The following is a 142,205-nucleotide window of genomic DNA, read 5'->3' on the forward strand; positions in this document are numbered from 1 at the left end:
TTTAATTTGATGAAAGAAAGGACTTTGATTCTTTGCATTCTTGATGGACTTGAATTTCTTTGAGAGAATTTCCAAGTACTTATTCTTGATCTTTAGTCTCTATATGTTGTCTTTCTTCTGCTTCTTCTTGTTCTTATTTGCTTGTATGCATGTTGTTTTTGTTGTTGTGTTTGATTCAGTGGCTTTGTTGTCTATTTATAAACATACCAAGTGCAATTTACCTCAAATGTCCTTTATCTAAAAGATATTTTAGAAAAATTGATATGAAAATTACTTAAAATACTTTTAACTTGAAGGATATTAAAGTAAGAATCATAAAATATATTTGAATTGGGTTTTTCATTTAATTTGATTCCAAACCCAAAAAATTTAATTTCTTTGGTTATAAAGATTTTTGGATCATGGGTCAGACTTGTTGAAATTTTAGTGTCTATAGCAGGTTTAAAGGGTTAAACAACAACATCTGACTATTATTTTATTTTATTTAATGCTTTTTATGTCCTTTAATTTTTTTAAAATACAAAATCATCCTTTTATTATTGATGATCCATTTCTTTTTATTTAAATTAAAACTAAAATAATGCAATTTTACATTTTGTTATCAACGATCTACTTTGGCTATATCGGCCCCACGCACCTATCACATTTTTTTCTTCTTTTTTAAAAGATATCTTATAAAAAAAATTTATCATGCACTTTATTATTATATAATTGAATGAAATAATCTATAAGATAAAAAATTTGTTAAATCGGATGACATACATGACTTACATCGTGAGTTTTCTTTGTTGACTTAAGTTTTCATTTAGTTTTTTTTAATAAGTTTTTTTTTAATTCATTATAGCTCTTACATTATTTATCATCTCACAAAACACTGTAGGTTAGAATGGTTAATGTTTCTTAAATTATATATTTCATCCTTAAACTCTTTTTGTTTTGCACAATTATGTTATATTAAGCCCAAATTAGCACCCTTTTTTTTAATAGAAAAGGATTAGATTGAAAGACAAAGGATCAAGGTGAAAATAATGGATAAAACAGGTGGCGACTTTGAATTTCATTTGAAAAGTTCATTTTAGTCCATATCGTTTTTAGTTATTAGGTAGTCTGTCCTTTAGTTGTTTGAAATTAAATTTTAGTATCCAACTTTATTTTTTTTATTTTTTAGTCTTCTCTTTGTGAGGGGGGGGGAGAGACTAAATTCTAATGCAGAGAGAGAAAACAATCGTTGTCGACTATTACGACCACCAAAATAGTTGATATCAATGTCAATAGGTTCTATTTGATGATGAGAGTTTCACCTATATTTTTTTTCCTTTAATTGCCTGATAATGCTAACTTGTTTATACGAAGAATTTCAAGATTTAAGTTGATTTCAGATTCTTTGAGCTTTTTTTTTTTTGGAGGGGGGGTTTCCAATCATGGATAAGTTTATCAAGATTTTTAGAGTGTTTTGGGTCAAAATGAGTTTTTTATCTGAAAAAACCGGACTTCTGATTTTTTGACAACCTTTGGTCGCGAATTGAATTCTAAAAAGTAGACGGCATATCATTCACCTATTTAAGAAATAAAAAAAATAAAGATAGACCCACTCACGCAGGCTAGGCTGAAAGGTCTACGCGTCTAGGTTATTTTTAATGTGTAGGCCTGTGAGGTCGGGCTCATTTTTTATTATTATTTATTTTTGCTTTGTTATATTTGGTTTTTTAAAATAATTAATAAAACAAGTCATTGAATCCAATTGTGTTCATTAGTCAGGTTATTAGTTTAATAGGTTAATCCAAAGCTTGGAGGCTATTGTTTTTTCATGAATTTAAATGAAAAATAATCTCTGGAACAATAAATTTATTGAATCTGATGATGTGCATGACTTTTATTGTGAATTTACTTGGTTGACTCTAGTTCACTTAACTTTTTTTAATTAAATATTTTTTTTAACCGATTTAGTCCTAAAATATTAAATTAATTTGAGATTGAGCTTTTTTTTTCATGTTTATTCCCGTGAGTTTCGCAAATCAACCTAAATTAATCCAAGTAGATTAAAAGTTTTTCCATATTAATATTAAATAAAAATATATTGAAATGAAATTCAATTCATTTCATGGTTAAAAACTATTTTATTTTTATAAATAAGCTAGTCATATACTGTGCAGCATATGCTGACATGAAGTATTATGGAAGGAATGCAAATTATTTCATCTGGGCTTATCATTTGATTGTAGAGAGATTGGACACACACTCATACTTTCTTTTAAAGGCAGAAAAAACAAAAACACAAGGAAGAAACTTTTTCTGGTGAGACTTCTTTTGGAAGCAAATTATTATGGAAGGAATCCAATAAGGCATTGTCTGTTCTGTGGTGTCACTGAGATTTAAAAAAAAACTGATTTTTTTTTAAATTAATATTTTTTTATATTTTTAAATTTTTTTATATACTAGTATCAATAATAAAAAATATGACTTTAATATATTTTCAAACAAAAAAACAATTATTATCATAATAACAAATACTATAAATTTCTAGATTTAGATACCATTGTTAACTTTTGCATTTTGTACCGGGTCTTATATATAATCACATTTCAAATATTAATTTTATAAAAGTTAAAATAACCTCTATTTTCATTAAAGAAGGCTTGTTTTTTTATTTATTTTTCCAAGTAAAAATTCATCTCATAACAGCTTTAACGAAATATTTGTATTTTTAATTTTTTTAATTCAACTAAAAATATTACCACAATCATAAAAACTAGAGAGTGTTTGAGATTGCAGTTAAATTATGTTTCTGAATTTTATTTTTTTAATATAAGTTTTTAATTTTTTTTATCGTATTATGTGTTGATGTAATTGTTTTTATTTTTAATTTCAAATCCATTATTTCAAAATATCTGATTGTTTCCCGGGGGTTGTGAACGCAGGGGCCTACATATACTGTAGATCTGTAGAGTTAATTACTAATCAATCCTTTGTCTATGGCAGCAAGATAGTAGTATTATTTTATGAGTAGAAAACGCGTAAAAGTAAACTTAATTCTTAATTTAGATATTATATCTTCTTGAAGGCGGCTGCTTGGAGAATTAGTTTTACTACCCGCTCCTGCAATTGGTGAGTTTAGGCAAGTTTTGATAGCTATTTTAATCGAAAGAGGTTACCCTGTAGATTTCTTTTACAATTTCCTTCTTTGCTCTTATGATTCGATGCGTGTAGTATAAGATTCCAATCATTTTTTTTTTTATTGAGTTTGATTTGTGGAGTGTTCGGAATTATAATTGGACCGTATTTTTATAAAATTTTAATTTTTTTATGTTATTGAATATTTTAATATATTAATGATATTAAAAATAAAAAATATTTTTAAAAATAATCTTTACCGCCCCTGCAAATATACATTAATTATTTAATTCTCCTTAAAAAAAAAAGTGACATATGAGCGAGAAATATTTTAAAATTACACATCAATTCACAAATAGCCACTCCTAACTTTAATATTTATATTAAATTTAAAAAGACAATAGACAAATTTCTCCTAAAGAAAAGTTCTATTTTCCATGGATGTAATTTATTTTTTATTAGTAATTATTATCTTACATCTTATGATAATATTTTAGGGATTCCCTTTACCAGTACAAGTTTTTATATATGAAAAAATCTACTGGGACAAGTAATCTTATTAATTAATTACCATACAATTAATGTATGATAATAAGGCAATCGGGCAGCATTTATTATTTATTTTGTAAGAAAAAAATCATTCTTAAGAGATTAATTACCGAATTAATAAACATTGCACTATATTTATTACAGCGTGTACTGGAAAGCACACACCAATAAATGGTTGGCAAGAAAATCCCATGATTTACGAAACAACCAAGAGCATAATTAAAGGTGTCCCACAAAAAAGGAACGTAATTAGGCAAAGAGGAAATTAATTTGATAGTAGGTCCATGCCTCTTTGGACCAAGAAAGCAGCACGCTAACCTAGACTAGGGCCCACCATGCCCCCAATTCTTTCGTAGCCAAGCCAACCCTCTCTAACCGCTTCGAATATCCGAATATAATTTGGATTTTTCAAAACGGTAGCGTATGGTGCGTGTCAGACTCCTTAACCCTTCAACCTTCCTATAGTGCTTCCGGCAGAAGTTGCTAATACCTCATGACATCCGTGTAGGTCCCACACTAGCCTCAACACACTCCTATTTATACCCTCCGATTTCGCCTAGGTTTTGTTTGAAAGACAGAGCAGCAAAAAACTCTCTCTCTCTCTCTTTCCCCCTTTTACTACCTAGAAGCCTCTTCGAACAACCAGCTCCCTTTTTCACTTTCACTCCGAAAAAACCAAGAGCATGGTGATGATTGACAATAAAGCAAAAGCAGAAACTCTCAAGTTTCTATGTAGTTACAGCGGGAAATTGCTTCCTCGTTCCAGTGACGGCGTTCTCCGTTACGTCGGTGGAATGACCAGAGTTCTTGCCGTCGATCGTTCTATATCCTATGCAGGTTTGTTATTTTTTTTTCACTAATCAACACTTAATTTTTAGGTTAATTTTGATTTGGCTCGATGCTGATTTTCTTTTGTGTACAGAGTTGATGGTGAAGCTAGGTGAATTCTGTGGATTTTCGGTGGAATTAAGGTGTCCTTTACCAAACGGAGACTTGGAGACATTGATTTCGGTAAAATCGGACGAGGAATTAACCAACTTGATTACCGAATACGATAGATCTTGTCCGGGTTCCAAGATTAGAGCTATATTGTTTCCTCCGAAATCGCTCAAGAAAATCTCTCCTCCGACCTCGAATGCTTCCAGCATCGAGTTTTCACCTACCAAATCAGTTTTTAATCATGACCGATCTGGCAGTTTTTCCCCTCCGATCGGATACAAAGGCCGTCGCTGCAGTCCAAGCCGTCCACAAGAACTCCTACGTCATAATCATCAGTGTTGCGGTTATTGGCATTAGTACTTGAAGATTATATTAAATTTCCTAAACGCTGGAGTTAGTCAATTAGTATATTTTTTATACAGAAAAGAACTATAGATGATGACGACGACGAGCAAGAAAAAAAAGAGTAAATTTGTGTGTGTTTGGAATTATATAAATATGAGAATCAAATCTTTTTTTTTTGCCTCCACCACCAAATACTTTAGTCGCCGGACAATATTTTATCCATGGCCTTTAAAAGAGAGGGAGGGGGTTCCGTTGTTTCGCCTGTGTGCCATTTTAGGCACCACCCGTCCGTCGGCCATTGAGGACTAATTCAATTTCTTGTTAAGTGGAGCTTTTGACACGTACAGGTTGAGTGGGTTTTGGTTTGGGACCAATTCTTTGTGCTTGGGAAAAAGAGAAGAAGGTGTAAGCTACTTTCAATTTACTGGTCAAAAATACGTGCTGTTCTAATTAATTTGTTCTTGTTTGTTTGAAGATTTGCAGGTCAAGAACAGATGGTGGGAATCAGAATGTTTGGTTGCGGAGCAGCTGAAAAATCCCAAATTGACACCTGCGGTTCTGTGATTTCTTCCGCGTACGAGACGGGTAAAAGAACGACTGGCTGGCTGGGTCATGGTTAAACTAAATAATTAAAATAAGAAACTCTCGGACTGCCCTTGCTTTAAAATAATTATTATATTCAACCAAAGACGAGTGAAGGAACCAGCTGGAAGGCGTGATGAGACGTGGGGTAAAGAGATTCTCTCAAACCAAAAAAACGGGAAACTTCTATTTAGTCCCTAACTAATACCCTTTCTCAATCAGCTCCCAAACTTATAGATTTCATCAATTAGGTCCCACCATCTTCTATACTTCTCAATATGGCCCTTTTGTCGATTTCCCCTAACATTTCCCACACAGAGCGCATATTTATGCAGAACATTATGTGGGAAAGTTGATGAGCGTGAACAAAGGGCTTTATTGATAATATTTTAAAAATATCATGACCAAATCCTCAAAATTTACAACATTAAGGTGTAATTGAGGATGGATGTATAATCTAGGGACTAAATCGAGGTTTCTAAGAATGTGATAAATTTGATGGGAAAGTTAATGAACATTATCACGTACCTAATTGAGAAATATTTAAAAACTCAGGGATGGAATTGTTAGAATCTACGATTTTGCACTTAATCGAGAATGAATATATAATTTAGAGACTAAACTAAGTTTTCTATAAAAATAAAATATGGCCTCCCTTTTAGCACCTCAAGGGCCATCCAACTTATGTGGCCATGTCAGCATATATGCTCAAGATAATAGTCGTGTGGGCCTGTGGTGGTGCGTAATCGGAAGCTCACTGTGCTACCTTTCTGCCCGCACAAATGATTACCTAATTTAATTAAACGAAAAGGGTTTCAATTATCTAATTGAGGGACCTTTTTTTTTTAATTTCAAGAACATTATTAAATTAGGTTTTCCCCCCTAATAAGTTGCAGGCTAAAAACTATATCCTATATAGATTCTCCTTTTTTTTAAGATGAAGAAAAATGAAAATAACAAGTGAAGTTTATTAATTATCACGATAATCATAAACTTCATTGAAAATTAGTTTATTATGGGGTTAACTATTTATACCATCTATGTAATAGAAGCAATTAATTAAACAAGTTCTTGTATCACTCTAAGTAATAATCAAATTCTTGTAAACTCTGAGAGATATAGTTTAATTGCTCAGGTTCCAGCTTTGCTCTCTAAATATTACCAGTTTAAGTCTCATAAATTTCAGAGCCAGTAAATTCTTACGTGATCGTTAACTTCAAAATCCATGAAATTAATCAAAATACATATAAGATAACCCAAACATTCATGCTAATAAAAAAATCAAATCTCTATGCTGAATTAATTTGCTTAATATGAGTCATTTGTTAATGATTTCGCTAAAAGATTGTTTTGATGATATTGGTTGAATGATTTCGCTAAAAAAAAAAAGATTTCGCTAAAAGCATTAAGTAAATTGTAAAAAACGAGGCATGTCTTTTGATTCCTATGACTTAGTTATTTTTTCTCAATATTTTATTACATAAATAACTATTAAGATTATAAAGAAATAAAGAAATGAAAAAAAATAAAAACTACAGGTTAAATATTATATAAATTGAAAAATTATTTATTTATTTCTAATTTTAATAAGTTCTTTCTATAATAATAAAAAAATATCTTCTTTTGTAAAAAAATATTTTTTATAATACAGTCAACGAGCATCATGATGAGCTCTCTCGAAAAACTACTTACCTGATTGCAATATTTTCCAGATTTGGTCGCCCTTACCTACTTTGTAAGTAATTTATTTTAAGTTTTGGTTTACAGTTATTTTTTTTTCATGAAAAAGTATCGATATTATTTTGATAGATGTTCCGAATTTTCAATTGATAGAAAAACTTTGGGTACCAGTTTATTATTTCTTTTGAAGATAATATTCTAATATATAAAATAACTTTTTATAAATTTAATTATATTTATTTTTTACATACCCATTATCTCATGGTGTATACTAGATGATTGATTCGTGCTACATTACGAGTCAGGTTAAATTTTTCTTGAACGTTAAAAAATATTAAATGTTGGTAATGTTTTTTTTTCAGCAAAAAATAAAATCGTATGAGGGTTTACTCAATATAACTTGGTTGGTTTTACTGGTCAAAAAATAATCTATATAACCCGTGAAAATAATATTTGACTAAACAAATTTTAAGATAATATGTTTTTTTAATATTAAAATAATAATGTATTGGATTGACCTTTGATAACCCTGGTTAACATGTCAAATTCATGACCTGGGTTATAAGACTATGATAAATTATGAATCAAAATAGATAACAAATCAACCCAATATTGAATGATGAAATTGAAAAAAATCAATTAAAAATAACTCGAGTTAACATGTCGAATTTGCAATCCGGGTAATAAGACCACGATAACCCAATTAAAAGCAAATTGAAGCAATTAAAAAGATAACATAAAAAACAACTTGAGTCAATCCACCAAACCCATGACCCGGGTCATCAAAACAAAATAACCTTATAAAAAAACAAAAAAAAACCTTAATTTAACCTGGGTCAACCTATCAAATTCACGACTTTGGTCTTGAGACTGAGATAACCTCATAAAGTGAAAATCAAAATAAATTACAAAGCTTGATTCTCAATAGCCCCTATTGGACTTAATGTTGAATGATAAAATTTGTAAAATCTTAATTAAAAAAATGACAAAAAATAAGCTAAGTCAACTCGAGTTAACTGTTAAGCACTATTCTCGGGTCATGAGACCAGAATAACCTAATGAAAAACAAACTGAAATAAATCATGAAATTTAATTCTCAATCAAACACAATATAACTGATAAAATTGAAAAAAAAGTCAATTAAAAAAAATAGATAAAAAATGGGTCAATTAGGTAACCCGCTAAACCTGTGACTCGAGTCATGAGACGAGGACAACCCAATAAAAAGCAAGTTCAATGTCTTATAACCTGTGACCCGGGTCATGAGACTGATATAACCTCTTAGAAAGAAAAAAAATAACCTGATTTAATTAAAGTTAAAATTTTAAAACTCGTGACCTTAATCGTGAGACAAAGACATTCTCATAAAAAGCAAATCAAAACATATTATGAAGCTCAATTCCCAACCGACTCAATTTTGAATAATAAAATTAAAAAAAATATCAATTAAATAAAAGACATAAAAAGAACCTGAGTCAACTCGGGTTAATCCGTTAAATACTATTTTTGAGTCATGAGACCAGAATAACCTAATGAAAAGTAAACAAAACAATTCATAAAGTTTAATTCTCAGTCAAATCAATATTAAAGAACAAAATTGAAAGAAAAAAATTGAGTTAACCGAGTTAATCCGTCAAACGTGGGATCTGTGTCATGAGAGTATGATAACTAAACAAAAAAAAAATCTTATATGGAAGGATTAAATTAAAAAAAATAATTGATTGAAAAAAAAATCAAAGAAGATAAAAATAGAGCAAAACAAAATACTAATCCAATGAATAATGATTTGTGAGGAGAGGTACAATAAAACCCTTTCCTCATTTAGTTTATAATTAATAACACTTAATTACTTAATCGAATAGACATTTACCCTACAATGTTGTCATTATTTAAAATTTAACCTTCAATTTCAAAATATTTTTCAAGAAATAAAAGCAAAAAACTCAAACAAATTGTTGTTGATGCATTTCAATGATTTGCCCATCCACTTTGCTGTTTTGACTATTTTTATCTTGCTGATGTTTTTTCAAAAATCAAAATTTAAAAATATATTTTTGATGAATTTGCATATGTTTTGTTATTCTCAATTATTTTTCTTATTTAGTTGACATTGATGTTTTTTTTTTAAAAATCAAAATATAAAAAAATGAGAAATTAAAATATGGAGCAAAATAGATAAGCGATTAATGTGCAAAACAATAACAATGAAAAATAAAAAAAAATCTACAATATATTCTTAGGATATACTTAGGATAAGAATATTCATATGTTAGACTTTAAATAAAAAAGTGAATATTGTTTAAAAATAGGGACAAAAAACCCTAACCTTATCTCTTCCTTGAAAAAAAAATAACTTCATCTCTTTTACCAAAAACTCTAGCCACAAAAAGAAAGATAAAGATAAAAGAGAGAAAACAAAGAAAGAGAGAGAGGAGAGTAAACTTAGTCACTTATTGAAAACCAATCCACAAAAAACAAAAACTAGCCTTATAACTTTCACTTCCTCTTTGACCATAAAACCCCTCAGCCATCATTAATGAACCAAAAAAATAAAATGGAGAGCGAGTGACAAAAAGAAGAAAGAGTGTTGAAAAATTTAGAGAAAAAAAAGAGAGAAAGAAAGTATAGAAGAACAAAGAGAGAGGAGAAACTATCTCTCTCATTTCTTTTCCCCGCCATCACCAAATGCCGACTAACCACCACCATTCTAACCACCACGAGCTCCTCCACACCATCCGTAGCAGCACATCCATCCATGAAAACCGCAAATGCAAGAAAAACATAAAGAGAAAGAAGAAAAACAAAACAATAATAAAGAAGAGAATGAGACAACATACATCCAAAACTTTAAACCATTGGATTTTCCCTACCAGCATGATGTGATCGACACCATCATTACCATTATAAAAAAAGAGATGTTTTGAAGTCTGCGGGATAGGCCACATGCCTCTTGCTACGAACTACATAGATATAAAGATCTAGAAACCCACAATAAAGTACATAAACAACACAAGAAAGCTGAAATTCAAGTTTGGATAAAAACCTTTACCCAAAAACCATATATCTAAAAAACAAAGGTATTGAAAAAAGAACTTTATAGCAAAATATGAACTTGAAGTATGAAAGACGCCATAAGGTCATCTATACCTTAATAAGTTAGTAGCTAATCTTTATTATCCCAAAAAAAAAAAAACGTTGTTTCACGCAAAACAAAAATTTATTCAAAACATTATGGATGTTGAATCTTTGCAGCTTAGAAAACTATATATTATCTTCTTAAATAACCTTAATAGACCCTTATTAGATTCCAAAAAAATAGATCCATGTTAATAATCAACTAATACAAGCCTAAGTTTTAAAACAATTCTAAAACATTGATTTTAGATCAAACAAACCCAAACCCAAACACAAGTCATAAACTGAATGTTAATATCCAAATAATGAAATAAAACAACAAAAAAGACTTACCCTATTAATCCTTTCCAATATGGCTCTCCCTTTTCTATATCATATCCTCCAAATTTCTTATTACCATGTTAATCCTTTCCATCTATTTTCCATGGCTTGAATTTAAAAAGCCTAATTTTCAATTGGTTGTGTCGTATTGGTGTTCTTTGACATTTTTAGATTTGAAAAATACATTATTAATAAATAAAATTTTATTTTCTCATTCACTTCCTCGCGTGTTTACACTCCTTGTGTATTTCTCTAAATTGGGCTTTTCTTTATGAAATTAAACACATGTTGCCTGTTTTAATTTTGTTTTTTTTAAAAAGAGTTAGATGACGTGTTGTCTGTATTGCCCAATTTCTGGCCACCGTGGTGGCTGGAAAAACAGGGCTGATGGTCTTTTCGACCCGAAAACTGAATTTTCAACCCATTTTGTTTACCAGAAACACCTAGAAAACATCATGGGAAACTTGAAAAATCCGTTTATGGCCTTAAAAAGCCTGAAAACACATCCCAAAACTCAAAATCAACTTGAAACCAAAAATCTTAGCAAGATCAAACATGTTTTTCCTGGTAATTTCAAAGTAAAAAACCCCATAATATGAGCTTTCCTCATAAAAAAAAACAATTTGACACCAATTTCAACTGTTTTGGTGGTTGTAATTAGTGCCAATATAAATTTTCTCTTTAGCATTGGATTTCGAGGACTTCCTCTTATCTCCCTACATCAGGGGCCAAAAAATAGAGAAAATAAATTTGAGACCAAAATTGATTTTTCCCTTTAATTTTGGAAACTAAAAGGATCTTATATCTATAATTTGTAAAATATAGGAACTACAATAAACATATTCCCTAAACTCTTAAAGCCACTCGTTCCCTACATGTTTTTTTTTAATTTTGATCCCATATCTTTCAATCTCACTCTCTTTTAACAAATTGACCTATAATTTGGTTCAATAAGGGGCAATTTTTTTTTAAAAAAAAGATGAAAAAAATAACAGTGTGAATAGTCTGTACATAATATCATGCGAGAAGATTCATTATTTATTTTGCACAATAAATCCCTTATGCTTTTTAGTTTTTTAGTTAATAATTAACTATAACTAAAAGGGATCAATGTTTTACTATAGAGTGAATTACTGTAAAATATGAGTGCTTTTCACTGTGGATTGCATTGTTTGGTACTACAGAGTTAATTACTATAGACTGTGAGTGATTTCACTTTGGATTGTACTGTTTGGTAAGGCATGGTGAGGCTGCATGCCCTGAAATGAAGAATAACACATTGTTTGGTGGGGCATGGTAAGGCTGCAGACTCAGGCGAGCGGGTTTGCAAATCTGCATGCCTGGGGTTTGCAGACCTGCGTGCTAGGTGCAGACCCACCCGCCGGAGTCTCTTCTGACATGCACCTCAATTCTGTAGCCCCTCTAGGAGTTAGAGGGTCGTGCGGTTGGGTTTGCAGACCCTTCAGAGAAGAAAAATGAAAAAAAAATATAATAACAATTATTATTGTTGTTATTGTTGTTATTGTTATTATCGTTAATAGTTAACAATTTTTTTTAAAAAAAGTAGTACTATAAAAACTTTAGTCACACAAGTTTAACATTATTATTAATATGAAAAATATTATTATTTGTGTTCAAAATATTTTTATCTTTATTATAGTTAAAAGTATTAATATCAAGAATATCATTATTCTCATATCATTATTCTCATATAAATATTATGATTTTTATTATAATTAATTATATTAATATTAAAAATACAGTTATTTTTATTATAAATATTATAATTTTGATGATAATTAATACTATTCATATAATAATTAATAAATTTGTAGAAAATATTATAAATATTAAAAAGAAAAAATAGATTTGATTTGTAGGGTAAAATTAAGAATTAATGTTACTATTATTGTTGTTGTTATCATCATTAGTAAATTTTAATTACTATAGATTGTAAGTATTTTTATTATGGATTGCACTGTTTGAAAATGTTGTAGACTAAGAGTAATTTTACTGTGTATTGTACTGTTTGGAAGTACTGTAAATTGTAAATGATTTCACTGTAGATTGCACTGTTTAAGTTTGCTCTTTGCTAAAAACTATAAATTTAATTTGAAGGGATTAAAAACTATAAGAACTTAGGTCAGATGAGTTTAATATTATTATAAATATTATTATATTTATTAATATTTTTAAATTTGAAATAAATATTATTACTATAAAAAAAACATAGAATTGATTTGAAAGGCAAACTCAATTATTATTATTATTATTATTATTAAGAAATCCCCTTTCAGACCCAAGAAACTTGGGGCTAGAAAGGGGCGCCTCATCCAAGTTGCTTAAGTGTGGCATGAGCAAAGACCTAAATTTCTTGGGTCTTGTAGCCCCGCCTGACCCAAGACTATATGTCTTGCGTAAAGACTCAATTCTCATAGGTCCTGTGTCAGGATCCAAGTCCTTTGGTTCAGTCGTCACGACTCAAATATCTTGGATCTTACAGCCCTACCTGACCCAAGGCTAATGGGTTCTGACGCCATGATCCAATTCTCTTGGGTCCTGCGTTAGGATCCAATTCTCTTGGGTCAGCCGTCTAATGGGTCCCAAACCCAAGAGAATTAGATCCTGAAGCCGGATTCGTAAGCTTGGGACCTGAAGCCGGATCCAAGCGAATTGGATCCCCTATCAAGACCCAATTCTCTTGGGTCAGCCGATGACCTAATTCTCTGGAGTTCTGGTATTAGGATCCAAGCTTAGACAGTGTTTGATACTGCGGTTAAAAATGCTTTTGAAAATTTTTGATTTTTTTATTTTAAATTAATATGTTTTTTTATGTTTTCAGATCATTTTGATGTGTTGATGTTAAAAATAATTTTTTTAAAATAAAAAAAATATTATTTTAATGTGTTTTGGAATGAAAAACACTTTGAAAAATAATCATTACCACACTCCCAAATACCTTGCACACTCCCAAATACCTTGCATCATGACCCGCATTGTTTAGATTTATGGTAAATTTTAATTTTTTTAGTTGATAGGTTTTATAATATGTTTTATAAAAATTAAAAGTAAATTAGCAGCGCAGCTTAGCCGACGTAACTAGCCCACGTAACTAGTAGATAACTATAACTCGCACAGTAGTACTAGTACGAAACGAGGAGTAATCGAAAAGGTTGAGGAAGCACCAAAGAACGACAAAGCTGAGATAACCGTTACGCAAAGGCTAAAGAATGGCTCGTCATCGTTATTGAATTCCAAACCAACCGCCTCTTAAATTTCTGCTTCCATTTCCTACATTTCCTCTTTCAATATTTTAACAGGTAAATCATCTCGTGTCATATATCTCCCATGTCCACGTTTCCCTCAGCCTCAGACCAAATGCCATCTTCACAATATTCCTCCTCTTTTTAATACTAATCTCGCAAAACCAGGACCGAAAATCTTTGCTTCCTTCTTTCAACATTTGGAAACTCAAATCTCTTCAAATCCCATTTCAGTTATCCACTCTCAAAGTAGGATTGGACTTTTAATTATAGCCAGCCAACCATGAGGTTATATGTTTATGTCTTGCAAGGCAAAGGCTTGGCTGTGAAGGACACTTACTTTATACTTCAAGTTGGTAAACACAAGTCCAAGACTAGAGTTTTCAGAAACAACTCAAATCCTGTAATGAATGAGGAGTTTGTTTTCAGAGTTAATGGTAATAATGATCAGCAAGAGTTGGTTGTCTCTGTCTTTAATCATGATGATGATGATGATGATTTTGGCAGCTTCTTTAATGGCTCTGGGGATTTAGTGGGTCGGGTTCAGATTCCTGTTTGGTCTGTTGCAGCAGAGCAGAATCAGACCTTGCCACCTACTTGGTTCTCGCTTGAAAAGCCCATGACTGACAAATTTATCAATATGGATTGTGGTTAGTGTCGCTACCTCCAGATTTTTATTAAAGTGTTCGTTATTGGAATATTTATTGAAATTGTGTTTGGTTTAAGCAAAAGATGAAAAATGCATTTGCTTGCTTGAGGATGAAATACTGAAATCTTGAGGACCCATTTTTCTTAGTGTTATAAAATAACAAGTGACGATGTGCTTGATGCTGATAAAGAAGAATTTGATTATTTGAGTGAGAATTCCTGCTTCAATTACCAACACATTGATTGTATTTTTTTTTCATTTTTTGGAGAATAATTTGTTGACCCTGGACCCTTCACATAGGATTTTAGGTTGTTTCATTCTGTTTTCTTATACATTGACAGAGACTGATTGTACATTATAACTAAATTCAATTATTGATTCTCCCTAGGATGATCTTCCTTCCCTCCAGTGATTGTTTAACTTCAGATTTACCAGGCAATCAATTCTGTGATAATTTTTGGGTGAACCTATTGTAACTTGTAAGTGTTGAAGGCTAGTTGATTTTCCTTGAATGGGCCATTTTGTAGAGTTTCATGTTTCGGCAACTATGATTCCTCTTTGATACTATATTGCCAGTTATGGAATTAACTACCATGCTTATGTGCGGATTTGATTTTCCATTGCTTATCCAAAAAATTCCCCATAGTTATGGATCAGCTGCTCAACATGATAGGCAATTTTTTCCTTGTATTTCTGTTTAGTCTGTTGAAATTCATTTAGTCTTGACAGTGGTGCATATGTAATTTTGGGTTAAGAATGCATGATTTGTCATGTTAGGTGCAATGGAGGCCTCAATTTTATATATGACAATTTACTTACGTGCACAGGGAAAATTCTTCTCAGTCTCTCCCTGAGCAGAAAATGCGACAAATCTTCTACTAACCACTTTGTTTATGCAAACTCAAATGTTAACGAGGACTATAAAGAATCTGAAGGTCCATGCATATCATCTCATGGCATGCATGGCTGTAAAGCTCCTCGTGTCAAGATAGCGGAAGGGAAGAAGTTAATGAAGACCATCGTGAGTCGTTTGGAGAGGGTTTTCAATAAGCATGAGGAAAATTCAAGAACTGATGATTCTTCAGAGTTAACTAGTGCTTCTTCTGATTGTGAGGATTGTGATCATTCATCAAATTGTAGTTTCGTAGAAGGATTGGAGATCATGAGTTCAAGAGATAATGAACAAGAAATGCCTGAAAACCTCCAGGGTGGTATTCTTCTTGATAAAATATATGTTGTCCCCTCGTGGGATCTCAATATGTTTCTTTTTGCACCCAATTCACTGTTTATGAAGGACCTAGAAGAGCTGCAGGGAACAACAGATGCTGAAGAGGGGCCTTGGAAAAGGAAATCAGCAAACATGTCTCATTTAACTCGAACTGTTTCCTATACAAAAGCTGCAACAAAGTTAGTTAAGTCCGTTAAAGCTACCGAGGAGCAAACATATATAAAAGCAGATGGAAAGGAATTTGCAGTATTAACAAATGTTAGCACTCCAGAAGTTCCATATGGAAATACATTCAACATTGAGTTGCTATACAAGATACTGCCTGGTCCAGAAATATCTTCAGGAGAAGCATCTTCCCACCTTTTAATATCATGGGGAATTAATTTCTGTAAAAGCACAATGATGAAAGGTATGATTGAAGGAGGAGCGAGGCAGGGACTGAAGGAGAGTTTTGATCAGTTTGCCAACTTGTTGGCTCAGAATTTCAAGACCATGGATTCTATGGATTCATCAAACAAGGACCATATGCTGGCAAAGTTGGAAGCAGCACACCAGTCAGAATGGCAATTGGCATCAGATTTCTTTTGGAATTTCACAGCTGTGTCCACCATTTTTATGATTTTATACGTAGTTGTTCATATTTTTTTCTGTGAGCCAAGCATAGTCCAAGGTTTGGAATTTAACGGTCTTGATTTACCAGACAGTTTTGGACAGCTCATAACTTGTGCAATTTTAGTCATTCAATTGGAACGAGTTTGTAACATGATGAAACACTTCATACAAGCTAGGCTTCAAAGAGGTAAATCTTATTCTACCTGCTTGTATCTTGTTTCAAACTTTTGCCTAAACCACCCTGAAATTGTTATCACTCGTGTAACTCCATCCTAGGATTCGTTTAATTTATTAACTATTTCATAGGCAGTGACCACGGTGTCAGAGCCCAAGGTGAAGGGTGGGTTCTTGCTGTGGCATTAATTGAAGGCACCAATTTACCATCCTTGGATTCGAGAGGGTTGTCAGATCCTTATGTAGTGTTGACCTGTAATGGTAAAACAAGAACAAGTTCTATACAGCTTCATACGAGTGATCCCCAGTGGAATGGTAAGGTGTTTTTCTTCTGAGGATTATTTGCGGATGTTTTTTTATAATTACATGTGCAAAACCATGTTTGAAGCTACATAATGCAGAAATACTAGAGTTTGATGCAATGGATGAACCACCCTCAGTTCTAGATGTGGAAGTTTTTTATTTTGATGGTCCATTTGACCAAGCCACCTCACTTGGTCATGCTGAGATAATGTTTTTGAAGCACACATCAACTGAACTAGCAGACATGTGGATTCCCCTTGAGGGAAAGCTCTCGCAGTCTTCTCAGTCAAAGCTACACTTGCGAATATTTATAGATAACGACAAAGGTGTTGAAACTGTAAAGGAGTACTTAACAAAGATGGAGAAGGAAGTCGGGAAGAAGGTAAACACCAAAGATATCTGTTAGAATTACTTTTAAAGGGAACTTTCTCATCATCCATGTGTAGTTAACTGCTTCACACTTGGATTAGAGAGTTTATTATGTCCCCTTGATAGCTCATATCTGAAGTTCATAAGATTCTTGAGTCAAAGAGAAAAAAAACACGGTATAGGATTCCATTAATGAATCTACATTCTTATTGCCTTTCATTTCTATTATAGAAATGTGATCTAAATTATATCTCACATTGTTGCAGTTGAACTTACCATCACCTCACAGGAATTCGACTTTCCAGAAATTGTTTGAGTTGCCACCAGAAGAATTTCTCATCAATGATTTTACATGCCAGCTGAAGAGGAAAATGCCTTTGCAGGTGCGAGTTACGGTTTCCATTTCTACTTCTTCACTCTTAAAAGCAATTGATTATTAGGCTTTTGTAATTTAATGAGTTCGTTTTGTTTAAATATAATAAACATATAAGTTGGTAGCATGATGTAAAACCACAGTAAGATCGGCAAAACTGCAGATGACCTCTTTACTAAAATCCTAAAACGTTGTTTATTTTATAAAATTTTCAAATCACACCTATAATGACCTAACCTTACTATTAATAATAGTAACATATTAGATAAAATTAAAATTTATGCAGAACGCATTGGATGATCTTGCATACTAGGCTTGTTAATTCATTTCCAAAATACCTATTTGCTCGATGCTGAGATGTCTCTTAAATGCAGGGAAGGCTTTTTCTGTCTGCAAGAATTCTTGGTTTTTATTCCAATTTGTTTGGACATAAAACAAAATTCTTCTTTCTCTGGGAGGATATCGAAGACATCCAAGTGCATCCTCCATCACTATCATCCGTGGGTAGTCCTTTTCTGGTCATAATTCTGCGAAGGGGAAGAGGTCTTCATGCAAGACGTTGGGCGAAATCACAAGATGAAGAAGGCAGGCTAAGATACCACTTCCAATCATTTATTTCATTCAACATTGCAAGCAGGTTTGGTGAGACGAATAATCTCTTGACTCGAAATGATACATTTATTTTGTTGGAGCTGATGTGATTCACCATGTTGTATCAATAGGACAATCATGGCCTTGTGGAAAACAAAAACAATGATCCCTGAGCATAAAACACAACTTGCTGAAGAACAGCCTCAAGATGAAGAAAAACGGTCCATCATGCTTGAAGACTATGGATGCTCTGTGAGTCCTGAAGAAGTAAAGATGCCCAAGATTTTCTCTGCTGAACTTCCTTTTAGTGTAAGAAAATAATTCCTGTCTCATTCACCTCTCCATTTCATTTGTAACTATTGAATCAAGTAGAAGAGCGTTTCATCAGAAATTTGTCTAATGAACTAGCATTAAGACCATAAAATAGATGAGGATTATGTGGCTTCTCTTATTATATTTGCTTGCAACTTATACTATAAGGTTGATACCTAGTGAGACTCGGATTAGGACTCTTTATGTAGAATATTTCTGATATGATGACTAAGAGTTGACATTCGAGCCTTGTAATGATAATTCTGCATACACCTTTCAGAATCGAGGTAAGATTCAGCATTTATGTTTAGCTACTTGTGATACTGGTGCTGAAAGCTGTGGTGATGTTGCCAGGTAGAATCACTGATGGAAATGTTTGACGGAGGAAAGATGGAGCACGAAATCATGGAAAAATCTGGACGTCTTAGCTATGCAACTACAGCATGGGAGTCAGTAAAGCCTGGAGTTTTTGAACGGCAAATCACGTACAGATTCAAACACCATATTTCAATCTTTGGAGGGGAAGTCACCTGCACACAACATAAATCTCCGCTTGAAAATGATAAAGGGTGGACTGTTAATGAGCTCACGGTGATGCATGATGTCCCATTTGCTGACTACTTCCATGTATGATGTCTCCTTATTATACAGACGTTTCCGGCTAACACGAGTCATTTATTGTTCTGGTTCTCTCCTTGATCTTGTTTTTCGTTCCCTTTCTGCAGGTCAATCTTCGGTACCAGATTGAGAAATCCTCCCTTGCTCATTGTGCATGTGAGTGTGGTGTTTATGTTGGGATCACCTGGTTGAAAAGCACCAAGTTCCAAAAAAGAATCACTCGAAACATAACTGATAAATTCACACAAATAATGAAGGAGGTATTTGAATTGATCAAGAGGGAGAAACTTTTTGCAAATCATGATCAACATCCCCTTCGACACGAAGATGCTACAATGCGTATTTGATACTCTCTTTAATACACACACACACACACGGCTATTTCTTTGTTGTTCTTAATGTCTTTCAACTAGCACCAAATTCAAGGTGGCAAAAGTTGGACCTTGGGTCATCAAACATGTTAGGGATATAAATAGGATTTAGGGCATATTCAATCCCTCTAGGGCTAAGGACATGTCTAATCCAAAACAAGTATTATTAATACGGTATCCTAGAGTATGATGCGTCTTTGTACTTCATTAATTAGTGTTTTACGTAAGGTTTTATATTAAATAATAATCATACTTTATTCGGACTATTTTTTTTCTTTAATCTCTCTCTCTCGAGAATATCACCTTTTGTTTTTCACTAGTACTATATTTATATAAGAGAAATAAATAAGACAAAGCTACAACATTTGCAAGTGAAAACATTGGTACTGATGTGATGATCAACTCTAATTATTCTATTGATATCATACTAAAAATATTTAAATAAAAACACGTGATATATGATACAACTCAATCATTTGATTAAAAACTCTAATTCCTCATCTAATTTGTCATAATAATCAACTTTAAACCTATTAGAAGTTGAACCATTTATATATATCTTATTATTATAATTTTTTCTACTCTCATCATATTATTCAGATATTCATTAATGAGAATATTTATTGTAACATTAAATCTTTTTTTCAAGATCTAAAGATAAAAATTTCAATGTACTAATATTTGTACCATGTTGAACACCTGCTTATATTTAACAACTATTAACAGTCAAATAAAAAACACAACTAATTCAAAACCTTAGAGTTACTAATTATTAAACACTTAAATGTGTTTTAAATCACTTGATGAATTGTTCATCTTATAATTACTGTCTAAACGAAGTTAATGAATTAGTATAATTATCAATCTTATAATTTAGTATAGTTAATGAATTGGTTTTTTTTGATAAAGTCATCCATGATGATAAAATATTGATAAATTCTCACTCGAAGGCAGTTCACCACCACCATCATTTCTGGGAATGCAATTGCTTCTTGTTCTAAGTAAAGCTCAAAATAACACGAGATAAATGAAAATTTATTCAACAATTTAAGTCTTTTATATTGAAGCCTCAACATAATCTTTGTTTTTAACCTTTCTCTTAAAGTTGAATAAATATATGCATAATAGTTATAAAAGATGAATAATTGAATGTTGAAAAAAATAATGGATAATTACTTAGAATGTCATCCCTTACCTTTTGAATGGATATATCTATCTATATTACATATGTACCTTTGCCTTATACGCTAAATATATAGGCGGATGCTCTATTAAGTTAAAGAATAAAGGAGACAAGATCATTTCAAGTTTGTAAATGGTTTTAATGATGTTCATTTCAAGCTGCTCTATGTGTTAGGTATGAAACTTATTAAAAAATATATTCGTAAAAAAGTGATTAATCTTCAAGAGTGCATCACAAGTCACTTTAGCAATAAATCCCGAAAAGTAATAGGAATAAAAGTTTGCATAAACACATGGTTGCCATTAATCTTCATCCCATACAATATGCTTTTCCTATATCCACTAATTTAGATATTTTTTTTTGCATAACCATTAGAAAATAAAAAATCACAAACTCTTTAGTCATTCATAGAGAATAAATTGCCTATTACTATTTAAGTGAATGTGATTTTGGGCTTTACAACAGAAAACTCATATTTAATCAACTTTATATTCTCATAATCACAATACAAAGATAAATCCAATATAGTTTTTATCTTATCCTTTGTTTTCACTTTCACTTCTCATGATCATGCTAAAAGTATTGTCAAACACATTTTTCTCGATATGTATGACATCCAGATTATGATAGATAATATTTATCTTCCAATAAGAAAGCTACAAAAAAATATTTTACTTTTAATTATGAGTCACATCAAAACCAGAGAACTTTTGTCTCCCTAAATGAAAATAAAAAAACAATATTTTCATACTTGGAAACTTCATTACACAATTAACCAAACACGTTAGAGACATCAAATATCAAAAACTTATGTAAAGTAAGATTTGGAACAAATAACTTACAAATACTAAAATGATAATAAAACATACCAATAGCAAATTCAACTATTTATTAAAAATAAATTACAATTAATCTATACAAACCAACTAATAATTCACAATAACAACTTAATAATCCATCATTTTTTAAATTCGAAAGTAACTCAATTCTCCTAATTTAGAAAAATATAATTCATAATCTAATAATTATCAAACATTTTATAAGTTGAAACATACTTAACCCTAATTGTTATTAATTCCACACAGACTTATTATATCTTTACATTAAATGCAGTTTGGGTTTTATTGATTCGCTCTAGCTTTGATTAGGGTAAGTTAGTAGAGATGGAAGGGTGTGTCTTTTGAAATTCATTAGTTTATCTTTCCTTGTTAGGTTTTAATGAAAGAAATCTTATGTACAATTCTATATTGTATTAGATTATGTAGTCATACAAACTTATTAAAAGTTATCTGATTTGATCTAAACTCTATATACAATCTGTTACCATTGATAAGAAAAAACAATCATCCAATCTTCATGTAAGACAAAAAAAAGTCATAGGTTTTTTCTCTTGTTTATTATCTTCTATGATTTTGTTATTCTTTTCTTGTTTTCTTTGTTCATCTTTTAAAATCTTAGGCTTTTGAGTATTATAAATATTTCTCCCATCCCTAATTACATCATCTATTGAGTCTCTAAATGACTTGATACATGATTTTTCCTCTTTCTCTCCATCATTTTTAATTTTATCATCCTCTTGTTACTTTTATTTTCCTCACTCATCTTCTAAAATACGAGGCTTATGTGTTTCAAATATATTTTTCTCATCTTTAATTTCATCATTCATTGAATCTTCAAGTGAATCAATACATGATGGTTACTCTTGACTCATATATGCATTTTGACTGCCATCATTATCATCAAATTCAACCTGCTTCTCTTCAACACTAGAATCTATAAAATTCAATAAAGCCTTCTTAGCGAACATAACTTTCTCCCTTAACCCTTTGGGCATATCAACTTGTTGTTTATAGGAATAATAAGTATAATAAAACCTACCCAAATCATCATATGCAAGCTTAAACCATGCACACTCTCCTTGAATAGAAAATGGATAATCAGTCACACATCAGGCAAATAATTTCCCACCCTCATCACTTGCTACCCATCCTATTATTGCCTTCCAACCTATACGAGATCGACCTTTCTCTCTAAAATTAATGTCATAATCATAATCATAATCATTAGTCATTGCTTTAACCAATCACTAAACTACGGAAGGGCTTCTAGTATTAAGAAGGGTAATATGTTTTCAACTTTCTTTTTTTAAATAGAAACTAAGCTTGCTCTAGTTATCTATGCTTTTCCTTATAAGTTAAATCTTTTTATTTTTTTATTACAATTATATAATAAAAATTGGATCCTTATCTTCTTTTTTATTATTAGCCTTCAGATTTAATCAGCCTAGCCCAATAAATTTATGAGTGTGGGGTATAAAATATATACAATGGTGACAATTAGAATAGAAAATTACTCATTAAAACTTTCCATTAAATAGAGCTCGAGTCTTATTGATTCGTTATAGCTTTAACCAAGAAAGGTAAGTAGAGACAAAAAAGTGTGTCCTTTGAAATTCTTCAGTTTATCTTTCCTAATGAAAAAAATCAATTTAAGTTGTTAAACTAAACTTGTGAACAATTCTCTATTATATTAGATTATGTAGTCATAAAAACTTATTAATAGTCATCTGATCTGATCTAAACTATTTATGCAACCTTCTATTCTTAAAAAAAAACATTTAATCTCTACATACGACAAGAAAAAAATTCATAATCTCCCCATGAAATAGTCAATATAAAAATTAAAAAATAAAAAAAATACCTTTTCATAAAGAAAAGGTTATTAGAAATGTCTTAAATCTTTGGTTAGTCGAGTCAATTCGTGATTTCACATGATCTACCCGAATCTATCCTAAAATGTTGGCATTTCAAGTTTTTTTTTTAAAATCAAATGACATTGTTTTGAAAAAAATGACTTAATCAAATCTCACTAAATTTGATTGGATTAATTGAGTTACGGATTAGCCTTTTAGATCACCTGGGTTTGACCCTCTAGGTCACTCGTGTTTGGACCTCCAAGTCAATTGAGTTTGACCTAGTCAACTCTAAACCTGGTTTGAAAACAAACTCGACATAAGTTAAAGCTTTAAGTCAATGAATTGCAAGATCAACCCATCAACTAAACTGGGTTTGTTAGCTATGTTATTTTTCATGGCTAACTAGCTAGCTAAAGTTTGGACCATATCTTAAAGACCTAACCTGAGTTATGGGTTGACACTTGACAGGGTTAACAAGTCAAGCTCAAACTTTATTGTTTTTTTGTAAAAAAAAAATTCTAGTCCAAAACAAAGTCTTTTTTAACATAATTTTCTTTTAAAAAATGAAACAATATTTTGAACAAAAATTTTAAAAAATATTTATTGAGTCTCATCTAAATTATGATAGTGTCACTTGGGTTGTGAGTTAACTCAATGGGTCATATGAGTTTACCTAGGTAAATTACATGGGCGGTCCAAAACAAAACTCAACCCGGTCTGGATCCTGGGTTGATAGGACTATGAGCTGAGTTGGGCTGGGTTTTAGAACAATGCCCCTCCCGCGGGCTGGTTTGAGAACAATGGTTTGGACAGCTAACGTTGACATGGCAGGACATTATTTGTCCGTGACAATTAAATTACAAGTATGTAATCATTCTAGCCTTGTGGACCCCATGCGTTCACGAATTATTTTGTTTTTTTTTTTAAAAAAAAAAACAGGAAAAGAAAAGGAAGAAACGGCAACACCCGTTTTAGGTTTTGGTAGCTTTTCACTGATAGACTGACAGAACATAAACCCTAAACCTCAAAAGCTCCCCATATTTCTTTCTTTCTTTCTTTTTAATTTTTTTATACAATAAACAAATTATAGTAATTAAGAAGAGAAAGAAAAATGCAGCACGATGAGGTCATATGGCAAGTTATCAGGCACAATCACTGCAGTTTTATGGCCAAGTAAAACCATTTTTTAAATTTTTTTAGCATATAGTAATGTTTTGAATTTGAATCTGTTTAAATTATAATTAATTGATTTTTTTTTGGTTTTTTCATGATGGGTTTGTTGTGTTTTTATTGTAGAATCACAACGGGGAATTTTTGTAGAAACCCATATAACATAACTGGGGTTTGTAATCGGAGCTCTTGCCCTCTTGCTAATAGTCGCTATGCAACTATCCGTGATCACGATGGTATGTTTTTACCTTATGTATTATTCTTTTTTCTTTTTTAATTTTCAATTCTCTCAAGTGAATTTTGTTTGTTGGGAGCAATGTAGAGAGGATGAGTGATTGTTGATAAATTTGTTTTCCGTTTTGTGTTGAAAATTAGAAATTTATACTGGGTTTTTCGGGGCATGTTGGAGTAAGCTATTACTGTTTCGGTTTCTGCTTCCCCGATGTTGGATTAGTAACTAATGGCTTGCTAATGAGGATTGAGTTGGTTCTTGTCAATTGCTTAGTTCCAATTCGGGATTGAATCCTGAGTTGGTTTTATGAACCACTTAAAATGGAGTCTTAGGTTCATGTGGAGGTGTTGATCTTATTTGTAACTAAGCATTGGTTGTTTAGATGTATTATTGGATCTGGCGATGTGATTTATGTAGATACCTATCTAATTTGAGGTCTTGTCTGTTACAATTTAATAATCTTGTCTTTTAGGTATATTTGTGAGAATTAGATGATGAATTTGCTTTTGAATTAAATGCTTGTGTGGTTCTGAACAGGTGTCTTTTATTTATATATGAAGACTATTGAGAGAGCTCATAAACCCAATGAGTTATGGGAAAGAGTAAAGTTGCCGAGAAACTATGAGAAGGCACTTGAAATCATAGACAAGCATTTGGTATTCCATTTCTATATGTATTCTGATGTTGGTTGTGTTTACTTATTTCTTGAACCAAAACTTGTTTTTAACGACTTTCTATTGCTGATCTGTAAATTCTTTGGAACTTGAAGATGTACTGGCCAAAGTTTCTTGTGCACAAAGCTAAACAGCGCCTGACAAAAATGACTCAGATGCGTATACGTATGAGGAAGCTGGCATTGAAAACAAGGTTTTGCAAGTGCCTTTCTTTTGTTCTTCTGTTCTAATATTAATTTATTTTGTGTGACTAGTTTCTTGGTTCTAGTAATTATTTACAGCGTTTACTGTAGGATATTTCATTATAATTGGTTGTCAAGTTTATTTATGAACTAAATTAGCAAATTTCTTTCCTTATTCTTCTTTTATTTTTGATACATTTGTCGAACTGATTCATTAAAATTGCCACGTAGCTTTTTGCAAGGCTTGACTGATTTGTATCAATCACATCACATTTAGTTTTTGGCCCACTTCTGTCAATAAAGCTCAACTTTGTTAGGCCTGGTTTCTAGTTTCTGTTATTATTTATTTGGCGGAATGAAATTGGTGATGCACATGTGGGTTTAATGTTGGATATCTAAAAGAGAAACAGTGTTCATAGTGAAAACCATATGATTGGATGTGGTTATTGTGTTTCATCTTCATTATAGATGTTTAACACACTGATGTGATCAAATTCCTAAATGCTGAGATGGAGACATTATGACACTTGCTTAAACAAGACGAGTGCCGACATGTTTCTAACCAAGGTTTTAACCTGATAATTTGTGGAATTTTTGGTGTTTCCTTGTAATTTTATGGTTATGTTACTGTTTGATGCCATTTTCATTCCCATTTTTCTTTCCGATTTACCCAAATATCAAATTCCAAAGCCCAGAGAGATCTTGTTTACCTCTACAGTTGATTTTGCATTAATTTTTGTTGCTAGGGAGAAGATAATGACTACACCCAGAAAAGAGATAAAGAGAGAATCTAGAAGGGAGAAAAAGGCTGAAACAGCTGCTGAACTGGATAAGGTTAAGATTCTGATATATTTGTCTCAACTATGTTGTGGATTTACATAGTTCTAACTGGTGCTTCTTTCAACAGAGTATTGAGAAAGAGTTGCTTGAAAGACTCAATGGAGGACTTTATGGTGACATACATAATATTCTACCAAACTATTTCAACAAAATTCTTGACGAAAATGAACTGCATGCTGTTAGCGATGATGATGATGTAGTGGTATGTTTTTCTGGTAATTTTAAGTAGTTAATGCTTTGTGATACAAGAAGGCATTTCTGTTTTGTATACTAAGGATTTTTGTGAATCAGCAGGAACCTGAAATAGAATATGTTCAAGGCTATGATGATCTTGAAGAAGAAGATGATATAGAAGATTTCGGTGGTTTTGCTATTGACGAGTCTCTCAAGAATAATGGTAAAGTCTTTTCTTTTTTGATAAAGAGAGTAGTGTGGTGTGGATTTTTCATGTCCCCTTTCCCAGTTACTGCACGCTCACTACCATGAGTGCGTGCGCACTGTTTCCTGTACTTGCTATATAAAATTCCATTTATATGGATTGTGTTTGAAGTTTCTTATGATTAAAAATTTTCACCTTAAAAGTGAATGCTGATTACATTGACAATCATTGGTAGAAGTGTGAAGGTTTGATATATCAATTAATTTTTTTGTTTTTGCTGAAAAACAAGATTCAGTTCACTTGAGCATGCGATGTTTTACTATACTGATTCTTGTGATCTCATTCTGTGAATATCAAACCTCAGATTTCAATAGGCTTATATATACATGAGGCAAAATGTTCAAATTTGAATTATATGTTTATGAAATTTATGCAGATGATGCACTTGAGGATGAAGAGGAGATGGACACAGTTGATCGTAAGAGGTTAAAGATTAGATCAGAGTCTGCTCGTCGAAAGGTGGAGGAAGATGAACCTAGAAAATCAAAAAAGAAAGCTAGGGTTCTGGTTGAGGTTAGTGATCAAAGATCTCCACTATTTTTTTAGATGTTTTTTTAAATGGGATGGAGAACATCAATTCAAAATTTATTTGATGTGTAAAATCTGAAATTTGTATTGGCATGTCATGTAAATCTCTTGTAGTCGAAACACAAATGAAACTTAAAGGTTGCATTAGGCAAATGTCTCTGGACACAAGAGATAAATACAGAAGGGACAAAAACATGTTTGGTTAGAGGGATGGAGACATAAAAATAACACCATCTCTGGAACAGTTTTGTAGTAAATCTCCTTTCCTTCAAAACAGGAAGGATAGGGGACATGTCCCTTCTATTCTAACTATTTTTGTTCTCTGTCTCGAGACAGTAGCCAAATGCTACCTTGAAATATCAATGACTTCCCTCCCTGATGTTTATAAGTTGCATTAGCTGTTGCTGAGCAGTTGCATCTCTGCTTTTGTGTAAACATTGCTCCCCAATTTTAAAGATTCATTTTAGCGCCAAAACACTAGTCGGATGGGTCCATCATGTTTTTCTAAACAAGACGAAGTATTGATTTGTGCACAGCTTTCTTAGTGGGGAAAACCCAATATATACCACTAAAAATTTTCTTGCATTAGAAACTATTGTGACTGAGCATTGACATACCATCACCTTCCAATTGTTTTCCTTCTTATATCTGCCGCAAAAGATAAAAATGTGCACTTATTACTGTTTTTGGTGCTTTCTATCAGGTTGAGAATGAAGATGCTTCTGAAAGGCAGAGGGAAACCTTTTGAGAGGGTTTTAAGACATCTGCGTGTAAAATTGTTGTTCTTTACATCAATTTTGTAATTTAGGTTTCATACTTGGGAAGTTAATTCTCTACTAAAAGTTAAATCTTTTGTTTTGTCTTGTTCTTTTTCCCCCCTCTACTTTCTCTATTTTCTCTGTTATGAAATAATAACTAAAAACTTTCTAAATTTATATATTACATGAGAAGAATTTTAAAGAGATTATTATCTGGTTGCCAGGGTTTAGGTAATAAATAAGGTGGCATTGTACTTTGTTGCAATGTTGTCACACACACACACACACACATATATATTATGGGTATTGAACATTGCAGTGCCCAGCCTAATGACTGGGATTGGATGTATCTTGTTTCTGTAGTATTATAAATAATCTCTTCATTGTAAGCATCTAATTCAGCAATTACCTCGGGAGTGTTTAAAATCATAATATAGATTATTTTTTAAAGTTATTTTTATTTAAAATTGAAAATATATTTTTTAACATATTAACTTATCATAACAATCTAAAAATATAAAAAAAAAAAACTTATTTTTTTTAAATCATGGTAGAACAACTAAAACAAACAGGTATTAATGATTATCAAGTCATAAGCAACAATTATTAAAGTTATCGTGTCATTTACTAGCACTTCATGGCACTACCATAATTATAGCTAATAACCTTGAATTTTACTAAAAACTTTTATCTAATAGTACTACATTTATTTATTTTAATAACTTTTTTTTAATTATTTTTATTTTATTATATAACAAAAATATATACATGTAAAATTAAGCATTAATTCAATACTAAGATGTTTTTTTAAGACCACGATAACTTTAGAAAAAATAAATTAAAATAAATTAGGAAAGTTAATTTTAGTTTTGTGTTTTTTCTAGAATAATTTTTATTTAATAATATAATAAAAAAAAATATTTAAAAAACTGAGCATTAATCCAATATTAATATGTTTTTTTTTAAATCACAATAATATCATGGAAAATAAATCAAAATAAATCTTGAAGTTTAATTTATAATAATTATGTTTTTTTATTTTAAAATATGATAGATTAATTTTTTTATTTAATAATATAATAAAAAATAAAAATTATAAACTATCAGTATATTTTCTCAAAACTACAATAACCTTGTATAAATAAAACTGAAATATAGGAAACATAAAATTAAGTGCATTATCGAAATGGTAACATTAAACTCAGCACAATCAATTATTCTTTTAAATGAATTTTTTATATATTTTTTATTTGATATATTTGAAGAAATAAACTAAGAAAGGAATAATTTTTTTAAATCAAATTTATTGGGTTTATATACAGACACACACACGATACCCTTTCACCGCTAGCTCAATTATTTTTTTGATCCAGGCGGACACCATGGTGCTGTCACTGATATTTTTTATATTTGTTTTAGAAGAAGAAATTTACAGTGCTTTACCACCCTCCAATAGTGCATTGACAAGTCAGTAATTACATCACCCGCATGTAATCTTATCAGATTCTGTACGATTATCGGATCCACGACGAAAATCCCCACCCCCCCCTTCCCTGTCACCTCTCTCGATTATTACAGATTCTAATCATCATCACAACAACTCTCTTACCAAGAGATCCAACAATGGACCCAGACCCGAAAACCCACCCGATTCTCTCTTACGTCATGGCCCGCCTTCCCTCTCTCGGACACAAATCCCCTGGCCCCTCCTTCGACATCGAGCAACCACCACAGCCATCACAACCACCACCACTGTCTCTATTTCCTCAATTATCCGACCCGGCCCTCCTATCTTCAATGAGACGGGCTGTTGGCGATGTTGCCCAAACCCGATCGGTGCTCCATACCCTAGGCCCCCGGCCCGACCATGAAACCGTGGACACAGCGAAACTCAAACTCAGTGAAATCGAGTCCAATTTATCGAAGCAATTGGAGGATCTTGTGCTTTCTCCGCGGCCATGTGAGATTGATAGGTTAGAGTGGAGGGCGCATTTGGCTGAGAAAGAGAAGAAGATTCGAGAAGAGGCGGAGAAAGAGATAGGGTTTTATAAAATGGTATTGCAATTGGATGAAATGCACAAGGATTATGAGAAGTTGTTGAAGGAAGCGGAGGATAAGTTGGTGAAAATTTATAGGATGGCGGAGCGAGGAGTGGAGGAAGATAAGGAGGTGGAAGGAGTGGAGGTGGAGGAGGAGGTGGAGGTGACTGAGGAGGTTGTGGGAGTGTTGAGAGAGGGGAGCTCGAAAGGGATCGAAAGAGTGGATTTGTCGAATCGGAGACTGAGGTTCTTACCTGAGGGATTTGGGAGGGTTGTGGGGTTGAAAGTGCTTAATCTTTCCAATAATCAACTTCAGGTTTCTTTTTATTTAGTGTTTAGAAATGTAATTAGGGTTTCTTGAAATCTTTTATGTGCTGTGAATTTATAAAATCTTTTGTGTGATCATATAGATTTAATGTACGAGCTGATAAGGTTAGAGTGGAGTTTTGACATAATTTTTACGGTATTAAGATGAATTAAGAGGTTTGAATTTGTTACCAATATTGAATAATCGGTACCGTAAAAGGAATTGTGCATATCAAATCTGTCATTAAAAGAAAGCGATGAATGTCAAAGAGCGCTCGAATCGGAATTTGCTAATTGAAAAATGTATCTTACTTGGGTACTAGCTATGCTTCTGATATGGGTTTGGTTTAGTTTAAAGCAGTGCTGGTGCATATTGTTGGTGTGTTTGTATTTTCAGCTGTAGATGAAAATGTTTATTTCAGTTAGATACATGGCATGTCATCTTTCAGAATCATATAGCTACTTGAAGTTACTGGCTGAGTATTCCTTCAATATTTTGCAATGGTTATTGTAGGATTTACCTTGCCTGAGGTGGAAAGGACGGGAAAATACTGTTTTACACACCATTTATAGGTTCCGTTAACGTGGTTAGTTCTTACTATGTGGCAGTTCTAATGTCCAAAGCTTTCCCAGTAATGATCATACTGGTGAGAGTTCACAGGTGTAGTTGTGGTGTAGTTTAGGGATAAAACAGCAATAAATCAGCAGAATTGACGCATAAAACAAGTAGAATAGAGGCTGGAACTCTATGTAGAACTTAATGCTTAGGAAAACCTCAAGTTTATTAGTTGAAAATAATTATACGGTAGCTGTAAATCTGGCCTTAAAATCTTTCCCACTTTATTGTTCATGAATCCTATAATGCTGAGCATGAGATATGCAAATCATTGAGAACCAACCTGACTTGTTAACTGCAATATGTAACTTCTCGTACTTGTTTTGCTTCGTGGATGGATATTTTTATTATGATAAATAAACATAGTGCTGTTTGTTTGCATTCGTGGTAGTAAAAAGTTTGTTCTTGGTGTAGCCCCAACTGAAATCTTGATGATTAATTTGTCCGTCCAATCCCATTTCATAAATGGTTATTACTTGTATTATTTTTTCCTAGTAACTGAGTAACATGTGTGAGTGAAACAGGTCATTCCTGATTCAATAACTGGGTTAGAAATTCTTGAGGAGCTCAATCTTGCTTCAAATCTCTTAGAAGCACTGCCAGATTCAATTGGATTACTGCAGAACTTGAAAATCCTGGATGTCTCTAGCAACAAGATAGAGGTCTTGCCTGACACCATTTGTCATTGCAGGTAATTCTAATTCATTACAAGTTTGTCCTTTGACCAGAAATCCTGTACAGTGGACTTTATTCATCAATGGTTCAGGTCGTTGCTGGAATTGGATGTGAGCTTCAATTGCCTGACATACTTGCCGACTAATATTGGACAAATGTCAAATCTTCAGAGGCTTTCGATCCAGCTGAACAAGATTTTTTCTCTTCCCACATCTATTGGTGAGATGAGATCTCTGCGCCACCTGGATGCTCATTTCAATGAGCTTCGTGGCCTTCCCCTTGCTATTGGGAAATTGACAAATCTTGAGATCCTCAATTTGAGCGGTAATTTCAGTGACCTGAAAGAACTCCCTGAAACTTTTGGTGATTTGACAAACCTCAAGGAACTTGATCTCAGCAACAACCAGATTTCTGCCTTGCCTGATTCATTTGGTCGGCTGGATAATTTGACCAAGCTCAACTTGGACCAAAATCCCCTTGTAATTCCACCGCCAGAAGTTATCAAGGAAGGGGTCGAGGCTGTGAAGATTTTTATGGCTAAGAGGTGGATTGACATACTGGTGGAGGAAGAAAGGAAGAGCATGCATGAAGTACAAGAACAAGCACAGACTGGATGGTTGACGCTCAGCACCTCATGGTTGAAAACTTATGCTGCTGGTGTTTCTGCTACTGTTTCAGGATTCTTAAGTCCGAGAGTTCCTAGAGATCCTTATCTTGATCAACAGCTATGACTTCCCAGTCTCTGATATTTCAAGATCCATTTCTTCTTGATAGCATGTACATTTGATATGATTGATGAGATGGATTTCTTCTGCTTGCAGTTTCTTTTGAAGCTGCAACGATGCCAACTAGAAAGAGCTGCAAGTTCAGCAAATTTTGCTCTTCGTCCAGACAGTCCTATTCTGGTTTTGCCAGACAATAAACAGGTAGATTCTTGGCTACTTTGTTATCAAAACATCTCCTGCATATCGAATTTCACAACAGTTCCTTCTGCTGCTATTAATGTTTGGAAGTTGCTCATAATATCTTAGAACGTTCTTGAAAATGCATATAAGCTTTAGTGGTAGTTCTAGTATTCTCCTGATAACTCTACTAGCGTGAAGAAATGCACAAATGACGGTCCTCCTGTATAAAGACGCGAAGTATTGTAGGCCATTAAGTGAACTTAATGGTTTGGATTTTTGTGTGATAGCATACACTTTAATGGTTTGGATTAGTCTGTGATGGCATACTTGATGGTTTGGATTACTTGCAGTTTTTGGGTGGACATTTCATCCATCAACACCACTTCACTAATGGAAGATAATGACACACTTGTCTCTCTTTTAACTCGCTTAGAACACATCATGAGCGATATCCACAGGAGTTTTGATGATAATTTGACTCTACCATTAATGTGTTAAATGCCAACACCACAAGCCAACTTCCTCTTCTTATCTTGCTACATCTAATTTCAAGTACTTGTGCTACCTCTGGTCCAGCAACTGTGCCATTAAAAAACAGCTCGGGCAGAGAGCAGGACTCCACCCTCATGCAGGTTTAAAACCCTCAAGGCCTAGATCATTCCTGTATAGATCAGTGAAAATAGAACAATAAAATTAAGTCCAGAAAATCAAACAATTAAGGTGTTGGTAAACAATACGATTGTGTAGATTATTTACTGGAATACTCTTGATAACGAAGGTGGTGTCAGCTGTATCTGGTCCGGAGGTCGTGTGAAAGAATTTATAAGTTTGTGAACGTTTGTATGAACAACATGCATGTTGTTTGCGTTATAACAAGGATAGGTGGGTAGAAGCAGGTTTACAACGCAGTTGAAGCATGGGTAGCAACCCACAATGAATTTTTTTTTTTTTACAATTTAGTTCTTAAACTTTATTTCTCTTTAATCACATCTTTTTATACCCAAATCAATGATCAATTTATCAAGAATTGTTAAGGAGGGATCGAAGTGTAAAACAAGGAAAAAGGAGGTACCTGTTTAAAAAATGGGGGAAAACTCACTTTTGTCCTTTTATGTTTTAAATCAAAACTTTTTGGTCTCATAATATTTCAAAATTTGAATTGTGTTATAGAATTTCATTATTCTTACTTATAAATTACTGGTTCGAGAGAGGAGAAAGAAAGTTGTCAGATTTTAATGAGAGAAAAAGTATTGATCGACATTGATTTAATCCATAAAAAATGTTGATATTGATATCAATAAGTTTTATTCGATAAGGGGAGCCTCGCCTAGATGTTTTTTTAGCTTTTTCATCGTTTAAAATGGTAGATCTGAGCTTGGAGATGTTTTTATTTTGTTTTTTTTTTGTTATTTGAGACCATAATTGAGACTTTTATTATGGCTATGATATGGGGTATAGTTATTAAACCCGGCCTGGAGGTTGACCAGGCCAAGGGGTTGGGTCCTGAGTTTCATGGGTCAACTTGGATCAACCCGGAAAAATTAAAAAAAAAATTAAAGTTTTAATATTTCATATGAAAAAATTCATGTAAATATAGGTTATACATATTGTAAACAATGAAGTTTAAAAGAATATTTTAAAAAGTTTTTTATTTTATATTAAAAAGATATTATGTTAAGCTTTTAAGTTGAAGTATTTAAACCAAAAAAGTTTTTTATCCCATATCGAAAAAACATAACTTCTTTCTTGGGAACATAGAGTATCTATACTAATAGGTTTCAAATTTTACATTGAAAAAACATAACTTTTTTTATGGGAACATAGAGTATATATACGGAAAGGCTTTAAATCTCACATTGAGAAGATATTATGTTATCCTTTTAAATTGAAGTATTTAAACCAAAAGGTTTTTTATCCCATATTGAAAAAACATGATTTTTTTTCAAGGGAACATAGAGTATACTAATGGGTTTCAAATCCCACATTGAAAAAACATAATTTTTTTCATGGAAATATAAAGTATATATACAAAAGGGCTTCAAATCTTACATTGAAAAGATACTATATTATCCTTTTAAGTTGAAATATTTAAACCAAAAGATTTTTATCCCACATTGAAAAAACATGATTTTTTTTCTTGAGAACATAGAGTATATATACTAAAGGGTTTCAAATCTCATATTGAAAAAACATGACTTTTTTCTTGGGAACATAGAGTATATATAGTTATATACTAATGGGTTTCAAATCCTACATTTGAAAAAAAAAAGGGTCTCGTCCGGGTTCGCTCGGGTCGCCTGAGTCATGGGTCGACCCGTCGGGTCGCTCGGGTTTGACCGGGCTGTTGCCCCAACCGGTCTTTTAGTAAACCTGGACCGGTCCAGCCACTGGGTCGACGAGGTCCCCGGTCGACCCGCCGGGCCAGGCTAGGATTAATAACACTAATATGGGGAAAAGCAAGTGACTTGTCGCCTAACTTTATTAAAAAAATTATTTTAGAACGAACAACATGTTATTCGCCTCATTTTGTTCCAAATAAAAAACAATTAAGAGCCTAGGTGTACAGGCTTAGCTTGTCAATTCTAGGCTCTAGCAGCAATTGTATTTTTTTTATTTATTAAAATGCAAAAACACCCCTAAATTAACTTAACATTAACCCAAAAAAAAAACATGTTTTGTTAATTTTGAATCTATAGATAATTAAGTGATTTAACTTTAATTAAAAAAAAATTAAAAATACATAAAAGCTTCTGGGATTAAGCCATAATAATGTGTTTGGTATTGTGGTAGCTTTTGTGGTTGTGGTTTTAAAAAAGTTGTTTTATAAAAAGTACTTTTGGTTGAGGTTAGTTTGATATTTATATATATTTGGTTAAAACTGTGATTGAAATTGAAGTTGAACAAAAAATAGTTTAATGTGTTTGGTTAAGAATGCTTTTCAAATTGAGGTTATAAAATAACTACAAAGATATATATTAATATTAATGGTTTTTAATTTAAATATTGTAGATTTAACTACTACTATTACATCATAAAATAAATAATACTTTATATAAAATATTTTTTTATTATTCCATTAAATTATCTACAATTTCATCACGTACAAAATCCATCTGACAAGGACTGTAGTTTTCATGATTTCCTGAGCATGCAACAACATCAAGTTAAATATCATCAGGAACAAAATTAATGGGACTGAGATCAAATTCTGCAAATGCTACGTCATTATACGATCCCCTTCTAATTTATGTAATGCCATTGAATAATGTTAAACACTAATTTTTCGAATAAAACCCAATTATCACTCTACACTTGACCTATTTATACAATTTTTTTTTCTTATCTTTTGTAATTTGTTTTTAAATTTTTTTCTTTACACTTTTTTTTTTAAATTATTGTACAAAGACTAACAAAATGATATTTCACTGTAACAATAATATTGTTCTATTATTTAGCTATGTTAAAAATTATCTTAAGATCTTACATGTTTTTAATAATGCATATGATTATATTATTATAAGTAAACATTGACTTTCTGATTTACAGTTATATTTTTTGCTCGATGTCAACAAAAAAAAAACATTAATAACACCTACACATTAAATCCTTTGCATTAGAAAAAAAAATTGTTCAATCTACAGCGAGACGAGTTGAATAGACGCGTTGGCACTTTTTTTTTCATTTACTGGCATATATAATTCTCAATGTATTAAAATAAATGCATACATAGACTTTTTTATATATATATAATTAGATTTTAAAAAAAATATTTGAATAGCTTGCATATTTATTTGTATTTTGCCAAAAACTTTATTTGTCCTATGACAAAATATGGGTCAAATAACTAATAAATAAACTACAATAGATGTTTCACTGTTGACTCATGCACAAAACACTATAGATTTAAACAGTATAATAATAATTTTACCCTTCTTAATAAAAATAATTGGACTGACTATTGAGGGTAATATGATTATTTCATAAGGTTCATTAATCATTATCAGATTGTTCAATGACAACATGATATTTTCATATTTTTACAATATAATAAAATGATAAAATTATCTTTAAAAGAAAATTTTATTTTATTGGTATCAAGAGGTTTTTTTGAATTTTTATTTTTTTAAAAAGCACACTAAAATAACTAAATTACTCTTAAAAACAAAATGTTTTTTTTGATATCCAATAACTTTTTTGTATTTTCACCATGTGTTTTTTAGTTATAATCAAGTTGATCAAAAGGCAATTTGATATTTTATAAAATATAAAATATTATTTAAATATTAAAACTATCTAGACCGTAAATTACATGCGCTAGCATGTGGGTTATGTCCACACTATTACGATGACACATGAGATATTTGGTCTTCCTTTTAAGCTAAAGCAAGGAAGCAGATGAATGGCAGTGCGACGACAATTACTTTTTTTCTTTTCTTTTCTTCCCTTTTTTTTCTTTCCCCGCCTTAAGATTCGAGCCAAGTTGGCCAAAATTGAACGATGTTATGTCATTTTGATTTTGTATCAGATTTGATTTTTATTTTTTTAATTGCTATTTATCTTGTATTGAATCCTATTTTTATTTATTTTTTGTTCCATTTCATCCTTTGATATTTAGTTTTATTTTCTTTTTATGTCAAATTTGATCCTTATTTTTTTATTATTTGTTTTTTTTCTTAATTGAATTTGTTTTTCAGTTCCATCATTCAATATTTAATTTTATTTTTTATGTCAAATTTGGTCTTAATTCTTTTGATTGCTATTTATTTTGCTCTGGATTTTTTTTTTATTGATTGTTTTTCAATTCCATCCCTTATTTTTTGGTTAATTGGAAGTTTGCCTTCATGGTTTTTCCAGGTTTGCCTTTTATGGAGTAATCATAGTCTTATAATCTGGATCATGAATTTGAAAGATTAGATTGAGTTGACTTTGAATTTTTTTTCCTTTACTAAAATTGATCTGTTTCAATTTCATCATTCAACATTATATGAGGTTATCTAGATCTAATATATTGAGTCGCAAGCTTTACAGGTTAGTCCAGATTGATTCAAGTCTTTTTTTTGTTGATTTTTTTTTAGTTTTGCCCTTCAACATTAGGTTGGTTTGAGAATTGAGCCTCATAATTATATTCAATTTTCTCTCCACGAGGTTATCTCGATCTCATGATCAAGTCACAAATTTGACAGGTTAACTTGAGTAGACTTAGATCTTTTTTTATTTTTTTTTTAAATTATCTTCAACATTTGGTTTGCTTGGAATTGAACATTAAATTTTTGTTCATGATTATCTCATTCTCATTTAATTTTTTTTCTGTTATCAAATAAGATTATGAAAATCTTTTAAAATATTTAAAAATTATATTTTCATAATATTCACAAGCAATCACTTTTTGCAATTAAGCATTATCAATTTTCTTGTTCTATTTACTTTATTTATTGTTAATATTTTTTTAATTATATTATTAAATTAATCAAACTTATTAAATCTAGTTGAACCAATGATTGAATTTCAGATTTTTTATACTTCTTTAAAAATGTTAGTATTATCTGAACATTAATTTTTTATTTTAGAAAAAAATTAACCTTACTGTTTAGCACAGACCACCTATGTAGTCGGAACACTGTGAGGATAGTATTTCCCTGTACAAAGTATCCAACAGCCAGTATTGCCCCCCAAATCAACAATCCGAACCGGAAACAACACCACCATAAATAAAGGAGCAAGGCTGGCACCACCAACCTCCCCATGTGCTCACATGCTTTCCAATTTCTTTCAACTTTCCCATCAATTGATCAAGAAAAAATAATTCTCCAAGAAACTGCCCCTTCTTCTTTCTTCTTGCTTCTCATTAAGGTTTTTTTCTTTTTTATGAGAGACATGTCCAAGCTGTCTAGAACATCTTCTTCTTCCAAAACAACAACGTTGTTGTTGTTGTTGTTGTTGTTCCTGTTAATGTTGGCTCTCTTGGTTTCCTTCTGTGCTGTGGTGTGCTACTTCTACGCTTGTACTGCTAACCCTAGCAGACTCAACTGGGCTGGTTTCTTTGGGTCGGCCTTCTTGGTTTCCGGGGTCTTATTATTATCAACATTGCTTGTTGTTGCTGCCCGTGCCACGGTGTTGACATGGATCACGGTGCTGGTGCTTCTAGCTTTTTCGGGAAAGCGACGCCGGGTGCTTGTTCAACAAGGGAGGAAAATCACTGCTGATGTTGTTATGTACTTGATTAGAGGGGCTGCTTAGACCCATTAACGAGAAGCAACTCAGGAGGTAAAGGGAAACTGCAGTATTTGAAAGAATATATTTCTCTGTGATTATCTTTCTCCTTTCTTGTTATGGCCTCTGGTGTTTTTGTAGTGCTCACTGTCTTTTTGTAGTGCTATTTTCAAACTGTATTTCGTCTCTCTCTCCTTTTCTTTTCTATATATATACTGAACAGCATTAAGGGTTCGTACATGTTTATTGCAGATCTTTTTAAAAGGGTTTGTCTCAACAATTGTTGATTCGATCTAGTAAACAAATTGATAAGAAATTTTCACTTCTTTAGCCTCCCTCGTTTCGCCATTTCTTTTACCATGATTGTGACAAAAACATACGTCAAAAAGAAATACGAAAGGCCAGTTAAGCTCCAACCCAACTAGAAGCAAACACCCAAGTCATTAATTAGATCTCGTCAATATCAATCTTCTAGTTGTTTTAACTATCTAGGAATCCCATACAGGAAAAAAAAAAACCGAGGCTGTTTTGTTCTTTTTTTTTTCAAAGAAAACATTAGTTAAAAGGTTCAATCTCGTAACTTATGATCTAAATCTGGTTCTAGATTGATTTCTGAATCTAATTTTAAATTATAATAATAATAACTTTTATTTGTATGTTGATCTAAATCAACTTGGGCGGTTAATCCTCTTGACTAGTAATCCACGCCTTATTCCTGATCGATTCTCAAGTTGAGTTTTAAAACTATGATAATAATCACTTTAATCCGTATGATGACCTAAATAAATCTGGGTTAATCCTCCCAACATGTGACTTGGGCTTCACCCCAAGTCAACCTTCGAGTCGAGAGTTAATTCCCGAGTTAGGTTATAAAACTATAATAATAACCATTTATATCTATACGTTCACCCTCTTGACCCTTTACTCGGGTCTTGTTCTAAGTTGACCTCCGAGTCGGGTTTTAATACCATGATAATAACCATTTTTATTTTTATATTGACCCGAAAAAACCCTTGTCGACCCTCTCAACCCGTGACATGGACCTTACCCCGGATTAACTCTTAAGTTGAGTTTTAAAACTATAATAATAATCATTTTTATTCTTACGTTAACTCGAGTCAATTCGGGTTTGCCTTCCCGACACGTGGCTCAAGTCTTGCTCCAAATCAATCTCTAAATTGAACTTTAAAAACTCGAGTTAATTCGGGTTTACCTTCTCGACACACGACTCAGGTCTTGTTCCATATCAATCTTTAAATTGGACTTTAAAACTATGGTTATAATCATTTTTATTGTTATATATCTTAATTAAACAATTTTAAAACTAAAAGTTCTTCAATAGAATACTTTAGAAATATAAAATAATAAATATTATGAGCTCTACTATATTTTTTATTTTAAAAATAGATAAATTCACTCTAAAATTATACCAAAATATAATTTATTTTTAAATTCTTATATTTTGAACCAAACATATTTATATATTTGTTATCTTTATCTTTTATATCATGAAACAATAATCATTTAATAGAATTTTAACAACAATCAAGTTCAACACTCTTACCTTTTTATTTGACAACAACAACAATTACTTTTAGTCCTAGGGTGATATGCTTGACCGGCTCATGGGTATGTTGTATTAAAGTTTGACTGAGGATTAGTTTCTATTAATTTGAGGATTAGTTTGTATTAATTTCGTGGCTGAGTATGCCAGGGTGGCTTATTTTTTTTAAATGAATTTAAAAAAATAATTTGAATGATTGATAAAAATAAATATAATTTAATTTTAAAAAAATTAAAAAGATATTTTATTTAATATTAGAACGATGACATATTAAATTAATAAAGACTTCAAAACTTAACTCATTAAATTTAAAACTTAAATTATGAACTTCACTAAATTACTTTGTTTTCTTAAATTATTATTTCATAATAATATTATAATAAAAATAGATGTAAAAATTAATCATGAATTAAATGCTAGTATTTTTTTTTAGATTATAATATTTTTATAGAAAAATTGAAATGAGTTGTCACGATGAATTTAAAATTAATAAAATATTATGGAATAAAACTGAAAGAAATAAATTTTGGAATATAACATATAAGAATAAAAAAATGAATAAATTTAGAAGGTAGATTTTTTTTTCTTAAAAAAAAAGATGCGATGATAATCAATTCAGCTGTTTTAGTAGAGAGAAGAATTAATAGCGTACCTAATTAAGCGATAACTTCCATGTCTCCACTTATCCCCAATTGCACACATTACCACTGAAGTCTTAGCTTATCCACCAAGGACTTATACCAACTAAACAACCAATAAAATAAACCCACGTATGAATTCACAAATTCATACAGTAGTCTCAGTCGTATTAAATCACATCCAATTCAGTTCCTTAATCCCATAGGTTTTCTATTTCAATAAAAAAATAAAATAAAAATAGAACTTATCCAAGAAGCCAAAACAAAGAGTATAAATACATATAGATATATAGAGAGAGAGAGACATGAGGAAATCAAAGCAAGTTTTATAGTTTAGTTAGACGGTAAAAGCGGCTAACAGGTACGCTTGGTAAGTGATTGATTCTTCATATTCTCTCTTCTCTTTCCGATTTTTGTTCTTAATTTGAACCATTCGTCCCCTAATCCTTTCTGGGTTTTTTAAGGTTTTCTTTTATTGCGCGGCTTACTGGAACGCGATGGATTCTACTATGGTGATCAAGGTTTGTTCTTTAACGTTTTCTCTTATTTGCTTTTGTGTTTTTTGTGAATAAAATATGTAAATTTTGGAAATTGGGGTTTTGTGTTTTGAACAATTTGGTTTTAGATACAGCCATGTATTGCTTCAATGATGTGTTTGATCTCTTTGTGCTTTGTTTATTGTGTGTTTGCTCTTTGATCAAGTGTTGTTTTTTTTGTTTGTTGAGTCAAATATGAGAAATTTTTTTTTTTGTTTTTCATTTATTATTTTCTCCTTTGTTATAGAGTAGGGTTTGATCTGGGTCTTTCGTATTATGATTTGTTTTTCTTTAGATTAGGGTGTGTAATGAGGTGCTTAAATCTGATGGGCTTATTTTAGAATGTTGTTTTAATAGTTTGAACTCTGACCTCGGCTGAAAAAAGATTCTTTTTTGGATTTGGTTTTATTTAGGGTTTTGCCTTCTTTTTTCAAAATTGTTTTTATATTATGCAGTTTTTGTTGGTCTCAAAGCTGGTGAGATTTCTTCTTTGATGCTTTAAAGGATCTCTGGACCAATTTACTGCACAATTTTGTTTTTTTATCTTATCCTTGCAAAGGATTTGAGTAGGGTTATGTAGAAACAGGGTGAGAATATGTTGTGGTTTGAGTTTAGAAAATGTTTTGACAACAAATGGAATTGTATGTTAATTTGAATTTCTTTATGTTCTTTATATTCCAATTGCCTCTGCTTTTATTTATTTATTTATTTATATTTGCTCATGTGGATACAGGTTAAATATAGTGATACACTTAGGCGTTTTAATGCTCATGTAAAGGAGAATGAGCAACTCGATCTTGACATGATTGCACTGAGGGAAAAGATCTTCGGTCTTTTTAATTTTCCTCCAGATGCTGATCTCACTCTGACCTATATTGATGAAGATGGGGATGTGGTTACTCTTGCTGATGATGATGATCTGCGTGATGTGATGAGGCAGAACCTGAAGTTTTTGAGGATTGATGTACAGCTTAATAATGATAAGTCTGGTAAATCTAATGCTAGATCCAGTGGTAGTTCTACCCCTATGAGGTCCCCCAGGGTCCAGAGTCCATTACCATGCCTCAACAATGGTGTTGCTGAAGTTTTGAAATCTGTGCCAGAGCCCTTACGTGAAGTACTCTCAAAGATATCTCTCGACCTGACTTCAAAAGCTGTGGCTTCTAATGCAGTGCTCACTGAGCTTGTTGACTGCTTTTCAAAAATGGGGCAATCCCACCTGAATCCAACCTCCCAGTCTCATGATGGTATAGGCCCCCAAACTGGAGCTACAGCTCCTACAGTTCTAAATGCTTCCAAGGATGGTGGCTTGAAAGAAGACTTGCCGAATTTAAACTCACCTCTCAAAACTAGCCAGGAGGAGAGGTTTGAAAATGGTACTAAGACTGCGATGTCACCACACACAGCTGTCCCTTCTCCTGTTAATCTGAATCCTAACCCTCAAATTTCCAATTCATTTGTGCATTATACACCCCTTGCATCCTTCATTCCTGCTAGTGATGATTGGAAGGAAGCCAAGAAACAGAATACTGGTCTTCCAACTGGGAAGCCTGGCTGGTTTGGTTTCCCCAGCATTCCTGTGAATCATGGCTTTCCTTTACAGACTGATTGTCCATTTAGTGGAATGCCAGTGGCAAATGACTCAGCTTCACGCACTCTCAAAGGTCATGTAATTAAGAGAAACAATTCTCTTAATAATCCCATGGTTGGCATGTTTCATAGGGGTGTTCAATGTGATGGTTGTGGTGTTCATCCAATTACTGGGCCTCGGTACAAGTCCAAAGTGTAAGATATACACTTAAAGCTTTGATGTTGTGCCTATGCTTATAAAGATAATGGCTGTTGAATCGATGCTATTTTCTCATATTTATTTAGTAATTACCTCGCTGCTCTTTTTTCTTTCTAGCAGTAAAGAGGATTATGACGTCTGCAGCATCTGCTTCGCTGAAATGGGTAATGAAGCTGATTACATCAAGATGGATAGGCCGATGCCTTATCGTAATCGGTGGTCTTTCAAGGGGTTTAATGATCCTGTATGCAGACTTTGTGCCTATCTTGATATTTAATATCACATGCGAGTTTTCTCTGTTGATAAAATCTTGCTTTATTTTTTTTCATTGCTGACTTGTCTTTTTTTATTTTTTACCAAAAGACACAGAAATCTTGGGCCATACCACAGCCTCTCTCTAAAGGTTCATATGGAGTAAAAGGAGCTCAACCTAAGCTAGACAGCCGTTTTGTTTTGGATGTCAATGTGTCAGATGGTACCATGATGCCTCCATCTACTCCTTTTACCAAGATTTGGCGAATGCGCAACAATGGGAGTGTCGCATGGCCTCAGGGAGTGCGGCTTGTGTGGATTGGGGGAGACAGGTTCTTCAATACTGATTCTGTTGAGATAGAGGTGGGCTTCTTCAGTTTGTAGTGACATTTAACAATTGCCTTTGCTTTAAGCTATTCATCTGATCTTTCTTCATTTTGTGGTCTCATTGATCCATGCAGATTCCAGTCCATGGTGTGCCTATTGATGGTGAACTTGATGTTGCAGCTGATTTTGTATCTCCTGCATTGCCTGGTAGATACATATCATATTGGAGGATGGCATACCCATCAGGTGGAAAATTCGGGCAGCGTGTTTGGGTTCTTATTGAGGTATTGGCTTTCTTGGTGCTCCCTTCGTTGGCTTTTACTTTGACCTTTTCATTACACGCACACACACACCAGAAAGTGCGCAGTAGTTATTCCTTATTTTTCCATGCAGGTTGATGCTTCCCTGAAAGATCCATTCTTCAAATATCTGAACTTGAACGAGTCTCCCAATTACAGTGGTTCTAAATTCCCTGGTGTTTTAGATATGAATGTCCAGCCTGCTGTGGATGGCTGTTTTCTGGAGCCTCAGAACAATACCTTGCTTTCAGAACCAGATGTCCCCATGGTTGACGAACAGCCTAAGAGCCAAGAACTAAAATTCCCTATAGATGATGCCTTACTGATTGGCCATGGTGTTTCGGCCTCTGCTCCTCCCCAGGCCATGCCTTCATCTGTTCCTGTTCTTTATCCAATGATAGACATTTCTGAAACAGTTCCTGCTAGTACCGAAGTTCTTCCCGCTGTGGATGCTTCAACTTCCTCTGAAGAGGTCATCGTTGAAAATGCTGTTGAGAAGACCCTCCTAAAGGAACTCAAGGAAATGGGCTTCAAGCAGGTTGATTTGAATAAGGAGATCTTGAGGCGGAATGAGTATGATCTGGAGCAGTCAGTGGATGATCTTTGTGGTGTTTCTGACTGGGACCCCATTCTCGAGGAGTTGCAAGAGATGGTAAGTCATCTCTGGAGTTCATTTTTAGATCGTTTTGTAGCAAGACTAGGATTGTTTTTTGTTTATGTTGTTTTATGCACAACACAAGATTACAGAATGTACATTGTATGTTGTGGTTGCAGGGTTTCCGTGACAAGGAAATGAACAAGCTGCTGCTGAAGAAAAACAATGGGAGTATCAAGGGTGTGGTCATGGATATTCTCACCGGAAAGAAGGCATAGTTCTAGAATCTTAATCCTCCTTTACGTTGTCAATGGGTATTATAAATAAATCTAGGGTTGCTAAGGTTTAATAAGTTGATCTACGGATTCTTTGAGCATTTATCGTGTTTGGTGCTCCAACCAAATGCTGACTGGATATGTTTTTATATATATATCAGATGCACTGTGAATGAATAATTTATCAATATGGTTCCTTCTGCTTTTCTGTGTACTTGTGCCTGGTCTACATTCTCGTTATTCTTGTGCCCTTCTGGATGAGAGATTTGTGTTATGCTTATATCATCCGACAACGTTTTTGGCATGTTTCTTATGTTTCCGCATAATTTTTGCCAGCATCATGTACTTTTTCTAGGATTTCTGTTACTGCACTCAAAAAAAGGTTTTTGAAATATCTGCCAGGTTAGGTTTTTAATGTACGGGGATGAAATAAAGGAAGGGTTATTTATTTATTTATTTATTCTTGAGATGCCGATTATGGTCTTTTTTTATTTTAATTTTCATATAAGCCTGAGCTTACAGATTTTTGCGATGTTTGTCGACTGTTATGACCTTGAGAAAATTAAAAACTGTTTTTCTGCTTTATGGGCAACATTTTCTTTTTACCAAAATGGGGGAGAAAACATAGCAGTGAGGCCCAGAATGCAATTTCTGCAAGAGACCTTATATAAGCTTCCTGTTCTGAAAATGATATTCTACTGATGAAGAAAAAGCAAAAGAAAAGAGAAGCAATTGATATTTTGATGGCCTGGTTGTGTTCATTTACCAAGATGGGGATGAGGATCATTGATTCTATCGAAAATGGAAAGGCCATAGTCCGTCAAAGGGTTTCTCTTCTCTAGGTTTTGAGGAGGTGGGCGTTGTGTGTACTTAGTTTAGGCGTTATGATTGCTTTACACTTTCGTAAGGTTTGAGTTCTCTGGAAATGACTGGGTAAGGGAGTTAGGTTTGGCGGGAATCTGAGAGAGAGAGAGAGAGGTGGCCACTAGTTTTTTTATATTGGTTTGGTGGTTTTGAATTTCGATTGGGGGTTTGATTTTAAAACTTTTTATGAATATATGTTTAATGGTTTAATTTGAAGTTTTTTTAATTGATATTTTTTTATACTTGTTGATTGAGAATTAACTTTTATGATTTGTTTTGATTTATTTTTTGTGAGATTATTCCTGTTGCATGACTTGACTTGTATGTTTGGTGGATTAATCCAGATCGACTCGAGTAATTTTTCCGTGTTGTTTTTGTAATTGTTTTTTCAATTTCATATTTTAATACTAGGATGATTGAGAATTGAATTTTATAATTTATTTTAATTTTTTTATTGGGTTATTCTGGTTTCATAAATTGACCCAAAGGTTTGTCAAGTTAATCCAGGTTAACTTAAATTTTTTTTAATTGATTTTATTTTTAATTTTATTTTTCAATATTAAGTTGATTAAGAATTAGAATTTATGATTTGTTTTGGTTTATTTTCTATAAGATTATCTTCATCTCATGATTCGGGTCATGAGTATGATGAATTAACCTTTCTCCATGTGGTGTTTCTTTGGCAAAGAGGTTTTTTTTTTCAAGAATGAGATATTGATAGCTGATGGACTTAAGGGTTTGGAAGCTACTTCGTCTGAGGTTTTTGGTCGATTTCCAGTCCTAGCCCAGAAGAGAAGGGACCGAAGATAATTTTATGCTAATTAAGTTGTTTGTTATGTTCAATTCTTAAAGACAAGTATGTATTTGAAATTTCGTAAGATCTTCCCTCTTGTGAAGGAAAGGAAGGCATTCTGAGTTGCATTTGGGTATGGAATGGATAGGCACTAAGTGGGCAAATTCTTTTTTTCAGGAACACATGCAAGGTTCATCACTGCAAAAAGGATAATGGTAACCCCACCTTTGACTATTTTATTTTATTTATTTATTAATTACTTCATTTATGAATATCATAGTAATAGAAATAAAATACATATATATATTCTACCCCCGCCGAAGAGTCATTTTTATTCATTAAACAAAGATCTAGGTTTGATCTAAAAATCTGAAATATTTTTTTTTTTCATTTTGTTTGGTCAATAACTACAAAAGCTACAAATCCTGACTAGCGATTGAATTTGATTGATTGGTAAGATTTGCAGCGCAACTTAATTTGGATTGAAAATCTATTAATATAGTTATAATTCTATCCATAATATTTATATTTCGAAATAGAAATAAAAATCTGAGTTGATTTAAATTATTATTTTTTATTTTTTAATTAATTTTTTTATTTTATCTTTTAACACTGAGTTGATTGAGAATTAAATTTCATAATTTATTTCAATTTGCTTTTTATTAGGTTGTTCTGGTGTCATTACTAGAGTCACAAGTTTGTCAAGTTAATTCGGGTTGACTCGAGTTGTTTTTTATCTATTTTTTAATTATTTTTTTAAAATTTTATCCTTTAACATTGAGTTTATTGAAAATTAGGTTTGAGAATTTATTTCTATTTATTTTTTTATAGAGTTATCATAATCTTATGATCCAACATGCAGACTAAAAGATTAATCTTGATTGACTCAAATCAATCTAATAAATTATTATCTCAATAGTTATAAAATAAATATTATATTGAATATTTATCTTAAGTTAGACAATGTTTTTTTTACTGGTTATCTAAATTGTTTTTAGACTCATTAACTTAATCGAATCACATCAAATTAATTTTTATAATTTAATAATATTTTTTTTATTTAAAACTTTCCAAAGTCAAACTATACAGCATACACAAACCAAAAAACTTGTACAGCTCTAGAATCTTAATAGCACAAACGACAATTGAAAACAACACCTTTCCAGGTACCTTCACAGAGTGGCAAAAGTTGTGGTATAATCTTCTCAGGAAGAGCCAGAAATTTGGAATTTAATTTTCAGCTGACGTGAACTCCTAGAATTTAATTTAATCATACTGTATTAAAAAAATTAAATATTTTACAAATTAAATATATATTTCAGATTAGATTTGGCCAAATTTCAAATTGGGTTTAACAATATATACACCCTATCTATTATTTATAGAGTCTAAAAAATACCTACTAATTTTGGATGGGTTGATATCTATAATATCAATCTATTTAAAATGAATGTTTCATGTTTGAGAGTGTGGTTACCGTTACTTTAGCGTATCAAAATAATTTAAAAATATAAAAAATATTAATTTGAAGTAAGGAAAAAATAAAAAAAATTAAATTTTTTTTTAAAACTTTTAAAACATAAAATAAGCAAAACCTCATCAATAAATAATACACTCAGCGTTTCACTTTACAGGCATTTATTCCCGATCCCTCCTAAAATGTGGATGATATAACTTGATATTTGACAAGAGATAAAGGAATTAGATGCAACGTTACCATCTTCAGAGATTAAAGTTAAAATTTGGGTCTATAAATTTGCAGCTTCTCATAACTAGATTATTGTAAACTGCGCAAATCAGCACAAATGTATAAAGGTACTGTTCACCAAACTAGGCAACAGCATGGCTGGGACACTACGGGGTCGTTTGTTTGCGTGGTTGCTTCTCTATTTGAAGCAATCACAACAAATATTATATTTGGTTACATAAAAAGTGCAATTTAATTTTAGTATGGTCATGATAATTCACGTTTTGCATGTGATTTTAGCGAAGTAGTTCCCTACTATTTTTTGAGTTTCAGCGTTTACGTGCACAATGCAATTCACTTGAACTGTGCACGCAAACAGTGTAATTCACTTGCACTGTTAGCGTGAACATTTTTTTTCGATGTGTTTAATTTTTGTACTTTTTTAACCAAACACATTAAACTACTTTTTGTTCAATTTCAATTTCAATCACGGTTTTAACCAAACACTTATTTTTTCAAACCAACCTTAATTAAAAGTACTTTTTATAAAGCAATTTTTTTCAAATCACAACTACAACAGCTACCACAATACCAAATACACGTACGTACGATGATTATCATGCCTATATTTCAAAATTATCGAGGATACCAAGTGCTCTACATGGTGCTCCCCAGTACCCAAGCGTGCGCAAGGCCTTCAACAACAAGGTAATTTAAGAAGAAGAGATGATCGAGGCTCGCCAAGATTATGTAATCAACAAGAGGAATCCCACCAAGTCTCCCAAGAAGGTTCAGGTGACGGAGCAAGTGCAAATTATCGAACAAAATGGGAATCAGAAATCAGAAGTTATCGAAGAAACTGTTGATGATGAAGCTGACGGCTTCATCCAGCAGAAACACAAGGGCTTTGAACTGTGCAAATGGAAGACCTTCAATTTGCCATAGGCTAGGAGCGCATGTCGGTTCTGCTTAGATTACAGGCAAAGTATATCTCAGCTACAGTGTTGTAACCAACACAGCTATTTAAATAAAAAAGGCCTGTCTTCTTGTGGCTGCAGAACTTCTTTCAGGATTGTTTGGATATAGCATGCCAAGATAATTTAACTATTTTATATTGCAATAAGACAACATAGTATAATATATAGCTTTTCCTCGCTGCTTATTTGTGAATCCAGGGCTTCATAAGCTGCAATATTGTGCTGCAATTGAGCCTTTAACAAATAAATTGTCAATGTGACGAGTGTTACAGAAACTAAACTTTAGAGTAAATTACAAACGATGCTTCGCCTTATTATTATTATTACATCAAGTTCTGAATCCCACAGTTTGTCGATGCTTGAGGTTCTCTGAAATACATGCATGATACATGTTGCCAGAATCAATTATATAGCAGATATATAACATCTTTAACCCGTTAATGTTTTATATGTTCCCTTCTTTCCTTTGAAGTATCCAGGCTTACGCAGATAGTTTAAGAATATGTTAAAAAAAACAAAAATCTGAAGTGTATATCGGTGAAAACAAAATAATCATGCAAGGCCTGTAGAAATGCTTGGTAGCTCATTTAACTAGGAACTGCTGGAAACTGTTGCTGCTGCTGCTGCTTCAAGCCAACTGCCTGATACAGTGAATGTCCTTTCTGTCACCATTGCCAATGACTTGTCAAACATATCAAATAAGCTGTCTTTCGATGCAGCTAATTCATGACCTCTAAGTTTCTGACTGCCTGACTGGTTTTATGTTCAGTTGGCAGATTTGATTAATAAATCATTAACTTTTGGAGGTTATGCTGGAAACAGATGATGAGAGACGGTCTTTAGAACTGGCACTGAATATGGCAGATACTACTTGATTAAGGTCCTACCGGCGCTTATAGAGGTATTAGTCCTGGTATTTTCCAGCAGAAACCTGAACTACAAAGAAATTCTTGTGGCAACTATGTCCATCAATCAACGACAACAATATCATACAGTCGACACCGGCCTAGAATTAAGTGGGGATTCGGTCATTGTTCCCAATTTAGCGGGCATATTAATCAATAGTTGGACCATGATGAGATCATGTTAGCTTACCTTATTTCAGTACAGTCATCAGGTTGCTGGAGAGCTGCAATCAAATTCTGGAGACGTTGTGTGGTCAACAGTTGAAATTCTTTACAGGGAATCTACCATGACCAGGACCAGACCACAATAATTGAGTAAAGAATAACACACCCTTTCCAATATCTGGTGCAAATAAACTGACAGAATCCTGAATTCTATTACAATATTCCTCATCTGATGTTGACAAATCAAGGATCAAAATTGATTGCTATCATGCAATTTAATCTTTTGCTTGTACTAGTCTCCCTCTCAAGGAAAATAATTAAAAACAAATCATAACAAATCTGCTGGTTTTAAACTAGCAATGCTCTTCTACATTACAAATTGCTGTTATGAATAATAGCTCTGAAAAAGAGAACATATGTTGATTAGTAAAAAAATACAGAAGAGTTTTGCATTACTGAAAATACATTGTCTGCCAATACAAGTCTTAGGTTGTTTGTGTTGTGGTTTCATGACAAAGCAAATACTTGTAGCAAGACATATCCATGTCACTAAAAGCACAACATAATAATTTGGTTTTAATTTTCCTATTAGGCTAAAGTGTGAAAACAACCTGCAAAACAAAACTTGAATTTTCATGTCGGGTTTTTTCAATGAAGATTGCACTAGCTAGCATTCTGTACTGCAAAACCTGGAGATAGAACTAACATAAGCTGGAAGTCAAGAACAAGACAGGACTAGTAAAAATGCAACATCAAAATTGATTGTTATCTTCACGAGGAACTTCAGCCTCATTGAATCTCCTTGAAGACATGACATTAAACAATTTTCTAAGACTGTTCTTACTCTCTCTTTTCTTACTATACACCCTTCTTTGAGTATCTAGCCCACTAAATGGATCTTCCAAAACAAGCTCTCTCTCCAACCTCTTGGACACATTCACAATCTCATAGGAATCCCACAGTGATTGCTTGAAATCCCAACTTACACTCTCAACCCTCTTGGCTGATGACTTGTTCACTGCTTCTAGCTTGAACCGAGAAGGCTTGCTTTGAAAATTTTGGCGATATGCATCGTATTCATTGGTAGACCTTGAACTTCCAGAATGACCATGCCATGCTTGTGCCACAGCCTTGAGTATTTCAAGATCACGCTGATATTCATCTTCTTCATGCTCTGTCTTCTTCTTCATACTCTATGGTATCTTCTACAACAAGGTTTACTGTTCCGGGCCATGTTATCTTGGCTAAACTAGAGCCTCACAATATTGCTGCTAAAATTGGTAGATAAGCTTTTTCGTGTCGTTATGCTTTCTGCTATGAAACCTTGTTATCTTCTTTCTTGACTGAATTATGGCCTCATGAACAGATAAGATATTGATAAATGGTAAATTTGTTAATTTCTTTATGGATTAGAAATAAATAGTTCCCATCCTTTTGAGAAGTGGTGAGTTTGTGTCCATTGATGATGATAAGTACACAATTACACAGATATATTCAATATCTTTTCTTTTTTCTTTTTTCCCATTTAACGTACGTGTGGACCATATATAAATTCTTATATATTACTATTTCTAATATATGTACCTTTCATGACAATCGATGCCATCATCTAATTTTTTAGCATGATGATTCTTTTATTGGGTTTTTGAAAATAAAAATATAAACCCGTTGTATGCAATTTTCCAATTCCAATTTCAAAATTTTAGTAAAAAAAAATCTAATTTTCTTTTAAATTTAGATTTCTTTGATATCATTTCCGTTTTCTGTATTCTTTAATTCAAAATAAAATAAAAAATTGTTTATTTATTTATTTTAAACAACATAAAGAAATAACAACTAATTGTCCAAAAATGGTGATAGTGGTTGTGGGGGTTTTTTTTTTAAGACAATCAAGATTTTGCTTTTGTTCCAGAAACAAGTTGAAAACAAAATTAAGGAAGAAAAACTATAAATGATACTAAACTACTTTTAATTAACTACATGGGGTGATGTGGGTTAGTACTCACTAGGTTATTTCCTGCACTCTGGTGTGGTTTAGAAAAAATTTGAATAAAAAAAATAATATTTAGATTGTAGAATACTTTTTGATATTGACCTGACATAGCTAGTAAAGCTTGAAAACTCCAAACTCTATTTTTTAGCTAGTTTATATTTTAAATTAAATTGTGTGAGAATTATCTCGATGTAATATTTTTAATTTGATAAATTCAAAAAAATTAAAAAAAAAAAAGACATCCCAAGTTAACTCTGGTCCACTAGCAAAACAAATGACCCGGGTATTGAATTCTAGTAGATTCAATTATTTATTTTATTTTATTATACATAAAAAATACAAAAACTTCAAAATCATCAAATATTAAAGGGAAAATTGATAAATTTTTTTTAATAAAAACTCAACATTAATCAATGAAATTAAAAATAATAATAAAAAAACCCGAGCAAATGAGCCCATCATTATTATTGTTTTAAAGAAAAATAACAAATCATTCACCTCTTATTTTTTTTTAATAAAAAAACATATAATACATTGCTTGTTAAGTCAAATAATGCGTCATCTACTGGATTATAATCTAGAATCTAGATTCTAGCCATTATTGTGATGGTTAAAAAAAATATAGGAGGAATTTTTCTGATTAAAATCTATTTTCAATTTATTTATACCTTAAATACTTTTAAAACATCATAAAAACCTCTCCATATAATCCAAAAACGCTAAAAAAATACCCTAAACATAATAATTAATCGAATAAAAAAAATCTCCAAACCAAGCACAATCTCTTTTCTCATGAAAGTTTAAAAGAAAAAAAAAACTATCATTGAACTCTTCTCCCGTTAACATAACAAACAACGAGTTTTTCATTGAAAAATAACCCAACGAATTCGCCAACCAGTCTGCTGTAGAGTTGAAAGTGTGTTGAACCTTGACCTTCCAATATCTAGTCAAAAGTGTAGACTCTCTCACAACCAACGTATAATTATTGTCTGTTTTCTCAACCTGCTTTATAAGGAAAATCACTACCAGGAGAGAGTCTGACTCCAGAATAAGATGATATATTTCAAGCTCTGATGCAAGTTCAAGACCGGTGATACATGCTAGTGTTAATCCTTATTATACACCTTATTTAATTAATGAATGCATGTACCTTCTAAGCCTCATCAGTCTGTTGATCGCCAATGTTTTGTCAAACATATATTAGACCATATACCTTTTCTTTTCTTATCATAACTCCGCGTTCCGAGGAACATACTTTATACTGTACTGTAGGTTTGAACTTCATGAATCGACCTGGAAGCTGAGCTTTGATAAATTTATGATCCTTGTCTTCGAGGGTTATTTAATATGCATAAACATTGTCTCATCGAGAGAAAATGCATGCATAAACTTGGTTAACTTCACTAATCACAGTCTCATTTTTCATTTTAATAAGCTCTACATCTTAATCATAAAGTTATTGTTCTCCCATCCTCTGAAATCTCTCCTTACTGATCTCAACCCAATTTCTAGTTTTGAATCCAAGAATCTCAAGTAGATTTAGCTAGAATTTCGAGGTTCAGATCATTTTTTGGGCGACAGATGATGATTTGTTGCTTCGGTAGGATATAGATGCTTCTTTATTTAGGAAATGGACAATATGAAGCCATGCCAGTTTTCCTTGGCCAGCTTAGTGTACAATTAAGCTTTAATTCTTGCAATTTTATTGAAAATATAGCTAACAGACGTCAGGAAAGACAAAACATGATTTGCTTAGAATTACCAGAACGTTTTCCATCCTCAACAACGTGTATACATGCAACGAAAAAAACAAGCAAAGGGAATGCCGGCTAACATTCTTTCCATATAGCTTTCCTTTGATTGATACTATCAATGTCCCAAATATTGGATTATTTGTCCAGGTAGATGTGCAGATATACATGACAGTGCAAACGTACTCTTGTGATATGAATCAAAATCAAAGCACCACTCTCTCTCTCTCTCTCTCGGCCATGATGATGATGGATAGGAGATTTAGCAGGGAGTCCTCGAGAGAAAGCAAAGGGTCTATAACCCTGCAAAAGAAAATTGTTGAGAGTCAGAGACCAAACAAAACCAAAAATGTACCAGACCTCACAGATTTCATGAATGACATGTTCTTTGGGACCGTGGACAATGACAAGAGATCCTATGACTTAACTGGGGGCCATTCGGAAGACGAAGAAGAAAGTTTCGATGACAGTACAAGGAGCAACAGCAGTAAGTTAACTCAGGAGTGGCTAGAAGAAGCTAGACGTATGGTGGCGTCATCTCCTTCGAGGTGTGAATCCCCTTCTAGACTAGTTGGATCACCAAGGTTTGCAGCCGTTCCTGCCAGGCTGTCGTCAGCCTCTATACTTGATAGGAGGGACCCACTCTCCAGGTCTGCTAGAAGGTAAGAGATGATTTGCATTTAATTCATGTGCTTCGAGATGTAGGAAATGCAATTCAGTGCACTGTGGTATGCTAATGCAATGTTACATTTCCTGTGACACAATTATTCTCGTCTCTTCAGGCACAGATCAAAGGAAGCTTTCAGTGGAGAAATACTAACCAAATCAGCAAAACATAGCCGTAATAAATCAGAACCATTAGTCGAGACTCCTGCAGAGCCATCCCCAGCATCACAATTCCAAGGGTGGTTCTCTAACATCCTCAAACCACCCTCTAATTTCAATGCCCCAGTTCCAGACCCCAGCAGCCCCCACCAATCCAACGACCGTTCCTCCCCACTCTTGGATCCACCGGCCCTGAATCTGCCACCTCGGCAGTCATCATACCGAAAGTCCCGGTTCCAAACTGAGCCCCCGGCGACCACCCCTCAGGGAATTCCAGTCACTTCACGTAGAACTTTCAAGCCAGCTCCATTATTACGACAAGACATTCATTTGCTTTCTCCACCAAAGAATCTTATTGAGTCAGCTCAAAGGAGATCAATGTCATCAAACAAATGTTCCAAACCAGAGACTCAACCGCTGTCCCCACCAAAGAATCTCATGGAGTCGGCTCACAGGAGGTCTATATCAAAGTCTACTTGTTCCATTGAGAAAGTTGCACCAAAGCCTATTGTAAGTGGGTGCAAAAAGGAAGAAGAGGGAGAAGAAGATTTAAGTCTTAATGGATTCCTTAAAGAGGAAAAAACCAAGATTGAGAAGATCTTGAATAGGGAGCTTGATTCTAAGGCCAAAATCATCCTTTCTGGTCCTTCAAACAGTAAGCACATTTTAATGAATGAAGAATTTGTAGAGGCTTTCAATATAATATAAGTGCATATTAGTTAGGCTTTTCATGTTGACTGTTAAAAGCAGAGTCACTGATATTGTGTGAATAAATGCAGGTACTAGCTCAATGGTAGCAGCTATATGCTACGCGTTGTTGTTGGCAAATAGAATGACGAAGAATAAAGGAAATGGTGACAGAGAGGGAACTGTGGTATTCCCTGTGATGAATACAAGGAGAGGGAGAATGTGGAAGCAGAGACAAGCTGCTTGGTTATTCCAACATGTTGGCCTTGATGCTACCTCATTGCTCTTCGCTGACGAGGTACTTCCAACAATTTTCATTCCATGCTATTTGAGTTTCATTCTCCGAAGAATGTTGGATCATTGTTTTGATACACAAGCATCACTTAAATTAGTTTTTATTCACAATATGACGATTGGAATTTGCTTGGAACGAAATGAGATTTGTTGTGCATACCCATGGACTAATTCAGAATTCATGCAAGATCACAAGAATTCAGTACCCTGTAATGAGAAAATTTCTATTTTCTAAATGCTATTGCACCCTTTGAATGTACCTTCAACACAATCAAATACCCTGGATAGAAGGGAAGGTACAGGAATGGAGCTTTTTTCTTCTTAATAATTTTGCTTCCATTATTTGGCAATGAAAATAGTTATAGAAGTTACTCACTTTGTGCTTGCCATTTGGTGCAGGTGGATTTGGAGAGTCTAATGATGGAAGGGAAATTAAACATTCTTGTTGTTGGGCAAGATATCCTCAGAACTAACGGCGAGGTCAGTCCACAACAATCAATATGATAGGATGAGTATAAGATGTTGGAATTATTCTGATTTTCTGTGTTAATGAGTGGTTTAAGTCATCACTAATTATCTGTACTTAATGCTGCTGGTTCTCTGCATAGGTTGGATCACAGTGCACTATTCTTACCGATAACTACTGTGAAGATGCCTATGATCTACTTCAAACTCCAGTGCTGAAAAAGCTTTTGGTAAATTACTAAATTATGTATTAACAGCTCAAGTATAACAACGCAGTTAAAATCACTTGTTTTGCTTGGTTTGAGATCTCAATAGTTTCCTCTGCTACAGCTTGCAGGTATCCTGTTAGACACACAAAATTTGAATGCATCTGCTACCTGTTCTATGACAAGAGATGCAGAGGCAGTTCAGTTGCTTCTAGTTGGCTCAACCCCAAAATATAGAAATGCCCTTTTTGATCAATGTATGGTTTTTCATACGTATTCAAACCATCAGGAAATAAGTTTCAAGTTATTCTTGTCTCATGGTTTATTTCCTTTCTTTTGGGATCTCTATTAGTGATGCAAGATCAAAGAGACAGCTCCTTTATTGAAGCACTAAGGCACAACTATGGAAAGCCCCCCAGTGAGAGTAAGCAGCTACCTTTACATAATGTATTTATCTACTGGAAGTCTCTTAGGATTGTTGATGTAGAACAAGAGTCGAAACAAAATTCTAGATAATCACCATGCAGATGACACTGGACTTCAAGTTTTATACAAATGCTTAGCAAGTACTTTGAATTGAATTGAAGTTGATCATTGTGGTGCATGAATCCATGTCCTTTCCTTTTCGAATTATTACACTTTTTCTGTCAACGTACAGAGGCAGTTCATACTTTGTTTCTCTATTTTTGCAGCTGAACATATAGGTGGTCGTGATAATGGAGCACATATGGACCATAGAGGAACAGAGAGCAGGCCAACCCCTGTCTCTCGACATGAAGCCATCCCACAGAATTCAGATAAAAATTCTAATAATGTAAGGAATGGGAAGCCTAACAATACAACAAAAGCAGGTAATATTTAATCCATTTTAGTCCTTCTGATAATCTCTGTTGCTTCGAACTCCAACTCCAAGCTTTAATTCTTTTTCTTTTTTTTTTAATCCCACCAGTATTCATTCTTCAAACTCTAATATTACTGTTTAGCACCTTTTTAATGACCTTGCAGCTCCTGCAGCAGCACCGACAGAAGCAAGTCCTGATGCCTCTCGCGGAAAGAACAAGTTCTTCCTGGCAAAGTGGTTTGGTTTTGGTAAATAAAGATCATAAAAACGTTGATTTGTGACGAGATTAGATTTTTTTTAGTGGACAGCTAGTTTCCCTAAAGAAAAATCTGTTGTGCCTAATTTATTATATATATATTTTTTGTTTTTTTGGTGTGAAAGAATAATGATGGAAGGCACTGAATAGCCATTGGCAACATCATCTCATTGTAGCAATCGTTGTTGATGGCGGCAATCTTGTTGTTTACAAATAATTGTTTCCACTTGCTAGTCCATCAAAAGCAAGTATTTTGTCGCCCATATTCTTCAGCACAAATACAACTATTATTATTATTATTATTATTATTACTCCTTAATTTAGACATGATCCTGTAATTATTTATGTTTATTGCTGCATCATTCTACAATGACAAGCTACTGCTCAGAAATAGTTTATGAAAAGGGAAAAAGGGAGGAGTAAACAAAGCAAGTGAAAAAGGTTACATATGCATAAAAACTTGCATGTGCTCTGCGTCATCCATAGCCCCTCTATATCCTCCCCTATGCCCATCATCACATGCATTTGCATTGTTTTGCCGGATACAGACATTCAGTAGCCTACTGAAAACATGTCGTCATATAGCTTTTTTCCTGTATATAAAATTAAGGCACTCCACATACTACATATAATTGGAAAGCAAACTTCTCATATTTCAAGACCAGATCAAGTGAAAGAGAGATAAACGAAAAGATAATTTTGGAGAAAAGTGAACAGGAAGATGCCTCTAGATGTGAAATAATATTGGCCATGTTATCTGATACAATCTGTCTTGTCCAATTATGCCCACTTGTTCATCCCCAGCTGTAACTAACTCCCAGCGTCTCTCTTGGATCCCATTTTCTTTCTCAACCCAATCATCTGTCACTCTCTTAACCCAATCTGTATCCTCACCACCCCATGGTGCTGGCCCATCCCATGGAGACCCCATATTTCCTTTCCTTTTTACAACCTTATTCTTTTGGATGTTGATGACTATGGAGCATTGGCGCTACTGTCATTCAACTTTCCAAGCATAGAGAAACAAGCAAAAATCAGATGATCCACCACTTGCATTTAGCCCCTCTAGTGAACCAGAACCTCCTGTCTGGGAGGACAATGGTGTAGATGTCGATGAAGATAGTGCAGGTGATGAAGATGAAGTTGATAGTAATGATAGAGATGTGCAAGACATTATTGGCTTAAAGATAAACAAAGCATGCCTTAAACCAGGACTAAATAGCCAGTCATGGACATCCCAGTATACCTCTACTCTTAATTTACGAAGGTTAATATACTCGTTACCTCTAAATTTCCATTGAAGATGCTTCACATGAATGACCAAATGCCCATCTATCCTTATCTCCATTTCTGGTTCATCCCCATTAATAGAATTGCCATTACTAACAATATTGCCACTATTACTTCCGTTCTTGCACTCTATTGAGATCTCATGAAACCGACCTTTCTCATGGAACTTGATTCTTGTAGCGAACTTCTTCTTGCCAAATATGTGCTCCTTTCTTGAAACCAAAATGGGATCAATAAGAGCAGGCCTACACCCAGTTTTCCTGTAAGCATCCTTCTTCAGATCACCAAGAAGAAGCACAACCTCTTCGTCGCAAACAACAGCGACATAATACTCAGAATTAGGCTCAGTTTCACCATTGAATTTAGCAGCCTTGAGGTCCCAGAAGATATCCACAGCTTTACCCTCCACTACAAACCGTTTGGAGCCTTGTTTCCTCCAAAAATACCAAGGCTTCAGCTCCACTTTGCAGGTGTACTGACTCTCTCCTTCAGGACCTTCTACTGATACTGATAGACCATGGAGTAACAGATTCTTGCACCATGTTATTGTGATCAAACGACACTGATCGGCAATCTTTGTACGATAAGCAGACATGAAAACACTCTGCCCTGACCTGGTTACTGTGGCAGGATCATCAGCTACCTTCTCACCGGATGTAAAGCAAGCAGGAATCCCAATTGGATGGTCTTGCATTGCAATTAACTTGAAAATCGATCTGCTCTCTTTCAATGAACTACAGTAAGTGGGGGGTGTAGCCTAGTTTAGAGCTGCAGGAAGTGAACAGCAAATAGAAGTGAGACAACAAGATGAGAATTAAAGAGAGAGTTGGAAAAAAAAAAACAACTGATTTTGCTTGCATAATTAAGGAAAGAGAGGCAGGTAGATAGAGAGATCTTAGTGGTTGCAAGATGTATTGTGTCAAGGCACAGATAGTGCCAGAGGTTTCCTTGGCAGCATTAATGGAAATAAAGAAATACTATCTAAGTGGCAAATAGATGGCGGTGAGTGGACTGTGAAAGTGAGTGAAGAACACCCCTTTTTATATTCGATCACTCAGTTGTTCTCTTACCTGGATTTTCTATTTTTATAAACTAGTTTTTGTTTCCTTCGTTTTCATGACCTTTTTTCTTCATCTTTTCCCTCTAGCAAGACAACTTTAATGAATCCAAGGTGTTTTTGCTTTTCTATACATAAGCTTAAAATACTTACACCCGTACATGTGTAGAATCCTCAGTAGCATGACAGCACATGAGATAGGAAGAGGTAAGAGATGACCAGTCAAAACTTTAGAAAACTGAATCATCGAGAAGTTGGCTTTCCGATGTGGGTCTTCCAGGATTTTTTTATCATTTGATAATTGCTTAAGTTCCAGCATTTTTTTTGGTGTAGGAAAAGGAATCTTGGGTGGTGTAGTAGCTGAAAAGCCTATGAAATCTACGGTTGCTGTTGCTGATCGGATCCAGCTCCATTTTGAGTTTAAGGACAGAGAGGTTTTACAGTCTTTATGATCCAGCAAGCCTGGTATTTGCAGTTTGACAGAGAGGGACGAGGGGGAAAAAAAGTACAGCAGAAATTTATGGCTTGAAATCTTAGATGTGGTCAGTGGTTGACCCAGTCTGAGGAAGGTATCAACAATCATCACATAATTACGTTAATTAATGCATTTGAAGTATAGTATAAGACTCCTTGAAATTAAAGTGCATTTAATGTTACTGCATATCTATTAATTCTTAGTCAAATCCCTGTCATAATAGATTCCATTACAATAGTAACCACGCTACACTGCAGGCTTGATATTTTATTTTATTTTACTAGGGTTATTGGTATTAGGTACGATAGAATTAAATAACTTAGATATGCTTTAATTAGATGATAAAAAATTAAATAATAATAGAAAATAAATGAAATTAAAAAAATCATGACAATATGAATATATATATATATATATATATATTTAAAGAAGATAAATGATGTATCTCAATTTTTAACCTATTAAATGCATAATGATGAAGTTTGGTAAAAATAAACCTAAAAAATCAGGTCAAATTAACTCGAGTTAGCATGATAAATTTATAACTACAGTAATCAGGGTTGAAGCTAACTCAGGTTATCCAGCCAAATCCGCAACTCAGATCATAAAACTAGGATAACCTGATAGAAAAGAAAATAAAGAAAGTCACAAACCCTTTTATATATAAAAAAAAAACCCAGTGTCAACCTATGTTAACTTTTCAAAACTGTGACCCGAGTCATTAGTCTGAAAGCACTCTATCTGGAAAAACCATGAAACTTAATTCTCGATTAATCAAATATTAAATGATGAAATTGAAAAAAAATTCAATTAAACAAAAGGATTAGAAAACAAAAAATAGAAATTAAAAGTATAAGGATTAAGATTGAAATACAAAGTAAATTTTATAAGAGTGAAATTGAAAAGAAAATAAATTAATAAAAAAACCCAATAAAATAATAAAAAGAATAAAAATCAAGATTGAAATAAGAAATACGAACAATTTTTTTTATTGAAATGTGAAATTAAAAAGAAAAATTAATTTAACAAAAGGCTAAAAAAAGAAAAAAAAAACAATCAAAAGACTGAAAACCAAATTGAAAAAAAAAACATATCATAAATTGGGATTGAATGATGAAATTAAAAAATAATCAAAGTTTTACAAAAGGAAAAAAACACAAAAATTAGATATCAAAAGAATAAAAATTGAAGTGTAAACCCCTATAAATCATATGACAACTCTGAAATTTTGCATTGCCGACATGAAGTTCGAGTGGAGAAGAGAGAAAAGAAGGAGGGGAGAAGAGAGCATCGTCGATGACAAACTGTGCCAACATTGACCACATACGTTGTCTTAAAAGGAAAAGGACATAACTTTGTTTCCAATGACACAATGAAGGAGGTATTTTTTTCTATCTAGAGGCACCTCCCACACGCTTTAGCCACTTTTTTATTAGTATTTTATATATTTATGCAAATATCAAGTTTCCTCTCATTTGACCTGATGATAATGGAAAAATCATTATGAAAATACAAAATAGCCTGTTGAGGCCAATTTTAATATTTTTCTCCAAACACATTTTGGTTGTTTTGTTGTGCTTTAATTTTTTATATTTTCTATATTTATGAAAATATCAAATTGCCTTTCAGTTGACCTAATAATAACAAGAAAAACCATTGTGAAAATACAAAAAAATCCCTTGGAAGCTCATTTTCAAATTTTGGCTTTTAAATGCATTTTGACTGTTTCACTTTGCTTTTGAAATGAGAAAAAACTTATTTATCCTCAATCAATTTGGTAATGATTAATACACCTTATAAAAAGATCTCATTACATCTAATAGCAAGTTCAATATTTTTTGGTTTGATTAGCAAAGATTTCATTACACTATTCTGGTGAACAATGCAAATGGGCTTATGTCTATAATGTTTTTCCAATGCTAATTAGGTTTTGTTAATAACCAAAATCATTTTAAACTAAAAAGTGTTTTCTAATTAAACAAGACTTGTTGGTAGATTTACTCGTGAAGTTCCAATTGAAATATGATCCATACAAGAAAAGGTATTTTTTATTTGTTGGTTATTAGGAGCATCCCGAAAACATTCAAGTTGTATTATAGTTTTCAAATTAAGTTTTGGATTAGTGGATGCAATCAAAGGGAGTGGCGATGATATACACAAAAATAAATAAAATCATAGAATGACATGGGAAAATAGAGCTTCTGTATATTTTTGTTAATCAATGAACAATATCTATATCTATATAAATACATAGACTCATGGAGCCATAGATGTAAATGGACCTTTATAAGCCTCTATAATGTCTATTATACCAGGAACAATGCCCCAGTTAGACCTATACATGTGAAAATTACAATAACTAAACGGTAGTGTGCAATATTGGTTAGTCATAGACTCCTTAGTTATTAAGTCTAATCCTTTATGAAAATAAATTTGAATATTTTGGCCAGTTTAAAGTGAAAAATATTAGAGTTGCTTACTCAACAAAATTAAGATAAAGTTGAGCCAATATTAAGTTTTTTTCATAAAATTTTAAAAATATACCTTTAACATCAGTTAGATACATTAAAAAAATTAAATGAGTTTTTTAAAAAAATATTAACTCCAAGATTTAAGTTTTTTTTAAAATCAAACATCTTATATGATCAATCTCTTAGAATTAAATAAAAATCACATTAATGTACTAGTTTAAAAGTTAGAAGGCATTTGTTTTCTTTTTAATGAATGCAAGGAACTTTCTTATGTATTTGGATAATCAAAGACTCATTGCTATTCTAATTAAGCTGAAATCTAATCACACCTTATCTTAATTTCAGTTTCATATCTTGATTCTAAGTGAGTGTTTGTTTTTGTGTTATAACTTGTTTTTCAAAGTGTTTTTTCATTATAAAAGTATTAAATTGATATTTTTATATGTTTTTTAATGATTTTGATGTGTGGATATCAAAAATAAAAAAACAATATGGAAAAATATTATTTTAATATATTTTCAATTAAAAAAATACTTTTTAAAAAACATTTAGCACCACAATACTAAATAAACACATGCATCAATCACTACTTTAACTGATTATAAGATTCAGTAGGTGAGTTATATATAGATGTGTGAGAATAGGTTATTGTCTTGGTGATTCTTTTTTGTCATACTAAGATGTTATTGCTAGCTCACTAGCTAAAAGGCAATGTATTCATTATAGTTTGGAAAAATAACTTTGTTTTCATACATTGTTGGTCAAACCGATTCCTTGGTATTTTAATCATGAAACCTTAATATATAGTCATATTAATTTAATTTTTTAAGTACTTTTTATTTTGACGTTATCATTTTCTTGATTAAATCATCTTATAAAAGTTAATCAACACATTATAATGGAGGACAACTAGTCTCTCAAATACAAGTAAAAAAAAAAGGTTGTAGAAGCTATATATTCTTTTATACAGTAAACCTTCAATGTTAGTCTTTGTAATATATTTTGACACCATAAAATTTTTTATTACTATTTTCTCATTGTAATAGAATGTTAAGTTTGACATCAACCTTACCATTAAAACAAAAAAAAGTTTGCATCAACCTTTTCATCTATCGAGATTTTTCTTTTATGACTTCAAATTACTATTATTTCTGTTAGAATTGATTTGTTTTTTGTAACTTAATATGTAAATATAAGTTGTTTGTATTTTTTTTTCATAACAATATAAAATGATGTCTTATAATAACTTTAAATCTATAACAACCATCTATTATTTACTAATAAGACTTCACGAGAAGACTTTATGGTGTTGAAGCTATAATTGGTGATTCTATTAGTTACTCAATGAGATTCATTTAAAAAAGGAAACAAATACAAGTGAGAGAAAGAATAAAATCCATGACTTTTAAAAAATAATAAGAATATTTTCACCTAGTTTTTCTCTCTCCTATTTGTATCTATCTATTTCATCTCATTGAGTAACTAATAGGATGACATTAGTTACAACTTAAACATTATAAAATTTCTTAATTTCATGTAATTAAGGCAAAGGGATATTAGACAAAGGGTCTGTTTAGGAGTGTGGTTGTGGTTGCTTTTCAAAGTGCTTTTCATTTCGAAATGCATCAAAATGATGTTTTTTTTATTTTTTAAAAAATCATTTTTGAGATCAGCATATCAAAACGATACAAAATATATAAAAAATTAATTTTTAGCAAAAATATTTTTTGATTTTTTTGGAAATGCGGGTTGGCCTGCATTTCTAAATGCTTTTAAAAAGGAAAAAAAAGAGTTGTCATATAATATTAGGATATTTAGGAAATCTAAAAAAATAATATTTAAAGATCAAGAATAAAATGTTGGTTATACAATCAAAAGATAACCATCAATTAACAATATATTACTTATGGTAAGATACATCACATGCAAACTCTTTGTTTTTTATATTGAACTATCTAGCGTGATAGTGTTGAGGAAAAAAGGATAGCAAAAAGAGGATCAAGAAAAATAAAAGAAACTTGGTTCAAGATCTTTGGAGTACTTGTTATATGTATATAAGTGACAATAACATATAATCAGGAATTAATAAACAGGTATCTAGGATAAAAGAATATTATTTTTACAAATATTTAAATGTTTGTGTTTAATCAAATAAGAAAATAAAAATATGTTTGCATATAGAGATGTTAGAGAATAATATAAATCATATCTTGGGGGCTCATCTAAGAGCTTAAACTTTTGGGTGAGATGGTTCTTTGACATAATATTATAACCTTATTGACTGAGTGGTCACGAGTTCAAATCTCACCACCCTCATTCTATTTATAAAAATTAAGCACGAGGTAGTGTGAGTTTATGCAAGTTTCAAGCTGAAAGAGCTTTTACTTGAAGATGATGTATTAGATAATAATATAAATTATATATTATAGCCTTATTGACTGAGTGGTCACGAGTTCAAATCTCACCACCCTCATTCTATTTATAAAAATTAAGCACGAGGTAGTGTGAGTTTATGCAAGTTTCAAGCTGAAAGAGTTTTTACTTGAAGATGATGTATTAGATAATAATATAAATTATATCTTGGAGCATTATCTAATAGTTTAATTTTTTAGGTGAGATGTTTTTTTTACAGGAGATAGACAATTCAACATACTAGGAATGCAACTCAAGAAAGTAAGGTTAGAGCACCATTAAACCACCAAATCTATAAAAGCATGACATTTTAAAGAGAAACATAAAAAAAAAACATCAATAACAATAATGAAATGCATCCATGTATTTGTGTAAAGACATTTTATAACTTTTAAATATCCCATAAAACTTTGATGAACAAGTAGATGAAGTATAAAAAACTTATTTTGGAAAACTGATGGCATTGGAACTCAATAGTTCAAATAAAAAAAATTAAACATACAAGCAAAGAAGTTAGCAATTTTTGGATATTGGTGTTGGTTTTGTATTCAAGTTATCGTTAATGGATATGATCTTTAATAGGCTTGATAGTGTAATATATTCCGTATTGATTTATGGTGACTTCAACTTATTTATATGCTAAAGAGGCTATAAATTTTATATAAAAGACAATATGAGTTTCAGAGTTTCAAATAAATAAAAATATTGGTTGTTATTTAGAAGGCTAGTTTTCATTGTTGCTTTTGTCAAAGTCCTTTTTAAAAAGTAAGATTTAAGTTGAGTTTTATCTTTTATACATATGTAATGTGAAAATATTGATGCATTTGTAAGTCTTTTAGTATTAATGAAATATGATATTTCATTTAAAATTATTTTTATCTACTCCCAAAATATTATTTCCTTAGTCACACTCAAAGAGACTTTTTTTCTATAAAATAACTAGTTTAGGGAAGACTCCTTTAATAAAAAAAAATTTGGGTTCAAGTGTCATTACTAACTTATTCTAGAAATGACATATTTATATAACTTTTTATTATTAATAATGAAGTCTTATTTATAAAATTAACTAATAAAACTAGAATGCATGGGATGAGTACTGTTAAGCTGATATTGTGCACCCACTCACATCTCACTGTAGACATATTGTTCTTATTTTTTTTCAATTTAGTCATCAATTTTATTATTTTTTTTGCAATTGCATCCTTTTAGGGCTAAATTCAAGAAAATTTGAATCAAATTCTTTAACGAAACATAAAATTAAAAGATAGAAAACCAGAGTAGAAAAGGTAGCGCAAATCGGTGATGATTTTAAAGTTCACATAAAAAGTTTAATTTAGTCATTATACTTTAAAAATTATACATATTTGGTATCTCAATATTTTTTTCAATTCAATTTTGGTAAAAAAATTCATTTTTTCTAATTCCTTGTTTGAGAGAGGAAAAAAAGAGGTCGCCGAATTCTAGTGGTAGAGAGAGAAATATTAGGCCACCAAAATGGTCAATGTTTGTGTCAAATTATTTCATTTGATGAGTGAAGTTCATATTAGGTGTTTTTTTACCTTTAAAGATCATGAAAAACGTATATGAGTTCGAGAAGATTTTTTGTTTTGGATTAATTTTAGGTTTTTAGATGGTGTTTTGGGTTTTTTGATGCCATAAATAGATTTATCACGGTTACTAAAGTGTTATCTAGGTATTCTGGGTCATAACGAGTTGAAAAATAGTTTTTCGGGTTAAAAACCTTAAGCCTTGTTTTTCTGGCCACCATGGTGGCTAGAATTTGACTAAAATCAGATGATGCATTGTTCGCCTTAGTAGGCGACGCGTTGTCCGATTCAATTTTTTAAAAAAAAAATTAGGGCAGAAACCGAAAAACATGTTGTTTGTTTAGATGCAAAAGAAAAAAAAAAGACCCAAACACGTGAGCCATAACAAAAGAGATCAGACAAGCTAGCCTGACTTGCCAGGTCTAACTGCACCTGAACTTTTGTTTTTTTTGTTTTTTATTTTTTTAGATTAATGCATTTTTATATGTTTTCTTTTCAAAAATAATTATTTATATTTAAATTAATATCACTTCTCTCTTTTATTTTGTTTGTAAAGCTTCTTTTCAATGATAGTTTTATTTATTTATTCTGTATGTATTTAGTTTTTAAAGAGATTTTTCTTATTCATCTATATTTTTATAATATTTTCATATAGGTAAAATTTATTTTTTTAATTAATATTTTTTTTATTTTCAGATAATACTTATAATATGTTCAGCCTTGCATGATATTTTTTTTCCCTTTTGTTTACTTAATTAATTTAATGTGAATGTCTATTTCCATTATTGTTTGATTAAATAAAAATTTATTTTAATAAATAAATTTAGCAAACACAATCGGGTAAATATCACGTATTGTAAGATGAAATATCTTGATCTATCTCTGTCTTTTAATTTTTTCAATTTTATTTTTAATTAGCATTTATAATTATTTTTTTATTTATTAACACACATAGTTATTTATTTATTTAAATATATATGGTTAAGTTTTTTGATTTTATAAAAAATACATTGAAAAAAATTGTATAAATAATTTTTTATTAAAAAACAATATAGCACGCGATGAAGCGTACCGACGTGACTTCTATAATATTTAAAATAAGTGGGATGGAGATCCCTCCATATATGCTTAAATATGAAAAAATGCGGTTCTATAAAAACAAACAAAAACTAAGAAGTTTGTCGGAAGGGTAGGCGACTCACCTTGTGTGCTAGATTGCTACTCTTCCAAGATCGGAGCTCATTCCCCTCTCCTTTGTGTTTTAGTGTTTTTTTTTTTTTTTTAAAAAAAAAGAAACATAAATGACCCCTTCAAAACGACAGGTCTTCCGAAAATTCAGAGGGGGCATTTTGGTCAGTCCAAGTACATAAACCGCCAAACCCATCATGGAAAGTGAGAAAAGCAGGGTCTTCGATGATGAGAAATCATTTTGTTTCAGTTTCTCAGCGACCAAACAGGGTCGATCGGTCTAAGTGGAAGCAATGCAATCTCTGTACGGAAGTTTAATTCGAAGACTAAACCTAAACACATCTCATTTCAAATCCACTTTAGCTTATTTACCTACTAAAATTCATGGATTAAGCCTTTTCAACTCTGATTCTTCAAACACTCTACCTTTTCGCTCATTTCACCACTTGGCTGTATCTTCCTCCTCCTTTTCCATTCAATTTTCGTGTTTATTATTTTTTTTAATTAATTTCTTCTTAATTGGTTGTGGCAGCCAAAATATGGTGAAATTGAGTGGGGATGGCCGAATTTGAGTGGTTGAATTTGTCTGATTGGGCAGAAAAAGGAGCGAAGAATTTCCCACCTCGTAGGAAGAGCTTGACAACATTGGCAGAAAATTCTTCGGAAGGTTTGTCAGCGCCTACTGTTGATATTCCTTCGCGCATCAAATTCAAGAGACTCGATAAAACTGCCAGGCACATAATGCAGCTATGCATATGCATGTATATATTGATCTGTTTCTCTTTCGCATGCAGACACGTTATGTGTTTGAATATCAATGAAGTTAAATAAAGTTCTATATATTTTCTGAAGAACATAAAAGTTCCATCCTTCACTTAGATATGTTGAAGTTATAGTGAACGCTCCTTCATTTTCTTTTTCCTTTTTGTCCATATTGTAGATTGATTATGGGAGAAAAGAAATTGTGGTAACAATTTGGATGTACATGGCAAGGTTTCTGTTAACTAGATCAGAAGTTAAAGCTATATATACCTTGTCACACTGTTTATTTAAACTGAGATTAGAAACTAGCATTTCCCTGTGGGATAGAGAATAAAACCTCATCCTTCTGTATTATCCAGTTCAGGAACTTGGTAAAATAGGAGATGGTGTTGCCCTTATCTTCTCAAATTATAGAAGTGTCAGGGAGACTTACCTGGTTGTGATGCTTAAATAATGAGTCATCTTATACCCTTTTGTGAGGCCCTTGGGTATCTGGGGCACATTTGGCAAGTCGTTGATGCCAAAGTATGATTTACAACCCCCTCAGCAGAGATATGCCAGGTCTCTGTGTATCAGAAGTTTGAATAAGGCACATCTTTTACTGATATACTTTGACTGGATGATATTGATACTTACAGATCCTCCTGCTTTGTTTCTTTAACTATAATTCTTTATTTTTTTTATTTTTATTTATTTTTCAAATTTCTCGAGTTGAAAATATGACATCCCATCTGCATCTTGAATCTTATATACCCTAACCTAGCTATATGGAGTTGGATCCATGTTATTTATGTGCATTGTTAAAATATAATTTATCTGTACATGTATTATTTTTTTGTGTGTGTTTGTATGCATGCATGCATGTGTGAAGTTGTTGATAGGATTACCTGTTTCAACTTAAACGCAGTACATTTATTAGAAGGCACCCAGTTAAATGTTCTTATCCCTTCATATGCATCTGAATTTTCTCATCATCCTACCAAGGTGCATATTTATCTTTGAAGAACAACAACTAAACAAAAATCTCTGAGTTTAGACTCTTTGGCTTCTCCTCTTTGTTAATTCAATATCAATAAACTGACCACTAGATGAACAATAGTGACTTTATATATCTTGTGTTAAATCTAACAATAACTTGTATTTTGCTCTAATTTCTGATTGTAATCTGCTGTGATAGAATGAGCTGTTGTGCAGACATGATAATATGCTAATTGACTACTCTTCTCCATTTGAAATTCCAGATTTATGTTTCTTGTCTTGGTCTATTTTGTGTTTAGTCCCCTTTTAAGTAAAGGTTTTCTAGTAGACTTTTTTTTTTTTTCCTAGCAAAGAGGTGACACTTATCATTACTTTTTATATTGATGGTGGATTCTCTTCATTTCTACATTATGAACAAGTAAGTGGGTGATGAATGACAGGTACAGGCGAGTACCTAACATAAAGGAGATAGCGATGCTCGATGACAAGAAGAGAGCGAGGAGGGCCAAGCTTTATTATTTAAGAGACAGGATGAATTCACTGAAGAAACGTTAGCAAGTTCTATATCTAGTGGGGGATCAATTATCCATTCCTTGGGCAAGTTGGTGGATTTCATCATCCTGGCAAGGAAAGTTACTGACCGTTTGTATTCCAACTCCTTCTCCATGTTATTGTCAAGTTTAATGTAAGGATTTGTTTTTTGAAATCTTGGGATGAGGCCTCTGGTAGCATATTCAGCAAGCTGCAAGGTTTTGAATTATAAATTGGCAAAGAATCCCATGAGCATAAATTCTGATTCTCAGTTTATTTAATGTTACCTGCATGATTTCCTTATACTTTATAATTTTGAACATGCGATACAATGATAATTTATTCTGGGTTGGAACCAGTCTGTTCCTGTTTTTTAAAGGATCTTCGTTTACATTTTGATCTTCGTATACGTATACTAAAAGCTTTAAAAAATGGCTGTGCATTCTTCTTCTAGTAATGTCTGGTATCTAATCGGAATATCTCTTTCCGGTGGATGAGCACTGACGCCTGAAGTAGGATTGTAATATCGTTTGAACCTTAAATGGAAAGAAATAAAAAATACAGCTAGAAACCACAAATAGGCACAGAAGAAATATATTCCCTATGTTCATATCATCTTGCATCTTCCAAAGGATCGTGGTGGTCGTCTATCGGAAACCTTCTGCCCCTTTTTGTGCCCTTCTAGTCTTGCTAAACACTTCCCTCGCAAATTAGGCACATAATTGAGGAATGAGAGGGTTCTTTCTTGGTGGCACCATCATAATAATTAGTTATAACCATCTTATTGCCTGTGCTATTGCTTGGAATTTAGAATTTTTTTTGTATTATTGTTAAATTAAATACAACATTTTAAACTTAAAAATTCTAAAGACGTGACTTTTTAATTAGATAGGTAAAAAAAAATTAAGAAATAAGTCAAGTTGATCTTGTTAGATCATTAAACCTGCAACTTGGATTATAAATTTATAAAAATCACAAACAATTTAATATTAAATAATAAAATTCAATAAAAACTTAATATTAAAAAAAAAAAACAAAAGATAAAAAAAGAGCAAAACACTAAAGGATGAAGCATGAAAAAGATTAGCTTAGACGAAGGGAAAAAAACCAAATAAATCCAGATAAACATCCCAAACCTAGTGAAATCTTAAAAGCTCATAACTCGTAAAACTCTGGGTCCAATTCTAATTAAGAAGTTCATTATGAACCAATTTAAAAATATCAATTTTTGAAACTTGTCAAAACAAAAACATTGACAATTAAAAGAATATTGATTAAATTTGACAAGAAAGAAACAAAAGGAGGGTGAAATCGTAAAGTAAAATCAATCTAAAAAATGTTTTCAAATAAAATCTTGTCAAAGCAAAAAAATTGACAATCAAAAGAATAAAGATTAAATTTGATAGGAAAAAAAAATCAAAGGAGGGTGAAATCGTAAAACAAAAATCAATTTAAAAAATTATTCCAAGCAAAAATTAGCAATTAAAATAATGAGGACCAAGTTTGAAAGATAAAAAAAAAATGAAGAGGGATAAAATTGAAAATACATATCAATTTTATAAATTATTTAGGATAAAAAAACCATAATAAAAATAAAAGGGATCAAATATAAAAAATCAACAAATTAAAAGGTTGTTATTGAATTTTTAAAGGGCTTGCTCGAAAATCTAGGTTGGGAGAGAGTAAAAGATGAAAAGGTTATCGATGTCAAACCATCATAAATTTTAGGACAAACGCCGCCTCATTAAGTCAGGAGTGTTGAAAACTTTCAAACACCGTCTTGAAAGACAGGGTTTGATTGTTGGACATCCCCTTACACGTCATTCTAAAAGCGCAAGGGCATCCATGTGTATGTTGGTGCGTTCTTGGCATGCATTAGCAGTTTTTTTTAATTATATTTAATAAATTTAATATATGACAATGCCTTCAAATGCCCTTGGAATTTACTATAAAAATAATGTAAAATAAAAAAAAATAAAGAAAAAAACTCTTGAGCGAGTTCAACTAGTTTTATCTTTAAGAACATCAAAATAACTACATTATTATAAAAAAATAAAAAATATAAAAATGTCATTGAGAAGTAAACATTAGATTATTTTATTTTTTGGTCAAATTAGTAATTTAACTGTAATAAAACAAGATGATTAATGTAAATCAATATAATTTGTAAAAAATAATTGTTTTATGTTGAAAGAACCATCTTATATCTAATGCCCAGTTGAAAGTTTAAATGATAAAGAATAATTTAGTAATTATAGTATTATAATAATAACTTTCGTTCAGCTTTTAGTTTTTTTTAATGAATAAATATATTTTTCTCAATCCGCACATACCATTTCTCTCACTCTCTTGAATAGGTGGTTGATATGGTCTTTGTGTGATATGTTGGCCGTCAAACCCATTGAATCGTCGGTGGCTATTACTGTTAACAAGACGACACAACACACCCCACATCCACAAGCATTGCCAGTTATGGCAATGATGCTGCTCTTGATATTAAATTTTAAAAAATTAAATTAAATTAATATAATCATCCTAATCCTAAGTGTTGTTGTTGCTATTTTTTAAAAAGTATTTTTTACTTTAAAAATATATTAAATTAATATATTTTTTATTTTTTAAAAATTATTTTTGATATTATTATATTAAAATGATTTAAAAAATAAAAAAATTTAAATTTTTTAAAATAAAAAAATTACAATTTTAAAACACGAAAACATCGAGTATACCTTTTTATTAAGAAGAGGATACCCTTTTATTAAGGCACCGTTTGGGAACGTGGCTGCGGCGTGTTCCTAAAAAATTTGAATTTTTTTTTTTTTTGCTAAAATTTAATATGGTTTGTACATTTTGGATCATTTTGATGTGCTGATGTTAAAAATGATTTTTAAAAAATGAAAAAACATCATTGGCATGTATTTTGGCACGAAAAGTTATTTGAAAAGCACCCGCAACCACACTGCCAAAAACACTGTAGGAAGAAGAGAGAAAAATTGAGATTTTTGTTTTTTAAAAAATTGCTTTTCAGAAAAAGAAAAGTTGAGAACTTTTGAAGCTTGACACGTGCAGTGCCCCCATCTTAAGTGACAGCACATCTAAGATCTGTGCCCCTTGTGTTCTGTGCCATGTAATGAGGGCTCCTGTTTGAAAAATACTTTTGTAAGATTTATTTATTTTTGCTTTTTTTATTATTTTTATATATTAATATTAAAAAACAATTTTTATTATTATAATATATTTAAATACTTTAAAAAACAACCATTATAACAATAAACTTTATTATCAACTTTAACTTTACTCATCATTGATTGAGAAAATAAAAGAAGCAATAATCTTTTAATTTCGCAATAAATCAATATTAGTAATAATTAATTAATAAAAATAGTGAATATACAGGCTGTATAAAAAAACAATACCGAGCCTAACTTTAAATCAGTTGATTTTTTAAATATTCTAACCAGTTTTATTAAAAATTTTTATAATTTTATTTTTTTCAGTTATTTTTTTTAATTTTTTCGATTTAATTATTTTTTTTAATTTTTTTACTAACCTGTATACAGCAACTAATTAATTCATGATGACGATGAAAAAAAAGTGAAGGCAATTAATACGAGGGGTCATAGCTTCTTCTACTGGATGAAAAACAACTCCCCCTTCCTTCAACGCTCTTCTTCTTTTATTAATGCTCTTTTTATTCCACACTTCTTCCATTTCCATTTCTATTTCTGCCATTTTCTCCTATTCTCAGAACAATAACACTATTGCTTTTTGAATTTGATCTATCTTGAAAGACATAAAATAAATTTTAAAAAAAAAGGTTTCTGTTTTTTTCTTTGGGGAAGCTGAGGATGCCACATGAATCCTCGTCCGAGCCAGACCCCGATGATTCTGATGCTGAATTCGTCGAGATTGACCCCTCTGGTCGTTATGGTCGGGTCTGTATCTGTGCTTCTTCTTTCCTCATGTAATTTGAGATTTTGATTGAAGTTTCCATTTTTTGGCTTTTGTTGATCAAAGTTGAATTAGCCCATGTTAGAAATAAATGATATTGTTGCAATGTCTCTTCCTCAGCTCAATGCTATGTGATTTTATTAGTTTCTCTGGCATTTTGATTAATGGATTCTTTTATTGTCTTTCTTGCAGTATAAAGAGGTTTTAGGCAGGGGTGCTTTCAAGAAAGTGTATCCTTTTCTTTTTGTACATCTTTGTCACTTTACAAAGGAAACAACTTTTGCATGAATAATGAAACTGGCTGTTAGTATTGTTTCTTTGTGTGCGTGATATGCATGCAAGGTTTAATGGGTTTGAAATTATATATTGTTCTGGTCCTTGATTGAATTATGGGGGCTTAGATATAGAGCATTTGATGAATTGGAAGGAATAGAAGTAGCTTGGAATCAAGTTAAAGTGGCTGATCTATTGCGTAATTCGGTGGATTTGGAGCGTTTATTTTCTGAAGTTCATTTGCTGAAGACTCTGAAGCATAAAAACATTATCAAATTTTACAATTCGTGGGTCGATACCAAAAATGAGAATATCAACTTCATCACTGAGATTTTCACTTCAGGCACATTGAGGAAGTAAGCCTCTGAATTCTACTATTAAAACATCACTTGTTTTTGGATTTTGTTTGATTGTGCTCTCGGTTGAGTTGAGGAGCGTGTTTACTTGCTGTCTAGGTATCGGCAGAAGCATAAGCATGTTGATCTGAGAGCATTGAAGAAATGGTCTAAGCAGATTTTAGAGGGACTTTTATATCTTCATAGTCATGATCCACCAGTTATTCACAGAGACTTGAAATGTGACAACATCTTTGTTAATGGAAACCAAGGTGAGGTGAAAATTGGTGACTTGGGTTTGGCTGCCATTCTTCAGCAAGCTCGGTCAGCTCATAGTGTTATTGGTGAGGACTGCTTTCCGGTGATATGCATGGTATTTTGTTTTATTTTACTTTTTACATGGAAGTTGTTCTGTACACAATGATAATGGTATTGTTAATGCGAAATTAGGTACACCGGAGTTTATGGCACCAGAGCTTTATGAGGAGGAATACAATGAGCTTGTTGACATTTATGCCTTTGGCATGTGCTTGCTGGAGTTGGTGACTGTTGAATATCCATATGTCGAATGCTCCAATGCTGCTCAAATATATAAGAAAGTGACATCAGTAAGGGATTCATCATCCTTGCTCAAATTTAAATTTATTGAACAAATTACTTCTGCAATTTATATTCTTGCTACGTGTCTTATGTCATAGAGTCTAGACTATTTTTAACACAATTCAAAGTATGCAGTTCTGCCTTTGTAGCTTAATATCTTGCTGCATCTTTAAACTTTTAAACGCTGTGGTCTTGATAGTTTAGTTTGTCAAATTGTAGTGGAAGTTGATTCTCTTTGTCTATTTTTTCAAAAAAATTCTCACCATTACTAGGTGTTAATCTCGGTTCTCTTTCTCCATCCATTCCTGACCACATGATTCACTGGGTATCAGATTTCTTACGATCTTGATTTTATATGGAAGTTGTAAAGTGAAAACCCCGGATTAATCTTGTGGAGTTTCTGTTCTCAATAGACGTTATGATTCTCATGATAGTTATGATATGAGCTTCAGTTCACTTATTGGTGAAAGAATGTGGCACTAATATGATGTTCAGTTCTTTAGTTATTACATGACATATTAGGGTAGATATCATTGAACCCCTCAGCTTCTGGACATGTTATAGTTCCCCAATATACTTGAATATTGTGTTGGCATGCATATGTTGTATTCCTCCTTAATGTATACTGACTTTACCTCAGATGTCACGTTCCTCCTCCATGCAACATGTTTTCTTGCCATCATGGATCAGGCTGTATCTTGAGTAGGATAGAGTTTGAATCTGTACAGTAGAAGTTTGTAGACTTTTCTGCAGAGCATACCTCTAATAATAGCCAACTAGTTTGCGTTAGGAAAATTTCTACTACATAGAGTTTTGATGATTGGAGAAAAGGGAGCCTATCCACTTGTAGTGTTCCCATGCTTTTGTTGTCAGATTAGATCAGACACCGAAGCTTTTAGACCTTCATGCGTTCATTAATGTCTCCTTTCCTTGACAAGTCTTTTCTGAATCAAAGCTTGTCCAGCTTTTAACACCCTGCTCCCATCCCAATTCATGCACAGCCAGTGTGGCTCCTAGAACATTATCATTTTTTCATTGTGTTTTAAATTATGGTTCTAAGCTGCCATTGTGGGTTTTTTTTTTTTTTGAAAGGGAATTAAACCGGCATCATTAGCAAAGGTGAAAGATCCTGCTGTTAAAGCATTTATAGAAAAATGTATTGCAAAGGTCTCTGACCGATTGCCAGCAAAGGAACTTTTGATGGATCCCTTTCTTCGATCAGATGAGGAAAATGTAAGTGGAGGTTGCTCTTTACGACCCAAAACCCATTCTTCAGGTAAACTTAAATAGCTTCCAAATTCTATGGTATTCAAACGTTTTTTACTCTCTGTTTGGTACTTGACAAAAAATCATGGATAGAGAAAATGAGAGTAAAGGGAAATAGATTTTCTTTTCTTTTTGTCTATCTATGAAAAACAACAATAAAAGTTCTTCAGTCCTTAAATCTGCACCAATTTGGTGGGAACACGCGATTCACAACTAGTACAAAGGTTCCCAGCTTGCTTGCCTCCTTTTTCTTTCATGTTATCAACCAAATTAGAGAAACATGATTCCTCGCAAATTTTCCCTTTCCCCCTTACTATTCTGTAAGCCAACCTAATCATTAATTTTTCGGCTTGGACACCTTGCATAAATTTGCAGGTGGTATTTCTGATCAGCTTGATGTTAATGAAAGTGTCAAGGATTCTGCTGCTGAACCAAGTAGAGATTTCTCTGTACAAGGTCAGAGGAAAGACATTAATACAATATTTCTGAAACTAAGGATAGCTGATTCCACAGGTTCTCTCTCTCTCCATTAAAGGTTTTGTCCATCAGCATCCACAAATAATTCTAATTAAAAGTTGTTTCCATGTTCAAGGTCATTTCCGCAATATCCACTTCCCTTTTGATGTTAAAGTAGATACAGCGATTGCAGTTGCTAGTGAAATGGTAGAAGAGTTGGATGTGACTGATCAAGATGTTTCAACAATTGCTGCTATGATTGATTCAGAAATTCGGTCTCATATTCCCGATTGGGATTCCAACAATGTTTCACCAGAAAATTTAGCTGCTGAGGACTCAGAACCTCCTTCAGAAGCTAAGGATGACAGTTCACCTTTGTCAAATGAATCTAGTCTCTCTCCTGGTAGTCTTGTATTAGAAAAATTGTCTTCAGGCCACAAGTATTGGCATGACTCACCCAAGGATGTTGATGGAAACTATCCAAGCAAGCTTGGATGTTCTAACTTGTCTTTTCACGGGTCTTCTCCAAGTAGTCCAAATGATGCTCAGTCACCTAGACAGTTGGAGGCTGGGAGCGTGTCTGATGGTGATGATGGCAGTGGAAAAAATGGAAGTCATAGATCTGATAATTTGCATTTTGCTAATAGAAACAGTACATCTGTCAAGATAATTGCTGAGAAACTTGAGAATCTTCTGGTAATGCAGCAACAAGAACTAGAGGAAGTAAAGAGGAAGCACAAAGTAGCCATATCAGACCTTCTGAATGAAGTTTCTCCAGAAATCTGCATGGAAATTTTAAATATATGTAAACTGAAAATACCTGGTTATGAAATGCGGTGATGGAGTGTGCATTGAGCGCGTTACAGACATGGGCCACCCTATAGAATTCGAAGTGTCTTGCATTGCTAATATTCAGCTTGACAATGGATTAGTAAGTCTGTAATTAGATGAACTCTGAGAGGTTTTCTACCAATCACGATGGATCAAGACATCTACGAGACTCAAGGATCTTCATTGCAGAAAGCCTGCTGCTTGACATGACTTGAAAGACATGATGATCAAGCCACAAAAGACGATAGAGCAGAATCATAGCATGAAGATATATGTGGTGATCAACTCAAAATGTGCCAGAAACAGACGCTGCACAATATTTATCATACATTAATCTTTTTAATTAAGCACTAGAGAGGAGGCACGGTCCAGTAAGTCATGTATTTTTGTAATATTAGCTCACCAAAAAATTTTTCACCACGCCCCAACTTCACACACCCACAGTTTTATCTCCTTATTGTTGTCCTTTCTTCAGTCTGATAAGGGTCATCAAAATTTTGTTGAATGTATACTTGTACATATGTTTCATTTGATTGAATTACACGTGAAGCCTTGCTGGTTCAAAATTGTTGTTGGAGTGATTGTATTATCCTTATCAAACTCATCAAGCTAGGCAATGCTATGAAAGGTGTGAATTTTACCAAGACTGAAAGCAGTTTTTCGCTATTTGTGCTTTGATTTATTTGTTGTTGTTGTTGTTATATGTTATTAAAAGAAAGTGGTGGGATGCAACACAATGGCTTTCTACAAGGTCAGCCATCCTAGTTCTTGCCACATGCTAGTATTATTGGGATGTGGAAATGCTTGTAGTTCGTTGCTAAAGCGGGCAGACTAGCTTAGAACGTTGGCTGCACTGTTTAGTTTCTGGAGCAACTAGCTAAGAAGCAAGGACAAAATAATAAAACCTAGGAGGTTGTTTCTCTCTGTTTTTGGTTTTTTTTCGTGGCATTTCTTGTGTCCAAATACTTCTATTTAGCTGGTAGCGATTCCATGTTAGCCATCTTTAGGGTAAAGATAGTTAGCTGTGGTTTGTAGCACTCTCTTGCGAGGCAAGGAAAGGGAAAAAAAATAATCTCTCGGGATTTGAGTTCCTGCTACCTTGAGATTAAGAAACAGATTGAGACCTTCTTCAGCTTTGTTATAATTTTGAAACGTGCCATCACATGCTTAGATCTTGATACTCGGAAGCCCCCTTTTTTATTGCATCTTGCTTTGCACCCAACAAATCCGGAACGAAAGCATTGATATCATTACTCGTGTGGTGGATCACGATAATTTCTGGATGCCCCGTGCCTGGTTTTTCCCTTTACAGCTAGTTGAGATTCAGAGGGAATCAATGGTGTTTGAAGCAGAACAATTGACAAATATGATGTACCTCCAGCAAATATTATTCTAGTATTAAGACCAGAAAAGGCTTGTTTCTAATTCGTCAACATGTATATCCATAAAGACTTCTCCAATTAGGAACAAAAATCACTTAGTATTTGTTTTTTAAAATATTTTTTTGTTTAAAAATATATTAAAATAATATATTAACAAAATATATTTTTAACACCATTACATTAAAATTATTCAAAATCATAAAAAAATAATTTAAAAACACTTTTTAAATGTAAAAATAAATATATACTCAGATTATTGTTGTAAACATGTTATATTGCCTTATTTGTATGATAAACAATGTGAAAAACAAACCAGATGATTATGTACAAGATGCAATGATGTGATCCTATATTAAATCCTCAATTCACTTACACTAAACATGACAGATAGTGTCATATATTTGACCACAGCCTAAGAAACCTGGCAAGACCTTACATATTGTTTTTGTCAAAGTAATGTTCCTCGCATCTTTTTGAATCCAGAAGGACATAACTTGTCTCACTTAGATCACATGACTATTGCAGCTTGTTATACAAAATTGAAAGGATTGTGGGATGAGCTGGGGTCCTATAATGACACTATTTGTTTTTGTGGAGCATACCATAAGAGACATAGATTGATTCAATTTCTTATGGGACTCAATGAGTCCTACAATGCAATTAGAGAACAAATTCTATTCATGAATTCACTGCCTGATACCACATATGCCTATTATTCCATAGCGCAGGAAGAAAAGCAGCGAGGTTTGGGTGGTGCACGTAAGATGACAGAAACTGCAGCAACAATGGTACAAAGGAACGAGCATGCAATATTAGGAGTTCAACAAGGTTATTCTTCCCACTCCAACTCTTTTAATCGCAAAATATTACGTTGTTCTTGTTATGATCAGGATCATCATATGCAAGAGAAATGCTGGAGATTTAATGGATATCCACCGGGACACCTAGAACATAAACCAAGTCAAAGGGAAAATTGTTTTAAAAACAAGAGCACCATTCATCCTTTGGTTAATCAGTCTTCATCTACTAATATGAAAAAGGTTCCAATGATGCAAGAAATGCAATCCATTATGAATGGCCTTTCATATCTGTAATTTAAATAGATATTACATATCATTAAAGGTAATGAAGCCTCAACATCTACCACTCATCAAGTTGATGTTGTCGGTGTCTCTTCAGGTTCGTCACAAACACAATTGCACACTCCTCAATTAATCATCGATAATGGTGTCATTGATCATATTACTTCCTACCATCAATCAGAACTTTACCCTTAAATTCAGCTTTTCATTTGAAAGATGTGCTTGATGTGCCATCCTTTCAAGTGAATCTTATGTATGCAAGTGTGTTATAAGAGGTATCGACTGTTTCATAACTTTTTTCTCTATTGGTGTGTTTTGCAGGACTTGAAAATGAAGAAGGTGATTGGTTTAGGTAAACAACAAGGCATATTTTATTACTTGGTTGCATTAGCTTTGGATAAAACAAAACGTAAACCCTTAATGACCATAGCTAATCGTCCATCATGTTTTCAAAACATTTCCCTCACTGATCTTTGCCATCATTGACTGGGGCATCTATATTCCTCTAGATTAAGTTTTATGGCTGAAAGCTATTTAAAGTTCCATTTCAAGACATATAATGCTTGTGATGTTTGTGCATTTGCAAAGCAATTATTTTCTTTGTCATTTGTTTGACCTTTTGAATTAGTTCACCGTGACATCTAGGATCTTTATTCCATTTCATCTCTTTCCGGTGCTAAATATTTTTTGACAATTATGGATGATTACTCTAGATTTGAAAAGGTGAAACACATCAATTACTGACCATTTTTCTTTTCTTTCATCAAAACACAATTCAATGCTTTCATAGCTAAATTTTGCACTGATAATGGCACGTAGTTTACTTCCATAAAACTTCTTTTTTTTTTAACAAAATGGAACAATCTTTCATCATTCTTATGTTTAAACTTCTCATCAAATTGGGGTTGTAGAGCGTAAACATCTTCATATATTGAGTGTGCTCGAGCCCTTTGTTTTCAAACGAATCTTTCTTTATATTTTTAGACTGAGTGTATCCTTACAACTACCTATGTCATAACCACTTTTCTGCACCACTTCTCTCATGAAAAATTCTTTTTGAGCGACTTTATGACCACCCGTTGTGTTTTTCTAGGTTATTCAGTTGACCAAAAAGCTTTCAAACTATATGAACTTGCAACCCATTGAATCTTTACTAGTAGAGATGTTGTTTTTCATTTTGAATCTACTCTTACCACTCCATCCAACAATGTTGAAACAATACTCTCTCATTGTGTGGACAACTTTACCCCTTTGACTTCTTTTCCAATCAATCAATCCATCTCGTCTCTTGAGTCTATGCCCGATATTCCTTCATTTAACAGATAAAAACACCTTCCCATGTTTCTTCATCCTCACAACCTCTTGTCCCTATCCTGCGTTGTTCCCAACATTTTCATGCACCCTTTACAACTTTACGTGACTATGTTTGCAACCAAGTAAATTCACCTAATTCGTTGTTATCTTTGTCATCTAGTCTACCAAAAGGTACGAGATATCCTTTTGATAAATTTGTCTCTTAGAATCGATACTCACCAGCATGTCGCTCCTTTGTTGCTACTGTTAGTTAGGACTTTGAGCCTACCTCATGTGCTGAAACAACCTTCCATTCTCGTTGGAAAAACACCATACAATCTGAATTAATAGTTGGTCTCTTATTCCGTCTAATTTAGGCAAACAACTCATTAGTTTTCGTTAGGTTTATAAATCAAATGCCACTCTAATGGACTCATAGAGCATTATAAAGCTTCTTTGATGGCTAAAAGTTATACCCAATTGAAAGGTATCGACTATCATAACACTTTTTCCTATCATGTAGTTGATCCCTTCATCAACTTGATGTTCACGATGCTTTCCTTTACAATAATCTCAATGAAGGCATTTATATGTCTCTACCTCTTGATCTCCCTCGACAGGAAGAGAACATTGTATGTCTCTCAACAAGTTTTTGTATGGTTTAAAATAAGCTTCTCGTCTATGGTTTGCCAAGTTCTCTACATTTATTGAAGTTGCTGGTTTTGCTTTATCCAAAGATGATTATTCATTATTCACATATCAAATAGGAAATTTTTTTGTAGCTTTGTTGATTTATATTGATGATATTTTTATTACAGGTAACGACTCTACTGCTATATCTACTTTTAAGAAATTTCTATAGTGATTTTGAAATAAAAAAAAATTGGGAGATTTAAAGTATTTTCAGGGTGTTAAAGCATCTCGATCAAAGAAAGACATCTTTATCTTACAACAAAAATAAACTTTGGAAGGCGGAACAAAATACACTTTGATTCTTAATAATACATAAGCCTTTTACAGCAAAGTGTTTTCTTTTATTTCTTTGCAACAATTTCTAGTTAATGTTTTCAGCTATAAAATGAAAAAAATGAGACCTTTTTTCTTCACACGGAAATTTGAACAACATTTTGCACGCAACACTCAATATACTTGGTTTCCCACATTAAATCTCAAATTTTGCAAACTAACCATGTCAAAACACCCTAAAATAGCTTCATATTCTCAACGAAACCTAACTCTCCAATAAATCAAACCCACTTAAAACGAAAGAATCAACAAAATTAACCGAAAAACTTGTTGCAAAATTGACATTCAAAAACAGGTAAACATATACTAGAAAAGAAACTTACCCAGATGATGAGAAGCGGGATCAATTCAAAGAAATTGATCAAGCAAGGGTATTGAATTCTGGAGATGGATAGGAGGGCACATGTTTAGATTTCTAAAAAAGAAAGAGTTGAATTCTTAATTTATAAGCTTAATTTGATTTGTAAGCCAGCATGAAGATAACCTTAACAGAGAAAGATATTATTGTGTTTTACCGTGGGAAATGCCCAACGGTAATATAGCCCTTTTACCAAAACATATAGGAATGACTTTTGAATCTGACAAAAGGAGTTTTGGCTTTCCATGTCCCTATCCCGTTGGAGACCAAAATTCCAATGATAGAGAGCTAATTTTGCAGTTAATGCAAGGCTTTCCATATCCCTTCTTCTCCGTTGGAGATGCCCTAAGGTATATTTATTATACACTGGACTGTAGATTTTCTAGCATTCATCAATCTCTTTAGCCGCGATATTTTCCTAGGAGCTACCTTACTATTTATTGGCTTCCAAAACATACACCATCAATAACACGAAAAAACCGTATCCCTCAAGGCAGCATCAATGGTTACTAGGTGCTCAAACAACTGGGCAATGCGACTCTTTTCGGCTTCTAAAATCTCTTAGCTCACAAGACATGAGCAAGAGCCACACCATGCATTCATACCTGCTAGACACCTTACGAACCCTCAGTTGTTTTCTTCATTGCCCAAATATAGGTATTTGGTGAAATTAACTTTGTTGGGTTTGGCATTGGGATAAACCTTTCATGGCCAATTTTGTATATCAGCCATTTGCAATTTTGCATTTTCGTTGGAGAAATTTGTAGTCCACTAGCTGTCTTAGGAGTTCTTCAGATTATGCCTGCGATTTCTTGCACAACTCGAGGCATCAACTAAGTAATATCCATGATTCAAGGCAGACACATGCTAAGTCAAACAGGAAAAAGATACACTCACAAATTACCCCTTTTGCAGGAAATGTAATGGCATAGGCTCTCTACAGCAAGTAATATTCTTAGCAAAAGGATTCTGGGTCAGTGCCATTTTCTGCAGGGAATTCTAGGTATGAACTATTAAAAACATAACCAAAAGCTTCAGAAACGGTACTTTCAGTACAAAGAACCATCGAAAATAACATTGATTTTTCAGAACAGATTTGTTATGCACAAAAACAGGTCCCATAGCAGCACCGATAAGAAATATGACCATATTCAAAAGAAAACTAGAGCCACGACAGAGCAGGGATCCCTCCTTTAGAATCTTCTCAGAGTTTCTCCAATTCTCTTCCAAGCCTACCAAAATAGATAACCTATTGCATTCTAGCAAGTACACATGATAATCAAAGTGTATAAAGATTGCCCATTTCCTCATTAATTCAATCAAAATCCATTGCTTCCCCATACTAACCAGACAGACCATCTCCTTCATCCTTAATCATATTTTAAGAGCAGAAAAATTAACTAATACAACATCATAACAACAAACTAGGCAAAGCCCACAACATGAATTTGAAGAAACACATATTTAATAAAAAAAGAAATCAAATCATCTCTACTTAACAAAAAGAGAGCAGATGCTCCACATAGTCTGACAGTTGAGATCAATAACTAAAAGCAGTAGTATTGCAGAAAAGAAAAACAACATAGTTCATCCAAAATCAAATGAATGTTTCTTCATCTCCTCATTCTCTCAAGCTTTACTTCTCGGAGGAATTGGGCCCTCTCTTCTTGCCAAATCCCACAACTGTAATAATTATAATAAATTCATTATTTTTGGTTCGGCTACAAAACAAAGAGCATTCAAATATTTAAATAAATAAATGGCAAAGAGAGATTACCGGCTGTAACAAAACGACGGTTGTATTGCATCCTCTTGTGGGCACGGCCACGGGGCTTCTTTTTCTTGTCCTGCTTCGCCACCTTGGGAGTTTGGCCTCTCACCTTACCAGCGCGAGCTAAAGAACCATGCACTTTGCCTGCAAATCATATCAAACGTTAGGAAAAATAAGATTGAAAAAAAAACTTCAAGAAATCTGTCAAAGAGATGATTCTCAGGATGTAGGGCTTTACCCATGACTTGCTGCTGCTGTTTTTGTCCCTTCTAAGCGGCGAGAAGATGGTTTCGCCTCACGAAGCAGCTAGGGTTTGCTTTTACAGCCAAACTCTTAAATATATGACGTTAGTGAATGGGTTTGCTTCATGCTGGGCTTTGTCTCCGACCCATATGTGTTGGAGATTTAAAACTAAAGTTATTAAACTGGGTTTCGCCTTCAGGTATAATTTTATTTTAAAAACAAAAGGTTCAAATGACTTTATTCATCGAAAAAACAAATTTTTTATTAGGTTATATTTTGATTAGTTGTGCGGATAAGGTCAGGATAAATTCTTATATAATTTCTTTAATAATTTCATATTATTTTTTTAATATTTATATTTTTTTATTCTTCAAAATTAATTTAATAATATATTTTATTAGAATCTTCGTAATTCCAATTTTTTCAATATAAAATAATTGGCTCTTATTTAGTTTCAAATTGGAACATACAAGTAGATAATATTAAATAGGTGGCCCACATCGAGTCCTTTTCTTGTCACATAAAAAAAACAATGCTAAATTACTACTAGTGTGTTTTTTTTATATAAAAAAAAAATTAATGACTCAAGTTATTTACGCTAATGGATCCAATAAGATAGTTTCACTCAGTAAATGGACTAAAATTTAAAAGAAAAGATAGTAACTATAACTAGAAGAAAATGGGTGCTTGTTAAAAAAATAAAAATTACAAAACTAAGTTTCAAGATAACCCGATGTTAAAAAATAAAATTTAAAAAAATTACAAAAATTACCTAATATATACTCGGGTTACCTGACCAAACCTGCTGCCCAAATAATGAGATTATGATAACTTAATCGAAAAAAACCGAATAAAATAACAAAGCTCATTTTTCAAAATGAACAACGTTAAGTGATGAAATAAAAAAAAAATGATAACTTGTGTTAACTTTTCAAATGGAGTCACTAAACATAAAGCACCCCATTTAGAAAAACCACGAGTCCTAACCCTTAATAAATTAAATGTTGAAAGATAAAATTAAAAAAAAAATCAATTATACAAAATGTTCAAAAACAAAAAATGAAAATTAAGGGAATGGGAAAATAATATGAAATATAAATTAATTGAGAGGACTACCTAGAATTTTGAATTGAAAAGAAAAATTAAATTCATAAAAGAATCCAAAAAAAAAAGAATGAGGATCATATTTGAAAAGATAATAAATTTAAATTATGGATCTAAGGATGACATTGAAAGCAAATTGAAATTTGATAAAAGATCCAAGAAATTTAAAAAAAAAAGATCAAAGTTGAAATATAAAAGAACTCATGTCCTCGACTCCAATACTTTTTACCATTATTCCTTTTAAGATAGTACATGAGTGGATAACTATAAAAAAAAAAAACTCAATTGTACAAGAGGATAAAAAAATAAAAAAATAGTAATTAAAAGAATGAGGACCTACTTTAAAATAAAAAGTAAATGAGAGGACTACTTAGAATTTTGAATTGAAGAGGGGAATAAAAAGAAAATTCAAATTCATAAAATAATCCAAAACAAAAAAAAAATTCAAAAGAATGAGGTTTGAATTTGAAAAAATAGCATATTATAATTATGAATCCAATGATCAAATTGAAAAAAAAAATGACAAATGAGCCAATAACAAAAACTATAAATAAAAAAAATAAGAACCAAAACTGAAATATCAATAAATGATAAGACAATTATGAAAGTTTGAAAGGCCAACGTGAATTTTAAGGAGAAAATAGAGAAAAGAGGAGAAAAAAATAAAAGAAAAAGTCATCGACGATAAATTATCGTATAAAACACCACACATATTGGTCCAGGTGGAAGAGGTGTCACGATGTCATGCACCTCTTAAAAAGTGCATAGGGCACTCCACACACTGAAGTGTGCAACACACACGCCAACCATTTTTTAATAATATAATATAAATATCAAAATACAAAACTATCCCTAAGCCAACTTAATTATAACAAGAAAAACATGAATAAAATTATTCAAAAGCCCCCGAAGGCAAGTTTAGTAAATTTTGCTTTTAAGGTTATTGAAGTCATTTTACTATGCTAAAAAAAGACTAAAAGACCCTTGGACGCTGGTTTTTCTTTTTTTGCTTTTAAGAACAATTATGTTATTTTAATGTGCTAAAAAAATATGAGAAGCTGATTTACCCCGGTCAATTTGATAATATCAAATCAACCTTATGAAAAAAAAAAATATGTTTGCCCTCTAATTTTAAGTTCGTTTGTTTATATTACAGAAGGCAAACATATTTTTTCATTCAAAAAACCCCAAGTACCTTGTAAAACATATCTATTGCCTTATATAACCTAAAAATTAGCTCGAAACCCCATAATCAACCTAAAATTAAAATTCTTTTCGGGATCAAATCTACATCTCAAGCATGGTTAAAGGCAAATAACACCTAGGATGAACTCTCTTCATCGAAAGAAACCTATTAATACCAAAATAACCATTTTTCATGGCCAAGATCGTTGTCAACCGAGATTTTTTTTTCTTTGTATCAGAATCCGACCACTTTATCTCTCCTCTCTCAAACCAGAGATAAAAATAAAAAAAAATGTTTTGGGACCAAAACTTAATTGCCTAAATTTTAAGAGACCGAAAGTTTATAATTTGAAAAGTTAAAGGACCAAAGTGAATATTTCACCTTAATTTTAAAACAATCACCCCTTTTTTCTACCATTTTCAATTTAGTCCCCTTTCTTTGAATCTTGACCATCCTTAATAAGCGTGCTTTAATTAGCCATTAATTTGGGGCTATAATGACGTAATTGAAAAAAAAAACATTGTAACAATCCATAATGATTTGTCTCTAAGTGAATAGTGGTGCTGAGAACAATATTTTTTTCGTGCCTTTTAGTGTTTTTTACAATGTGTTTTGATCATGACTACACTTTCCTTTAACAAATGATAACAAATAGGCAGGTATTGGATGTGAAATAAATTATATCAAGGTATTTGAGTGATCAAGAGAGAATTTATCACTTTATATGAAAAAGGAAAACTGCTCCACATGCTCTCAAATAATATTGATTGTAAAATCTTTGCGTAAGATGGAATGAGATTTGAAAAGAATTTTAAATCTTATTAAAAAAAATCAATGATTATAGTGTTAAGAATAAATATGATTTGACAGAATAAATATGCTATATGTTTAAATGTCTAATAGAACATTCTAGATAAAAGAATAAGAACTACACTAAGAAATTTGTCAATAAAAGATTAAGTCAAATCACATATAATTTTTTTAATATTTGAAGGATCATGTCAAAATATTAAATGGTGCACTTTATTTTCAAATATAAATCAATCAATTTTTGAATTGATAAAGGTTTAATTTTTTAATTTAATTAATCCTATTTTGATTAGAATTATGATTTATATATGAGCCAACATATTATGAACTTAATGGATCACATATATTAAGAATCATTAGTAAAAAATTAAATTAGAATGATTAATCAAGTGAGACTTGATTGTAAATAAGTTAATGAATAACAATTCTAAATCTAGAAAAATCAAGTAGGGACTTAATTGTATAAATTTCTAATAATTATCCTGAAATACTATATATGATATTTTTCAATGGGCAAAGTGATAGTTTGTCAATAATAGAATATCAGGTTTTTTCTATTAATAAATTGTTATGCCTCATGTTTTTTTTTTATCAAGAGATCAAAAAGAAACACCTGAAAACATAAAAAAAACAGAGTTAGAACTCAAGGCATGGTAATCAAGGGTGGAGGCATGTGTGGGCTCGGGTGGGCTCTAGCCCAGATCAAGATTTTATTAATATTTTTTTACTAGTTTTATGTTAAGAAAAATTTTAATTCTCAATTGGGGTATCAAAAAATTCTAAAAATTCACGTGGAGCCTTCTAATATGATGCTTTAGCTTGGCTAAAATTTCAGAATTTTTGGAGAAATTCAGAAATTTGATAAAAAAATCACAATTTGATCAGTTTTACGTTATTTGATGTAATTTTTAATCCGACAATCAGATTGAGCTGAAATTTTACGAGAGATCTTAAAATATATTGAATAAAATCTGATTAAAATTTTAGGATGAACAGAGTTTGGTAATGCTAAAAAAACAATGTCAAATAAAAGCAAAATGACTCATTAAGATAAAATGGTTATTTGCCATTAAAAAATAAAACAAATTAGTTCTTCCTTGCTTTTATATGTTGCTGACTGGGCAGAAGCAGAATAGAAAAATAAAGAAAAGAAAAGGCGAGAGAGAAAGAGAGAAAGTAAGGGAAAAACATTAAAAAAAATCCAAGAAAAAAGAAAAGAAAAATGAGAGAATAACTTTGTAAACTTACAAAGTCCAACTTATAAAATACTAATCTAAGAAAGAATCAAGTGAAGGAAGGAGGAAATGAGAGAGGGAAAAAATTTAATCACTTTGTTTTTTAGTTGACATGAGATTGCTATTTTATCCCGGTTGAGAGGTTGTTACAATATAAATTCAGATTCGATTATAGATGAATTATATTCCACAAAACATCGAAGGATGTAACTTTAATAGTGAGTTATTTTTACTTTTACTTTAATTTTATATACTTTCAAATTTATTTTTTAATATATTGGGTGGTGTATTTGAATTAAAACTTTACTGTTAACTTTAAAAATTCATGTACATGAGTTAATAATTTATCTTAAAAAAAATTATATATTTATTTAATAGCCCAAGGTATGAAAAATTTCTGGCTTCGTCCTTGATAGTAATCTCTTTCTTATAAAAGAGTTTAAGATATTTCTAATCTAATGGTTCGTATGAATTACTATTATAACCAGATAATTAGATAATTTGTGACTTGTAACAATTCAACTTTAAAGAAATTATCAAACTTTTAAAAGAAGATATTCAGGTAATCTTGGATGCAGAAGAATTATATCTGTGGTTAACTAGTGTACCACATGTTGTTAGGCTTACGTGAAGGTTTAAGAAATGTGTTTATATGGTCATTTAGTGTCTTAAATAGATATAAGATCAATGTTTTAGGAAATTTCGAGGCTAACTTTTTAGGATAGTATTTTGGATATAAAAAGTTGGTTTAAAAGTTAAATTAGTTCCTAGAAGTACTCTGAGTAACATAAAACAACATTTTAATACTAATCTTGATGTATCCATAAATGTAATTTGATATTTTTAGCGTAACTTTAAAACTTTGTCAATAAATGTAAAGCATAGTAATGAACTTATATCAACACAATCTCAATGAAATGATTAGTATTCAATTAATGATTTCATTCATCAAAACTAGAAGTTGAACCTTCAAATAGAAAACGCGCGGGCGCACACACACATAATTAGAAATAAAGTATAATGTTCGTGTACATTTGGTGCATACGCGGGACGAGAATGAAAAGGAAGAGGTGATGGTCAGACACGCTGACTTAAACCCAACTTGTTGCAAAGACCCAAGAGAGGGAGGTTTGTTTTCGGTAGTATTTAAAGGTGTTTTTTAATTAAAATTAAATTAGAATAATATTTTTTTATATTAATACGTTAAAATTATGAAAAATACTTAAAAATATAAATTTAATGCTTTTTACATAAAAAAAACACTTTAAAGAATAAAAACAAACGTTCTGTTAATCTAGCTTTATATATTAACCTAACAATCTAATATCTATTATTCAAGGGCCCAAGCCTTGTACCTACCTCGGTTTACGAATCTCTCTTACCTTACTCATGCAAGAATGTAAGAAGCATTAAGGCAAGAGATCATTGATTTTATAATTAAGATGATACAGTACTGTATATCAACAGAAGAAAAAACATATAGAAAGGAACTGATTCCGCATGGAATGCTTGATCACTGTAACACAAGAGATTTACTTTTCTTTTTCAGAGGCGTTCATGTTCTCCAACAGCTTGGTGCAGTATATTTTGTAATGTGGACAGATCCTTATATTCATCCCCAGCATGAATTCATGGTGTCCATGTACAAATGGAAGGAGCGCAGGTTGATGTGCACGCATAAAATGTACAATAGGACTATTTCAAGAAAAGGTTCCATAAAGGAATTCATGGTGCTCTCAAGTCTCAACAATTGGTGGATAAAGGACACATCGATCATACACATACAATCCAGACTTTGAAAGAAAGAGATAGGTACTCACAGTGTTATCAGGCATGGTAATAACTTTACTATGATTTTGGACCATCCTACAGTTTAAAGTAAGAGGAAAATTAGAATTTCAACGATGGTATTTCCCAGTAAATCAAGACAATAATTTTCTAATTGTACTAGAAAAAGGAATTTTACAATATTGGGGTCCACAGGCTTTGGTGCTCCCCACAGACAGATGATCCCCATCTCTATGAAATCTGTGCTAAGACAGCAGCTTTAGCTATTGTTATCATTAAGTTATAAAGGAATAACGAGAGAAATGATAACAACCAGCAAATCCTTAGCCTTTAACATATAAGATCTATATATATAGGTGGAATCTCCCTAAGGGGCACAACACCAACCCTCGGTCAACCTAGATAATCTTTTCATGATTAAAGAAAGAAAAAGGAAAAAAAGGAGTGTTTCTTACAGCTTGTCATGTTTAAATTAATGTCAGCAAGTGATTGTTAGTTTTTGCGTTCTATTTAATTTGAGCTTGAGGTGAGGTGTGGAGGCATAGCTAAGCTGTGGGTCAAGATTAAAGAAAGAAAGGGTCAGCCCCAGCTATAATGTTGTCATCAACTGGCAAGTAAATAGCTCTCAAAAGCTTTATATATATATATATATATATATATATGGGGTCAGCTCTTGGGAAAACTTTCAGGAAATGAAAAACCCAGATAAGGGCTTTGTCATCTCCTTTTACTACCTTAAAGTGAATATATGAGTCAAGTAATGCAGATCCCCACCTGCTAACAAAAGTGTAATGATGAATCGACACTATAATAATAAAAAATAAAAGAGGAAAAAATGATAATATAGTCAATCCTAAATTAATTTCTTAACCTCTGGAAACATGGAGCCATCATTCATGTCTTATTTTCTACGTTTTAATTATATGTTTCATTGGGTCACTGGCAAAGCTGTAGTCTTGTATATATTCTTATTATCAGTGATTACAGAAGATATATCCATTTGAGGTGTGAATAAGCATACAAGTTTATGAGAGAGAGAGAGAAAGGAGATAGAGGAAGGAATACAGAAGAGTATATTGATTAGAGTACAACATGGAATTTTTTTAATTCATTAAGCACTCACACACACTTCTTACAGCCTAATAATAACAACTGTCTGCATCGACACAGATTAATCATCAAGCCAATATAACCACTTCTCTTTTTTCCACTATTACAAGAGCACTTATGATGATATAAAATGAAATACAGATCATACAATCCTAACTCTGAAAAGAAAATCAATAATGCTCGATAAGGAAAAGAACAGAAACAAAGAGAGGATCAATCTGTAATGAAAACAAGGACTGATAATTGTACAACTGTAGAAGCAAAATTCACATAAATATAGTAATCAGTCGGACCAGGAACGCTCGATTCCCCTCGCATGGAAGCACCCATGCATGTAATTATCCTTCGTTATGGAAGAACCATCTCTAGCTTGCACGAATGGAAGCTTGAAAGGTTACTCCTCTCATGGAAATGAGCAGGATATTGTCTAAATGGCCTTTCTTGAAGGAAAGAATTAAACATGGGTTTGATAACCACAAAGTTGAATGCTACCACCATGGTGTGAGAATAGAAATGAAGACCGGTGCAGTGTTACCTCTTAATTTGGTTGAGACTTGAGAGAGAAGAAGAAGAAGAAGAAGAAGAAGAAGAAGAAGAGAAGGGACTCAAAAACATGTAGATGTCTATGCAAGTATGATCATTTATATTAAAATGGAAAGTATAGTAGTAGAAGGAGGGGAAAGCTTTATGTCAAGGCAGCTGTGTAATATCGTGGTGCACGCATACAATGCGAACTCTACCTAATCTTATATTCCCGCATGCACGTTTCTCTCTTTAATGTACAGTAGTGACACGGCACGTTTCCACAGGAAAAAGAGAGAGAGAGATGGACAGTGAAGGGTTTTTTTTTGGGGAGGCAAAGCATGGTGCCCTAAAGCTGAGGCTGTTTTCTAGGCCTAATTAACCACCATAAAGGATCTTTATATGGAAAAGGGTTTGAAAATTTTGGCTCTCCACCCCCTAGTTTTTGTTTCGATCTATTGTTTCAAAAAGGACTCTAAATTTTTGGCACTGCCTTTCCAATTCTTATGTTCTGGCAAGTAGCTAGGGTTTCTTTTAAGACTTTGAAGAGATCCCATGTCCAAGTTCAACTATACCTTGGATATTATGTAGCTTAGATATGTATTAATGAGGGGACAATGATGCTACCCTCACGGCTTAAAGTCAATAATCTCAGCGTATGAATTGTTATAGACGTTTGAATTTGTGATGATGCTTGCCTATATTAATAATTAAGTACGTACTTGCTTACGTTTTAATATTAATCATCAGAAATTAATGCTAATTTACCTTGTCGTAAATTTTGGCATGAAGCAAAATTGACGGGTACTACAAGCTTGCTATTTATATATATATATATATATATATGCTTGAGTACATTCCATCAAGAATAACTGAAAGTACTATACATATACAGGTACGCTTGCTACTTGGTCAAGGAACCAACTTTTTCATTGCTAAAGATCACAGACCAACTAAATGAGATTTTATCAATCACCATAATTACAAAAAGAATGCATTGATCAGCTCACGATTATGAGAGCGGTTCAGCTCATGGATAGCTAGAAGTATTTCTAAAAAAACATAATATTTTTCCTCCATCCCATCACCCGGTCTATCCAATCTTGCCTGACATGCCTTGTAGTCTAAATGGCTTAATTTCAACCTGAAACTCCACTCCTGACCCGGGATTGACCCGACCTATCCAACCTTTTCTAGCACATCTTTTTATGTATTTTTTCTGATTTCCATGAGTTATATGCACAAACTTTTTATGCATATAATTTTTTTATACACATAATTTTTTTTTATTACAGGACAAATATCATTTTCTACACCAATAATGAACTTGGAACAATGATCACGACATGCCATATCAGCCAACAAAACATCATTTTTTCCTTAAATGGATGACCAACTCCACAACCAAGTTTGAGAGCCAATTTCTCCACCACTTATATGATCTCCTTCTCCATGAAGAAATCTCAAGGCTTGAGTGTATACACCCACTCACCAAGGCAAGCAAGAAAATTGAACTCCTTACAAGACAAGCCTAACATACAACCATAAAAGCCAATCAAAGGCCATAAAAGTCAGTTAAAGCCAACAAAAGGTCATAAAAGTCATCCAAAGCCAACCAAACCTACACCATTGAAAGCCAAGACAAGACAGATTAAGCCAAACAATTCTTAGGCCAACACACGCAGATATACATTCCCTAACCTTCACTTTATTTTTCATGTTGTATATTTGTTTCCTCTATATATACTTATTAACTTAAGCATAAAAGAATTTAGTGTTTCTTAGGGGATTTAATTTTTCAAGTGAATTGCAAAGTAACAAGTCAAGTCTATCAACCGATGGCCACCATAATCGCACCATCCATCAACCCAGCTATGGAAAGCATAATTTCTAAGTGAAGTTTTTTCATGACTTCATTAGTAGGGGTGTTCATGGATATAGTAGGTCGGGTTTTGACCTATAATTGTGTCGAACCTAACTTTTGATATTTTATAAAATATAAACCTGGCCCATTCTTTTTTTTACCCTGAGCAAGTTGGATATATTATATTAGGCTAAAACTATTATGGATATAGGTTAGGCATATTAATTCCATTATTCTTTGATGATCCTAAAAAAATATCAAGTTGTAAAAGTGCATCGGTTATACAGGTAAAAGAAAAAAAATTGATATGTAATTAAGTACATGAAGTTTGAAGGATATAATTGAAAAGAAAGAGATTAAGAGAATGGGAAATGATTGTGAGTGCGAAGGCGAGAAAGGAAGAGAATTAAGAGAGAGAAGGAATAATATTATTTATACCAAGGACTAGGGCTCTTTACATTAGGTTATACGAGTTGGGTCGAGTCGAAAGAATTTTAAAATTCCAAACCTATAATATCTATTTATTAGGTTTATGTGAAGTACCAGCTAGGTAAAATAGTTATCATGTTATCATGAAAAAGCCATCAATTTCAATCTCAAACAAAAGAGAAAATTATACAGCAATCTAAAACCATAGATACTATATTCAGATTTGTTGACTTTAAATATTGAAATTCATACCATTAAAAACCTTCAACCAATCTGGTTATATTAATATAGCAGTATATCATAAACTTAATCTTGAATATATTTTAGTTCATTCTATGTTTGTAAAGATCATAGGAAGCTCCTTTAATGCAACCAAACAAAAAATAAAATCCAATCTATATGTAAAGGATAATGACCAACTATTAAAGCAAAAAAGCATTAAGCAAAGTACATAAAAAGTACAAACCTTAATTTTAAGTCATTAAGAGCTCACAAATAAAAAGATATAAATAGCTTTCTCAAATATTGTTCCAAAAATGGAAACATTAACACACCACCCAAGATCATTGTAGAAGTCAATGTTTAAAATTCAAGTTTACTAAAAACACCAATACACATACACACATGATGCATACATAAATCATCTTTCTAGATCTGTAAATTGTAAATAAACTAACTATATAATGATTTGTCAAGCATTAATGATTAAACACTAAAAAAATCAAAGTTAGTTACCTTCAAATGCCTTTAATTTTTGTACTAACTATCATTCACTGTTATATGCAACTTGTCACCAAATTCAACAAAATAACAAATTAAACATGTTATATTTAAAATGCGTTAATTAATAAATTATAAAATAAAAGGTGTAAGTTTATAAGAAAAGTTATTTGACTCGATGTTTTGGTAAGTTTCAATATCATCCATCTAGGTTCAGATGTCGAATCCATAATTCAACCAATTTTTGACAACAAACAAATATCGAATGAATGAAACAATGAAATGACAAAAAATAAAAAGAAAGGTTGCAAAAAATCAGCATCAAGACTCAATAAGAGAACCCATTATAAATATAAATTGGGATCTTGAGTTTTTAACTTATGCAAAATTTTACAACTACTAACATGGTATGAAAAAATAGTTCTTAGCAATTGCATGTTATCAAACAATGAAATGACAAAAACTAAAAGGAAAGGCTATAGAAAATAATTGATATCAACAAAGTTGAATTAAAATTTTAAGAAATAACATGTTACCAACATCCAAAAAATTAAATGCAGGATCAGAATATTGTGGCTAACTAGTTATTGCCTTAGCTAAAATTTACAGAAACTAGACAAAGTTCATATACTTTAGTGGGCTAATATCTAGATTAACACAAAAAGATGAAGCATCTCTTTCAAACGTTAAGGCTATAATTGGCTAAAAACCACAAGTTTATGCCATCACTAGTAATTTTGCTTCTACCTAAGTTTAGCTAGGAAACACTCTATTCTAAAACAAAGGAAATTAGAAAACCTCTAGTTGATAAGTTTAGCTAGGAAACACTCTATTCTAAAACAAAGGAAATTAGAAAACCTCTAGTTGATTCTCTTTGGTTAATAATGAAAATGCTGACACGAGACAATTAATGTTTACACTTAACATTTTTTTCTCCATTTACTTTAAAATCCTAAAACTTCATTATTAATTTTACCTATTGAAAACATATAGAATTAATCCAAGTTAGCTAAACACAATTATAATGGTTCGATATAATAAATTTTGACACAATACTTGAAGAATCATGCTTGAGAAATAGAGACTTGCCTAGAAAATAAGAAAAGACGGTTGTAGTACAACTAGAGAGGCAAAGAAGAGGGTGGGCTGCAAGTTGAGTCATGAAGGAGATTCAGAGAGAAGGGTTAAGGGGAGAGGGGGAACGAGGCGTGCGGTTGTGAGAGTGAATTTTAGGGTTTTAGTCTTTTGAAGATAATTTTCTATTTATACCTATGTTCAGTTAACAAAATTTTTAATTTTTAGTTGAATCAGGTTGGTTCGATCTGGTTCAATTGGTTTCAGGCTTTTGAAACTAAAACTAAACTAAATTGATTTTTTTTTTCTAATCCGTTTTTTCATGTCTTTTCTCAATTTGAATTTTTTTAATTAATTTGTTTTTTTATTTTTCTCAATTTAATCAGTTTTATATTACAACATTCATTTTATTATTAATATAATTACTATTTTAGTATCATCCATCAATAACCCTATATTAACACCACCATTTAACCACTAACACTTCAGCCACAATCATGAACACTACTTGACTAAGAGCATGTTTGAGAGTATAATTGAGGTTGTTTTTCAAAGTGTTTTTCGCTTCAAAATGTATCAAAATATTGTTTTTTTTCCATCAGCATATTAAAAGCATAAAAAACACTAAAAAATATTAATTTAAAACTAAAAAATTAAAAAATATGGTTGGACCACAATGTCAAACAGTTCGTAAGTCATTAATGTAATCATGACTTTATCATTATTTTCACCGCCACCACCATCATTTTAACACCATCACTACCATATCAACAATAATCACAACTATTCATTGTCTCCTCCACTACCATTATCTAGTTATTGAAATAATTATAACTATAACTATTATTTTATAACTCTTATTATTATCATCATCATTATTACAACCATCACAACTAACATCACCGCAATCACTACGACACCATCATTATTTATATCACCAGCATGTAAATTTTTTCAATCTTATTATTATCATGAAAAATATTTTATTTGACATGATTTTTTTTTATTTTTTTATCCAAACAATAAAAAATAACTTATTTTTCAAAATAATATTTTTCTAAAAAACAAACGGATCCAAGTACAGTGTAAATAGTTCCATTAATGAAGATTACTGCAAGTACAAAATGTAAGCTTTAGTTTGATTGATCTGTTGCCGGCATATTGATTGAAGTACAATGAACATTGTTATCAAAATAAACCTAAACTTTAGTATAGATTACCCGTCCAAACACATACACTCACGTATATTTCACACAAAATCAAAAGGAGGTAACATCATATTATCAAACCTAACTTGAGGGTTGACTCGGTTAAAGGGATGAGTCCTGAGCCACACGAGTTGACTTGGGTCAACCCAAATTTTTTATAAAAAAAACATTTGAGGTTTTAATATTCCATATAAAAAAAATTAATTAAAAAACAATCAATGTGGATGTAAGCTATACATGTTGTAAATAATAAAGTTTAAAAAATTATTTCAAAAGGTTTTTTATGCCACATTGAAATGATATTATCTTCTTATCTTAAGTTGAAGTATTTAAATAAAAAAGGATTTTTTTTATCTTATATTGGAAAAACATAACTTTTTCTCTTATAAACATATAGTATATATACTAATGAGCTTTCAATTTCACATTGAAAAAAATAAAAGTTTCTTTTAATGTATGAATTTTGATATGAGTTAGTAACCAATATGGAAAAGAGCCCCTCAGGCCTCGTTATACATCAATTTAATTTTTCTATTTGTTAAGAAAATGTAATTTTTATTCCACGTGGAAATGTTCATGGACATGCTATATATATATATATATATATATATATATATATATATATATATATATCAGGTTTTGTTGAGTCACAGGTTGCCTTGGCCAACCAAGCAAAATTCACCAGGCCAATTGTAAATCAGGTTTTCACCAAATCTAGACCCGACTAGAACCTCAATTCACTCGGATCTTGAATCAACCTATCAGGTTAGACTAGGTATATAACCAGGGATAACACTTGTAATTTGCATTAAATTACCACCACTGACTGGATTACTTTTATATTTCAAAAGTTATTAATTATACCAAGCTGACAATACTCTCTTTTAACCTTTTAAGAATGAATTCATAAATTCACAATGACATGGGTGTAACACTTAAGAATGTAATACAATTCATTCATTTAAAAAAAAAACTAAAAGGGATCAACTAGGTTTTTCCTTTTCATTCTAAGGAAAAATATTTTGACTATTTTGTCTTTCATTGCAATTAACAATTATCTTGAAATCAGGGATAAAGTTGTTTTTTTAGGGGATCTAAATATCATTTGCATGTTGAGTGGTCAAGTTAAGCTAGGGTAGCTTGCATTTTAAGTTTTTTATTCAACTTCGATCGTTTTTGCTAGGTGTTTCTTTGGGAAGTCCAATATTTTTTTCTTGATTTTTTATGAGTTTTTTTTTTAATTTTATCATTTTGCATAAAATAATTTGCCATTGAGCTTTGTTATTTTTTTTACTTTTCCTTCTGTTTAGTTATTTTGATAACGGATTTAACAGATTAATCCAAGTTAACCTGAGTCGATACGATATGTTTTCATCTCAATATTAATTAAAAGATGTTTTCAAATTTATTTGTATTCAAACTAAGTTTTTAACTATTATCTCAATTGTCTCCGAACCTATAAAGTTAACTAGATCACATCAAATTAATTTTAATATTGTTTAAATTTATTTTTTATTAGAAGATATATTAACAACACTGAATATTTTTTTACATTGAAAAATTAAAATCAATCTAACCCACCTAACACGGTGCAATCATCTATTATATTCTAGGCTTCTAACTTGTCATGGCCGAGAGAAAAATTGGGATATATTAAATTTTCTTTCTTCCTTTGCCCGATTTAACAACACAACCTGGATGGAACATTTGTTTCAACTCATGTTCAATCCATCTAGGACTTGTCTTGCCCCCTTTTCATTACAAGGACTCCATTTGAATGAACATTTTTGCGAGTGCTTCTCACCTTTAATCATGAGGCAATTCTTGAAATTTTGAATGAATAAGGATTGATATTTAAATTTTTTAGATTTTGTTTCTTTTTGAATTTTAAAAATATTTTTAAATAAATTTGATTTTGTTATTTGTTTTAAAATATATTTTTTATGGTTCTATCTCGTTTTAATGTGTTGGTGTTAATAATAGATTTTAAAAAATAAATAAAATATTTTTTTATAAATTTTTAAGTTAAAAAAATACTAGTGTTAAAATTAAATATTTAAATTTAATGTTTCTGGGTAGCCGCATCACAAAACTTTATTGCTATATAACAATAAATTAAATATTTTATTTATTAAATATTAAATAACAAAAATTAATTTAAGTCAAGTGACAATCAAGAGACAATCCGTCAATTTCCCATAGGGGACCACTTCTACATTCCCTTTCAATCAAGCGGCTGTTTTGTCCAGGCTCCCTGCTTGAAGCCCACCGTTGCTGTTTAGCTCTACTGGAACATCTCTCTCTCCTCTGCCTACCTGTATTATTTCTGTTTGATATTAAAATAAATATTATTTTTTAAAGTATTTTTTATTTAAAAATATATTAAATTAATATTTTTTTAATTTTTTAAAAAAACATTTAGATACACTTGGAACCCGGACCCACTATCCTAAATAACCAAAGAACAACCGACACTTCCCGCGAGAAATTACAGCACGCCCGTTAGAAAAGGGGGTGGTGGTGGGCCCGTAAAAGTAAGAATCCTTTTAACGGGTGAAACTTCGCGTGGAAGACAAATGAGGTGGGGGCCCATATTATATCGGTGGGCCTGTCTGTCCTGTAGTGTCTCACTATTGTATTCCACCAAAAGCTGACTTGGCAACTGAGAATCTTGTTGCCGCCAAAAATAGTTTTTTCTTTCTTTCGTGTTTCATTTTGATTTCTCACTCATCCTCGGTAAAAAGTACAAAAAAAAAAAAAAAAATCTTTTCTAGTAATAATAAAAATTTAGGATCAAGTAATTTGTTTGCACTATAATCTCAAGTTCAAGTTATGTAGTTGTTAATATGATAATTATTGGATGTCGCTAATTTCAGGACCCGTGAAATTAATCGAGGTACACACAAGTTGATCCAGATATCCATATTAATAAAAAAAATTAAATTAAACTATGCTCTGGAATATATCAAGATTAAAGTACTTGATGGATAAGTTTGAAATATAAATATAGACCAAATCATTCATTTTATGTTTTCTCCTATTCATAAAAAAAATCACTTTGTAATTAATTAATTCAGTCAATTAAGCGCTTGGATTTTTTTTATTTAAGATAAGTGAGTATAATTTTTTAAAATTTCAAAATGAAATATTCAGTAAAAAGAGTGGAATAGATGATGAAGTTAATAGAAATGCGAGGAAAGTTAATGATAATGGATAAAATGTAGGGAATAATTTATTTTTTTAATTGGTGAGATAATTTTTTAATTTTAGGAAATTATACTTAATTTGCTAGAATAAAAAGATACATGTGTTAATTGATCGAATTAATAACATTGGTTTTTTTTATGAATTTATGAAAAACATGGTGCAAAATAAAATATTTAGTATAATTGTTTGTTTTTGCGTTTTAAAAGTATTTTTTAAAAAAATTAATTTTTTATATTTTTTTCTTTGCTTCAAATTATTATTTTTTAATATTTTTAGATTATTTTGATGAGTTGATGTCAAAAATAATTTCAAAAAAATAAAAATATATTATTTTAATATATTTTCAAATAAAAAATATTTTAAAAAATACTTTAAAAAACAACACAACTACACTAAACATTTTATGCAGTGCTTGTGCTACTCATGCATCGCCTTTTTTTCCTATTTTATATGGTTGATTTCTTTTCTTCCTTTCGCTTCTCTATTTTTTATTTTATTCATTTTTATCATGATAATTTAAATTAGAATATTTGATTTATACATTAGCATGCATGCATCGCATTCAATATTCTCTTTAAGCCGCTCTAAATATAATATTACATTCTAGGACAACTTAGATTTAAACTGTAGTATTAAGATTTCAAACCAAATCAAAAGATACCAAACACACAAATATACACACGAAAAAACAAAGGAGAAATAAAGAGACCATGCATTATTTTCTTTCTCATATACTGCTCCCAACAAAATAAAGAAGAGGTAGACTAACTAATTTAAAAATAACAACAAATAAACTGATAACAAAATCAACAACGAAAAAAGGTAAAAAAACTTACTAGAACTCATCCAGGTTAGCATGTCAAATATGCGACCTAGTTGTGATACCATGGTAACCCCGTCGAAAGTAAATTAAATAAAACAATAAAGCTCAATTATCAAATAATTCAATGTTGAAGGATGCAATTGAAAAAAAATTAAAAAAAACAACAGGAAAAAAAAATTTAAGTCAATCTAGGTTAACTCGTAAACCTCATGACCAAGAATATAGGATTGGGGCAACCTCGTAGACAATAAAGAAAAAGGTGTTAAGTTCACTTCTTAATAAATCAAATACTAAAAGATGAGATCAATAAAAAATTAAAAAAACCTAAAAAAAGATAGAAGTCAGCCTGTGAAGGCAAACCCTAAAAAATAACGAAGTAAAATTCTCAATTACAAAATATTGAGAAGAGAAATTAAGGGAAAAGGCAAAAGGATGATATTGAAAATAGCAATAAAAAAATAGGGCTAAATTTGACATCAAAGTAAATTGAAATCAAATGCTAAAGGATGATATTGAAAATAAAATTTAATTAGAAAAAAAATATTAAAAAAAGAAATAAATAATAATTAAAAGAATGAGGACCAAATTTGATATATAAATTAAATGAAACCCAATGATGAGTGACTAAATTGAAGAAAAGAATTAAAAAAAAAAGATGAAAAAAAATAGCAATATAAAAAATAAGGACTAAATTGGATATAAAAAATAAATAAAAAGATACTTTTGTATTTTGTCAAAGAGAAGAGAGAGAAAATGAGGGGATAAGAAATAAGTCCGTCAGAATCACACTGTTAGTCTACCACCAACATACGCCCCTCAATAATGAAGATTTTAATGTGCCTCTCCCAACATCGTTGTGGAAGGGTGGTGTTAGGTCATTGAAGGAGAACACATGGGGCGCCCAAAAAGTGCAAGTTCCTCCCATTTATTAACGTGTGCGTTGTAATCGCCAATAACTTTTTTTTATTAAAAGACTAGATTGCCCCTTACCTCACTTGATAATAATGAAAAAATCAAGATCAAAAAGCCCTTGACACAAGTTATAGGGGTTTTTTTTCTAAGGTTACTTTCGTCATTTTATTGTACTTTTAAAGAGTAAAAAAATTGAAAATACCCCTAGTCAATAGTTAATCAAATTATACTTTTAAGGGTGTTTTAGCCATTATACTGTGCAAATATAGGGTTAAAAAATTAATTTACCCACACTTAATCTAATAATGACTAGATAGACACTACATAGGTGGTTTGTGCTATGTTGCGAGCTGGGCTAAATTTTTTACAATATAAAAATGATATTCATTCGATGATAACCTGAAGCAACTCAGGTTAATTTGATTAGCACACTATCCAGAAAATGAGATTGGAGTAACCTCAGAGGAAGAAAAGTGAAAAAAATCACAAATCTCAAAATTCAATAATCTAATGTCAAATGATGAAATTGAAGAGAAAATTTAAAACCAAAAACATCAAAGAAAAAATTTAAGTCAACTCAAGTTAACTTGACTAACATGTTACCCGTTAAATAAGATCGAGATACAAGCTTTTAAATTAAAAAAAAAGAAGAACATATGAAAAAAGACCAAAGTTAAATCAATAAAAAAAACTTAGTCTACCCGAGTTAACTTGACTAACCTGAACCCGGAACAACCCCACAAAAAAATTTATGTGTGAATAAATTAGATTTCTAATATAATAAAGTACCTTGGTCACTGTAAGCCTAAACGGACTGTTATATATATGTGTGAATAATTTAGATTTCTAATATAATAAAGAATCTACAGGAGACAAGAAGATATTAAATAAATCAAAATAACATAAACATCATATGATACAAGATTTCAAATAAAGGTTCATATTACTTTTACTGCACCATAAAACTTTCAAATTGAAAAAGATCTAAAATCACAGGAGTTTTAAAATAATTATTTAAACGTGTATATATATTATATGAGAAATTGTTAAATATATTAGAAGTTCTATTCGTTCTTCTCACACAAACAAGAAATTCATTATGAAATTATTTTCAATATTATTGAATAATTCCTCTATATTATGTATCTCTCCCTCTCTCAAAGAGAGAATTTCATCTTCTCTGGTTAGGAGCCCTTTTCTTTTGGTTATAGAAAATCTTCATCCTTAAATATCTTTTTCATATTTTTATCACTTGTATTTTTTTCATCGTTGTTTCTAATTATGATATTTATTTGTTCCCTGTGTTTTAAATCATTGTGATCAAAATCTTTGTCCCTAGAGTTCTCCTAAAAGTAAAAAAAAAACAATTTGGTTCTTGTAGGTTATTGAAAAATAGTTGTTAGTTTGCCTTTAAAAAAAAAAAAAACTATGAATGATTTTTTTATAAAATTACACCGCAATGTGTTTTTTTCAAAATGATTTGAAATCATGAGATAAAGCTAGTAAGCGAATCCATGGCAACTAGATTTCAATCCTTATAATGGATGGCTTCAAGTGGTTTTGATCAATTGCATGATTTCTAATAATCTAATAAAGATTTAATTCAATCATGACTAGAATTGATCATAATTATTAAACCTTGCATGATTTGATGGGTCAATCTGAAACTTAATTGATCAAAAACTTAATTTAAACTAGATTTTAAACAAAAATTAACTTGGAGATAACCTAATTAACTTGACGGATAAATTTATGATTTGTTTATCTATTTAAAATTTGATTTTTAAAAAATTTTTAAAACAATATCATTTATTTTTTAAAAACAAAAAACTAAATCAACATCGAAATCCAACTCTATTAATAATAAAAAAAATTTCATTTTTTTTATTAATTCAGTCTCTTATTTATTTCTGTCATCGTGATTTTAGATCACCACCTACTTTGCCCGGGTATAAAGAAACAAAATCAAACCTTTTCACTTAAAATTTTACTTTGCTTGAAATCTTGTATTTTTTTTAAATTAATGTAGGTATTTGGGTTAATTTACATGTATTTTAATAAATTTTATGAACCCTGAAGTTAACAATCATGGAAGCATTCAATGATCCTGACAGAAATCAAACTTATAATTATTAAAAAAATAAATTTAAAATCTAACCAGTTAACTATCTCTTATAATTTCCTTGCAAGATTTACTGTTTTAACATGGGATGGATATAAGAGTCAGAACCATTCTCAGCACCTCCTTGGCCCGTCAACTGAGGCCTGCCTTCAATTACTGTGGGGGGTTTCTCCCTCTTCTAACCATTTACGACTGCAAGCCCAAAGTCCTTCAACCTCTTAGAATTTCAGGGTTTTAGGTCTCACTTCACTTTCCTAAACCCTTCCTCTCTCATTTTTGCCACAACTTGGAGTCCCAAAAGGCAGCCATGAATCGAGCGAGAACAATCCTTAAATGTCTTAGACTCTACAGCTCGGTCTGCTCGAATCAGCTTTCCACAACGCGGTCACTCTCCACTCAGGTGACTCACTTCTCTTTCTCTCCTTTCTCTTTGCGCGCTCTCTCAAATCATTCTCATAATACTACTTACCGGTTCAATACCCATCAAAAGCTATACTTCTCATCAAAACCAAACTCAATTGTAGAGCTTTTATCGACAAATGAATGGTCTGCAGAGTTGGAAAACGATTTGGAAAGTTTGAGTCCCTCCTGGACCCATGAGACAGTCATCTATGTTTTGAAGAAACTAGATAAAGACCCACAAAAGGCGTGGGATTTCTTTAATTGGGTCAGTGAGAGAAATGGGTTCAGACCCAGTTCCTTGCTTTATAGTTTAGTTCTTAGAATAGTTGTTAGCAAGGATTCAATGAAGAAGTTTTGGATTACCATAAAGAAAATGAAAGAAGAAGGGTTTTATATTGATGAAGAAACTTATTTAACCATTATGGGGATCTGTAAAAAAGAAAAAATGGCTAATGATGTGGCGGCTTTGAAGCATTTTTATGATAGGATGATTGATGAGAATGCTAAGGATAATGTAGTGAAGGATGTTGTTCGTATTATTTTGGAGAGAGAGTGGAATAAGGAGATTGAGAAAAAATTGGTGGGAATGAGAATTGTGTTGACGGATAATTTTGTGATTAGAGTATTGAAGGAGCTTCGGAGTTATCCTGTGAAAGCCTTGAGGTTCTTCCAATGGGTTGATAGGCGTGAAGGGTATCAACACAATACTGTTACGTATAATGCCCTTGTGAGGGTTCTTGGTAGGGATGACTCGATTGGGGAATTTTGGAGTGTTGTTGATGAGATGAAGAATGCGGGTTATGAGATGGATATCGACACTTATATAAAGATTTCGAGGCAGTTTCAGAAAATCAAGTTGATGGAGGATGCTGTCAGGCTTTACGAATTTATGATGGATGGCCCATTTAAGCCCTCAGTTCAAGATTGCTATATTCTTCTACGGAGCGTCGCGGCAAGCGATAATCCAGATTTGGATTTGGTTTCTAGGGTTGTAGATAGATACAAGGCAACAGGAAATTCCCTTTCTAAATCTGTTTATGATGGGATGCATAGGTCCTTCACGAGTGCAGGGAAGTTTGATGAGGCAGAAAAGATTGTGAAAGCTATGAGAGATGCAGGGTATGAGCCCGACAACATCACATACAGTCAGTTGGTTTTTGGACTCTGTAAATCAAAGAGATTGGAAGAAGCATGCAAGGTTTTGGATGAAATGGAAGCAGGAGGATGCATTCCAGATATCAAGACTTGGACCATTTTGATTCAAGGGCATTTTGCTGCTAATCAAGTTGACAAGGGATTATTGTGTCTTGTCAAGTTGACAGAGAAAAACACTGATCCTGATGCTGATTTGCTGGATGTGTTAGTAAAAGGTTTCCTCAGTCAAAGGAAGATGGATGGTGCTTACACATTTCTTGTGGAGATGGTGAACAAGCTTCGTTTGGTACCTTGGCAAGCTACTTATAAACTTCTAATTGAAAAGCTCTTACAAGTAAGAAAGCTCGAAGAAGCAACAGACCTTCTACGCTTAATGAAGAAGCATAACTACCCGCCTTTTCCTGAGCCTTTTGATCAATATATATCCAAGTTTGGGACTGTGGAGGATGCTGTGAATTTCTTTAAGGTGCTAAGTGTGAAGGAGTATCCATCATCTGTCGCCTACCTTCGAATGTTGGATTCCTTTTTAAGAGAAGGCAGAGATTCTGAAGCCAGAGATCTGTTGTTCAAGTGCCCTCACCATATCCGTAAAGATCATAAAATCAGCAAACTTTTTGGTTCTGCAAAGACGGGTGATAAGACTGCTTGACTTTTCTTTTATTTTTCTAGTATACATGAAATTTGTAAGTTATGCCATCACGAAACATCGTTGGAATCTTTTATATTTTCATGTGTTTGAAGCCACATTTGTTCGAATACCTGTTTATTTTTCTAGTATAATTCATGTCTTGCTCTGGGTATTAGTTTAGTTCCATGATCATGGGACCTATTAATTTCACGTGTGATTTTAGCACACTTTTTTTCCACATCATATATATATATATATGCGCGCGCATGCATGTTAGATTAATCTAGATTTACTCGAGTTATTTTTTTATTTTATTTTATTTTTAAATATTAAATTAATTAAATATTAGATTAAATATTTTTTTTATTTACTTAAAGTTCTTTAAGGTTAATAGAATCTATAATCTAGTAATAGATTAATCCGAGTTAATTCAAGTTGATCAAATATATTATTTCAATATCTTTTCAACAATGTTATTTTTTATCATTCAAATTGTTTTGATTAAATCACATTAAGTTGATTCCTATATATTTTAATATTTTTTTTAATAAAAAACATTTTAATAACAATTGAGTATTTCTATATGTCCAGGGAAAATTTAATCTAACCTAGCGCAGAGCTGACAATTATCTAGACGAGTATGAAATATTTGCCCGCTCCCTTGTGGGTAACTTAACGCACAAGGGCTCTAGTTGCAGAGAGATAATGCCGGGGCTAATCAGTTATTAGTATTGCAAGACATTCAAAAGGAATTGAAGAAACATGTTAACACTCGGTATAGTTGACTATTTACACGCGAAATTTTCTTCAATAAATTTCTACAAGAGCTGGCACGAGCTTAAATAGGCAGGCAGGCTAAAAAAGATATCCAGTCCCTATATAACTAATTATTTCATGTTATGAGTAACCCTGAATTGAGACATGAGTTGCATCAAAACAAGGCAGGTCTTTTACATTTAGTGTTTGACACATTTTTCAGATGGAGTAAAAGCTAATAATCAGGATTCAGGTAGCTCAGAATGCTCCCTCCTTGCTGTATCTATCATTGCACACAAGAATTCGCTAGCATTACAACTGTATGGATTTGAAAGAGCTCCATGCGCCAAAAATGGAAGTTTTCTTAATGATCTTCCACTCATCCCCTGCATAAGTTGATAAGAAGCCATGCAATTGATTACTAGATCATTAACAGGATTCACTAGGGATTGAAAGATTTACTGCTCACCTCACATGCCTCTGCAGCTTCAAGCAATTGCTTGCAAAAGTTCAGCACAGGCTGAGCTTCGGTTGGTGCATTTAATTTCTCTCTCAAGGTTGAATAATCTGGAAGCACGAGATGGTCAGAGTCCTGCAGAAATTGCAACAATCATTATAATGAGATTAATTTGACCATTCCATGTCCGCATGACATCAGTAGAGTTCTTGTGATTGAGGAATCAATAGAAAGCCTGAAAATTGAAACAGAATTGACACCTGGAAATTTGATACTATTCCTGTTCGCAGGAGTTCTTGCAAGCAGGATCTTAGAATTTCATAACGAGCTTGAAGAGTTGGAGGACCAACATATGCTTTGATGTCAGCTCGATCAACAAATGCAATATCTGCAACACAGTAACTGCTAAATCAATACATTATACCAATATAAACAATATTCTTCCTGCTCAATCCAAAATCTAAACCTATGAGAAAGATGCATGCATTCTTTTGAATTCCATCAAATTATATTAGAGGGAATCTGATCTCGCTGGAAGAGAGAGAATATGGAATTCAAGCTAGCATCAAAGTCTGAAAAAACTGCTTGGTATTGAGATAGATCATTGGCTCACCAATAGCAGCAGTTATATTTGATGTAGTCAGGATGATCACATTTGGTGATGCTTTCAATTTGTCCATCTGCGTTAATAGAGCATTCACAACCTACGGGGCATATTTCAACAAGCAGAAGGCATAAAAACCTCATAAGAAATCATGTTACTCATTTATTTATCTGACTTCGTTAAGGAAATCAGACATTAGTTCGGGAGTAGACAAAAGTGGCAGTACTCGAATAGAATCTGAAGGTTCAGAACCAGATAATGCAGCTTTTCTAGCAGCAGCAAGGCTTTCAACTTCATCTGCAGCATTACCAAATCCATAGCATTACATGCTAGAATGAAAAGAGACCGGTATTGGATATTAAAAAACATAATGTCGTCACAGATCTCACCAATCAAAACAAATACCAGATTGTTTTCTTCCTCTATCATTTCCTGTATTTTTTGGAAAAGCTTTGCAACCTGTTCCAATAAGCAAATTCAATGTTTTGAGATTTTGCCTAAATTGATCGGTCAAACAAGGTAGATAAATAACTAGGTAAAGATCAGTGGGTTGAGAATTTGACATGAGCAGAGGAGTCATATTGGAAAGGAAATTATCTTCAAATCTACAAATTCTAAACCATTTGATTTTGCATAAGATAACATGAAAAATGCATCAAGGTGATTTCAAGTAAAACTCCAGTAAAAAGCAACTCCCATTGCATTGGAAAGGAAAACCATTACAAATAATTATGGTCTGTTTTCTGTTTCCTCTTAATGCAGTCTAACAGAAAAACCTTTTCCATAATATTCTTTTGTGTGTGGGTGTTTGTTGGGAGAGGGGGCAGGAGATTCAATAAAGATATAACAATTTTTACTTCCTAGTGGGAACATAGATTTACCAAGAAACATAGCTTAGGTTGACTTCAAACAAGGACAAACAACCAAATCTCAAACAAACAAAGTTGTGACTTGCTAAAACCAGAGTTATACCACCAAACATCCAAATGAATATAATAAGCTAGTGCCAGAGGTAAAATTTCTCAAAGCTTATACAGCTTGACAACATACCAGCTTGCCACTTTCAGAGAACCATTTGCTAAACAAAGAATGAGCATTCACTTCAATCAATTGGCATTGGGGGTATCTGATTAAAAAGGAAGCGTAAAGCTGAAATTAATATGAAATGAATTTGTGATAAATTATGTTCATCAGAGAAGGTTATGTATAAACCTGGAGTTAAATCGTATTGATAGTTTCTGAGCCAATGCTTTACATAAAGATGTCTTCCCAGTCCCTGGAGGTCCATGTAAGAGAATAAGGCTGCAAACATGATGGATATACCAATTAAGCATCAATTTAAAGCATGACACGTTAGAAGCAACAGCTTTCCAAATCTGGTTTAGATAATCTAAATGCATTTGTGGTTTTAAGATTTCATCCCATCCCAAATTATTGCATTAGTAGCAAAGCCAGTGCACTGAAAGGAGAATGCTAGGGGTAAAAAGGTTCAAAGATTCTCTACAGCCTCAAACTAGAGATTTTGTTTGCAAGAAAACTAATCTGAATGACCTGCAGACATATTAAACAAGACTTCCTTACCGATTCCATGAAACAAGAAAAGGATTAACACCCTTTTCAGTAAAGAGCAATGCACTGGCTGCATACCGCAGCAACCTTTGCTTGAGCCCAGATTCATAAATTAAGCTACAAAAATCCAATTGCCATGCCATCAGTTCCTACATCAATTAACTTGAAAAATTAGGATCAACGGAAGTTTCAGACAAACCTTTCCCACATCCCATCAAATTCCATAGCTGGAAGGATCCATTCATTAAAGCTAGAAAGTTGGCCATCCCCACTTAGCTCCTCACATGGTCCTTCCTCACTAAGCTGGCAAAGCAGCAGTCATTTGAATTTTGAAACCACCAACTCAACAAAACATGACTTGAAAGTCAAAGAAACAACGGAGGCTCATGACACAAAAGGAAAAAGAAATTTATAAATATTGAATCAGCTACTCATGTTTACCACCTAGAACAGGTTATAACGTTGGATTTTCCCCTTTTTTTTCCTTACCCAAAACAAACGTTAAAGTTTCTCAAACAGGCATTAAAGAAACATTCCTATACTAGCAAAAAAAAACACAGAAAGAAGAAAACCCTATAAACCTATCCAATCCATAGTACCTGAAAGACATGTACAACAGGTTTGACTTGCCAGAAAAGAAGAATATCATGATTGGTCACCCATTCATCTATGATACAAAAATATCACACAACGTTATTCAGCTGATAGACCAAAACAGCATTAACTTCCAAAACCTTTCATTTTCTTTTCCCCTATATCAGAAACCAAAGTAACAAAAAGAGAAAATCGAACATGTAATGAAATAAAAACCCAAACCTGTATCGCAGACACTTATTCTTTGTACATTTTCAAATAGAAATTGGTCATCAATTGGCACCGGAATTGGTCCATCAGCATAGCTTAAACTCCTCTTTTCAAGCATTCTATCAAATAAAGAGAAAACCAAAAAATTGTCTTGTCTTTTAAAATTAACAAAAAAAATCCCACAAAACAAAACCTCCAAAAAAAGAAAAGAAATCGAACCTTTCAACAGCTAACCGAACATCTTCAATGCGAGCGGTGCTTGAGGGTTTTAAGCAAACCTCAACTGCATCAAAATAATAATAATAATAAAACACTTCAAATTAAGAGCTTCAAAATCAAAAGATAATAAATATGGAAAACAAGAGGTGGGTACCAGAAACGAGGAATTTGTGATGAGTGTGAATGGGGGAAGGGGATGAGGAGGGAAAAGAGACACCATGTCCATCGGATACATCATGGGTTGTGGTGGTTTCGATAGATTTTTGAATTGATATATCCATGGGAGTTGTTGCCATTTCTTTACACTGCAGTAGAGAATAGATTGGGTTTTTGTGGAGATTTTGGTGTGCCTAACCCTAATTTTTATTTTCCTTTCCTTTTTGTTTTGAAGTTGGGCGGGAAAGATGATTTTTTGGTAGCGCCGTGTTTGTGTGGTTTTTTTGTTTACTTTCTTTCTTTTCCATAGTGTTCAGAATTTTGATAAATGTATTTTTTATTTAAATATATATTAAAATAATTTATTTTATTTTTTAAAATTTATTTTAATATTAATACATTAAAACGATACAAAATCATAAAAATATTCATTTGAAGTTAAAAAATTCAAAAGTTAAAATTTATTTTTTATTTTGTAGGTTTCCTCGCATAGCATTGTTTTTTTTATTGTCTTTTATTTTTTGAGTTTTTTTATGTAGTTATTTAATATTGTGTTTATTGAGGATATATCCTTGTAATTTATTTATTTAGTTATTTAATATTGTGTTTATTGAGGATATATCCTTGTAATTTATTCCTTCTTATTTTTTTATAAGACTATTATAGTTTTAACAAAAAGCCCAATCATTTGGTTTGTTCTTAATTTGTATAAATTTATTTGCTTTTCATGTTTGCATAAAATTGAAAGTTAGGGAGATAAAAAAAAATAAATAAGAAAAATAAAGGCAGTTTTTTAGTTCCCCTCCTTTTTCGCTAAATTTTGCCTAGGGTTTTGTCAAAGTTCTTTTTTCAGTCACTTTAGTTTGGGAATCAAATATTTTGATTCAAAAATTTATTTTGTACTCATTTAGATCCATTATTTAAGAGAAAAGAGAAAGCGAGTTGTTAAAAAACAACGAAGGAGAGAGAAAGTTATCAAGACTATGGTAATGAAAAATATTATTTTTGGTGTCAACAAATTCTTTTCGACAGTATGACTTCTATCAAAATGTTCTTTCACCTTCATCTTGTTTGAAAAAGTAGATAAAGTCTTATGAAGTTTTTTAGAATTAAAATGTATTTTGAAGTCGATTTTTTCTAAATTTAAGATCCCAAATAGGATTTTAAAGGCCTATAAAGTGTTTTTTATATGTTTCCAAGAGAAATATTGGTTGAGAAATGGGTTTTATAGATCCAAAAGTTTAGACCCTGATTTTTCGACAACCACCATGTTTGGAATCTAAGTTTATAAACAACATGCTATATACTACAACAAAAAGAAAAAAAAAAAGCATTGTTTACCTTTTTTTTTTTCAAAAAAGAATAGGTTGTTCACCTCTACACATAAGAAAAATAAAAATAAAAATAAACTTAGGCACATAAGCTCGAGTTTTCAGGTCCAAACATGCCTGGGCTTGGGTTTCTTCTCGAACCCAAAAGCACCTCGCCCTTTTTATTCATTTTTTTCTTTCAAATTTTTATTCAAACCCTTTTTTTTATTATTATTTTTTAGTTTGAATACTTTTATTTAAAATTTTGAGCAAGACCCCCGTTTTAAGTTTTAGATTGTTAATCATTCAGCTGAACAAAAAAAAATTCAAAAAACAAAGTTATTAAACATAGTAAGCATTATGATATAGGTTGTAACTTGAAAAGGTTAACCTGGTTTCACCTAAATCTATCCAAAATGTTATTGTCATGGTATTTGTTTTTTTTTTTTTATAAAGAACATCTTGGATTGATGTTGTTTTATTTTTTTTTCTTTTGAAAAAGTAAAGATCTTTTTATGACATCTTGTATTTTGGTATTGTTTTCACAAAGGCCATGTTATCATTTCCGCCATCACACTAGATTAACGTTTGGTCATTATCATGAGACGGAAAAGATAGATACAATGAAGATAAAGTAGACATGTTTTCTTATAATTTATGTTTTAAAAGTATAGAAATTCATTTCAAAACTATCTTAGAAACAATATTTTTTTTCTTTATTTGTGTTTCTTTAACCAAACATACTGCTATCTTTTTTGTATTTATTTATTTTGTCCTAAAACAATAAGATAATATTTGGTTACTGTTTTAAAATAGAAGAAACAGAGATAATAGGGATTAAGGAGATAAGAAAAAATATGAGATGGAGATTTTTTTTTGTTTGGTAACTTTTCACATTTCACTATGGATTAGAGCAATACATTTCTTTTTATTTTGATCATCGAACTTTTTCTTATATGAGATTTGATCCTTTATGGCCATTTGCTTTTAATCTATTAAAAAATGACAAGATTTAAAAGTAGATGAAAACACACAAAAGAATTAAGTGGTAATTTCAAACTAGCTTAAAAAGCTAATTTTGGTGGTATTACTTTCCAATTGATATATTTCAGTCCATTTGGTTTTAAAAATTTTATTTTTATTCCATAACTTCATTTTTTTTATTTTCTAGTCTATAAGTTTGAGAGATGAAAGAGAAAGAGTTGTCAGATTTTAATTAAAGAGAGAGAGAATCATTATAAACACCGATTTCAGCTACGAAAAAAATTAATCTTAGTTTCAACGGATTTTATCTAATAAGAGGAGTTCCATCATGGTGTTTTTTTGCTTTAACCTTGTAAGGTTTTTTGAACTCAAGATGATTTGAGGTTTTGGCTGATTTTTGGGTAGTTTAAAATTATAAGCAAGTTTATTAAAGTTTCTATGGTGTTTTTCAGGTGTTATTGGGTTAAAAATAAATTTTTACATATAAAATAATATCACCCTGTCTTTTGAGCAACCTTCTAACTACTTTAACCTAGGTTAACATACGGCATGTTGTCTGTACTATTTTTCTTAAAATTAAAAAGTAAATTACATATTGTCCATCCTCTAACATAAAAACAAAAAGCCTGACATGTGGATCAAACCTATTTTTAATAGGTCATACATGCAGACCCATTTACCTAGCCTATTTTTTTAATTGTTTCCTACATTTTACATTGTAGTCCATTCAAATAGATTGGTTAAAAATAATTTGAATTGTTTTTAGATAGCATTGAATTTTCAAAATCTTTGGATGAGTTATTATATTAGCTAAAACATTTTTTTTATTAAATCTTTCATGAAATTGTTTTCTTAATTATTTTTTTGTCACTATCATTTTAGGTTTTGTTTAATTAAATATTGTTTAATTTTTTTTGTTTATTTTTGAGAAATTTTATGACATTATTTTTATAACATTAGCAAACACTCCTTTTTTTACGGCCTTTCATGATGGTTTTTTTTCTTAAATTCTTTTTGGTAGCTTTTCCCTTGCATGTTTGCTTTTATTGTTGTATAGTAAAATACAAAATATTATAAAAAAAACAAGTTATTAAATCCTCTAGCTCACATGCTTAGCTGGTTTACCGGAGTCAATAAAAAATATTATTGTCTCAATATGTAAAGAAAAAGGTTAAATCAATGTTTTCTTAAAAAAACAATTATTCTTGATATCAAATCAAATCACATTAGATTAATTCCTACCCGGTTAGATTTGAAACTTGAGCTAGGTAAAGGCTCAAGTTAAGGGTCTCTCAACTCCTCGATTTATTTGTAATTATCATTAATAACCCTTTTTACATTTACTATTATCTTTAGTCCTTTATTTTTTAAAACAGACAAATATAATTTTTGACATGCATTAAAATTTTTTCTTGATGCTATATAAAATACGTTAACAATGGCTATAACTTTTTTAAAAAAAGTTTTTAATATGATACATGGTGCATCACAAATCAATGTACCCTTTTCTTTTTATTATGAAAAATTTTATCTTGAATAATTCATTAAATTTGGTCTTTATTATTTTGATTGTTATTTTTTTTGAATCGTTTTTCAATTGATTTTGTTTTACTATTTCACCCTCCTTTGCTTTTCTTCCTATCAAAATTAATCATTCTTCTTTTGATTGTCATTTTTTTGACATTGAGAAGTTTTTATTTTAAATAATAAATGATTTTATTTTACGATTTAGCCCTATTTTGATTTTTTTTTCTTATCAGATTTAATCCATATTCCTTTGACTGCAATTTTTTTTTTTTTTTGCTTTGGCAAGTTTTAAAAATTTATACTTTTAAATTGGCTCAACTTCTTGATTGGATTTAGATCCAGGGTTTCATGGGTTGCAAGTTTTTAAAATTTTACTAGGTTTAGGATATTTGGCCGAGTTTGCTTGTTTTTTACAAATATTTTTTAATCTCACTCGTATGATTTTTTTATCTTTAAAATTTAGTCCTTATTCTTTTAATTAATGCTTATTTCATTTGACATCATTTCTTTATTTTTTTTAAATTGCATCCTTAGATTTTTTTAATTAAATTCTATGCTTGTTATTTTTTATTGAATTGATTGAGAATTAGACTTCTTGATTGAATCTAAGTTAAAAATTCCATGGGTTACGACTTTTAGAGATTAGACTAGGTTTAAGAGGTTCGCTAGTTTTGCTTGATTTTTTTTCTAAACTGATGTTTTCTTCTTCTTCTTTATTTAATTTTTGTTTTGTTTTATTATTTTTTATGTTTTGATTTTATTGGGTTAGCCATTAACAACTTCTTTCTATTTCACCTCTAGCATTTTTTAATCTATAAATAATTTATCAAATTACAAATATTTTTTAATTCACCCATGTAATTTTTTAATCTTTCAAATTTTATCCTTGTTTTTTAATTGAAATTTATTTTCTTGGGGATCATTTTTTTATTTTTCTCAATTTCACCCCCTACCATTTTTTAATCTATAAACAATCTATTAAATTACAAATTTTTTTTAATTTTATTCCCTATGATTTTTTTAATCTTTCAAATTTAATATTTATTTTTTAATTATTATTTATTTTATTTGAGATTTTTTTTTTAAGATTTTATCCCCCTTAATTGTTTTTCTCTTTAATTTTATCCTTGTTAGAATTTCATCTTATAAGAGGCTAGACGCCATGCTCCATACACCACATCGCAACTTATCTCGGGTACATGGAGCATGGTGTCACTACGGCTAGCTCGCGTGAGAACCTAAACACATACAGGGACAATTAGAGGAAGTCTTGCATCATTACGTGCACTTGATTCACAACTAACTTGTGTCAATGAACATGATTATGAACCAAAAAAGTTGATTTTGAATTCATGAACCTCTTAATTTTTACAAACCGAACGCATGGCTAAAGCAATCAGGTCCATTTAGGCTAAAAAAAAATAAGTGGACAAGGTCTGTATTCTTGACTGATCATGGACCTAAACCATGCCCTTGTTAAGCTTAATTTCAATTGTCACTCGCATATAATTAACCATGTTAAATGCGAGTGACAATTCATGACTCTAGAACATTCTCTTTGGGCGACCAGTAGGCCAACTCATGGAGGCAATCGACCCTTCCAATTCATTTGTCTTGCTAGCTCAGAAATTCCCTTCACAAATCCTAGCTTCCTTGATTGTTTAATCTTTCAGAGTTGCTAGGGGATGATTGATCGATCAAGCCATGTATAAAAGTCAACTAGAATGAAATGTATAACTTTATGGTACGAGATGCTCGTTAACCCCACCCGTTCCTCATGCTTAAAGGCCTCCTATCTATCATATTAAATAAAAACTCTCTTTTCACATTATGCCAGCAAAGTGTTCTTGGGTATTACTCGTTCTACTTAGTTCAAGATTTTCTATTGCAACTCGTTCGTCCTTGTATATATAAGGTAAACCCAGACGGTCTGCTCACTCCATCATATCATCACTAGTGTATATCGGTTATATACAGTGGGATCATTGCCTCTTCTTCTACCTTTCCTAGCTTTTGGTGTTTTGCTTCAAATTAAAGTGTTACCTATATAGTGCAAGAAAAGAAAATTATATATCTAGCAATGGCATCGCGTGCTCTTCTCTTGGCATCACTTGTTCTCTCCTGCTTTCTATTGCCAGCTTGCTATGGAACTGTGCTCTTCTCTTCTCTGCAGAGGACTCTTGAAGTCACGGCCTCACCAACATCCGGACAAGGTAACACGATCCGCATGGCATCGTTCTCCTTCTTGTCTCTTCTTGATTTTCAACTTCTCAGTTCTACTTTCAGATTTAAGATTGTTTTCCCTCCTTGATCTCACCATGCATCCAGTGCTACATCCAGATTTAACAGCACAGTACAGAACTAATTATTAATTAACTTTGCAGTATTGAAAGGTGGTGTGGACAAAATCACCGTGACATGGGGGCTGAACCAGACCGTCGCAGCTGGGACTGACTCGACCTACAAGACCATCAAGGTCAAGCTATGCTACGCTCCCATAAGCCAAGTTGACCGTGGGTGGAGAAAAACTGTGGACAATCTAAAAAAGGACAGGACTTGCCAGCACAAGATCGTTGCTAGACCTTACAACCCTGCTAACAGCACCGCCCAGTCCCATGAGTGGACTGTTGAGCGTGACGTGCCCACTGCCACGTACTTCGTACGAGCCTACGCTTACGACGCAGATGAAAAGGAGGTGGCCTACGGGCAAACAACAGATGCAGGCAAGACCACCAATCTGTTTGAAGTCCAAGCAATCAGTGGACGCCACGTCACAATGGATACTTGCTCTATATGCTTTAGTGTTTTCTCTGTCGTGTCCTTGTTTGGTTTCTTCTACAACGAGAAGAGAAAGGCAAAGAGGCCTCAGTGAAGCGAACAAGGCAAAAAAGAAGGTGAAGTTTGCAGCGCTACTTTTGAAGAGTTCGAGGGACATGAATGAAGGGAAGAAAGGACAGTCTTGAATTTTATATCCATGTATAATTAGTTAATATAATTTTTATAATATATTAATGTCCTCAAATATTTGGTTTGCACCCGGCCAAGTGGATCTTGAATTTAGCGTACTTCATCGAAATAAATTTTTAGAAGGTGAACGATAATTGTCATGGTTCATGTTAGTGAAGTAACTTCTCGTTTCTCTCTTGAAAAGACAAATGGTTTTTAACAAAAATTATTTTAATAAATTTTTAAATAAAAAATAATTATTATTAGAATACCAACGTAGCTCTAACTCGGCTTCTGCTAACCTTCATCTTCACCCAGGCAAGCGCCAACTGCTAAAAGACGTACAGCATTCCATCCTAGTGTTCTAGGGCAACTAGACCCAACTTTTATATTTTGTTTTTTCATGAGCAGAATAAGCACATAAAAGAAAAGAAAAATATTTTGTTTTTCAGATCACCAGGTTCCTATATAAATCACGACTACATTTTTTAAATGAAACAAAAATTTATGATTGTTTCGTATCGTTGTCCAAGATTGCTAGAATAGTGATCTTACGTACTTTATAAACATGCAAGTTTATATATATATGTATATGTGTGTGTATATATATATCATATAAAAATTTTAGTATACATACTAAATATATATCTAAACTTGGATAAGAAATTAAAATATAATCCTATTATATATACTAATTATATAATATATTAAATTTAAACTAAAATAATGTAGAGTATTTAATATTGTTAAAATATTTCAAATATAGCAAAGCTGAAAATATGTTGTCATCGAGCATTAATAATTATTTTTAAAGCTTTATTGTTTATTATTTTATGTAAATTAAATATATACAATAAGTCTTTTAAGATTAAAACACTTCTATCTTGTTTAAATACATTTTTAAATAAGGTCTACAAACTAAAAAAAACTATATAACTCAAATGTTATTTTACAAATATTGAACTTAAACTCTAGATTGGGAGAGCAAAAAACAAAGGTTAAATAGAGGTGGAAATTGAAAAAAAAAAGATCTAAGAATTAAGATGAAGAAGAGTTGTAAAATTGTGTAAAATTCTACGAAAACACTTTAATTTTTATAGTGAATTTTGAAAATAAAACTGATAAATAATTAATTTTGATAATTAATAATATTAATTCTTGCTACTACGTCTTTTAATTGAATAAAATTTGTCTAGAAACCATTTAGGTTTAAAAGGGTTACTAAAAAGATTGATTAGACTTTATTCATTGGCTGAACATATTAATGGATTGATAAAAAATAATTCTTCATGGGAATTGTTTTTTTATAAACTCGAATCTAAGCATAGAAAAATAGGTTAGCAAAAATAATCCATTTGTAGTTCAAAAAAATATTTTACGATAAACTCATACGGTCATACCCAAGTTGAGCTAGGCCGTACGCATGTGTGTGTATGTGTTTTAAGTTCAAAACATGCTTTACTTAGGTCATTTTCCTCTAAAAACCTGGGCATCATATGGATATAATTTTAACTCTTTATTTTCTCACTATATAAACAACAAAAAAGTCTTGATTTTAGAGATGATTATTTTCAGTTCGGTTCTGTTTTTTAAAAGTAACAAAACTGATTTAAAAAAAAACAAACCGAAACCGATTTTGGTTCGGTTATTTCAGAACAAATTTGGCTTGGTTTTTTTCCGGTTTGGCTCGGTTTTTTCTGGTTTGGGCTCGACTTGGTTTTTTCAGTTTCAGGCTTATAAAATCAAAACTAAACTGAACCGGTCGGTTTTTTAAAACTTTTAATCTGTTTAATCATTTTTTTTCACGGTTTGGTTTTTTCAGTTATTTTGTTTCTGGTTTTATTGATTTAATCAAATTTTCAGTTTTTTTTTCTCACCCCTACTTGATTCTTTCCTGTGTTGGATAGAGTTTTAGAGGGTTTTGGTTTTCTCCAAAATATGTTAATCATGAATTTTTTGAGATCAATTTATTATTCATCTATAATTTATTTTAATCATCTCTATGTTCCATGTTAAAAAACTTATATTAGACAATAAAATTTAATAAAATTTTAATTTTAAAAGTGAGTAACATCCACTTTTAATTTGACTCTAAATGTACCTATTAATCATGTTTCAAACAAAATTTTCCAATACCAATCACTTGTAAAAAAAAAATTTATATGCATCGTGAGTTAAATGAGAGAATTTATATTCATCAACCTGAAGGTTTCATTTCTAAAGATAAAATAAAACCATGCGTGCTTATTGAAGATGTCATTGTATGACTTGAAATAGTCATTGAGGTAATGGTATACAAATATTTGATATTTTTATTCTTGAACATGGTTATTTTATGAGTGACTATATTAGTTATGTGTATTTCAGTAAGCTCTTAAATGATTTGTTTATGTACTTTTTGTTGTATGCTTATGACCTATTGAAGGATCAATTAAGTAGTGAGTTTGAGATTAAAGATTTGGATTCAACTAAGAAGATATTGGGTATGGAGATATATAGAGATCTTGAAAAGTTATACTTGTCATAAAGAAAGTATTTTGAGAAGGTACTTGAGCTTTTTGGTATGCAAGACTATAAGCTAGCGGGTACTCCACTTTTAGCCTATTTCATATCATTTTTGGGTTTGTCATAAGAAATTGAAGAGAAGAAAGAGCACACGTCAAGTGTTCTATATGCTAGTGCAATTAGAAGTATTATATATGTTATGGTTTGCACTCATCTAGACATTTCACATGTTGTTAGTGTGGTTAACACGTTTATAGGAAATCCTGGTATAGTTCACTAACAGGCTGTGACATGGATACTTTGTTATCTTACAAGTACTACAAATAACTTGGTATATGATAGAGGGTAGTAACACTAGAAATAATATTGGTGACTTTGTAGATTTAGATTATATTGATGGTTTGGATATGATGAGATTGTTGACGAGTTATGTTTCACTCTCTCGAGGTGTACCATTAGTTGGAAAGCAATTTTACAATCCATTGTTACCTTGTCTATAATAGGGGTTAAGTATATGGTATTGACAGAGACAATAAAAGAAGCTTTATGGTTAAAAGATTTGGTTGACAATCTTGATCTGTCATATAAGTTGATCGTTATACATTATGATAGCTAGAGTGATATTCATCTGGCCAAGAACTAGATTTACCATGAAAGGACTAGAGTGAGTTGACTATCAGGTATCATTTCATTTTAGATATCATGTCACAAGTTATTGTATCAGTAAAAAATATTTCTACAATTAAAAACCCTGTAAATATGTTAATGATATCTATCTTGATAATCAAGTTCAAGCATTGCTTGGATTTGATTGATTTGTGTAATACTTTAAATATGTTTGGTGGAGGCAATTAGAAAGGAGTTCAAGATTCGTAAGTTGGCTCAATTTAAGACAAGGTGGAGATTTATTGGATTTGTCTTAAATTATAAGCCCAAGTAAGAAAAGAAATACTCATGTATTTAGTCCATACATAAAAGCCTACAATTATTATATTTTAAAGTTGAGACTTATTTGTAAGTACCTTCATTCTCTACACTTTGATGGTTAGAGAGAAGAGAGAAAATGTAAATTTTGAGTTATTTTATGATTTTGGGTGAGAGAACAATTTATGTGACATATTGTAATCTTTTATTTTCTCATAGTTAATTTTCTTGGTCATTTCGCCTATGGAGTAGGCCTGAATTGTTGAACAACGTAAATTCTTTATGTGATCTTTAGTGATTAATTGTGTTTATATAATTGCTAATTAGTTTGAGATTCTAGAGTTGTTTTCGCAACACTAATCGATGCTCTCTTTGTAAAATAATTCTCACATATTTTTCATATAAAGCGTGTTTAGTATTGTGGTAGCAGTTACTTTTTAAAGTGTTTTTCGATCGGAAATGCATCGAAATAGTATTTTTTTTAAAAAATTATTTTTAATATCAACACTAAAAAAAAAAATTAAATAAAAATTAATTTTTTTAAAAAATATTTTTAAAATACAAAAACAAACTGGAAGTAAAACGAACAATTGAATGTAATTGGCAAGGATAACTTGGCTAGTTTTCTTCGGCGCTTTTTGTTTCTCAAACATGTGACTTGGTCTTTGACAATATTTTTATGGAAAATTGTTTATTTTGAGAGGGTTACCCAAAATACCCATTACTTGAAAATTTCCAGAGTTCTACCATACGAATCCGATCAAGGACGGATAATTCGGATGGATGTACAGTGCGATTTGAGAAAATCTGGCTTGATAGACAGCTAACTGGTTTTGAGTTGGATGATTTGGAATTAATTTTCACAAATGAGCTTGCACCTTTCGCCTCTTCCATTCCATTCGATTTGGCTTTTCCTTGGATTGTCTAGCTAGGTCAGCAACTCCCTTCACAATTCCTAGCTTCCTTGCTTGTTTAATCTCTTCGAGATTCCAGGGGACGAGCCAAAGCATAAAAAAAACTCCAAATAAAAAAAAAATAAAAATCAAAGAATGAAAATGTACTTGATACGGATACCATCTACATCTTCTCATCAATATCATCCACCAAGAATTTCCACGTTTGTAAAATACTAAATAAGTACCTATAGCCAAAACAAAGTCAAACCTCTTTTTCTTGAGTAAGCAAAACCCGCTTTCACCCCCACCACCCTTTCCACTCGTTTAAGGGTCATGCTCCCTTCTGTGGCAACTCGTTCGGCCTTGCATTATATAAGGTAAACCCAGACAGTCTGCGCTCTCCATCAAATCATCATTAGTATCGGTTATATACAGTGGGATCATAGCCTCTTCTTCTACCTTTCCTAGCTTTTGGTGATTTGCTTCAAAAGCGTTTCCTATAGATTGCAAGAAAAGAAAAGTATATATCTAGCAATGGCAGCACGTGCTCTTCTCTTGGCATCACTTGTTCTCTCCTGCTTTCTATTGCCTTGCTATGGAATTGTGCTCTTCTCTTCTCTGCAGAGGACTCTTGAAGTCACGGCCTCACCAACATCCGGACAAGGTAACACGATCCGCATGGCATCGTTTTCTTTCTTGTCTGTTCTTGATTTTCAACTTCTCAGTTCTACTTTCAGATTTAAGGTTGTTTTCCCTCCTTGATCTGATCACCATGCATCCAGTGCGATATTCAGATTTAATGGCACAGTACAGAACTAATTATTAATTAACTTTGCAGTATTGAAAGGTGGTGTGGACAAAATCACCGTGACATGGGGGCTGAACCAGACCGTCGCAGCTGGGACTGACTCGACCTACAAGACCATCAAGGTCAAGCTATGCTACGCTCCCATAAGCCAAGTTGACCGTGGGTGGAGAAAAACTGTAGACAATCTAAAAAAAGACAGGACTTGCCAGCACAAGATCGTTGCTAGACCTTACAACCCTGCTAACAGCACCGCCCAGTCCCATGAGTGGACTGTTGAGCGTGACGTGCCCACTGCCACGTACTTCGTACGAGCCTACGCTTACGACGCAGATGAAAAGGAGGTGGCCTACGGGCAAACGACAGATGCAGGCAAGACCACCAATCTGTTTCAAGTCCAAGCAATCAGTGGACGCCACGTCACAATGGATACTTGCTCAATATGCTTTAGTGTTTTCTCCGTCGTGTCCTTGTTTGGTTTCTTCTACAATGAGAAGAGAAAGGCAAAGAGGCCTCAGTGAAGCGAACAAGGCAAAAGATATCACATCGCAATATGGGTCCATAGAGTGTTGTAGTGGTGGGTTTCATGTTTACTTTCTTAAGCCTTCTGTATTGTGTTGTCCTTGGGGAAATGTTGACTTAATTTGCAATGGGAAAACAAGAAAAAAAGAAGCGTCTGTGTTTGGTGGGGAAGGTGTTACCTGTGTTGTCCTCGGGGAAATGTTGACTTTGCAATGGGAAAACAAGAAAAGAAGAAGCGTCTGTGTTTAGTGGGGAAGGTGTTACCTAAGGGATGATAATTGCGTTTGTATTTGCGTTTAAAATGGTGTTTGATGAAAATTTTATTTTTTTGTTTATGTTTTTAGTTTGTCTTGATGTAATGATATAAAAATAACTTTAAAAAATAAAAATATATTATTTTCATAAATTTCTAAAAAAAAAACTTCAAAAAATAATTGATATCAAACTTCCATACATCCAGGAGCTGACATGTGAAATGGATAGTTTGATGAGGACCCTGCAATTAGTGCTGTTTGATGAAGAAACTGAATGAAAGCTAGTTTTATCTGTCTTCGATCAATGTGTAATGTGTTAGTAAATGGGAATCATGGTCTCCTTCAAATTAAGTCAGCTGAATTTTTCTATCTGAAGAAGTCTTCAGATTTTGTAAGAACCATCTCATCAAAATTAGCTGTAAGAGAACCATTGACTTCCAAATCATTTCATTGAGATTAAGATGGTGGATGATGGTGATCCCATTGACTATGACAAGCAAAGAAACTTTGCTCGTGAAGTATTTAACGGTCATTATATGAGAAAAAAGAATCCTCGGACGAAAAATATAATGTACACATGAATGGCAATTTTACCAAAGAAATTTTAATTTACTGATATTCTCTCAAGTCTGCTCAAGGATTAAAGCTCATTTCAGTGCCCTACATCCGATCTGTACCGCAAAGCAGTAACCTGTTGTCATAAACGTCAATATGCCCAAATGCATCTGTGCCAGGAGGACTCTCTAAGGCTGCTTCGAAGGACCTATGGTGTATTCCATGGGAATCAGTTGAATGCCCACCTTTGTGATCGTGTCCAGAAAGGCATGCCTTGACACAATTGTACTGGTGGATTACGTTCATTGCTTCATCATAGTTCCAAAGAAGTGCTTCTTGAGATGAGGCACAAAGATCCAAAGGCAGATGACAATAAACGATCACTTCCTGCTTCAGCTTTGTTGCATCCTGAAGGATGCCATCTAACCATTCAAGTTGCTCTCTCCCAACAGCTCCATTGAACATCACAAACCTCCTCTCACTGCTGGGCTGTTTTTTTCTGAATTTGGGTTCTTCTTCCCTAGAAATTCCAATGCTTGTAGGGTTTTAGGATGACCTCGAGGCCATCCAATGGCACTGATATCATAGCCATCCAGTACGACTAGTCTGTGCTCTGGACCAGGTGAAAAATCATAGTAGGCATGGCCATTGAGACCTGGAATCTTCAAAAATGGTAGTAATTTGTCACGGGGAAGATTATAGAGGCAGTGATTGCAATCAAGTGAAAAACAGGACCACTGAATTTCTGAAATTCATTATTTACTTTCTTTACAACATCTAGAGACTGGTCCGGCGGACATTTCCCATCCACAAAATCCCCAAAGTTGATCACAACGTTAAGATTCTGGTGGTTATTCCACTTTTTTACTGCCCTTTGCAGTGCACGAATGCTATGTCGATAATACCGGGGAACACCAATGAATGAATGACCATCAGGAATGTCAGCATACTGGACATCAGAGATTACACCAAATGAGAAAAGAGGTTGCTTCCCAGGTGAGCTTACCAATACATTTGTTGATCCCATTGCGTTGCCAGGACAGAATATCTGTCAGAGGAAAAGATGAATTATCATCAGCCAAGGTCCTCCAAGAAACTGATCACAAGATAAAGGAATCAGCATGGGTAAGGAGGGATCTCAGAGTCAATGTGCTACTCATCATGGTTGTAGTGCATGTGTTTTCCACGGGAATAAATGATGCAGACTTAGAATATACTTTCGGGTAGGTGGTCAACCATCAAACCAGATGCTATATATGCACCCTATCCATGAACTTTTATTCTGTATTTACAAAGAAAAAGGCATGATTAGTATATATTGAGAATTAATTCTATCCCTACAGGAATTCTCAAAGGTAAAAAAGCGAAAGAATTCAACCATCATAGATGTGCATACAAGAACCTATGATTTATGAGTCCACAATTGATATCATTGTATGGCAATTGGGTGTATCACAGACAATAGAGAAGTGAACTTCCACTGATTTTTTCCTTTTTATTTTTTCTTCTTTTGCTCATTAGAACTCAAAACAAAAGATTTTTACAGAACCAGGCAACGCACTTGAAACTTATGAAATTCAGCAAAAACACAGACTTCTGTTTTAAAGATTCTGAGGAATGCAGAACTAAGACTTAAAAAAGAAAAAAAACTGCGAGGGTCAGCATGAATCATTATTCCCGTTGCAAATGGAAAATATGACTACATAGACAAAGCTCAATATAAACAAAATAATGGAAAATATTGTAAAATCAATAATAATCCAATCAAGGACTTTTCTCTAGAGATTCATGTTAATGGAAAGAAGTCAATTCCATTGGATACAGAATATCATATACCTAAAAGTCTAAAACACAATAGGTGGGCATACATACAACATATTTTTCTTTGTAGGGAATTCAAATGCTTATATCAGGAATGAAGGAACATTATATTCTTCTTCAAAAAAAAAAAAAAACCTACACTACTTTTATTGGAAATGCAAAATGCTCTCTGAGAACACAATTTTATGAACTCTAGAACAACCAGCTGGTTCTCAATTAATTCACTCTTATTGTGTATAATGAAAAGTTCATGTTGAGGAAAAACTGCTGATTAACTTGTAATTTGCCACCCATTTCTAACGACACACATTACAGAAAGCACATACCTTTTACTAACCTTTGAACACAACCCTAATATGCTATAATCAGTCATTATTGGGGGAGAACTACATCTTGGTCATAGTTCTCAAATATTGGGGGAGAAAACCCACACCTAAACAATTAATGTAAACAGATCAAGGAGATTAATCCTTTGACAAAGAGGAGCCGATTCTTAGTTACTGCACTCTGCATGATGCAGGATCTAACACAAGTTGATATATAAACAAGCAAGCAAACAAAAAGAAGAAGAACAACAATATAATAATAGAGTTTTAACTGGAAGTGTTCCATAAGAAACCATTGAATTTATCCTCTAACTAAGGCTAGTAGTAAACAATTGGAGGACTTGCAATGTTTTACGGTTAAGGCTACTGATGAAACAAACAATCTTTTCCAATAACAGGAGTTATAGAAAAACAAAATCACCTGCGTTACCCACTCCAATAACAAGATTTATACAAAAACTCTTTAGGAAATTTATTAGATACTAGAAAATCTCACTAAAAATCCATTCTTTTTCCAATACCAAAAAAGAATCTAGTGCAGATTTGGGACTCAAATATGATGCCACTCATATGAGAATTCTAACCAACCATAAAGTACACTGAAAACCCAGATAAAACAATAAATAAAAAAACAATTATGCCATACTGGATTAGCCCAATTACCCACAGAACCCAATCACAATAATCTGCTCTATGTGATCCAATACAAACAACATCTACTGACTTGAGATAAACCCAGAACTTATTTTTTCTTCTACCATTCCCCAAAGCAGAAATAGATTAAAAAAATCTTTCCGTATAATTATGAAAGCCAGAAACAGCATTGCCTTCTAGTATCGTCGAAGCAAAGAAAATCCATAACTTAAAACACAGAAATTCAATAACATAATCGTTAATTTATCCATATATAGATTAAAAAAAAATGAAAAAGGAAAGAGAGATGACATTGTCGGTTGCTTACGATTGTTTGTTAGAGAGACAGACAGAGAGAGTAGTGACGACGAAAAGGGGGAGGAGGTGATAAATCAAAACGACAAGGTTCGTTTGTTTGGAACGGGAAGGCCCGTGGCGTTAGCCGGTTGTCCATGAATTAATCGACAACAACTCCTTTCGTATAAAAATGGAAATAAATTGACCTGTATTCATTTGTCCCAGACATTATAGCAGTTTTAGCGTCACACGTGGTATAGTCTTCACCTTCTCTTTCGTTGATTTTCTTTTTCTCTACCTTTCATTCTTATCAATAAACGAAACGATGGGATTTCCGAAGGCGGCAACAATATTTACAACATCTGTGTACATGCAGATCCTTACCCAGATGGGATATTCAAGAATCAATTCATCCCTGGCAAGAAAACAAGAGCGACTCTCCTTCTTTACTTTCGGCACAGACAAAGACTTCTAGCTACGTGCAGACATTCTTGATGACCTTTTTAATCTTTACTTAGCTATGTTTCTCCATGTGTCCCTTTTAGGCCACAACATCTCGAAAGCTTTCACTGCTCAGTCTCATCATCCATGTTTCAATTGTGTTGACATAATTTTGAGCATAAAAGAATAACAGAATCTTTTTATATATATATACATTTGATATAAAATTACCTAAATCAAACTAAGATTTGGAAGGAAGATGGGATGATTTAATACTTTTAAAAATATCTTTAATTTTTTTTTAAATGTTGCTAAAGAAGTATTTAGATTTGATTCAAAAAACCTTCGTTAGTAAACTATAAGTGTGCATAATGGGATTTTAGATTTGATTCAAAAAACCTTCGTTAGTTGTAAACTATAAGTGTGCATAATGGGATTTTAAAGATTTTAAAATAGCTTTTTTATTTTAATTGAAAAAGATATTTTATTGAAAAATTTTTATAAGATGTTTGGGTTTAATCCAATTAAACTTCATTTTTTTATAAATTTTAAATGTAAATAAAAACAATTTAAAAGTTTTTGATAGAAGTTTCTTCCTTAGCTTGTATTGAAAAAAAAAATTATATCTTGAATATTTATTATTTTTTTTTTATAGAGGATGAGACCATCTATTTATAAAAGTTTATAGTAATTTTTAAATTTTTTTCCAATATCATATAGTTAATTTTTATTGATAAAATATTATATTTTTAATATCTCATTTCATGCGTTAACATTTCATTAACCAAAAAAATATATAAATATCCATTTATTTTTCACATCATTTATTTTAATTTTATTTTATCTTTTTATATAAAAATAAAATAAAATAATAAGATTCCCATTGTCTACCAAAAATAATTGGTAGAAAAGTTTTGCTTCTACACATTGAGATTCTCTCCACATATCCAAACATTTCTGGTAGACACAATGCTAAAAGGGAACTGTAAACAAGAAAAGAAAAGCCCCAACATTTCTCTACGAACAACAAAATGAATAAAAAAAATCCATATATTAACAAGCGATGATGTGTTTGTGATTTCTTGATACATAAAATAAATGTCTTGGAGAAATGATTCTGTTTTCTATATGAGACATTTATTTTATGTATCAAGAAATAACAAACACATCATCGCTTGTTAATATACATATCAGATAATCTGGGCCGAAAGTTCCATCTAATAATTTATTCAATCACACTTCCTGATGAGAGAAGCCGAGTTCATCATCATGGACAAGAAAATATAGCTCATGAACATACTAAGAATTTAGAGTAAAAAAAATCAGAATGAACACACTGAAGGAGAAAGGAGTATTCAGCAGTTAGTACAATGTAGAGCTGTTCTAATTGAAGACACCATACAGGTAATTTTATGTCGTGTGGTCAGGAGGGCAGGAGCATTACAACAAAGAGGCTTGAATTGCAATTTCATTTCGAGTTCCTATAAACTTACACTAAAGATGTAAAAGGAGATCTTGAATTCAAATCTTATTTGATTTCCTGTAATCCAACAGTGAGCTATAATGAAAGAAGTAGAAAGTGATGATTCTAGTATTACAGAAGCATGCATCAAATGGTGGAACGAGATGAGAGGAGCTGTGAATAACGGAGTTGTACAGGATCCTGACCCCAAAAAAACTTCATCTGTATGGCAAGACCCTCATGTTTAGAATCTCTTGTCTTTCTGGGTTTTCTCTATAAACCAATATCACCTCCACTTTTACGAGGTGGATTTGTTCAACTTTATGATATTGACCTCCCATTGCTGTCTGGGTAGAGAGCCTGATAAACAAGCTTATCTGGAAGTTCCTTTGTAGCCTACAAAGTGAATCAAAGGAAGATGAGTCTTAGAGCCCAAAACACTTTATAACAATGAAACGAGAGATTGACAATACTGTTAAGCCAACCTGGAAGTGTCTCATGTGCAATATCGGTTCACAACCAACATCTGCAATTGATTTTCCATTTGGAGTTCGCAATTTAAATCGTGCAGCTTCATATGCTGCAACTTTATTTTTCTCGCCAGGCAGGTGATGGCAAACTTTTAGAAGTGAATTAAGAGAATTCATCTGGTAGATCATAGTAAAACCAAATAAGCAGCATAACCAAGGTATAAATTTAAAAGACTTTACAGCTCAAGTAAAAAACCAGAAGGCAGCTTTCACCCAGTCATGCTTGTTCACATGCCTCAAGAATTATAGCAAAATTAACATTAGAGAAGCCAGTCAGACCATGTAAAGTGTGACACAAATGCAGGTTGAATCTTCAGCAATTGATTCACTAGGGCAATCCCTAGGATAATTTGGGATAAACAAAGATATTTCCTGACTTCCAGGATGGAAGGAAGCATTTCAGATGTGTGAGTAGCACATTGGTGTGGAGACCTTGGCAACAGAGTAGTCTAAGATATACAATTATCTGCAATAGTATTATGAGCGCACGTAACTGAGACAGACAGCAGCCAAGACTCAGGACTGATGGATTTGATTATAGAACGAAGTAAATAAACCAATGCAGACAGTGTGCTACTAAGAATATACTAACCTTCATGTATGGACAGGATGCACAGCCACCATGAATAGAGCATCCCTCCCCGCTAGCAGCTCCAGGTATAACAGGCAATATGATGTCACCAACTTTAACTGAATTTAGGCCTGAGGTCGAATTTGTTGATGTTCTTGTTATTGCATCTGATGAGACTGGAAAGACAATTTCAACATTCACTTTTGCTTTCTCAGAAGACTTTGTAGAACCTAACAAATGACGAACTGCTGCAACAATTGAAGTAACCATTCCTGATTCAGTTCCTAACACAAACCGGAGGTGATCATTGACATCTCTATCCAGAGCCTCTTGTACCCTCTGCTTTATAAAATCTAATATATTTTGAGTGGAACCCACTACTCCCATTCCTCTTCTCTTTGCTTCCATCGCCAGGGAAAACATTTCTCCAGGGACCTCAAGATGAGCAGTTAAGAAAGCATCACAGTACATGTCATTTATTTTCTCCACAACTTCATGTCCAAATAGATGATGAACAATGCATGTTCCATCCTGATACAAAAACAGCATTCTATCAGAAAATATTGGAAACAAGGTGGTTAGAGGGCATTAATCCACAAATGCAGGAGAAAATAATGATAGAATGCATAGAGTGAAATATTATATTTGTGATAATCAGCTACGTGCAAAAAAATATAGATTATAAGCTAAAAAGATGTTGCACTAAATACAATTATAAAATTGCAGAGACAGCCTTCCAAGGGCAAGAATGATGCCAAACTAACATTATTGATAGAAAAAGATGAAAACATGACAAATCATAAGGAAACATGGTAGCATGAGCAAGTGTCATTGTCTGCCTCTTGTCAAAGTCAAGAGGATCTGTGACTCTGGCCTCAAACTGTAAACATTAGAGTCTCCTAAAGAGGGAATAGCGATTGATGCCCAATTTAAAGGATGTTTCAATGAGCTTCCCTTCATGTTGCATTACAATGTTGCGAAAACGTAAGCCCCTGCATTTCAGCATTCCAAAATCCCACAAATTTTGATAATGTGATGAGGATAAAAGAAGGAAAAGTTAATGACTGCCACATTCTAAACTTAGGCCTCCATCTGCAATGTTGTAGACAGAAATATTTCTCATGCCAACAAAAGGTGAGAAAAATTGCTTAACATACAACCAAATGATGATTGCATGATGTACATCATAAATACAGCTTTCAGCAACAATCTCATTTTGTAATACAAACTGAGCTGCAACTGCTTCATTTATGTCCTTAAGGGGATGCCCCAGCGGTAAACACTTGGGACTTACAGTAGGGGGTTTCAGATTCAAATTTTGGGAGGCATGGATGGGAATTTAAGGAATGGAAAGGGCTACCCTCCAGTGGATAAAAAAAAAAACAAAAAAACAATAAACTGCTCCATGTATTGGCAGTCATCTTCAACTTGCTTTCCCATTTTAACAAGGAAACTTGTGCAATGATTCACAAACAAAACAACTGCAAAAACCAGGCTTCTCTAAAAGCATGACATGTAGCTTCATTACAGACAAAAAATCCAAAAGTCAACTCCATTGTATTTTAGCTTCTTCATGAATCAAAATGAAAGATTACCTGATAATAGTGTAAACGAGGAAGAAGTGATCTAATGGAATCTCCATTATGTGCTGGATGTATCTCGGCAATTTCTTCATCAGACATCATTGTCATCTGCTGGAACAATTTTGCAATATTGGCACCCATGTATGAATCAGGCCCATACCATATGTTTAAATCTGGAATTTGAGCAAAAGCCTGTGGATGAAGGGGACAGGAGAAAAAAACAGAAAAGAACAAAGGTGACCTTTTTAGGTGCTTCACACCACATTAAAAGATTCAAAAGGTAAAAGCACTCTTATAGCAACTACTAACCTGAAGGATAGTTTGCACAACATTTGAAGAAGTACAAGTGATTGTAGGCACAAGCTCATGAGCATAAGCTTTCGTCTCAAGTGAAGTGTTAATGTAGATAACATGTAAGGATGGAGGAGACCCAGAGGCAGCCCCAAGATAACTCATATAAGCAGGAGTAGACGCAGCATCTGCTAAAGAACAACCAATGCGCTCATTTGACATCCTGTACACGCCAACCTGCAGTAGAATTAACCGTACATGGAGACAACAAATTTCATTTCATCCATAATTCTGTGTACAAAATTCAAAAGGTTGACACGATGTTGAAAATCTAATACATTACATCATTTTATGCACCATCCTCTATATCAAACACTGACAAAGGGTGCTTCATACCAGTAAAAGAAATAGAAAAGGACAAGACACTGACACAATTATAATGAGCAACGAGAATGATATACCTCTCCAAAGCCAGCTTGATCAAGGATTGCACGCACATTTTCTGACATAAAATCTACACCCAAAACAGTAATGAATTTGCATCCAGCTTCAGCCATCTTAACAGCACTATCTGCCATGACCAATGAATCAGATATGTGGATGTGAGGCCAGTGCTTCTGTGCAGCAGTCAAGACACCTTGAACTTCAGGATCCATGTAAAAATGAGCAACAACGCCAATTTTCTTCTCCTTCAGCTCCTTGACAAGCTCTTGAACCTTAGACTCATCTGGGAACAAATATCTTGCCTGCAATTAAACTAAAATAAAACTTAGGATTTTAATAAAGACATAAAGTTTATCACCAGTAACATAAACAACAAATACAATTAAATCATTTTAAAACATCATTATAATCTCCTTGCCCGCCCTCTCAATTGCTAATTCGGAATAGAAATGCAGACACGTCTCTAATGTAAATGTCTATCGCCTACAAAAGAGCACCACAGGATCGGAAGAATGTGATCTCACCCAAAAGAGGAAAAAACAGAGGATTTATGATAACAATTAAGAACAAAAAAAAACAAAGGAAAATCATTAGCCTTTATGAAACATGAAATAGAATTTTCCAAGAAAAAATTAATAACAGAACCTCAAAAAAATCATCTCAAAATTCAATCTCCAAGACCTACAAACAAAACAAAAAAAAAGGACCTACAAGCAATCTCCAACATGTGTAAAATGTATTCTACTGATCTCTTCAGTGCTTTTTTTTTTCTATAATCCTAGCCTCATCTGTCCAATTCAACATCAAATTTGCCTTCTTTTATTTCATCTAATCCAATCAATACGAAGGAAATTTGAAAACTTTGATCCTAACCTGGGCCTCAGCATAACTCCCCTTCGCCTGAATCCCATCTGAACTAACAACCAAAGATGGAAACGGATCGAAATCCTTCTTCCCATCTCTTTCAGCTACTAACATCCTCGCTCTCTTTTGCATACTAACCAAAACATTATGCCAAGTATTCACTCTCGACCTCGCTCCAACAGGCAACCCAACGTTCAAAGCTGTCAAATCCTCTGTTGTCACCTTCAAAACCTCCTCTGGCACCGCCCCATCAAGCACCCAAATTAAACAAGCACAGAACCCTCTTGTAATCTCTGAATCACTATCTGCCCAAAACCTCATCTTCCCATATTGGTCTAGCTGTGCCTCCAACCAGACCTGGGCAGTGCAGCCCATGACCCGGTTCGAATCAACCCGAGAAGAGTCTCGTAGTGGAGAGAGGAAGGTTGCATAGTGGAGGAGGCGTTTAACACGGTCGACTGGTTTAGAGAGGGACTGGAATTCGGTGATTAAATGGTGAAGCTTACTTGGGACAAGCTCAGTTGTCTGTGATGGAGAGAAGGTGACTGCTGTGCAGATGAAAGGTGAGGAATTTGAGGGTTTTGGATTTGGAGGAGGTGAGTGGATGCATTTAACAGATTTGAAGTTGGAGAACGAAGGAAGTTTGGTTTTCTTGTAATGAAAAGTAGGTGTTTTCTTGGTGCGGTTAGGGTTAGGGTTGGGAGAGATGGTTGTTTTTAGGGAGGAGATTGTTGCTGTCGTGGAGGAGTCCATGGTGGTTTCTTTGGTGGGTGGTGGCGGCTTCTTATAAAGTGTGTGTGCGTTGGGAAGAGGGATGGAGACTATGGAAAGCAGAATAAGGGAGAGCCTTCTATTAATGCAAGGTCAGGAAGAGAGAGAAACAACGAAGGAAAGGGAAGGAGGCGCGAAACTTTATCGACCCCAAGATAATAGAAACTTCCAATATTTTTATTAGAAAATTCAATTTAAACCCTAACATATTACCTCATTACAATTAAATCCCCCATATTTTGATTTTATCAATTTACTTCAATGACAAACAATTTCATATATCCTTTCATCAATTCTTTGTTAATAGCACTTAAAATACTTCATCTAGTTTACATATATTCGTTAAGTATGCTTATATGTAAGGCCTCGAGATAAGTTTATTGCTATCAAATTAACAAAATATGAAAGTTTTAAGAGCAAAATTATTATTTATTTATATTACGAGTCTGTTAGGTATTATGGTACGTTTGTTTTCAAAATGTTTTTTGTTTGAAAATATATTAGAATAAAAAAAAATTAAATTTTTTTTTTAATATCAGCACATCAAAACAATCTAATAATATAAAAATTAAATTTAAAACAAAACAAATCTAAGTTTTTACAAAAACACTTTCCAAAAGCAAAAACAAACGAGGCTTACATGTCATTTGTTAGAAGAAAATTAAAGTAAATTATAGCATGTCATAATTATTTTGAATCTTGGGATGGATTCACTTAATTACTTGGATAAATATTTAAAATATTATAAATAAATTTTTTTAGTTTAACGTAGGTATCCGGGTCAGCTTGCGCGCACCTTGACTAATCCTACATGCCCTAAAGTTAACGACCATGTAAGCCTTCAATGACTATTATATGAGCAACCACAAGGCTCGAACCTGAGACCACAGAAGGAGCAAACCTCTTAGTCCCAAGTTCTTACCATCTAGATGGTTAAATATTACAAATAATTGATGGATAGAGAGATGGCATTATCTAATATTGAACATGTTTAGGGTAAGATTGATAAAATCAAAAGATTTTAGCTCAATCAATAGCACAACAATACATTACGGGCTAAAGTTAGGTTTTTTTCTATTTTTTCAAGTATTACGTTCTGTGTTTATATATATATCATGATCCGTAGCAATTAAAAAAGGAGAAGAAAAGAACAGCTACTTATTAATTCATGAAATCAACGCCATGCAACTAACCATATGGTTTTGCGAAGGAAGGGACCTTATAATATAATCCCATGCGATCTAACATCAGATTTCACTTGCTATTATCATCTATTTACCTATTTTCTTAAAATATTCACAACAACAACTCTTTCATATTTTAAAACAAAGTTGCTAGATCAAGTTAACCCGTAGATTCCTTTTGAATAACCACAAACTAGTCGATTGTCAATTGTAGTTAGCTTATTAAATGGTTTTATTTTTATTTTTTTATTTTAAATTAATTTTTTTTAATATTTTTAATTTATTTTGATGTGTTGATGTAAAAAATAATTTTAAAAAATAAATAAAAATATTATTTTAATACATTTCCAAGTGAAAAGTACTTTGAAAAACAATTGCAACCACACTTTCAAACACAATTTTAGTTTTCGATACAAAGCAATTTTTTTTTAGGGTTAAACTTGTTTTTGTAAAGTGATTTTGAGATTGCTTTAAAAATATATATTAAATTGATTTTTTAAAAAATATTTTGTAATGATATTAATATATTGATATCAAAGACTTTAAAAATAAATATAATTTTTTTATTTTAATATATTTTAAATTTTTAAAAAAATATTTTCTTACAAAAACACTCTACCTTCCATTACGAACACGCTTAAAAGTGCAAAAAAAATAAAAAAAATATAAGATATCCAAAAAATATAAATTTTAGTATTAATTGTTTTTAAAAGTAATTTTTGCTTTGAAATATATTAAAATAATATTTTTTTTATTTTTAAAATTTATTTTTAATATCAATACATTAAAATAATACGAAACCAACAAAAAAAATAATTTTAAAAAATAATATAATTAAAAAAATATATTTTTAAAATATAAAAACAAACATCCTTTTAGAACTTATCATAGTAGTCTAGAGTTGGTGACCCAGTTAATTATTAGTTAAACAAAAACCTCATGAATCATGAAGTTTTGCCCCTTTTTTTTAATCGGGTCAATGAGATGTTTTGCCCCCTTTTTTTATTATATGAATTTTACCTTGAAGATATTGATTCTGTTAAAGTTTTCTCCTTCCATCCAGTTAGATTATATTGGATGCCACGTGTCAAAAATCTATACATCAAGGAACAAAAAAATACTTGGGAATTTTAAATTTAATAAAAAAAAGAAAAAAAACATTTGAATTATTAAATAAATTAAATTAAATTGACAGAAAAAAGCCTGTGATTTAGAATTTTAAGTTATAGAAGTATTTAAGAAATTAAAAGTTAATTATTGTATTAAATATATTTCTTCTTGTAATAAAAAAAAGTTTAATTTTTAAAATTAGAAATTAAGTTGATACTAAAGAAATATTACATAAATGAATTAAAATAACATCAATTAAATCAGATTAGAAATTTAGGGTAAAGTATGCATTCTTTATTCCTATAATTTTACTTTAATTTCTTAAATATCCCTTAATAGAACCTATAAGAAGGTAGAATCTATATATAAAAAACTGCCCACAGGCAAAATTTATGAAAACTCAAGAGTATAAGGACAAAACATGTCAATTTCAGTGAATGTGTTCGGGGAAGAGATGACGTGGAGGTTTTTTTTTTTTGAGAAAATATTCAGAAATTAATAATATAATAAGCATAATTAAAAAGAAATGTTTGAGAATTGATAATAAAAGATATAAGAAGACAGATTACAAAATTAACCCTGAAGGTGAGAAACTTAGGGAATCATGAATCAAAAGATTGTTTCCTCTTCTCATGATTAACTGTTTCAAGTGATTAAATGGTTATAATATTAATACTAATGCAAAGATCCAATCGAGATAAGAGAAAAAAAAAATAGGCAGGGACCTATTCAAGATTATTCTTATAGTTTGGGGATCTTTTTGAAGTTTGCCCTTCTGTTTTTTAATATGTGATGGAAGGACGAAACACTAGCCGTTGTTAAAAGAAGAAGAGAAATAATATAGCCATAAAGATATGATGCGTCAACCAGCAATCAATTGTTCCTCACTGCTCATCTTTTGGTCCACAAAATAAAAATATTAACTCAAATTGGACCACAGTATTTTTATGTTTTTAAAAAAATTATTTTAATATATTTTTAAATAAAAAATATTTTAAAAAACAACAACTAAACACCTAAAAAACAATAAATTGTTGATCTAATGATTAAAATACCACTATATCCCTGTAATGATTAGAGTATGAATTCAATCAATAAAAAATATATTTACTAGATATAACAGTCGTGAATCTCGAATGAAACTAGTTTAAACATTAAAAAAAAATATGAAAATACCGGATTATATATATATATATATATATATATATATATATATATATATATATATATATATATAAACCACCCAATAACCTTTGGGGAGACTTTGACCATATTTGTGCTTTCCAAACATTTCCGCCTTTCCGGGGCCTATGGCCATAGAAAAAAAGGGTCCCGTGCGATCTAGCCACTTGTAAGTTGCGAGAGAGAAGCTTGGCTACTACAGCCACTAAAACCAACGGACATATTGCAAAGAGAACCTTAGCCGTGCCTGATTTTGCTTGGTTAATTGGTTCCATCCCAAGGACCACGCCAGCCACAAAAATGGATCTCTCTCAGCCGTCGTGACTACGGCTCCACCAAATCTCACTTTGCTGATATATTGATATGCAAATTTCTATAAAAACACATTAAAATTAAAAGAATTATTAAAAAAATATCAATTTAATATTATTTTAAATAAAAAATAATTTTAAAAACATATAAAAATAGAAACAACAGAAATTATGACAAACATCCTCTTATAATCCAGCCAAAACGAGTCAATTTTCATGGCGGCATTGTCTGCAATGCCCTCTCGAAGTTGCAAAGGCAAGTGTACCTTTCAGTAATGCCTTCTTAAAGTGGCGAAGGCTCCATCCATCTGATCATTCTACGAAGAAATTTCCACTACTTCCCGCAATTTTAATCAAATAAAATCGTCTATCAAGTAAATAATATAGCATATCTTGTCGCCCTTGACTGGGAAAATAGGTGTTAAGGACTCGTTTGTCATAACAATATAATCATATTTTTTATTTTATTTTATTTTTTTAGCATTTTAGATCATTTTAATATATTAATATCAAAAATAATTTTTTTAAAATAAAAAATTATTTTTTTATATTTTTAAATAAAATTACACTTTAAAAAATAATTATCACTACGTTACTAAATATACCCTATCTACCCATCAATTTTTACAAGATATCTAACTAGTAAAAAATTACTCATTGTCTTTTTTTTTTATTTGACCATTCCACGGTAGGTAGCCGGCACCTATTTTTTTTTTTTTATAAGAATCAACCTTTACCCAATTTATGTTGATTTTACTATGTTATTATTTTTTTTACTTCAAAGTTATCAAAACCTTTATGCGAATTTTAGATTTAAAATGTATTAAATGACATAATAATAAAAAAAATTAATTTTTATTTTTAAAATGATAAAAAAATGGGAAAATTAAAAATTACAAAAAAAAAGTTAGATATCACAAAAGCATGAATTCTAGTTTTGTGAGATTCTTTTCAACTCTTTCTTTTTAATATTGATGAATTCTAAAAATATGTTGTTTTTTTATGATTTATGTTGTAACCATTAGTTTTAATTAAGGAAAAACACTTGTATATATATATATTATTATTATTATTATTATAGTGGATGTTTTTAAATGGACTAAGATACCATATTTTTTATTTAAATCAGGGTTTTTTATGTAAAAATCTTGATATTGTTATATTGTGATTGCTTGCTTACTTGACCCAATGTTTAATTGCAAAAAGAGAAAAAAATAATTAGAACTTCTAGATTGTGAATTTAGTTGTATTGGTGTTTTTTTGCCAACACACATGTATCAAATTAAGGTTTTGCTTGATTAACATGTACTAAAAGGTTTTGAAATTTCACTATAGTAATAGACATTGAAATGTCAAAGTTTTTTTCACTTTGATTCTTGAAAATTTTGATGATATTTTTAGCTTAAATCGAAATTTAGTTTTTTTTTCTAACTTTATCCTTCAATGTTGGGTTTGCTGGGTATTGAACTTTATTATTTGTTTTGATTTTATATCTATGGAGCTATCCCGGTCTCATGACTCGGGTTATGTGTTTTGCGGGTCAGTTATGTTGACCTGTGTGATTTTTTAATTATTATTTTTTAAATTTATCCTTCAACGTTAGGCTGATTGAGAATTGAATTTCATAATTATTTTTTTAATTTTTTTCTATGAGATTATCACGATCTCATGACTTGGGTTACGAGTTTTGCCAGTCAACTAGGTTGACTAGAGTTTTTATGGTCATTTTTTAAATTGAATATATATTTTAAATTTCACCATTCATCATTGGACTGATTGAGAATTGGACTTTATAATTATTTTCAATTTGTTTCTATGAAGTTATGATGTTCTCCTTGCCCAGGTTTGACACGTAAACTTGGGTCGATTCGAGTCTTTTTTTATTTTTTTTAATTTAATCATTCGATATTATGTTGATTAAGATTGTGCTTCATATTTCTTATTTACTTTCTTTGTGTTTATTATAGTCTTATGACCCAGATCGCGAGTTTGACTGATTGACTCTATTTTTGTATTTTTTTAGTTGATTTTTTTTAAATATAATCTTTCAATATTAGGTTGATTGAGAATTAGGTTTCATAATTTAATTCAAGTTTTATTTTTTGAGGTTATCTCGATCTTGTAATTAGGGTCACACATTTGGTTTGTTGATTCAAGTGGTTTCTTATGTTTTTTTAAATGATTTTGTTTTCAATTCCATCCTTATATATTGGGTTGATTAAAAATTGAGTTTAATAAGTTATTTTTTGGATTTGTTTTATATAGGGCTATTAGGTTCTTATGACTTGGATAATGATTTTAACAAGTTAATCCAAGTCGATCTAAATTGTTATCATTTTAATATTTTAAAAATATATTATATATATATATTTTTATAATCAAATTATATTTTTATTTATTATTTGAGTTGTTTTTTTACTCATCAAGTCAATCATATTACACCAGTTCAATCTCCCGCATAGGATCTAATCTTGAGTGTATGTTCTTGTATGCAACTTTCTTGGTGCAAGAAGCAAAATTAATCTTGAAGTCTCTGTCTTATATGATGGGGTGTGTGTGTGTTTGTGTGTGAAAGTGAAAAGCTATATATATATAAAAGAACCATATCCTAATGATTTAGACGTTTTGGATTCAAATGACATTATCAACTTGTAAAACTCATATGCACAAGTTCATGCCATGGAATGAAAGGCTCATGAACCTCCACAAACACACAGAGTTAACACTACATGTGCCTTGATTCATTGAATTGA

The 142,205-nt window shown here is 32.0% G+C and overlaps 16 protein-coding genes, 1 long non-coding RNA gene and 1 pseudogene across 23 annotated transcripts; 12 read left to right on the top strand and 6 right to left on the bottom strand.

The window, feature by feature from the left end:
• Positions 1-4,216: 4,216 nt before the first annotated feature.
• On the top strand, positions 4,217-5,119 carry LOC133675541 (protein PAL OF QUIRKY-like). Its single transcript, XM_062096953.1, has 2 exons — positions 4,217-4,497; positions 4,583-5,119. Exons 1-2 carry the CDS (start codon positions 4,344-4,346, stop codon positions 4,954-4,956), a joined length of 528 nt encoding a protein of 175 aa, XP_061952937.1. The 5' UTR covers positions 4,217-4,343; the 3' UTR covers positions 4,957-5,119.
• Positions 5,120-13,823: 8,704 nt separating this feature from the next.
• LOC133675613 (C2 and GRAM domain-containing protein At5g50170) lies at positions 13,824-19,791 on the top strand. The gene is made up of 9 exons (XM_062097041.1): positions 13,824-14,575; positions 15,402-16,601; positions 16,721-16,903; positions 16,990-17,273; positions 17,527-17,643; positions 18,008-18,270; positions 18,356-18,533; positions 18,891-19,163; positions 19,262-19,791. The coding sequence occupies exons 1-9, from the start codon at positions 14,209-14,211 to the stop codon at positions 19,499-19,501; spliced, it is 3,105 nt and encodes a 1,034-aa protein (XP_061953025.1). The 5' UTR covers positions 13,824-14,208; the 3' UTR covers positions 19,502-19,791.
• A 4,562-nt stretch (positions 19,792-24,353) lies between these two features.
• On the top strand, positions 24,354-28,435 carry LOC133675497 (uncharacterized). Its single transcript, XM_062096900.1, has 9 exons — positions 24,354-24,576; positions 24,700-24,809; positions 25,343-25,461; positions 25,575-25,672; positions 26,408-26,495; positions 26,569-26,703; positions 26,796-26,898; positions 27,317-27,453; positions 28,172-28,435. Exons 1-9 carry the CDS (start codon positions 24,515-24,517, stop codon positions 28,214-28,216), a joined length of 897 nt encoding a protein of 298 aa, XP_061952884.1. The 5' UTR covers positions 24,354-24,514; the 3' UTR covers positions 28,217-28,435.
• A 1,329-nt stretch (positions 28,436-29,764) lies between these two features.
• Positions 29,765-33,718, top strand: LOC133675934 (plant intracellular Ras-group-related LRR protein 9-like). 2 transcript variants are annotated; one of them, XM_062097498.1, is made up of 4 exons: positions 29,765-30,581; positions 31,712-31,878; positions 31,954-32,788; positions 33,344-33,718. In XM_062097498.1, exons 1-3 carry the CDS (start codon positions 29,850-29,852, stop codon positions 32,591-32,593), a joined length of 1,539 nt encoding a protein of 512 aa, XP_061953482.1. In that variant the 5' UTR covers positions 29,765-29,849; the 3' UTR covers positions 32,594-32,788; positions 33,344-33,718. The 2 variants fall into 2 exon arrangements, with proteins under 2 accessions (XP_061953482.1, XP_061953481.1); XM_062097497.1 differs by lacking the exon at positions 33,344-33,718 and adding an exon at positions 33,118-33,191.
• A 4,923-nt stretch (positions 33,719-38,641) lies between these two features.
• LOC133676075 (uncharacterized) lies at positions 38,642-39,004 on the top strand. The gene has a single exon (XM_062097647.1). The coding sequence runs from the start codon at positions 38,642-38,644 to the stop codon at positions 39,002-39,004; it is 363 nt and encodes a 120-aa protein (XP_061953631.1).
• A 2,399-nt stretch (positions 39,005-41,403) lies between these two features.
• On the top strand, positions 41,404-45,466 carry LOC133675248 (protein JOKA2-like). Of its 5 annotated transcripts, none has more exons than XM_062096567.1 (8): positions 41,404-41,549; positions 41,644-41,700; positions 42,449-43,500; positions 43,622-43,748; positions 43,874-44,119; positions 44,218-44,367; positions 44,477-45,034; positions 45,157-45,466. In XM_062096567.1, exons 2-8 carry the CDS (start codon positions 41,677-41,679, stop codon positions 45,253-45,255), a joined length of 2,256 nt encoding a protein of 751 aa, XP_061952551.1. In that variant the 5' UTR covers positions 41,404-41,549; positions 41,644-41,676; the 3' UTR covers positions 45,256-45,466. The 5 variants fall into 5 exon arrangements, with proteins under 5 accessions (XP_061952551.1, XP_061952552.1, XP_061952548.1 ...); XM_062096568.1 differs by having other exon boundaries at positions 43,625-43,748; XM_062096564.1 differs by having other exon boundaries at positions 41,405-41,549; positions 43,868-44,119.
• Positions 45,467-51,379: 5,913 nt separating this feature from the next.
• Positions 51,380-52,042, bottom strand: LOC133675589 (uncharacterized). The gene has a single exon (XM_062097014.1). It carries the CDS (start codon positions 51,831-51,833, stop codon positions 51,396-51,398), a length of 438 nt encoding a protein of 145 aa, XP_061952998.1. The 5' UTR covers positions 51,834-52,042; the 3' UTR covers positions 51,380-51,395.
• Positions 52,043-55,113: 3,071 nt separating this feature from the next.
• LOC133675964 (uncharacterized) lies at positions 55,114-58,038 on the top strand. Its single transcript, XM_062097538.1, has 8 exons — positions 55,114-55,867; positions 55,992-56,197; positions 56,593-56,673; positions 56,802-56,888; positions 56,989-57,121; positions 57,217-57,288; positions 57,557-57,715; positions 57,870-58,038. Exons 1-8 carry the CDS (start codon positions 55,591-55,593, stop codon positions 57,959-57,961), a joined length of 1,107 nt encoding a protein of 368 aa, XP_061953522.1. The 5' UTR covers positions 55,114-55,590; the 3' UTR covers positions 57,962-58,038.
• Positions 58,039-58,958: 920 nt separating this feature from the next.
• Positions 58,959-59,945, bottom strand: LOC133676076 (uncharacterized). The gene has a single exon (XM_062097648.1). It carries the CDS (start codon positions 59,943-59,945, stop codon positions 58,959-58,961), a length of 987 nt encoding a protein of 328 aa, XP_061953632.1.
• An 8,249-nt stretch (positions 59,946-68,194) lies between these two features.
• LOC133675965 (uncharacterized) lies at positions 68,195-70,977 on the top strand. 2 transcript variants are annotated; one of them, XR_009835539.1, is made up of 3 exons: positions 68,333-68,853; positions 68,934-69,068; positions 70,582-70,977. It is a non-coding gene; the product is annotated as an uncharacterized LOC133675965 (long non-coding RNA). The 2 variants fall into 2 exon arrangements; XR_009835538.1 differs by having other exon boundaries at positions 68,195-69,068.
• A 3,287-nt stretch (positions 70,978-74,264) lies between these two features.
• LOC133676264 (probable serine/threonine-protein kinase WNK3) lies at positions 74,265-79,028 on the top strand. Its single transcript, XM_062097910.1, has 8 exons — positions 74,265-74,607; positions 74,816-74,853; positions 75,025-75,252; positions 75,352-75,575; positions 75,682-75,839; positions 76,924-77,107; positions 77,473-77,610; positions 77,690-79,028. Exons 1-8 carry the CDS (start codon positions 74,521-74,523, stop codon positions 78,391-78,393), a joined length of 1,761 nt encoding a protein of 586 aa, XP_061953894.1. The 5' UTR covers positions 74,265-74,520; the 3' UTR covers positions 78,394-79,028.
• A 5,944-nt stretch (positions 79,029-84,972) lies between these two features.
• LOC133675522 (small ribosomal subunit protein eS30z/eS30y/eS30x) lies at positions 84,973-85,695 on the bottom strand. The gene is made up of 3 exons (XM_062096928.1): positions 85,535-85,695; positions 85,303-85,440; positions 84,973-85,208 (listed from the first exon to the last, which is right to left on the bottom strand). Exons 1-3 carry the CDS (start codon positions 85,536-85,538, stop codon positions 85,162-85,164), a joined length of 189 nt encoding a protein of 62 aa, XP_061952912.1. The 5' UTR covers positions 85,539-85,695; the 3' UTR covers positions 84,973-85,161.
• Positions 85,696-105,786: 20,091 nt separating this feature from the next.
• Positions 105,787-107,966, top strand: LOC133675352 (pentatricopeptide repeat-containing protein At3g48250, chloroplastic). The gene has a single exon (XM_062096706.1). The coding sequence runs from the start codon at positions 105,961-105,963 to the stop codon at positions 107,857-107,859; it is 1,899 nt and encodes a 632-aa protein (XP_061952690.1). The 5' UTR covers positions 105,787-105,960; the 3' UTR covers positions 107,860-107,966.
• Positions 107,967-108,579: 613 nt separating this feature from the next.
• On the bottom strand, positions 108,580-112,649 carry LOC133675653 (pachytene checkpoint protein 2 homolog). Its single transcript, XM_062097101.1, has 14 exons — positions 112,402-112,649; positions 112,248-112,311; positions 112,041-112,147; positions 111,824-111,891; positions 111,424-111,527; positions 111,237-111,341; positions 110,868-110,957; positions 110,706-110,781; positions 110,045-110,114; positions 109,882-109,952; positions 109,665-109,755; positions 109,312-109,439; positions 109,064-109,186; positions 108,580-108,980 (listed from the first exon to the last, which is right to left on the bottom strand). Exons 1-14 carry the CDS (start codon positions 112,541-112,543, stop codon positions 108,837-108,839), a joined length of 1,383 nt encoding a protein of 460 aa, XP_061953085.1. The 5' UTR covers positions 112,544-112,649; the 3' UTR covers positions 108,580-108,836.
• Positions 112,650-118,153: 5,504 nt separating this feature from the next.
• Positions 118,154-119,259, top strand: LOC133676254 (high-affinity nitrate transporter 3.1). The gene is made up of 2 exons (XM_062097899.1): positions 118,154-118,437; positions 118,609-119,259. Exons 1-2 carry the CDS (start codon positions 118,305-118,307, stop codon positions 119,094-119,096), a joined length of 621 nt encoding a protein of 206 aa, XP_061953883.1. The 5' UTR covers positions 118,154-118,304; the 3' UTR covers positions 119,097-119,259.
• A 4,572-nt stretch (positions 119,260-123,831) lies between these two features.
• Positions 123,832-125,157, top strand: LOC133676190 (high-affinity nitrate transporter 3.1-like). Its single transcript, XM_062097799.1, has 2 exons — positions 123,832-124,159; positions 124,334-125,157. Exons 1-2 carry the CDS (start codon positions 124,030-124,032, stop codon positions 124,819-124,821), a joined length of 618 nt encoding a protein of 205 aa, XP_061953783.1. The 5' UTR covers positions 123,832-124,029; the 3' UTR covers positions 124,822-125,157.
• Positions 125,158-125,582: 425 nt separating this feature from the next.
• On the bottom strand, positions 125,583-129,310 carry LOC133676189 (manganese-dependent ADP-ribose/CDP-alcohol diphosphatase-like; annotated as a pseudogene).
• A 1,152-nt stretch (positions 129,311-130,462) lies between these two features.
• On the bottom strand, positions 130,463-135,783 carry LOC133676230 (quinolinate synthase, chloroplastic). Its single transcript, XM_062097863.1, has 7 exons — positions 134,904-135,783; positions 134,048-134,332; positions 133,605-133,823; positions 133,308-133,487; positions 131,734-132,243; positions 131,097-131,258; positions 130,463-131,007 (listed from the first exon to the last, which is right to left on the bottom strand). Exons 1-7 carry the CDS (start codon positions 135,645-135,647, stop codon positions 130,933-130,935), a joined length of 2,175 nt encoding a protein of 724 aa, XP_061953847.1. The 5' UTR covers positions 135,648-135,783; the 3' UTR covers positions 130,463-130,932.
• Positions 135,784-142,205: the final 6,422 nt, after the last annotated feature.

Source organism: Populus nigra, chromosome 16 (genome assembly GCF_951802175.1).
Source record: "Populus nigra chromosome 16, ddPopNigr1.1, whole genome shotgun sequence".
NCBI classification, from domain to species: Eukaryota; Viridiplantae; Streptophyta; class Magnoliopsida; order Malpighiales; family Salicaceae; genus Populus; species Populus nigra.

Bases quoted from the DNA above. Each gene is read 5' to 3' on its own strand.
- LOC133675541 (XM_062096953.1), top strand. From the start codon at position 4,344: ATGGTGATGATTGACAATAAAGCAAAAGCAGAAACTCTCAAGTTTCTA. The intron at 4,498-4,582 runs GTTTGTTATTTT...TTTTGTGTACAG, and splicing joins TCGTTCTATATCCTATGCAG to AGTTGATGGTGAAGCTAGGT.
- LOC133675613 (XM_062097041.1), top strand. From the start codon at position 14,209: ATGAGGTTATATGTTTATGTCTTGCAAGGCAAAGGCTTGGCTGTGAAG. The intron at 16,904-16,989 runs GTAAGGTGTTTT...TACATAATGCAG, and splicing joins GAGTGATCCCCAGTGGAATG to AAATACTAGAGTTTGATGCA. The intron at 19,164-19,261 runs GTATGATGTCTC...CCCTTTCTGCAG, and splicing joins CATTTGCTGACTACTTCCAT to GTCAATCTTCGGTACCAGAT.
- LOC133675497 (XM_062096900.1), top strand. From the start codon at position 24,515: ATGCAGCACGATGAGGTCATATGGCAAGTTATCAGGCACAATCACTGC. The intron at 24,577-24,699 runs GTAAAACCATTT...TTTTTATTGTAG, and splicing joins CACTGCAGTTTTATGGCCAA to AATCACAACGGGGAATTTTT. The intron at 27,454-28,171 runs GTTAGTGATCAA...GCTTTCTATCAG, and splicing joins AAGCTAGGGTTCTGGTTGAG to GTTGAGAATGAAGATGCTTC.
- LOC133675934 (XM_062097498.1), top strand. From the start codon at position 29,850: ATGGACCCAGACCCGAAAACCCACCCGATTCTCTCTTACGTCATGGCC. The intron at 30,582-31,711 runs GTTTCTTTTTAT...TGAGTGAAACAG, and splicing joins TTTCCAATAATCAACTTCAG to GTCATTCCTGATTCAATAAC. The intron at 31,879-31,953 runs GTAATTCTAATT...TCAATGGTTCAG, and splicing joins GACACCATTTGTCATTGCAG to GTCGTTGCTGGAATTGGATG.
- LOC133676075 (XM_062097647.1), top strand. From the start codon at position 38,642: ATGTCCAAGCTGTCTAGAACATCTTCTTCTTCCAAAACAACAACGTTG.
- LOC133675248 (XM_062096564.1), top strand. From the start codon at position 41,677: ATGGATTCTACTATGGTGATCAAG. The intron at 44,368-44,476 runs GTATTGGCTTTC...TTTTCCATGCAG, and splicing joins GTGTTTGGGTTCTTATTGAG to GTTGATGCTTCCCTGAAAGA. The intron at 45,035-45,156 runs GTAAGTCATCTC...TTGTGGTTGCAG, and splicing joins TCGAGGAGTTGCAAGAGATG to GGTTTCCGTGACAAGGAAAT.
- LOC133675589 (XM_062097014.1), bottom strand. From the start codon at position 51,833: ATGAAGAAGAAGACAGAGCATGAAGAAGATGAATATCAGCGTGATCTT.
- LOC133675964 (XM_062097538.1), top strand. From the start codon at position 55,591: ATGTCATCAAACAAATGTTCCAAACCAGAGACTCAACCGCTGTCCCCA. The intron at 56,674-56,801 runs GTCAGTCCACAA...TTCTCTGCATAG, and splicing joins TCCTCAGAACTAACGGCGAG to GTTGGATCACAGTGCACTAT. The intron at 57,122-57,216 runs GTATGGTTTTTC...GATCTCTATTAG, and splicing joins AAATGCCCTTTTTGATCAAT to TGATGCAAGATCAAAGAGAC.
- LOC133676076 (XM_062097648.1), bottom strand. From the start codon at position 59,945: ATGCAAGACCATCCAATTGGGATTCCTGCTTGCTTTACATCCGGTGAG.
- LOC133676264 (XM_062097910.1), top strand. From the start codon at position 74,521: ATGCCACATGAATCCTCGTCCGAGCCAGACCCCGATGATTCTGATGCT. The intron at 74,608-74,815 runs GTCTGTATCTGT...TCTTTCTTGCAG, and splicing joins CCTCTGGTCGTTATGGTCGG to TATAAAGAGGTTTTAGGCAG. The intron at 74,854-75,024 runs GTATCCTTTTCT...ATGGGGGCTTAG, and splicing joins AGGGGTGCTTTCAAGAAAGT to ATATAGAGCATTTGATGAAT.
- LOC133675522 (XM_062096928.1), bottom strand. The intron at 85,209-85,302 runs GTAATCTCTCTT...TAATTATTACAG, and splicing joins CCGTCGTTTTGTTACAGCCG to TTGTGGGATTTGGCAAGAAG.
- LOC133675352 (XM_062096706.1), top strand. From the start codon at position 105,961: ATGAATCGAGCGAGAACAATCCTTAAATGTCTTAGACTCTACAGCTCG.
- LOC133675653 (XM_062097101.1), bottom strand. From the start codon at position 112,543: ATGGCAACAACTCCCATGGATATATCAATTCAAAAATCTATCGAAACC. The intron at 112,148-112,247 runs GTTCGATTTCTT...TTTATTTGATAG, and splicing joins GTTCGGTTAGCTGTTGAAAG to AATGCTTGAAAAGAGGAGTT. The intron at 109,440-109,664 runs GTGAGCCAATGA...ACTGTGTTGCAG, and splicing joins AAATATAACTGCTGCTATTG to ATATTGCATTTGTTGATCGA.
- LOC133676254 (XM_062097899.1), top strand. From the start codon at position 118,305: ATGGCATCGCGTGCTCTTCTCTTGGCATCACTTGTTCTCTCCTGCTTT. The intron at 118,438-118,608 runs GTAACACGATCC...TTAACTTTGCAG, and splicing joins CTCACCAACATCCGGACAAG to TATTGAAAGGTGGTGTGGAC.
- LOC133676190 (XM_062097799.1), top strand. From the start codon at position 124,030: ATGGCAGCACGTGCTCTTCTCTTGGCATCACTTGTTCTCTCCTGCTTT. The intron at 124,160-124,333 runs GTAACACGATCC...TTAACTTTGCAG, and splicing joins CTCACCAACATCCGGACAAG to TATTGAAAGGTGGTGTGGAC.
- LOC133676230 (XM_062097863.1), bottom strand. From the start codon at position 135,647: ATGGACTCCTCCACGACAGCAACAATCTCCTCCCTAAAAACAACCATC. The intron at 134,333-134,903 runs GTTAGGATCAAA...GTTTAATTGCAG, and splicing joins GGAGTTATGCTGAGGCCCAG to GCAAGATATTTGTTCCCAGA. The intron at 133,488-133,604 runs GTTAGTAGTTGC...CTTCATCCACAG, and splicing joins TTGTGCAAACTATCCTTCAG to GCTTTTGCTCAAATTCCAGA.